General features: G+C 51.6%; 2 protein-coding genes and 1 long non-coding RNA gene across 10 annotated transcripts in view; 2 read left to right on the top strand and 1 right to left on the bottom strand.

Moving 5' to 3' along the window:
• Positions 1-21,863: 21,863 nt before the first annotated feature.
• Positions 21,864-116,097, bottom strand: Lmf1 (lipase maturation factor 1). 8 transcript variants are annotated; one of them, NM_001427222.1, is made up of 11 exons: positions 108,049-108,254; positions 93,894-94,203; positions 91,089-91,099; positions 70,021-70,169; positions 51,792-51,857; positions 38,904-39,071; positions 29,051-29,237; positions 28,439-28,592; positions 28,107-28,290; positions 27,427-27,539; positions 21,864-22,516 (listed from the first exon to the last, which is right to left on the bottom strand). In NM_001427222.1, the coding sequence occupies exons 1-11, from the start codon at positions 108,239-108,241 to the stop codon at positions 22,324-22,326; spliced, it is 1,728 nt and encodes a 575-aa protein (NP_001414151.1). In that variant the 5' UTR covers positions 108,242-108,254; the 3' UTR covers positions 21,864-22,323. The 8 variants fall into 8 exon arrangements, 6 of the variants coding, with proteins under 6 accessions (NP_001414151.1, XP_063125383.1, XP_063125382.1 ...); XM_063269313.1 differs by lacking the exons at positions 91,089-91,099; positions 108,049-108,254 and adding an exon at positions 115,957-116,097 and having other exon boundaries at positions 21,996-22,516; XM_063269312.1 differs by lacking the exon at positions 91,089-91,099 and having other exon boundaries at positions 21,996-22,516; positions 108,049-108,266.
• Positions 116,098-116,183: 86 nt separating this feature from the next.
• Positions 116,184-121,172, top strand: Sox8 (SRY-box transcription factor 8). Its single transcript, NM_001106989.1, has 3 exons — positions 116,184-116,954; positions 117,986-118,215; positions 118,930-121,172. Exons 1-3 carry the CDS (start codon positions 116,542-116,544, stop codon positions 119,676-119,678), a joined length of 1,392 nt encoding a protein of 463 aa, NP_001100459.1. The 5' UTR covers positions 116,184-116,541; the 3' UTR covers positions 119,679-121,172.
• A 21,032-nt stretch (positions 121,173-142,204) lies between these two features.
• The window catches only part of LOC120095051 (uncharacterized), a 14,571-nt gene continuing 14,500 nt past the window's right edge, over positions 142,205-142,275 (top strand). The window contains exon 1 of the long non-coding RNA XR_005490064.2: positions 142,205-142,275. This exon is cut by the window's right edge and continues 10,701 nt beyond it. This is a non-coding gene — a long non-coding RNA (uncharacterized LOC120095051).

Genomic DNA, 142,275 nt, shown 5'->3' with positions numbered 1-142,275 from the left:
CTCCTTGGGACACAACATCACACCCTCTAATTGACAGCTCTTGGTTGCTCTCTTCTGCCTCTGCCTCCTGTGGCAGCTTCGGGTACCCTTGTTTTGTGGCTGCATCATCCCAGTCCACTCCTGTCACCACACGTCTTCCTTGGGATCTGCCTTCCCCCGTGTCTCCTATGTGGACAAGAGTCTCTTATTTTTGCTGCTTTCTTCTGTTGTTCTCTCTGAGATAGAGTAGCCTTTGTAGCTCAGGCTGGGCCTTGAACTCGTGGCAAACCTCCTGCCTCAACCTCTTGAGTTCTGAATATTATAGGCATTTCTGGCTTGTTTAGTTTTGTTCTTCACTTGTTTGTTCTGTTTCTGTTTGTCGTCTGTTTGTCTGTTTGTTTTGTTTTTGAGATAGGGTCTTACCAAGTAGCCTTGGCTAGCCTTGAATTCAGAGAGCTCTACCTGCCTCTGGCTCCCCAGTGCTGGGAGTAAAGTCGTGGGCCAGGACACCCAACTTTGTTTATTGGGTTTTAGACTGGGTCTCGAGTAGCCAAAGCTGGTCATGACCTCTTGCCTTTACCTCCCCAGTGCTGAGATCAGAAGTGAGAGCCACCATACCAAGCTAAGTAAGGATATCTGTACTTGGATGGAGGGCCAACTTAGGTCAGAAGGCCTCAAATTAACCTGATCAGATCACACCTATAAGATACATTCTTCCCCCTCTGACACTGGGGTGGTTGTGAATTCGGAGAAGCCATTCAATTGCTACACTGATCGCAGCCTCAGTCGCTAGGAGCAGGGGACTCTGGATTCTAGTTACTATGGGCCCAGAGTGAGCAGCCGTCCACTGTCCCCCTCCTACTGGGCTTCCGCAGCCTGGTTCCCCAGGACCCCAGGAGTCTCTGCCTGGTCATGGGGTTGCCAACTCAGCACCTCTATGGCAGAGCAGGAAGCCCTCCCTCCCCGGAGGGAAACCGCAGGCTTTATATTTATTCAATCCCAGCCGTTCTGTGGTTTTTGGAGATGGCCTTTAAGATTTGTTTTTTGATTTTTATCTCAAAGAGGATGCTGAGAAGCATGGGTCTGGCTCCAGGAAAAACAAGCATGAAGAAGAGAGGAATTAAGTTTGGATCACGTTCAGCAGGGAGTGGCCTGGCTGGCTGGCCTGCAGGGTACTGGGGTCTCTGAGGAGGAGCCTCAGGCTGCCCCAGGGAGTAAGGCCATCGGCCTCTGCACTGAAGGCTCAGGCCCAGCATTTCTGGCAGGAGACATGGACAGCTCTTGTTTTCTACCACGTGGTGTGGCTACCGAGGCTAAGGCCTCTTTCCTAAGTCCCATCCAAGCCATTTTCCCTATCTCCTCAGCTCGAAGCCCCGGGTAGGTGAATGATGGCGTTAGTCCTTACTGGAGATCAGGTCTGGCCCACAGGGTCATGGATTTGTGGTGATCCTGCTTAAGCGCCATAGACTGCCTAGAAGAGGAAGGGCAAGTCATTACCATGTTTGTGGGCTCCTTCCCGTGTCATGTCCAGATGGCATCTGGCAAGAGTGGAGCAATTCTCCACTGTGGCCTTGCAGATGGCCTTGGTGTACCCATCCCCAGTGTAGACAATGCCTTTGTGACCCCCAACTCAGTTACTTGTCTTCTCCAGACAGCAGGCTAATGCTGCACTTAAAGTAAAACAGCATTGACCGTGGTCGATTTCCTGAAGGCACACCTCAGAGAGTAAGGCCTTGCTGAGGGAGTGTGTGTGTGTGTGTGTGTGTGTGTGTGTGTGTGAATTCTTTTTTTTTTTTTTCTCGGAGCTGGGGCCGAACCCAGGGCCTTGTGCTTGCTAGGCAAGTGCTCTACCACTGAGCTAAATCCCCAACCCCATGTGTGTGAATTCTTAAAGGAAAAGTAACACTGCCAACCTTCGTTTTGCTGCTCCTGGTATCTGGTCTAAGTCCTTATGCTGGATGCTGGGAGCTGATGCTGGGTGCTGGGTGCTGATGCTGGATGCTGGGTGCTGATGCTGATGCTGGGTGCTGGGTGCTGGGTGCTGATGCTGGATGCTGGGTGCTGATGCTGGGTGCTGGGTGCTAATGCTGGATGCTGGGTGCTAGGACCTGATGCTTATGCTGGGAGCTGGTGTTAATGCTAGATGCTGGTGCTAGATGTGGCATGCTGAGTACTGCTAAAGCTCAGGGGCTCACAGCTTCAGTGAGCATACCTTGCTCTCCATCTCCTGGGCTCTAGAATGGGATGTTAAGGAGCAGGAAAGGGCAGGGTTGTGTTATTGTCCTGTACTCTGCTCTATGAACAGTGGGAATATGGAAGCCACACTGGAAACCTGGCTCCTTTCAATACAATCTCAGCCCATGGTCCAGTTTCTTTATCTGGGGATCGGGGCACTAAGATTGCCAAACTCCCGGGAGCAAGGCTTTCTGTGTAAAGACAGAGGAGATGGCTGCTATGTGCTGGGGTGCATCTGGGTGCGTACATGCATGTAGGTGGACATGTGCACCTGTGTGCATGCATGCTGCAGAGTGAAAATTCTGGTAGTCACGGTAAGGTGATGTCCTGTGGCAGCTTGGCACTTGCTTCTGCACCTGCCATTGGGAGGTAGGGCTCTGAGGCCATTCTTCTGCCCCTGCTGAGGCCCTTGGGGGAGCATGAGGTTCTTCTGGCTGTTTAGACAATTCCGCTAGGCTTTCTTGGTACTGTTTCTACCAAGTGGGTTGCTGGTAGTTCTCCCGGGATGGCGCCAGCCTGCAGATACTGCTCAAGGTACTGTAGGTCAGCATTGTGGTCTGCGGAGCCTGTGGTTGGTGAGGTTTCAACCCGGCCTTCAGCGCACCCCGATGTACTTTGCACACAGATGTGCAGTGGCGACACAGTCTTTTCCTTCGGAGTTTCCTGTCTGGCTGTCTCTTCAGCATCCTCTGGGCTCTCTCTCCCGAAGCCCCTCTCTTTTCTTTCCTTTCTGGAGGCCTCCTGCGCATCCTCATTAGCATTTGAAAGAGTGTCATTTGCATTTAACAAGCAGAGGTGGCTTCCAGCCTGGGTGGATTTGGGAAGAGCTCCTAGACCTGCTCCACGTCCTCTGGACTGAAAGAGATGGAAATCAGTGTCTAGCTTCCAGTAAGCAGGACTTAGGACCTGGGCAGGCTCGACTCACAGACCCCATTTGTGTTAGCACCCTCCTAGGACTTAGGCTTTGTGTTCGTCTGTGTTACATTTTTAGGGCTCCCCCACTAGAATACTGTGAACTGGAAGCTTAAAGCACAGTCTGGCTGCACGTGCTGGGCATCTTGGCTGTTGGGAGGCTGGGGCAGGCTAGCCTGCTGTCCTGAGATGAACATGTTTGTGTCTTTCTGTGATGGCAGAATTTATCGAATAACAACGAGTTCACTCGGCAGTTTCGATGTCTGCGATTTGCCATGTAACCTCACCTACCTGCATAATCCAGGCCAGGATAATTCGGGTGCTTTAATTCCCATCTTAGTTGGAATAGTGGGGTCCACTAGCACTGCCGCTCATCTCACACAGCACATAGTAAACGCATCTGTGTATCTGAAGTTAAAGAGGCTGCTGCAGTCCTTGAGGAGCACACCGGGTATCAGATGGTGTGGGCCATACCACCTCAGTATCACTTTCAAGCGTCCTGACGCAGATCTGTGTGCATGTATGCTGAAGACTGAAAACTCTGGAACTTACGGTGTTAGCCAGTGTCCTGCTTCCCACCCTGTTCTTGGCTTGGTGTGTCTGACAAGTCCTTGGGTTTCTGTGTTGTGATTTTTTAATGCACCACCTGCCCCTACAGTCTCAATCCATCTTGATAAACCTAGAAGGTGGCTTCTTTTCTGTTCCTTAGTCCGCCAGTCTGTGCTGGAGGCTGGTGCCTGACAGTTTTGGGGTCCACCTAGGGATCACAATCACCTTTCTTCCTCAAAATGGAGTAAAGGGCTGGGGAGAAAGCTCATGGGTAGAAACACTTGCCACAGAGCCTGAAGACCTGAGTTCAATCTCTAGGACCAACATGGTGGAAGGAGAGAACCATCTCCTGCAAGTCCCCTCACCGGCCCATGCAAGTCCCCTCACCGGCCCATGCGCACTATATATATATATATTACCCGCACATTCAAATGCACTCACACACAAGTAAAGAAGCATAATTCATTTTTTATTTTTTATTTTTATGTATGTATGTATGTATGTATGTATGTATGTATGTATGTATGTATGTATTTATTTATTTATTTTCCCGGAGCTGGGGACCAAACCCAGGGCCTTGCACTTGCTAGGCAAGCGCTCTACCACTGAGCTAAATCCCCAACCCCATAATTCATTTTTAAAAAAACGAGCAAAGAAACTGCTTGTAAAATGGAGTCTTCCAGAGAAAGGCACAGCTTGAAAACAAAACCAAAGGAAACCAAACAAAGAAAGCATTGCCTTATATAATGCGGAGTAAAGTGGAGTAGGGCATAGCCGGATAGCAGTTCCTGGGCTACAGAGTGAATTCAAGTTCAGCTTGGGAAACTTAATGGGATTCTCTCTCAAAATACAAAGTAAAAGGAGGGGCCAGGGAAGCCTCTTGGTGGTACAGTGCTTTTCTAACGTGCAGGAGGCTCTGGGTTCAATTACTGCCACAACAAAACCAAACCAAACAACCAAAACCAGATGAATGCTCTCTTAGTTCTAGAGACCTTAAGTTTGCAGGCCAAGCTCAGCGGGGTCAAACTCCCTCTGAGCCTTGCAGATAGGACCCTGCCAGGGCTCTGGGGACATGCTTCTGGAACGGAGTCTCTGGTTAACCGATGTCAACTCATCTTTATAGCTTTCAGCTTAAAAAAAAATTAAATCACATTTACTCATTTACTGTGTGTGTTCACGTGTCCACTCCATAGCACATGTGTGTCACAGGATGACTCGCAGAAGTTGTGGGTCCCAGGATTCGAACTCGGGTCATCAAACTTGGCAGCAAATGCTTTTATCCTCTGAGTTGTCTATTTGGGCCAGTTTTTATATATTTATTTTTTTTAAGATGGGCTCTCGCTATTGCATAGCCCTGCCTGTATTGAAATTTCCTACATAGACCAAGCTGGCTTCAAACTCACAAAGACCCTCCTGTCTCTGCCTCCTGAGAGCTGGGATTAAAGGCGTGGGCCACCTTTTCCCAGCCTAGTTTTAAACTTTTTTGTGTTGAAATGACCTCAGACTTGGAGATAGCATGATGATTTCCCATGGTGGGTTTTGAACCAAATGTAGAATATACCAGCATGGTGTCTCATCTGCCCCAGAAGATATGCCCATGGCCTGGCACCTTCCAGGGTCCCGGCACCTTTGACGATATGCCTTGCAGGATGGGTATCCTCCCAGAATCACGTGACCTGCGCATGGTCTGGCTTGTCTTGTTCCGCAGATTTCATGTGACAACCTCTACCCCTTTCTTCCTTTCTGAGCCGGGGTTGTCTAAGGCTGAGCTCACCAGAGTGTAATCATAATGCTGTATGTGTAAATTATATTAAATTCAAGCTCACATTCTTAGTTGTACCCCACCACTCAGAGGGACCCCGTACTGGACAGCGTGGACACGAGAAAGGCATGAGCAGCCTAGTTTCAGGGAGGTCCAGATGTGACCTTTAACCTGCAGCCTGCCAACCTGTACCCACTCACTGCTTCACTTGGGGATTTTAACTTCTTTGCATATATGTATACAAGTACATATATACAGTGTACATATATGTATATGTGTGCACGCGTGTGGACACACGTGTGTGCGGGTACATGTACACATGCATACATATAGCTGAGGAAGCCCAGAGTTAACACTGGGTGTCTTCTGTCTACCTCATTCACCTTCTTGATTTCATTTACTGAGGCAGTATCTATGACCTGGAAGCGATCAATCCCAGCTAGGCTAGCTAGTCCGCTGGCCCTGGGGAACCCCATCTCTGTCTCCAGCTGTCAGATTTTATGTAGGTTATGGGGATGAAAACTCCAATCTTCATCCACCCCCACTCCCCCACTCACCCCCGCCCACCCCCCCCACCCCCCATCCCCCGCTCAATTCAGGTTTTTAGGTTTTCTCCCACGCCTCTGTATGTCTTTCTGGACTGACTCCTCCAGGTTTTGTGAGCATCCATGGGCATCTGTCTTGTTGCTGATCATCGGGGAAAACAGGCCAAGGAGAGCGGCTCCTAAATGCTTGAACCAGAATTCTTTCAAATCAGGATGTCGGTTTTCACTTGGCCTGTTCGTGTGGACTCCGTCCTCCGCTGAGTCTGAGACTCCGGAAAGTCTGGAAACAGCTCCAGACCATTGCTCATTCTAGATTTTTCAGGTTGGCTCTGGCTTTTCTTCAGTCGATGAGGTGAAGGACCTAGGAGCGCCCCCCACCCCCGAGTGAGAGAGAGAGAGACAGAGAGAGAGAGAGACAGAGAGAGACAGAGTGTGTGTGTGTGTGTGTGTGTGTGTGTGTGTGTGTGTGTGTGTGTGTGTTTAGAAACAGGCCTGGAAGCCAGGTGTGGTGACACACATCTGTAATCTCAGTACTAGGGACATGGACATCCTGGTTCTGAGAGCCATTCAGGTGGAGATGGAAGATAGGAGTTCAAGGCCTGGCCAGGATACGTGAGATCCTCTCTCCCAGCAGCAGCGTGGGAAACAGAACCAGGACTAGGGAAGTGGCTTTAGTGGCAGAGCGCTGGTCTCACATGTGAGGTCCTGGGCCTCACTCCCAGCACCCACCTCCAAGTTCCTATCTTCCGTACAGTTCACATGTACAGAGACGTGTTCTCATTTACATGTCTGTGTGCGCTCGGGTATGCACTATGTGCAGTGCCCTTGGAGGCCAGAAGAGGGCATCGGATCCCCTGGAGCTGGACTTACAGGCTGTCCTGTCATCCTACAGGATGCTGGGACCTCAACTTAGGTCCTCAGCAAAAGTCGCAGGTGCTCTTAACTGCTAGGTCATTTCTCTAGCCTCTTGGTTTGTATCAGGAATATACAATATTGGGTATATAATAATGGGATCCTCATGGGATCCATTTCAGTTGTATTTCTGCATCCATTCAAGTTTTTTTTAGTGGTCTATTCATGTGTTTAAATTAATTACCATTTTTTAAAGATTTATTTATTTATTATATATAAGTACACTGTTGCTGTCTTCAGACACACCAGAAGAGGGCATCAGATCCCATTACAGATGGTTGTGAGCCACCATGTGGTTGCTGGGATTTGAACTCAGGACCTCTGGGAGAGCAGTCAGTGCTCTTAACCGCTGAGCTATCTCTCCAGCCCCATTTTTACTGATGTATAGCAACTCTATAAAGTACAAAATGAATGTCGTAGGCGCTCAGGATTTGGCTCTGTTGTTATAATGCTCGCCTAATGTCCTAGTTACTTTTCTGTTGCTGTGAGAAAACACCCTGACCAAAATTAACAGAGAGAAGGAAGGAGTTTATTCATTTCATACTTCCAGGAAGTCAAGACAAGAACCCAAGGCAGGCCTGCTTGCAATTCCATACCAAGGAATTCACTTCACAGTCAAAGAAGGATGGCAGGAACCATAAAGGAAGCTGCTGGCCTCTCTTGCTCTTTGTTCTCTACTCTTCCCCGCTCTTCCCCTCTTCCCTGTCCCTTCTTCTCTCTACCCCTCCTCCTTCCCTCCACGTGCTCATGGCCGGCCTCTCCTCTCCTCTTCTCTCATTAAACCTCTCCACGTGGAAAAAAAAAAAAAAAAAAAAAAAAAAAAGGAAGCTGCTGGCTAGCTGGCTGGCACTCATGCTCATGCTCAGAATTTTATTCAGTTCAGGACTAGTTAGTAGCCTAGGAAGTGATGCTGCCCACAGTGGGCTGGGCCCTCTAAATCAATTAACAATCAAGGCAACCCCACTCCTTGCTTCCAGGCCAATCTAATCTAGGCGATTCCTCAATTGAGATTCATTGTCAGATAGCTGTGGGTTGAGTCAGGTTGATGGTCAAGACCAACTTAGCCTGTATGAAGCACCGAGCTCAAACCCCAGTACATAGTACACAGGTGCTGACTCCTGTAATCATAGCACTCAATAGGTGGAGGCAGGAGGACTAGGAGTTAAAGATCATCTTTGGCTATAGAGACACTTCAAGGTCAGTCTGGGATACACAAGACTATATCTCAGGAAACAAAAACCTATCACAATAAAATACGGGTTTCATTATGACGTATTTAGTAGTTTTAAAGGAATTTCCATGTGGAGTGCTTACATGCCTGTTTTGGTGCTGCTGGTGTTAGGTCATGCTATGTGTTGTGAGCTGAGGTTTATGACATCTTTGTGGTGTGATGAAGCCATAGGTCATGCGTTGGTGGCCTCTTGGCTGCTCTGAGGCTTTCTGCTCTGATCACAGCTGTGTCCTTGGCTGGAGTTCTGGCCCCTCAAGTCTTCCTCAGTGTCTGTGGCTGTTGGCTGTGGGACGAGTGCCTCTTAAAGACCCCAGGAAATCACTGTGCACAGTGGCACATGCCTTTAAGCTCAGCCCTTAGGAGGCAGAGGCAGGCAGATCTCTGTGAGTCCAAGGCCAGCCTGCTCTATAGAGTGAGTACAGGACAACAGACAACAATCTGTTACACAGACTCAAAAACCATCCCAAAACATCTTAGGAAATCTCCCAGGGCTGATTATTGCTGGTGTTAGTTTTAGTTACCTCTTTCTTGTTCTGACAAAACATGATGACCAGGGCAACTTATAAAATGAAGCATTTATTGGGCTGTGGTTTCAGAAGGTTAGAGTTTATGATGGTGGAGCAAAGTCATGGTGGCCAGAACAACCAAAGGCTCAGATCTTGGTCCACAAGACAGAGGGAGAGGGAGAGGGAGAGGGAGAGGAGGAGGGGAAGGGAGAGGGGGGAGGGGGAGGGGGAGGGGGAGGGGAAGGGAGAGGGGGAAGGGGAGGGGAAGGGGAAGGGAGAGGGGGAGGGGGAGGGGGAGGAAGAGGGAGACAACTCACAAAGAAAGACAGAGACAAATACAGACACAGCTGTGCATGCACGCACACATGCACACACACACACGCACAGAGAGAGGCAGAGAGACAAGCAGACACAGATACACACACAGAGAAAGAAAAAGAGACAGAGACAGACACACATAGAGAAAGAGAGAGAGAAAAAGAGAGCGAGATAACTAAAAAGGGTATAAAGCCTTTGAAAGCCCAAATCCTGCCTCCATCAGGACTCCATACACCTGCATGTGACAGAACACCCCTGGGAGCCTTGGGTCTTCCCAGCTCCTTACTGTCTATCCAGATGATTAACTGTTGTCTGGAAGTGGTGAACTGGCCACAAGTAGGGCAGACTCAGGATGTAGGGGTGGCCTCTCCTGCTTAGTCTTGATCTCTACAGAGCAGAGGGATGACTGGACTTTACCTCATGCCAATGCTTGTCCATGTTAGTCACTTAAACAAGGGCCAGCAGCCTGGTACTGTAATGCCAAGTCTCACAGGATACACACTCACTATCCAGTCCTAGAACTATCAACACCTGGAAAGAAATGGCTCCCGAGGCATGGTTCTTGTGGTATCGCTCTTCTTCCCAGGCAGCTGCTGGCCCGCTTTCTGCCTGGAGATTTTTCCTTTGCTCGCTGTATCACATGAGTGGAGTCTCATGGTAGATATCAGGACCTGATGTCCTACAGGTCCACTAAGTTGTGGTGGCTTCATTATTCTTCTAAGCTGAATAATATTCCAGTACAGGAGGTGGGCTGGTGGTATACCATGCCTGTAATCCTGCCATGAAGGCTGAGATAGGCAGACTAGCCTCAGCTACATACATAGCCCACTGCAGGGTAGATAGCTCACATTTTGGGCATTCAAATACACCTAGGTGACTTGCATATATGGGCTGCTGTGGACAGGTGTGCACACCTGCTAGGACCATTCTTCATCTTCAGGGCACGGAGTGGGAATGGGGCTGCTGAGCTTGAGATGGCTTGGGTTTCTTATTGTACAGTGTCTGGGGCTGTGAAGGGTACTCGAAGCTGTGGACAGATGGGATCCACTGAGCTGATTGATTCTTACTGTAGCTTCAGCCTCCGCCCACCCTGTGGCCACAGTGGGTCCCGAGTAACTTCTCATCCATGCCCATTCCATGGTGGAAGCTGCTCCCTGGACCACAGGAGCTAGAGTCTTTTCAGCACTTGTCCATGGATCTGTCCTCTGTGGGAGATGCGGGCCCAGCTGTTACAGGCTTGTGAGAAATGGGTGGTGTAGAGACAGCGCTTGGCAATGCTGATCACATCTGTGTCGGGGGCTGGCACAGCCACAAGCCATCCTTTGTGTGTGACTCCAGGGCCTTGGCTCCAACTTGGCACTTCCTGCCACCTTCCCAGGAGCAGCTCCTGGTCTGTGCTGTCACAGCAGTGGGCTTCTGTGCAGATGGCCTGGACCCTGCATAGTACTCTTGCTAACAGAACTGGTGGGGTTCAGAGTACCCAGACAGGAAGGTGGGAGTCCTCATCAAGGCTGAGGGGAAGCCCAGAGGTGGCTGGAGATGGAACCGTGCTGTACTGCCCATCTGGACAGGACAGTGGGTGAGCATCCTGGGACGGCTGTCATAAATGGCCGCATCTACGGGGGCTCCAAACAGTAGATGCTTATGTTTCCTAGCTCCGAAGACTAGAGGTCTGGGATCGTGAAGTTCGGGGTTATACATTCATCTGTAGGGTATGAGGCAGGATCTCTGTGCCTCCCACGACTGTGAGGAAGGGCCAGGTGTCCTGTCCTTGAATTGCTCTTGCATTATGCCATCCTCAGCCTCTGTCCTCACAGAGGCCATGTTCCCCTCTTATAAGCATGTTGACCGGATGTAGGGCTACTCACCCCTCCCCCCAAGATGCTTTCATCTCACGCTTCAGCTCAGTCAAGGTGCAAAACGTGCAAAGTGCAAAAGCCCCTTTCCAGAGGAGCCACACACCCTGGTCAGCATGTACACAGAGGTTTTTGACGTCCTCTATTCTCCCTACCATGTGGCCTCTAGCCTCTCTTGTTCTTTTCTTTTTTCTTTTGTTTTTTCTTTTTTTCAGAGCTGGGGACCAAACCCAGGGCCTTGTGCTTGCTAGGCAAGCGCTCTACCACTGAGCTAAATCCCCAACCTTGCCTCTCTTGTTCTTTAACGCCCCCCCCCCTCTGGTCCCAGTCATACCCACAGGCTGTCACAGGTAGGGGGAAGTGGTTCCAGCCCTCGGGGTCCTTGTTACTTCTCCCCCAGAGGTGGGATATGGGCATTAGTGTATGCCCCAGCTTGTCTGCAGCCTCTCGCCCCGTGATCAGGTCCCCATGAGCACCATGCCCTGTCACCAGGCCATCTCCTCAGCTTGGCAGTGGGTCCCCGCTGTGGCATCAGGGAAAGGGCTGGGCTGCTATTCTACACTGATAGCACTGGGCACTGGCTGCAGGTCCTGCCTGTAGACCACTTGGCCTCAGGCTGCCATCTATGTCCAGGAGGATAATGCAGGCTGTGCCACCAGCAGCAGGTCTGTCCCTGGTTCTGGCCAGCAGCCAGAAAAGCACAGATCAAAGTTCCAGCCATAGGCTGGGGTGGCGTGGAGGGTGGGGAGGGGGTAGGAGATGGTCTTTGTCATGTCCCGCCAGAGTTTGGGCACAGGTTGTTGCACAGCTGTGGTGACAGGGCCTGGTGATGTCCTGCCAGGCTCAGAACCATTTCTGTCACCACAAGTTTAACTCTAAGCTGGATGGCGCCCCTACCATAGAGGGGGCAGCCTGGGATCTCTGGATCCTGATGGCTGTATCAGCTTCTCCCATGTCGAACTGCTCCCTCCACCTGGAGATGACTCTCTCTCAGACCTTGCTTCCACGAGTCATTCTGGGGAGCAGCCAGAGCCCTCAGGCCCCATGAAGGCAGATTCTGGGGGTGCAGGGGTCCCAGCATCCTCTCTTGGTGAATGAAGGTAGTTGTTGTCATCATGCATGTGAATGGCACCTCTCTCTCTCTCTCTCTCTCTCTCTCTCTCTCTCTCTCTCTCACACACACACACACACACACACACACACACACACACACACACACCATTAGGAGGTACCAAGTGAAGGGAAGAACCCCTCTGCGGCCCTAGAGAGCCAAGGCTATGGTCAGGAGCTGCCACCTGGAAGCCTTCCAGGCTTGCCTTTCTTCCTGTCCCAACATCCCAGCACTCAAAGAATCCAGAGGTACAAATCCCACCCGCCAGCTGGGAGCCCAAGACCTGCATGCCCTGGCACAGCTGAAACTATCCAGTGCTGGGGTTTTACTTAGGGCTTATGGGAGCAACAAGTGGGCTGTCTGTCTGCTGTGTGTAAAATAGGTGTGATCAGTAGGGTTGGGGTACTGGGGCCCTGTGGCTGGACAGTGCCCTTCCGAGGCCTGGTGGATCCTGGGCATCCTTGTGGATACCCAGGATAGACGCAGCATAGCTGAGGGACTAGCCGGATCCCACAAGGGTGGCAAGATGCCCTTGAGAAGTGTTGCATGATCCTTGGAAAAGGCACCACTGTCCTTACAAGGCCTTGGTCATGTGATTGCTGGATGCCGATGTGGCTACTTGAGAAGAAAGTTCTTTCTCTTGCTGAAAGCATCTGGCAGCTTTTTGCAGGGACCCTGGGCAAGCCTAGAAGGGCGGGCAGCTACGTAGGAAACAGCCTGGAGAGCATGATTTGTATAGATGCCGGATATGGTCATGGCTGTGGGGTCATGAATAGTCACAGGGTAGACAGCCCAGGCCTGAGAACCTTCCCTGTGTCCAGATGTCTTGCCAGTCAGTAGGAAACATACACGACTGCAAACTTACACGTGTCTAGTATGCCTAGCTGGTGTGAGTTCACATGTGTCTGTGAGCGCCTGTCTTAGGGTTACTGCTGGATGAAACACCATGGCCAAAGCAACCCAGGGACGAAAGGGTTTATTCAGTTATGCGTCCACATCACGGTCCATCATAAAGGACAGGACAGAAGTCAGGACAGGAACTAAGAAGGGCAGAAGCCTGCAGGCAGGAGCTGATGCGAAGGGCGTGATCAGTGCTGCTTACTGGCTTGGTCCTCATGGCTTCCTCAGTCTACTTGCTTATAGACCGCAGGGCCACCAGCCCAGGGATGACACCACCCATTATTGGGCTGGGTCCTTTCCCTCAACACTAATGAAGGAAATGCCTTACAGTTTGCCTGTAGCCCACTCTTATGGAGGGATTTTTCTCAATGGAGGCTCCCTCTGATGACTGTCTAGCAGACATAAAACCAGCCAGCACAGTGTCTGTGCTCTGGCTCCAAAGAGGGGTGTGTGAGTGTCATTGGAGCACAGTGCTCCTGGTGTCCCATCCTGTCCCTTGTCCCCTTCGTTTATCTCTCCCGCACTGCTGTCAGGGCCCATGACATCTGCCCTTTATTTCTGTCTCCTCCTGCATCTTGAAGGCAGAAGGCGGGTGTTCCATTTACCTTCCTTTTGGGGCAGGTGAGGTCTAGGAGAGGCTGGCCAGACTTGGGGTTGGGAGCCCCATCCTGCCTGTCTGCTCTCGTGCTGGCTGGGAGGGTACCCCTGGTTATAGCCATTCTGGGCCATAACCAGATTCCTACTCTGCCTGGACATATTCATCTCCTGGGGCTCCGACAAAGGACCACATGTGGGGCTTCAAATGGTGGCTTATTCTCCTACAGTCTGGAGGCCAAAGGTCCAAACCAAAGTGTGGGCCACCCTAGCTCCAGGGACTCACGGGATCTGGCACAGTCCCCAGTTCCTGGGACGCTGATGTTTTAAGATCCTGTTCATCTCATCTTCAAGCAGCTGTCTTCCCTGATGTGCTGATCTCCCTTCCCTTCACTCCCCTTTCCCTCTCCTCTCTTTTCCCTCCCTCCTCCCTCCCTCCTCCCTCACAGCTGGGGATGGAATCAAGGACCCCACAGCTGGTAGTGAATGTTTACCACTAAGCTACGGGCAGCCCCTTTTACATTTTTTTGTTTGTTTGTTTTTATTTTGAGTCAGTCTTGTTAAATCACTCTCCATTCTCCTGCCTCTGCCTCTGGGCAGCTGGGATTATGGGCATGAATCTCGGCGGCTCAGGCTGCAGGCTTGGTGACTCATGCCAGTAACCCCAGAACTCAGGAGGCCGAGGCAGGAGGATTGCAACAAGTTCGAAGCCATTCAGGCTGTGTAATGAAAGCCTGTCTCTCACAAACAAGCAAACTTGTGAACACATTAGGGCCACCCTAATCCTGGCTAGATCATATGACCTTTAATTAAATCTGCAAAGACCCTATTTTCAAAGGTCCCATTCTGAGGTTCTTGGTTGGGATGAATTTGGGGACACTATTCAGCTCTCTACAGTGGCATCTGTAATGTCCCTCTGTAGCGGAGGGACATTAGGGAGAGAGCAAGATCTGCCTAGATGGTCATAGCTGATGACAAATCCAAGAAGCCTCCTGAGGGAGCTGGGGACAAAGTGTTGTCTGGGGTCCATCCTCACCCTGACCTCTGACCTGAGCTGTCCACCTCTGCCATCAGGGTACAAAAGGGTACAAAGACAGGGATGGAGCCAGCCTGCAGCTGTGCAATCACCGTGTGAGGTGGGGCCGTGATAGGGATACAGCTGGTCCGATCACTGTTTTGCGTTTCCTCGTCCCACATGAGTGGGAGCCCTAGCCACTTGGTAGAGCCCCCCTACCCCTGGCCCACTGGGGAAGGAATTAGGCTTCCCCTCCCCCAGCTGGACAGCTGGCTCCTTAAAGATGAATCCCCATCATTGAGATGCAAATGTTGCTCACCCACAGAAGGCCCAGCTGCAGGGCTGGCACCAGTGCCCCAGGCAGCCCAGGTGCTGGTGGCAGAACCAGGAGGGATTCGCGACCTCTGCTAAGGACAGCCACCTCACCGAGCCTCTGGCCCTGCCCAGTTAGTGGCAAATTTCCTGGATTTCATAGAGGCCAGGTAGACACCCTGGCACCCCTGCTCAAAGACATGAGTTGGCACCAAGGACTCAGCCTAAACTCCAGCGAAGACCAGCACCAGAGGGACCCAGAGGGCTGCACCATTAGGAAAGTGACCTGGGGAAAGGTTGGGCAGATGGGGCTCCGGTTCAGGGCTGAGGTATGGAGGGTGTACGGTGGGTGCTGCTTCACAGCCACCTCCTCCCTGCCTCCAGTTTCCCAAGGAACCCAGAGGAGCACGTTTCCAAGGAGCAGAGAGGGAAGGTTGGGGAGGAGGGCATAGCCAGCAACGTCAGGAAAATCACGTAGCCCTCAAGCCATCATGGAGACCACAGGGAGATTTTCCTCACAGTTCTTCTATGTCCTCATTGGAAAACACCCACCCACCCCGATGTTCTTTATTTTATGATAAATGCAGATTTAACACTGAATATCTAAAACCAGAACTTTTTTCTCGGCTTCCTCCCAAATGTGGGGATTAAAGGCATGAGCCATCATGACCAGCTGGTCGACACTCTGACAGTGAACTCAAATACATGGAAAACGGTTGGCAAAACAGTGTGTCCTGTCCACAAAGTGAACCTCCAAGTAGCCACAGGTAAGTGACAACACGTGACTGGAGACCCAGTGACCTCTGTCTCCAGGTTAGGGCGCCTCCCCTGGAATCTGCATCATCACCCTGGATTTTAGCATCTCCTTTTCTCTTGAGTTGGAGTTCCTCCCACGCCCCTGGTACCCACGAGTACCACGAGTACCCTTGGGGATGGCTGTGTTACCTTGGCTGGTGCCATGGGTGCCTCTCCACAGCACTGGGCATTCTTCCCGGGCATGCAGGGCTGGGCATCTGCTGTGAATTCTCATAAATGCCGAGAGCCACTGCCTGCAGGAAACCTCACCTGCTAGATGCTTGTGGTCCCAGAAGTGGCGGGGCAGGCAGTGTGGTACAGGAAGTACAAAACATTGGCCGGGTTTGAGAGGTGTGTGTGTCTCCAGTGTTGATTCACCCGTGTGTGTCTTCAGCAACCAATATCATGTACTGGCGACCTGTCTTTCTCCGTCTTTCTTGCGACCTGTCAGGAGGGACCTCATGTGCAGTCGTGGCTGGCTCTGGCTTCACACTCTGCCCTACCATTTGTCACTATGGAGATGCCGCTCTGGGCAGTGTCGCTGTGTGACTCTAATCCAAGTATTCAGCAAAGAAGGAACAAGGTGCCAATTACGGAGCTTCTGTTTATTATTTGAGTTTTTAGTGTTAGCTCTGTGGCTTAGGAGCGTCCTTCATTTCTATCACCACTACCACCTCCACTGTCATCTCCTTTTCTGAGGAGAGAACCTGAGACCCCTTGCATTTCAGACAAGGACTCTGCCTCAGCCCTAGAGCTCACCATCTTTACTAAGACAATTTGATTTTATATGTATGAGTGCTTTGAAAGTATGCATGCTAAGTGCTCCCCCTGCCTCCATGGTGCCTGAAAAGGCCAGGAGAGGGTACTGTATCGTACTGGATCCCTGGACCCGGAGTTACAGATGGTTCTGAGTTCCGTATGGGTGTTGGGAACTGAATCGAGGTTCCCTGTAACCACTGAACCATCTCCAGCCCCTGGAGTTCGTCCTTCCTTCCTCCCTCCCTCCCTCCCTCTCTCCCTCCCTTCCTTCTTTCTTCCTTCCTTCCCCTTGTTCTTTTTGATGGGGGAAAGGTATTTTTTATTGTGGATAAGGGAGAGACACATCTGGAAGAGTTCAGAGCAGAGAAAGCAGCAGACTAGACATAGTCAGCGCTGGAGCGGACTTCATCTTTTAAATTTACATTTTAGAATGGTGTGTGTGTGTGTGTGTGTGTGTGTGTGTGTGTGTGTGTGTGTGTGTGTGTGTGTACACGCCACAGCATGCATGTGGGGGGTCAGAGGGCAACTGTGGGAGTTGGTCCTTTCCTTCCGCCATGTGAAGCCTGGTGTTGGTGACACCTTCGCTGGCTCAGCATCTGGCTAGCCCTATGACGAGGTAAGAGAGCTGCTCTTGTCCTCTGCGCCTGGATAGCCACCTTGTCCCGGCAATGCCTGCTCTAAACAGGTTTGGGGCAGCGAGGTGGCTCACTGGTTAAAAAGTGCTTCTTGTTCTTTCAGGTTCCCAGTGCCCACGAGAGATGGATCTTGATGGCCATTAACTCCAGCTTCAGGGAACCCAACACTCTCTTCTGGCCTCGGCAGGTGCCCCCAAACAGGAACACACTTTTCTCACACACAAATAGAAAATTCCAGAAACACACATTTCCTATGCTCAGGGTGACATGGCCACAGACAATATTTCTTATTTTAAAAAGAAAGAAAACAGGTGTGTTTCTTCCCCTTTGCACGCTTTTAAAGCTCGTGTCGGGGTTGGGGATTTAGCTCAGTGGTAGAGCGCTTGCCTAGGAAGCGCAAGGCCCTGGGTTCGGTCCCCAGCCCCGGGGGGAAAAAAAAAAAAAAGAACCAAAAAAAAATTTAAAGCTCGTGTCAAAAAACATTCCAACGTACATGCTGGCATTTCCTGGCTATTTAGCCTTTTCCTTGACATAGGCTGTCACTGTGTAGTCCAGGCTGGCCCTAAATTCACAGAGATCCTCTAGCCTCAGTCTCTTAGGTTCTGATATTGCACGTGTGTGTGCGCTACAAAGTCAGACTCCACACTGTTTTGATCACTGTAGTTTTGTAGGAAGTTGTGAAATCAGTTAAGCACAAGACCTCAAGTTTAATTCCATTTTTTAAAGATTCTCTGTGTATGAACATACGTGTGTGTGTGTGTGTGTGTGTGTGCATGTGTATGTGTGTATATGTGTGTGTGCATATGGGAATCAGAGGCTGACATTGTTGATGTCAATGTTTGTCAACCACCTTATTTTTTTTGAGGTAGAATCTCTCACTAAATCTGGAGTTCATCGATTTGTCCAGGATGGCTGCCCAGTGAGCTTAGAAATCTGCCTGCTTCCCCTTCCCCAGTGCTGGGGCTATAGACTGAAATCCGTGCAGCCTGCCTTAAGGGGGTTCTGGGGTATTGCACGCAGGTCCTCACGCTGCACAGCAGACGAGTCACGGCTGTCTTCCAGCCCAGCACCGACTTTATCATTTGCAGTTCTGCACAGGTCTGGGGCTAGGGTTCCTGTTCTACACACAGACTACCTGAATTGTGTCAGGATTGCAAGTCAGCCACCGTGGGGAGCACGGGCATCTGGCAGTGGCATTTTCAGGTGACTTGATGCCTGCTCTGCTGTCCTCAGCTCCTTATGTTATGGATTCACCCATCTGGCTGGCTTCCTTTTGGCATCTTGCTGTCTTATGGTACTGTAAACGGGGATCTTCCTTGGTTCCATTTACTAACCCGAGTGGGTGGGAAGGCCTTGGTGGTGGAAGCGGCCACAGACCGTCAGCTGGCCGGGGACCAGTGCACGATGAGGAGGGTGCATCCCCTCTGCTGGATGATGGAGGGGGAGGACGCATTACGCTGAGCTGCCGACTGCTAGGGGACCGATAGTCAGGCCTAGCGTGGCACCTCAGGGAGACAGTGCCTAGTGACTTGGGGTCCCGAGTTTATAATCAGGTGCAGACGGAGTCCTATGTGACTGTCTTCTGCCATCCCTGCCTCGTAGAGCAACTCTAACAGACTACCAGGTCCCCAGCAACTAAAATACACGAGATCCTAACCTTCTTTTGCATATCCTACTGGGTGAAGCTGTGGTTACTCGAGTCAGGGCTGCTATGTCTACTCATAGACCCCCTTCCGTGAGGGAATTTGGGTAGAGAAGTGTGGAAACATACCCTAATGTTAGACAGTACTGCTCAGTGAACCTGAGTTCCACCTCCTTCCCCTGCCCCGGTCCTTCCAAGCTTCCTATGTTGTCCCAATAACACTCCTACCCCTGCAGCATGGACGTTTCTCCCTCGGGTTTTTCCACGGAGGGAGCATGTGGCCAGGGGCAGATGGGTAAGTCCTTCAGCATGCTGCGGTTAGCCTGGTAGTCTCATATGGCATGCCTGCTGCACCAAGTGACGAGGACGGGACCCTTTCCACGTGGACGACGACCAGGGAGCCAATGCAAAAGCGCTGTGGCCCTGATGTACCTAAGGCGTAGGTGTGAGTGAGGCTCTCCAAGGATGGCCTCAGAGCAGACTCCTCAGCTGGAGTCTGATCCAGGGGGGTATAAGGGTCATTTGCTAATGGAGCTGGGGGTGCCTCTCAGCCCTAAAAAGGGGATCTCTGGAGGCACATGTATAATGGGGAGGGGTCTACATCTATCAGAGGTAGAAACCTGTGAGTATCATCTTGATCAGGATGTCAGGTCCCTGTGTTGTCCTTAGTGAGCAGACATATAGTGTGACCCACTCAATACTGTCAGGACCTGCCTACCCTGGGGTGAGCAGTCTCCCTGAGTAGGGCTAGACCATCCACAGTCAGAGCTGCTAAATCTCTTCAGTGAGTCCCTAAGGCCACCGGCTAGCATGATGACCATGGTGTGTGGGAGAGTGTGAGCCTTGCACTATGTTTATCAAGGGAAAGAACTGACCACTGACATCCATACCAGCTTGTCTACTGTGACTCCTACTGGGCCCTGCCGGCCTGAGGGCCAGTGTCATCAGATGGGCACTCCCTGTATCCCCCACTCAACATGGCTCTACTGGTGCCCTCATCCCACGTCCAGAGTGACTCATGACAGCAGCTAGCACCTGGGGTAAGAATCAAGAAGCAGCTGGGCATGGAGGCGCACACACCTTTAACTCCAGCTCAGTTCAAGGCCAGCCTGGTCTACATAGAGACCCTGTACCAAAAGAACAAACAAGGATGTCAGTCCCAGCCATACAGCATGGCTATTGTGTAAGCAAATCCAGACAGTGAAGCAACACAGGACCCAGGATGGCATCTGGGTGGAAATGACATTCTGGAACCAGCAGGGGACCAGCTCTTACCTGTCCTCTGTCTGATCCTATCTCTCTAACAAGAAGCATCCTGGTAGATTCTGGTTGTCCCACAGCTTGGCTCCCTCCCACAGTTCTTGTCCCCCTGCACAGGCCCCCAGCACTGCTTTTAGCTCTGCTGGACCAGCAGCCCCCTCCCCAGGATCCTTGGGAAGGAGGGGGCACATGGCTGGACCAATGCCCAGAAGTCTGTATCTTGGGGCCTGAGGCTTCTCCTATGGAGCCCTGAGACTGTGGTCCTGGCAACTTGGCAAGGGCATTGCATGGTGGGTGCCTAGGTGTCACTCTCCTGGGTCACCAGAATACCCAAGCAGCTGCTGTCTCTGCTGAGTCCCCATTCCACCCCCCACATCTACTGCCTGAGGCACTGACAGGACGCCCCCAGGAAGGGCTGCTCAGGCTGCAGGCTGCCAGTCACTCCTGTGGTGGTCATGGCAGACTCGCTGGCTCCAGTCTCATTGCTCTGAGGCTTGTCTGTCCCTGACACACACTGGGTGCCCTGTTTCCTTGGGAGCTGGAACACGGGCTCTCTGTTTGCACCTGGGTCGGCCATCCCCCCTCCACAGGCTGAGGGGGTGCTCTGCACAGACCACACTTGTGCCCCCCTCGACCAGCCTCCTCAGCTGAACCTTTTTTGTTATCCCTTCTGGGATTCTCGGCAGTGTGGCCCAGGGGCGGGCAACATGGGCTCCAGATACCATGCTTAGCAAGAAGGGGGATGGGGAAGTATTCCTAGAATCTCTGCTGTTTTTGTAGCTGGTGAGCCGGGCAGTTCTGTGCACTCAGTGAAGGGAAGCCTTTAAGCATTGCTGGCCGAGGTTCCCTCTGACGTGGCTCTGTGTGGCTCTCCACAGGTCACTCATGTGAGGCTGGAATATGGCCTCAAGCTGGTGACAGGCTTCTATCCACATTTCTCATAGATCCTACACTGGAGCGAGCAAGGCATTCATAAGCTCATGTATCTGAGTGTGTGTGTGTGCGCGCATGCGCGTGTGTGTGCACACGCGTGCATATGGGTAGTGTGTAATGGGTCCTGGGGAGGGATCAGCTGAGGGCAGAAGCCTCTTTTCCCTCAGGGAGATGGTGGTTATGATTTGGCACTGCCATACTCGTCCTGTGATGGAGACCCTGCTGTGGGACTGGCTATGAATGTGTGGTTAGGCGAAGTGGGAACCAGCCTCTAGGTTAGGGAATCTGAGGCCTCCTGGGGTTGCTACTACAGGACTAAGAAAGGGTCCCCAAATAACCGTCATTCAGATATGGGCAGTGGACTCCTGTGACTCGGACATAGGTAGCAGTGCGGTACTGGAGACAGGGTTGGTAGATGCCTGTTGTGGTTTGCCCTGGAGTTATCTGTATTTCGATGCTAATCCCACTGCTCCAAGGACAGCTGCCTTGTCACTTACTCAGAACTCAAGTGACTTCACCAGAGCCACCTCCCCATTGCATTTGTAAAGTACAGGTGAGGGGCAGGTACAGGATAGAAGGAGGCCTGTCATTGGAGGAGAAGGAAGGATGGGCGGGAGAGAAGTTTGAAGGAAGAGGAGGAGACTAGAAGGGAAAAGAAGAAACAGGAGACAGAGGAGAGTGGGGAGAAGCCACGGCAGGTGATGTTAAGATTCTGCTCTGTGGGTTGGGGATTTAGCTCAGTGGTAGAGCACTTGCCTAGCAAGCGGAAGGCCCTGGGTTCGGTCCCCAGCTCCGAAAAAAAAAAAAAAAAAAAAAAAAAACCAAAAAAAACAAAAAAACAAAAAAACAAACTGAACTTAAAAAAAAAAAAAGATTCTGCTCTGTGTATTTACAGGTTGTTATTAATGTTCTCAAGGGATGGATGGTACCAGGCTTTGTATGTTTAAGTGGGCAATTATATCTTATCAATTGGGTCAAAGATTATTGTGTTGTGTGTTCTTTCATGTGAGGGTTTGAGTGTAGGAAAGTGTGCGGCTGGGATGTGTTTCCGCCAAGATATCTAGCAGATATCTTGGGGCACCGTGGTGCAGACCAAGCGGGATAAAAGACAACCGTTACTTTTTTATTTTTATTTTTTTTTTTTTTTGGTTCTTTTTTTCGGAGCTGGGGACCGAACCCAGGGCCTTGTGCTTCCTAGGTAAGCGCTCTACCACTGAGCTAAATCCCCAGCCCCTTACTTTTTTATTTTTATATTTTTACAACAACAGCTGCCTGTGACGTAGAAGACGGTGAGGACCTGCTGTCCTGCAGCTAAAGGGGAGGTCTGGTGCCCATGGAACTCCACTGTGTGGTCACATGCAATGCATGGGGCTGGCTGGCTCTTCTTTCCACAACGGGGAAGGGATAGCAAGGTGACAGGGACAGACAGAGGTAGGAGGCTGACAGCTGGGAAGCACGACCTTTTTCAAACCTCTTCTTGGCAGGACCCATGGGCTGCCTGGTCACTGTGTGGGTCCCGTGGCCACAGCACAAAGTACAGGTGGAAGAGCGGTCTCTGGTCTTTATTTCAGGGTGTGTCTAGATGGGGGCTCTGGCAGTGGCCACTCCCGAGTCTTAAAGTATTCCTTCAGATCCTCCAGGCAGAGTGGGGGGAAGTAAGGACCAATTCGCTTGCGTATCCACCACTTGCCCTGGGCGGCGTGCTGGCCACCGGGGAGGCTGAACTTGTATCGGTAGTGCTCTCCTCGGATCCACCTGCAAGGCACAGTGTGTCAGTCTGCTGTCTCTTTGCTCCCCCTGGCTTCTCTACATCACCTGGCCCCCTGCGATCTGTGGGTAGAGCTCCATCAGCTTCATGCTCAAAACACTCCCAGGCCTGTTACAGATCTGGGATGTAAAACAGGTCCATTTGGGCTCCTTACTGTATCTTGGGACTTGAGGGAGCCCCTAGGTGATGCTGTCTCCATGACTCACCCTCTCCAACTTGTCCTTCCAGGGTGTGCCCAGGACACAGCAAGCCTTGTGATACTAGGAAGGGACATACTATGTCTTTTTGGGGTGTGGGTCTTGAGGCAACATTGGTTGTGGGTGGGGCTGCCATTCTTCCTTCTTCTGGTGTACAAATCTGAGTGGGTAAGGGTCCCTGAAGGAGGGTGGGGTTGTGGGGTCATGAGCAGAGCCATGCTGGACTCCGGTAGGGTAAGGCTTTGCCTTGAAGACTGCCACAAAATCCTTTTCTCCTGAATCTGGGGTCTGGACCCTACAAAGGCTGGGGAGGACAGGGATGCAGGCCCCCTGGGAAGGCCCCTGTAGCATGATCACTCCATTTTCTCTGAATCAGCCCTCTTGCTTTCATTTTCTTCTCAAGATATGGTCCAAGGTCTAGGGCTACAAGGCATGGACACAACTTCAGCCAAAGGGGGTGTGGTGTGGTGGGGTCCTGGTCAGGCACCCAGTGTTTGGCCTGGGGGGGTTGGGAACGAGCCAGGGCCTGGTTCTTTCACTGGCAGGTCTGTGGAAGTACTTAGGAAGACTGACACCACCCCTGGAAAGTTCTAGAGCCTGGCTGTGCTGCTTGGTTTTTATCAGTGTGACACAAAGTAGTGTCATCTGGGGAGATGGAGTGTCAACTTCCAAATAGCTTGTACCAGACTGTCTGTAGGTGTGTCTGTGGGGCATTTTCTTGATTAATGACAGCTTTGGGAGCTCAGCACACTGTGTGAGGTGCCACTCCCAAGCACGCTGAGAAAGCCATGGGGAGCAAGCCCGTGGGTCTCCGTGCTCCTCTGTGGTCTCCTCTGCCTCCAGTTCCGAAGCTCCTGCCATGGCTTCCCTCAGTGATGGCCTGTGTAGAACCTCTAAGCTCTCCTGGGTCACGGTGCTCATCAGCAATGGGAAGCAGGCTAGGACACTGACTGGAGCAGGGCGTTTAGGGTCAGACTCAACGGGCAACATCTTCTAAAACTATACTGCATACGCCAGCTAGGACCTGGCACTTCCCAGCTAGGACCTGACACACCCACTAGGACCTGACACACCCACTAGGACCTGGCACACCCACCAGCTAGGACCTGACACACTCCAGCTAGGACCTGACACACCCACCAGCTAGGACCTGACACACTCCAGCTAGGACCTGACACACCCACCAGCTAGGACCTGACACACCCATTAGGACCTGACACACCCCAACTAGGACCTGGCACTCCCCAGCTAGGACCTGACACACCCACTAGGACCTGACACACCCACCAGCTAGGACCTGACACACCCCAGCTAGGACCTGGCACACCCACCAGCTAGGACCTGACACACCCACTAGGACCTGACACTCCCACTAGGACCTGACACACCCACTAGGACCTGACACACCCACTAGGACCTGGCACACCCACCAGCTAGGACCTGGCACTCCCCAGCTAGGACCTGACACACCCCAGCTAGGACCTGACACATCCACCAGCTAGGACCTGGCACTCCCCAGCTAGGACCTGGCATGCCCAGCAGGACATCCTGCCTCATCACTCCTCCCCCACTATCTGTATTCAAGAATGTTAAGGAAATGGAACTGCTCAGCATGTGGCCCTCAGGACTGGATTCTTCCACTTGCTTAAAGGTGCTACAGAGCTTGTGCAGCTGGACAGAAAGCAGTACCCAAGGCAAGATGACCTTGAGGCAGACCATGTCTGGGCCTCCTGAGGACGGGCAGCTGTGCCACGGTCAGCTCCTGGCTGTCAGAGCTGCTGTGACTGTGTGTGTTTTACAGGTTAACTGGCTGTCCATGAGCCCTGTGGCTGGGCTCAGCTGGCTTTCATTTTCAAGGTTCCAGCTTCCTCAGCAATCCTGACAGTGCTCTGCCTGCTTTATGGTGTCAAGCTGACACCTCTCCTTGTTTCAGCCACACGGAGAGGGGTGGTGACACCTCTCCTTCCAGTCGGATGCTGTTTCTCCGATGGAACCCCCTGCTTCTCCCTGTTCAGATCCTTCCCACACACCCTGCTGGCCCCACATGGGTGGCCTCTAGGTGACTGACTAGTCCTGCTGCCTGGTGGTGCCATGTTTCATTTGGGTGCCTGATGTTTGACGCTGTGCAACTGTGGGTTCATGGCGGTCTCTTCCAACTCTACCATTTTCTTCCTGTAATTCAGTGTCATGGTGTGCACCCTTTAGTAAGAAGGGTGCTCCAGTCCCTGACTCTGATGATCTGCATGGAAGTCATTCTTACTGTTAGTGTGGCTTCCTGTCATTTTATTTCCAACTGATTCCTGTAAGTTTGAGGTGAGCCTGTGTGTGTGTGTGTGTGTGTGTGTGTGTGTGTGTGTGTGTGTGTGTGTACCGAATGTATGCCTGACACCAGTCACAGACGACAGTGAGGCACCTGTGGGCATTGGGACTCAAGGCTGGGTCCTCTGCAAGATTAGCAGTGCTCTGAACAGCCAAGCCGTCTTTCCAGCGCCCCTTTTTCTTTTGGGGATTCTTTTTTTGAAGGCTGGTGACATAGATCAGTAGGTATAGTGTTTAAGTTTGATCTTTAGAATACACGCACATGTATGTATGTATGTATGTATGTATGTATGTATGTATGTATGTATGAATGTATATGTATGTATTATGGTGCACACTTGCAATCCCAGTGTTGGGGAGGTTGCATAAAGGGGATCCTTAGGGTTTTCTGGTCAGTCAGCCTTGCTGAACTGGTGCGATCTGGATCTGATGGCCTTTGGCCCTCAGTGGTGAGGTGGTGGCTCTGGCCACTCAGCCCCTTCATTGTCTAATGTTTCTAGATGATTCCTGTGCCTTGGTGTGCATCTCTCCATGATTTACCATCTAGGGGTCCCTTTGTTCACTGCCCTCTCAGGTCGGGGGACTCCCGCCAACTTTGGGAAATCTGCACTAATGCCTCAGCTGGCCTCTCCCCGAGGGACTCTGCAGACGCCCACTCTGGATCTTGTTGCTATTCTAGCTCCACGCCCTGCTTGGGCACTCAGCTGGTTGCCCACACAGGCCACTGCTGCCTTCTTCTTCACACCCCAGTTCCTCTCACTACCCATCCAGGGCTTCACCCCGGGGACTACGCTTCTCCCTTCTGAGACTCCTTTGGTTCTCCCCTGTCTTCTGTTTCTTTGCTGACTCTTTTCATGGGTCGTGTTCGTAATCATCCCATGATTGCTGTGGGGAGAATCAGCCATTGTCATCCTTTGACTGTCTTTCCCCAGTCAGTTCAATGTCTTCCTGGTTCTGGTGTGTTTTTCTTAGCAGTATGGCTGTTAGGGATCCCAGGTCGTAGTTGAACCTTCCGTTGTGTGGCTTCTCCTAACTCCATGCTGGCAGCCCAGACTTTCTATCTGGTACCCTGGCAGTCTAACGCCCCCACTGATTACACGAAGCCAGGCTGGCACTGCTTGCTGTGGTGTCTGGGCTACCACAGGGCCCACTGGTGAGTGACTTCTCTTTCTTCAGAGTGGGGTCCACGTGCTCCTGGTTCTTCCTGCTAAGTGGGGCCATTTGCTTCATGGCTTTGGTAGGATTACCCTTGCTGTTGCTTCTGTCTCCCCAGTGGCTGCTTTCTGGGCGTTTGCTGCTGCCTCATCTCCACAGACAGGAAGCTTTAAGCTGGTGCTGTTGAAGGTTGATGCTGGGGGTCCTGGGGTCCCTCGCTAGGCCCCTCCCCCACTGTTTGAAGCTCCTGTGTTTATTTTATGGGCACTACCCAGGCTCAGGGCAGGGCAGGGAGGCGCCTGACCCACCCTCCCATGTGGAGACTCCAGAGTCACCACTCCTTTGACAAAAGTCACAGCTGGCAGTGGGGGCAGGCTGAGGTCACGTTCAGCTCTGTAACCAGGCAGAGTATGATGCCCGTCCTGCTGCTGGGTTGTGCTCTCTGGGATTGGCTGTATTTCAACTATCTCGCACATATACGACTAGGAAATTCTGTGTTGGGCCACACAAAGGGCGCCGGGTCTGTGTCTTTACATTTGCAGTATCTGCCTGCAGGCCTTGTCCCCACAACGCACCCCTGGCCACACCCTCAGAACCTCTGGCTGAATCAGGTCACCTCATCCTAAGCCCAGGACTTCCCCTTATTACTGGCAGCTGGGACACAAACCCAAGACAACAGCCAGGTGGTTGGTCAGTAAAAAGCTCTCCTGAGTCTGGAAGGACACAGAGCTGTGTCAGAGATGTCTGGTTACTAGAAAACCTAGGAATGCGTGTCCATATCAGTGTGTGGCTAGTTCAGATCCCCTGGTGGCTGCAGGGTGCTGGACAGAGGGGAGGGAGAGGGGGAGGGAGGCTGGTGGTCTGTGGGGAGGGATGTCCCTGCATCCCCAGTGCCACAGTAGGCGGTGTGAGGGGCGACTTGGCTGCATCCCTTGCCTGGGCTGCCACACTCGCAGCTGCTCACTGCCCTCGGCGCGCCTGACAGCCTCGACAGCTGTGGGCAGCTCCAGGTGCAGCTGTCCTGAGGCTTCTCCGGGAGACAGGACCGGGTTTCTGTCAGCATCAGTGGTGGGCAGAGTGTAGGGGAGGGACAGGGCCAGTTCAGGACTGCTCAGTCTTCTAGTCTCTGGCTACTGATCGCCACATCATGTATCAGGGTGCTCAGCCCAGGCCCTAGTGGACGCTGCCCACTGATCACAAACTGTACTGAATAAGGAGACTCTTACCTGGGGGGAGCCCTACCCTCAAAGGGGTTAAGGGCGAGTAGGGACAGGGCCTCAGCATCATCAGCTAGGAGCTTTCCCGTCAGGTGAATGATCCACTCGTTTTGCTCATAGGTCTGGAAGGACAGTGTCTGTGAGGTTGAGCACAGGGACAGCCACTCCCCAGGAGGCTGGCACCCACTGAAGTGTGGTCCATGACTCTGCACACCACCTCCTCTCCTGTGCTCCACAGCCTGGCTGGAGTATGGCATGGTCACCTGTGCAGGACTGTGTACCTCTGAAGGCCCACTCTTCAACCTTCCAGGAGCTGCATGCTTCCAGCTCTTTCTAGGCGGGGGTCTCATCTGAGGGTCACACACTCATGAACCAGGACCAGCGGGGCTTTCTATCTGGCTACTTGCCCTAGCCTTGGGTGTGACTGTGAGAGGGATGAAGACAGAGGTGGATCCCGCATGACAACAGCACAGGCCTGGGCCTCAGGAGACCCGAGAGCTATCCGGGGGAACCTTTCTCAGGCAGGCCTAGGTCAAGGCAGGGCCTGCTCAGTGCCTTGGGCGGGATGCAACTCTAAGGAGAGGTCCCCTCCACAGTGATCCTCCCTCTTGGTGGGAGTCTGAGCGCCCTTTGCAAACAGCAGGCATGCAGGGCTTGCCTGTGTGAAGAGGCTTGTGGCAGGCAGGTACCTGGAAAGCTGCGAACCACATTAGCCAGTCCAGGCGGTAGTGGTATGGAGAGATGAGGCATGGCCGCCTCCAGGGGTCCCCTGGTTTGCACTTGAATTCGTAGTCCTCCCACACTGCATCAGGTGCACTGGCATTGGGGTTCGCTGTGCCCTGCAGGATCACCTCAGTCCGTTCTTTGGTGATACTGGGGAGATGAAGATGGCCAGTGAGGCCCCAGTATCCACCGTCTCCCAGGTGGAGAGGGTGCTGCCTTGAGCCCATGCTTCCCAAAAGTGCGTTGGGGTGGACAGAAGGGTAGAGCCCAGTGCCCAGCCAGGATGCCTGGCCCCTACCTTCCGAAGGCCCCATAGGTGTTGACAATCCTGAGTGGGTTGAAGGAGGTGTTCATGACCTGCTTGGAGCTTAGGAGGTTGATAACCACGGGTACGCTGAGCCAGGCCACCAGGATGCCCAGGGAGATGTTGGCCGCTTGCCGCACCACGCAGCCTAGCCCGAGGGTAGGGGTGGGGGATTGGCTCACTAGCCAGGCTCCTGTCTCAGGGCAAAGCTGCGCTATCCCTTCAGGAAACCTGGGCTGCTATTCTGCTATTCCAGGCTCAGAAAGACCTACAGACATACCCAGATGGCCATGTAAGCTGCTGGCTCCCGACCCAGGGGCTGGGGAAGGTGACGCAGGAGCTAAGGACATGTCCTGAAGCCAGTGTGAAGAATGAAGTGTGACTGTCTAAGCAGAGGACCCAGGGAGTGGCTAAGGGGACAGCTGACCTTGGCCCTGGCTTGGTAAAGGACCCTAGATAGTAGGTGCTCCCTCCCAGGGCCTATGGTACCCACCCTTCTCTTCTGAGTGCTGCAACCTGGTGGCTACCCAACCTTCCTGCATATTCATGAGGCATAGGCAGGAGGGACATGGGGCTGGCGGGGTGGGGGCAGTGCTGCTGGTTTACCTAAGTATCTTGGCTTGGGCTGGACCCTCTGTGCATCTTCCCTCTGCATCTCCAGGACTCGCTTCTTTAGGCCTCGCGGTCCTGAGGGAAACAGGAATCCCAAGGTTGCATCGTCGAAGCAGGCAAGACTGGGCACGATGGTGAGCCAGTTCAGGAAGCTCAGGTTCCCACTGATGATGAGGACTACCTGTGGGTGCAGACTCACTGTGATATGTTTGGGACCCGGGGCGGTCTCCCTCTATGTACCTGTACCAGGTGCCCATTAGTCAGTAGCCCAGCAAATGCTCCAGAGGGGCTTCCGAGCCCCTCTCTGTCATTCTCTCAGTTCTCATCTCCAGTCCTCTCTAAATGTGTAGGTACCTCTGAGACCCCATGCAAGAATTGGCAAGCCCAGGAAAGGGTGGGGAGGCTCCCTGGGACAAACCATGGTGGCAGCTCTGGGATAAGGCAGGCCTATGGGAAGGGCTTGAGGTACAGACCTTGCCTGGAGGTGAACATGAGAACCCAGAGGGGCCTGGCGTTCACAAAACACAAAACAAGAACAGGAGACAACACAGTGACGGAGGATTGAGCCTTGGAGAACAGTGGCAGCCGGCCAGGAGTCCCAAACGAGAGGGACAGAGACTGGGAAGCCGGGCTTCAGCCTAGACCTCTAAACAGACTGAATGGCTACACTGATCACATGGTAAACCACGCTGCACTGTGTGCAGCTGGGTGGCTTCCAATGAGGCTCACATCATGTGGTCACGTTGTCACCAGACACCCCTACTCGGAGACATTCTGTGGAGCCTGACAGCAGTGAGCACCCCTCACACTCTGGTGATATCAGGCTCTCTTGAGCGTCACAGAATGGGTGCTACAGGGTGGCTTCTGGGATACTGTCACCCCAAAAGTGACATGTACCTCGGTGCTCCTGCAGTAGACACGGCTTGCACTGAGCCACGAGGTAGGCCTATGGTGACCCTCTAGTGGGCTCCTACAGGGCTTCACACTCCCACAAGTGGGGCTGAAGGCCTTGGCTCAACTCTATTAACATATGGTGCTGCCACCTGGCTTGCAGTCTCAGACTGATCGCCTGCACTGCTCGAGGTGTCTCGCCCTCTTTTGTCCCCCCGCACCCCCAACACTTGAGTGCCTCGTTCCGGAGCATGAACATTTCCTAGCATCCCTTGTTGGCTACACACACCATGATTACACGCTGTCCACCTTGTCATTGGGTGGCTGGAAGGTTTAAGACTATGCAGTTTACAGTCAGAGCTTTCTATACTATCTCAGACCCACTCCACAGTGAGATTTCTATGGGTGCAGGGCCAGTGACTTCTCCCCATCCTTTTTGGTAGTCACTGTGGATGGACAAACAGGCTCTGTTTAGGTCTACTATGACCTAGGGAGCACAGAGTGGGGTGGGTGAGGGCAGAAGAGGCAGCCCTGACTTCCCAGAGTTGGAGGGAGATGTGTGGAGCTGGTTGAACTCTGCCTGGGTGCCCAGGGGACAGAGAAAGACTTAGGAGAGTTCTTGATCAGGATCTTAGTAAGATTCCTCCCTCTTACCAAGGAATGCAGGTCCTGGTTCCATGGGGTGCCTGTGGAAGACATCTGAGCATCCCTGTCTGTTCCTAGAAGCTATACCAGCTGCCTTTCACCTTCTGTGACGGTCCTGGTCTACAGTATAAAACCTCACTGCACAGCTGGGCTTTGCCTTCCTATGGGTCCATCTTTTCTTGAGGGCCTTTGAAAGAACCCTCGTGGTTCCGACTTCTCTGTCTTTTCTGGCTCTCGATTGACTGGATCATGAAGTGTATCACTTTCAGGCCACATGCAAAACAAGGCCAATGCAGGCCAGAGGCCAGGGTCAGTGTGGTCAGTGAGGAAGGAATGGCCTAGCTTTTATCAGAACGTGTCTCAATGGCATCAGGGTCCAGCACACTTGGCAAAAAGGGTCTTGAGGTCTGGCCTCACCCTTTCCCACTTGCTTATAAGAAAGCACTCACAGCGCCAGTGTGGGACTCCCACACTCCCTGCCCCTGCAGGGCTGCAGCAACGGAGACCTGCACACGACATCTGTACTGTGACATGATCTATCCTTGGTGGCAGTGGTGGCCTCATAGGTTATCAGGACTCACCCTGAACTGGCTTCCACTCAATCCTGACTGTCACAACATGCTCTGTGTCTCCCTCCCTTTCCCATCGTCTCCCTTAAACATCCACACATGAGGATGGGCTGGGAAGGAGACCCCAAGGGTTTCCACACAACATTCCCTCAGCCTCTATGTGGCCTGCGTCATCGGAACACCATTATATAGAATCGAGCACCCAGATGCATGCTGTTCCCTCCTCTATGCAGAAATTTGAGAAATAATCCAAAAATATTGTTTTGTATTGTTTCCCAGCCCCTCACACGGAAGGGCCATCACAGGCAAACTGCCTACCCTGGCAAAGCTGTAAAGCTCCCAGATCGTAGTGTCCTCCACATCAGCCCAGGCCGGCTCATGATTTCCCAGGGGCGACTGGCCTCTGGTCTAATCTGCACCTGCGGCTTCTTGTGATCTGTGATCTGTGCATTTACTGTTGTCCCCAACTAGGGGAACTGGAGGGAGTGACTTGTTTATGTTCTCACTCCAGGAGTCATTTCATGTGGACTATAACTGCATCTAGATGCTCTGTCATCTCCTGCTCAGCCGCAGCTCTGTTCCTGAGTGTGTGTGTGTGTGTGTGTGTGTGTGTGCGCGTGGTGGTGGGGAAGGCTGCTGTGCCCACTCTCACACATTCATTTGAATGTGTTGCATTTAAAAATGTCATCCATCCACATGAAACGGAGTCCTGGGGTAGGGAACATGAACAAGTCAGTCCCTCGAGTTCCCAAATTAGGGATAACAGCGTCAGATCACAGAAGCTCGGGAAATCACAACCAGAACCACTTGAAGAAGCAACACGGGTCCTGATCCAATTGCCACAACCATGGAGAAAGACACATCCCATGGAGGAGCAGGGAAAAGAGTGACCGTCACCCACAGAGCTGGAGCGATGTGTGTGATGGAGAACGAGGGACCCACAGAGCTGAATGGAGGTGTGTGATGGAGAACGAGGGACCCACAGAGCTGGAGCGATGTGTGTGATGGAGAACGAGGGAAGGACACCCTTCCAAGGGGCCAGAAGAAGCTGTGAAGGCAGCTATGTGTGGTGGTTCATGCCTCAGCACTCAGGAAAGGGTTCAGGAGGGCTGCAAGTTCAAAACTAGCCTCAGCCACACAAGGACGTCTGTCTTAAAAGAAAACAAAAAACGAAATAGCAAAGCAAAGCAAAAGACAACAACAACAACCACCACCACCCCCAGAAACCGGTGAGCTGGGTGTGGTGGCACACGCCCTTGACGCCTTTGATCCCAGCACTCGGGAGGCAGAGCTCTGTGCGTGTGAGGTCAGCCTGCTCTACATTGCCAGACCCTGTCTTAATTAAAAAAAAAAAAAAAAAAGTGAGAGATGCCCATCCCCAGTAACTGTAAAGAGCAAAATGAAACACCCTTCAGACAGAACCTGATCTCTGTGTGAGCTTGGAGCTAACCAGTGCACAGTGCTAAAAAGGTGAAACGCATATTAAAATTTAGGTCTCTGGGGCCTGGAGAAATGGCTTACTGGTAAAGAGCACTTACTGCTCTTGTAAGGACCCAACTTCTCCCAACACCCACGTCATGTGGCTTGAACCTGCCTGTAACCCCAGCTCCAGGGCCTCTGATACCCTGCTCTGGACTCTGCACCTACATGTGCACCCCAACCACCACCACCTTATACACATATTTTAAAAAGCTTTAAAAATTTAAGTCTTTACAATTCTTTACAATAATAAAGAATGTATCATGACTGTGATCATCGAAAACAATGGGTATACAAATTAGCCTGTAACACAGACCTCTGTTTTTGAGACAGGGTCTCTAGGCCCAGGCTGTTCTCAAACTCCCACACCTCCGGGTGAACCTCCCGAGGGGGAGGGGGAGGTTACAGGTGTGTGCTGCGTGCTTGGCTTTCTTTGATTTAATAGAATTAGCATCGTATGTGGGAGCCTGACTTGGCCACGCTGTATCCAGCTAGCTGACGGAGCACTGTTTTGGGGGTGTCTGTGCAGGTCCAGATGAGTTGCATTTGAAAACCAGCCAGAATGATGATACCCTGCCCAACACTCTGGGCATCAGCCACTCACCAAGGGTCTGGAAAGAACGAGAGTGTCCCAGGAAGGCCCATCTCCTCTCCCAGAGCCCACCTCTTCCTGCCCTGGTGCAGGGATAAAGTCAGCACGAAGACAACTGGTTTTCCATGGTTCTTGGTCCTTGAGTTTGGACTGGGACCCAACTATCAGTCAGCCTTCTTGGGTTCCCAGCTGCAGGTGGCGGATCCTGAGACTTCCCATGGTGCAACAGGCTGGGTTGCTGCTCCCCTCTAACCCGTGTGCCATTGGCTTCTCCTCTGTGGACCAAATGTGGGACCTGTACTTACACCTGTGTGCCGGGATCCTCCCCACTTAACTTCCAGGGGCATGTGGCAGTCCTTCATTCCTTCTTTTCCCAAGCATGGTTATTTTCATGGGGAGCAAGGGAAGAGGGTTGTTCAGGCTCTCTGTGTGTCTGCAGATACTGCTAAATGCTGATGGAGGGAGGGCCTCAGGTGGCACCCAGTCACTACACGGTTACCAGGCATCCTATTGGGCTGCCATCTTAGAACCTGTTGCCTTGAAAGCTGTAGTCAGCACCTTCTTGAGGGACACGGGACAGTTGGTGATTTTAGTCCTCACTAGTCACTGTTCCCGTTCTGCCTGCAGCTACCTCAGGCAATTCAAATTGTTTCTAGCTCCTGAGCAGGGAGGCTGTACCTTCAGGTGAGGCTCTGGCTGACCACTCTGCTGAGATGCCATGTCCACTTATTGTAGACTTTTGTCTGCCCCTGCTCCAGTGAGGCTGGGGTGATGTCCCATGACCATGAGCCACTGGGAGTGTGGGGGGGTCAATATTTCCCACGGTCAAGCTCAGTGAGCTGAACTGCTGATGGCCTGAAACCCTGCCTTGCATGAGGCCTCCTCAGAAGCCTGACGGCCATGGTTGCATGCCCGGGAAGCTCTGAATGACATAGCCCTCCCGCTACCCCGGAGCTCATGGCCTTGGTGGGGGCCACTGGTATGAACATATTTTCAAAACTCCCGGCACTCAGGTGGAAAATCCCAGAGAACCAAGTGCTACAGAGTCCACTTTGTATGTCCCTGTTGTGGAAAAGCCAACAAAAGCAGCTTAAGGAGGGACGGGTTTGTCTCACAGTTCTAGGGTGTATGGTCCACCATGTAGGGGAGAGCACAGCGGCGGGAACTCGAGGTGGCCGGGTGCATCATGCCTGTGGTCAGGAGCACAGAGAGGTGGATGCTGGTGCTCTGCTCTCTTTCCTCCCTCTTTCTACTTCATTCAGTCTGGGACTCTAGCCTGTGGGATGGTGTGACCCACGTTCAGGGGGCCGGGTCTTTCCTCCTCAATTAACTCTCTCTGAGACACCCTCACAGACACGCTCAGAGGCATATGTCTCCTGGAGCGGATTTGTCACCTAGAGCCAAGGTGACAATGCAGGTTAACTGTCACCAGGTGAAATCCTGTTTCTAATAAAGCACTGAGGAGAGCCTGTGGACAGATGGCTGCGCTCAAGGGTCAGGCCTGCTCAGCCCATGCAGTTCGGAGTCCCCTCCCCACACAGTCTATTTGTTCGGGAAGACTGGAATCCATCATGCAGCGCGCGGTCCAAGTGCTCCAAAGGGATCTTATCTTTCTTGTTTTCCTCCTGGTGTCACTGCAGCCATCTCCTCTGAGGGAAATGAATCTCGTCACAGCCCATCTGTGTTTACCCCTGGCCGGCAGAGCCCTCAGCGAACTCTCCGTGTGCTCTGCAGATGACCGGCTTGGAGCAGGGCCCTCCCTGTGCTATGGATCGGGTGAGGCTCGGGGACGGCAGAGGAAGATGAACGTGTGTTGGTGGAATTTAGCCCCAGAGAGGCTACAGCAGATGTTCCAGGCAGATGGAAAATGACCCCAAAAGGAAGAGGGGGGATTTCTGGATGTCCCTGCTGGGCTTGCAGTTACCACAGAGGACACATTCTTGGAGGCGGGCTTCAACAGGAGAGGCAAGAGCTTGAGAGGACCTTCCGGAGAGCATGCATGTGGTCATAAGGACCTTCCACAGGGGGCATGCATGTGGTCACAGGGACCTTCCATACAGGACATACACGTAGTCACAGGGACCTTCCATACAGGACATGTATGTAGTCACAGGGACCTTCCACGGGGGGCATGCATGTGGTCACAGGGACCTTCCATACAGGACATGTATGTGGTCACAGGGACCTTCTACAGAGGACATGCATGTGGTCACAGGGCCCTTCTACAGAGGACATGCATGTGGTCACAGGGACCTTCTACAGAGGACATGCATGTAGTCACAGGGACCTTCCACAGAGGACATGCATGTGGTCACAGGATCCTTCTACAGAGGACATGCATGTTGTCATAAGGACTTTCCACCGAGGACATGTATGTAGTCACAGGGACCTTCCACATGGGACACGTATGTAGTAACAGGGACCATCCACAGAGGACATGCATGTGCTCACAGGACCCTTCCACAGAGCACAAGTATATTGTCACAGGGACCTTGCATATGGGACATGCATGTAGTCACAGAGACCTTCCACAGAGCACATGCATGTAGGCACAGGGACCTTCCACAGAGCACATGCATGTAATCACAGGGACTTTCCACAGAGGGCATGTGCATGCTCTCAAGGAATCCAGGTAGCTCCATGAGGTCTTAACAGTGAACTCAACCTCAAAAGCTGCCTCTCCCAAGGTCCTCTCCTGCCTTCCTGCTGCTGAGTCTCAGGTCTGACCCCACCTCCTCTTTGTTCCTTGGTGAGGACTGATACTATGGTGGGCCTTGGATGTCCTGACCTAGCTCAGCAGCGGAGGCTGTCCATACCGCCCCTTCCGGGGTCATCCCCTCCTGCAGTCTTGCAGGGATCCTAGGAGCAGCTGTGTAAACCGAGTGTGGGAGGAAGTGAGTGAACTTGAGCTCTGGCCCACAGGAAGGAACACAGGAACCAGTGGGTCAGGACGCAGTGCAGCTCCGCACCAGGCTGCACTCAGGTGCCACAGCATGGTGGGCGCCGTGTGTCAGCCACGGTGCTGCACCATCAGGAACACGCAGTCACTCCCAACACTGTCCACAGGGGGTCTTGGGATGGTAAAGGCCGCGCCCTGCTCGGCCCAATCCTATACTTGACTCTGTTTGGTGGACAGGAAGTCTTAGGTGGATCTGGGGACTTGGGACCAGGCCTAGGGAGAAGCCAGAGCCCTACATCAGCCCTGGAGAGAAGCCACAGCCCTGGGGAGAAGTCGAAGACCTGCACATCTCTATTTTCTTCTCAACTCTGTATGGCCAGTTCCATGTTCTCCATCATGGCAGTCAGGGGGAAACTGCTAGTCAGGGATCCCCTACTCGACAGAATAAACTCTGGGGATGCCTTGCTGCCTTGGCAAGGCCTACAGGAGTTAACGATGGCTCAAAGTGGCTGGCAGGCAGGTCCTGGAGGGTGGGGTGTAGGCCTTTTCATTTTCTAGGGTCTACCACATGGGGGTTGCTGGGAGGAGCTTGCTGCACAGATCCTTATACACAAAGGGGAGGGGACACCTGAGCCCCAGGAGATCCCAGCACTCAGGCTTGCCCAGACGCAGACTCCTCAAACCTGCCTTTGGCACCTGTGCAGCTGGCTCTGCAGGAAAGGACTCCCAGCATCATGGCAGCCCCAGTCTCTGCAAACACGCCTGGTGCTTAGTGTGGAACACATGTGCCTGTCTTGCTCCTCACGCCCTCAGACTCTGGGAGATATTCTGGAAGGCCCGGGCTAGGTCAAACAGGTCCAACCTTATACCCTACCCAACAAGATGGAGACACACTTAAGGCTATGGCTCTTTCCCCACGTCTGGCCCATCCAGCTGGATGGTCCTGCTTCCCAGGCAGGGTGGGGTCCGGGTGTGGGGGCCAGTAGGGCACATCTTTTTGTCATTTCAAGATTAGCACTGTCTGTGGCCTTCAGGAAATGTGTGGGAAACAGGCACTCCATGGGGATGTGGGCTCTGAGGAGATATGAGTAGTTAAGCCATAGGGAGACATAAGGAGCCTCAAGCATGTGACTGAGAGAAGCTGGCTAGAGAGAGGACTAGAGATGGCTGGAAAGTCGAGGTCCCAACTTCAGGAAAGACTGAAGGCCAGGGGTCAGTGCGGAGGAAGATGAACCAGTGTTCACCAAGGACTCTCAGGGGAGGAAGGAGTGACAGCGATGGGGCATAAACAGTCTTCACTGTCCAAACCCGGAGAATGCTCTGAGGACTTAAGTGAGTCATGTGCCTTGTCACACTGCCACCATGCACCCCATCAGTGTGAACCAGCTCCTAGTGGGGACCTGGGGCACGAGGGATTTTCTGTGATCTCTGCACTGCTTCTAGAAGTATCCTGATTAAAACACAGAACAAAATGGAGCTAACCTATTGGTGCACTGGGTTCTGGTGAACGGGAGTGGGGTGGGGGTGGGGGAGGGCAGAGATGGCTTCATAGCCAAAGGTCACTGTGGCAAAGGTCCCAGTGAGGCTCAAAATCTGCTCACAGCCGGTCCTCATTTAAACGCAGCCCTGCGTAGAGAGGACATGTGGAGGACAGACAGGCTCATGGGTCCAAACTTTGCACTGAGAAGAACATGGTGTCCCCTCTCCCCTTCTCCCCAGTGAGTTTGAAGATAGCTGAAACAGACGCATTTATCTATAGCCGGACCTGCTCTGAGAGGGATGATGTCCCGCAGTCACGGGCTGAGAGGGATGTCCCGCAGTCACGGGCCAGCCCACTGCAAGGCTCTCACGGCTTTCCTCAGAAGCACACTCAGCACTGTCTAGGCTCTGAGAAAGGGTGCCTGGGTCTCCGTGGACTCTTCGGAGAAAGGGTCTTGTCTTTTAAGTGTGGGGCAATGAGCCCAGACAGGGAATCCACACTAGGCCGGAAAACTATAGACAGGACTCTCTCACTGACAACCATGCAAAATCTAAAACAAAACACTGGCAAATTAGCTCCAGCAGTATATTAAAATGTACACAGCATGACCAAGCCGAGTTTATTCTAGAATATGAAACTTGCCCAACCCAAGCGGCAGTAATGTAATTCATCTCATTAGCATATGGAAGGGGAAAAAACCAGCGACCCTCTCCTGCCGGGGAAAATGTCAGCCTCGGTCAACATCATTCAAGACTGAAAATGGAAAACCAAAACCACAGGATGACCCTGGCCTGGCAGGGCAGGCCTGTCATCCCTGCGGCTGGGGCTCTGAGGAAGGGAGATCATAAGTTTGAGAGCTGCTTAGACAACTTATTGAGGCCCTGACTCAGCCCTTGGGAAGCATAGGCAGGCAGATGACAAGTTTCAGGGCAGTAGGGGTTACGTGGCAAGACCCTGTCTTAAACAACTCACCCCGATTCCTGGTAGCAAGAAATTTAACATTTTAGGATTGGATTTACAGGGAGGGTGCGTGGGGCCATAGTGGGCCTGAGCAAGGACTGCGTTGCTGCTCTTGGGCAGCTCCCGGAGGACAACCAGACACGGCTGTGGGCTCGTGGAAGCTGATAAAGGGACCCCGGAATCCAGACTGGACTGGACACAGTGGGGGCCCTGCAGGGGGTGAGATGGAGCTGAGAAGGCCTCTCCCCATGGCCATGGGCTAACCCAGACACAGGGGGGCAGGCTGTAGACACATGGGGGACTCTGAGTGGGGGCGCCTTGGCACGGCCTACCTGAAAAAGGATCTGCAGCACCCCATGAAGAACGCACATCCGCCGTCCGAGGAACAGGAAGAAAGGCACGAGGAGCTCCAGGAAGTGGTTGCTGAGTGTCTCAAAGCGGTGGAACCACCGCGGTGACCTGTGCAGGTAGTAGGCCATCGGGTTGGGCACTGGCTGAGTCTGTGGGGACAAAAGCGAGCCTTTGAATTACCAGCCTTGGCTGACCGGGGAGGGGGGAGTGGGGTCTGCCCTGGCTATGATAAAACCATCTGCTCTCCAGCCCTGTCTGTGTATGTGCAACTGGCCCAGCCTGTTTGGGCTGGGGGACTTCTGGGAGCAGGCTATTTTCGAAGCAAAAGCAAGTGTTTCGTTCTGTTTTAAATCCACAGTCTTTATAGGCAAAAGTGTAAACCCTAGTTGAAGGAGACATCTTTAAACACTCGTGAACAGATGAAGAATCTAAAGATACGAGAACCAGAGGAAATGTGGGTGGCTGCTGCCTGGGGCTCAGGGCTCCCAGAGTTGCAAGTGGCCTGACATCATGGTCCACCTCAGGTCTCCCACCCACTGCTGGGCTCCACGGGGCCTGGGGTGCTTTTGCCCTCTCAGGGTCTCCAGCAGATCCATGCAGGCTTGTGGCATAGGACATGGGCTCGAGCATAGGGAAACTGGAGTCGGGGGGTGGGGGAGACAGGGGTCACAGCAGCAGTGGCTCTGAGCAAACAGAAGCAGGAGGTGAAGGAGGCAGAGAAGGGGCTGGAATGATGCGCAGACTGCGTCTTGGCTGCTTCTCAGGCACAGTCCCCTTGGGATTTCACCTTGGCTATGGGGCACTTAAGGAGCCCGTCTGTCACCTCACCCCATCTCCATAGGTGTGGAGCCCCTGCCAGGTCACCTCCCCTCAAGCCCTGGGCTCCTCCGTGTGCCCTGCTCCACCCCACACAGGGATCCTGCTACTTGAACCATCCATGTGATCTTAAGAAAAATAAACAGCTTAAGGCAGGACAGAAGCCAAGCTTTTCATTTAAGGATGCTTCGGGCCACCCTCTACCTAGCTCTGTGGGAGGCACCACCTCCCCCCTTTTAATTGTTTGCCAACAGAATAAGCAACTAGTCCGAGCGAAGTGTCCCAGTAGCCCTGTGCCAAGAGACAGAAGTCACTGCAAGATTTCTATCTGCCAGTCCCAGCCTTCTCCTCAAAACACACCTGGCTCGCTGCCACCACCCTGTGCTGCTTTTGCAGCCCTTGTCACTGTCCCCTGTTGGGCAGATTCTGGGAATCAGTGTCAAACTCCACATCCGATGGCCTTGGAGTCTGCCCTAACTGGAGATGCCATCTATAGAGGAGTGTCATTGGAAGGAGTGGACAGCACTGGACTGTGTGCACAGCCTCTGGACCCCTGGCACTCCCACATGTCCCAGCAGGATGAGAAAACAGAGGACAGAGGGAGGGTGAACGGGGCCACATGTGTACTGGCAAAGGAGTCCAGAACGGGGGGAGGCAGTGCCTCAGCTTGGTATGGAACAGCACCTGTGCAGTCACTGTCTCACATCCATGATGTCCATCAGCCTGCAGTACAAGGTGCTACAAAGAGGGAAACACCAAGACGAGGGCGTTGACTTCAGCTCAGCAGGTGTCTATGCAAGCTCAGTGAGGCAGCTGCTGGGGGAGGGGACTAGAAATTGGGTCCCACAGGGAGAAGCCCCCCACCCCAATCCTGTGGGTTTTCCTATGCTGGATAAAAATGAGGGTAGTAACACAGAAGGCAGTGTTTGCGAGCAGGGATTACCGGCCTTCCTGGAGGAGCACTGGCCCTGGATCTGTGGGCCAGCAGGTTCTGTTCACACAGTGCAGCGTCCTAGGGTCACAAGGGAGGGCTGCAGCCTCTGTGCTCACTGTGCCAGGGACAAGGATAATTTCTGTTTCCATGAGAGCTGCTGAGTAGGTAAGTGTGGCTAAGGTGGGGGTGGCAGCATCGCACCCCATAAAGCACAAGAGAGCATCACACCCGACATCACACCCAGCAGGATGGCTGGTCAGACAGCAGTGAAACAGTGACAAGTGTCTGACGTAGGCCAGACCTCAGGCCACGCTTTACAAAGTCTCTACAAAGAGACTGTCTTACCTAAGAAAAACACAGGGATGGCAGAGGGCGAAGACACCTAGTTGGGGATCTGGAGGTGGCACATCTTGGGGAGACACAGGTCTGGGCTGTTCTGAACTGGTCCTTGATGAGAATAGCCAAAGACCAGAAAAGTCTGCCACCCCCACACCCCCCAAGACAGACGATCACACGCTTGGGGTTGACTGTGAAGGAGTACCTTGTTGCCATCCTGAGGACAAATTTATTTTCTTTCTTTCTTTCTTTCTTTCTTTCTCTCTTTCTAGATTTATTTATTTATTTATTTATTATATATAAGTACACTGTAGCTGTCTTCAGACACACCAGATCTCATTACAGATGGTTGTGAGCCACTATGTAGTTGCTGGGATTTGAACTCAGGACCTCTGGAAGGGCAGTCAGTGCTCTTAGCCACTGAGCCATCTCTCCAGGCCTCTTCTTTTTCTTTTTTTTCCTTTTTAATACAAAGTCTCTCTGGGTAGCCCTGCCTGTCCTGGAACTCACTCTATAGACCAGGCTGCCCTCAAACTCAGAGATCCACCAGTCTCTGTCTCCCGAATGGCTGGGATTAAAGTCAGTGCACCATCACTGCCCAGCTGAGAGTTAAATTTCTTAATTATCAAGTGCCACGTGTTGATTGGCTCACTGAAGCCTCTGCCCTGCCACAGCTCTCACCACTGGCCAGTCGCTGGCCATCTGTGGACCGGCCCTACCTGGAGCTCAAAGGAAGGCGGTGTGTGTATGTATGCCCAAGGCAAGTCCAAACCTCAGGCTCCAGGTTGTTATGGGGTGAGTCATTGCTCTTATACCAGAATACCGCTTACCACTGGGGCATGACAGCGCCAAGCTCCTCCCTGGAATGACTCATATCGACAGTGGGACCTCAGCACAAACGAGGCCACTATGTTCCAGGAGCAGAGAAGACCAGCAGCCTAGGGATCATGGTAATGAGCTCTTGGAGACTGAGAGCTGACACAGTGGTCACTTTGGGCTGGAGTGGAAAGGTCTGGAAGCTGTGTTCTGGGAGCCCTTTTAGTGCTGAGCACCGGCCGCTGGCTGCTTCCCACATCCCAGGTGACTGAGGTGAAGAGAAGGAGATGCGCTCGAGTAAGGATGGCCACTCAGAGGACAGTGAGCCAGAGGAGGCAATGTGCTTTCCTCTGTGGTACAGATCACCACAGGTCCCCACTAGATGTGTGCCCAATGCATCATCTGAAAAGGGAGTCTGTGTCCCCTCTCCTCAAGCCCAGCTGGTCACAGGACTGGCCTTCACCAAAAGAACACAGGCAAGGGATTTCACAAGGATCCATGCGGAGGAATCCATGCGGAGGAATCCATGCGGAGGAATCCATGCGGAGGAATCCATGCGGAGGAATCCATGCGGAGGAATCCATGCGGAGGAATCCATGCGGAGGAGTCCATGCGGAGGAGTCCATGCGGAGGAGTCCATGCGGAGGAATCCATGCGGAGGAGTCCATGCGGAGGAGTCCATGCGGAGGAGTCCATGCGGAGGAGTCCATGCGGAGGAATCCATGCGGAGGAATCCATGCGGAGGAATCCATGCGGAGGAGCATTATATTGTGAGCAAAGTTGCCTCCATGTGAGGGAGGCCACAGCACTGTGAAGACGGTCATCTTACTGGGAGGAAGGCTACCCCATTCTGAGGAAGGTCATTTTCATGTAATGGGTCTGTCTCCCTGCCGTAAGGAAGGCCACTTCCGTATGAGGAAGGTCAGTCTGCTGTGAAGTAGACCATGTTGCTGTGTGGATGGCCACATGCTGCAGCACGGATGTTCTGAGGGGATGTGCAGACCCTGGCACACTGCACTGGCCTCCCCTGATGTGTGGGTGGCCCTGGCTTATGGAGTGAGAAGCAGAGCCTCGAAGGGCCTGGAACATGCCATCCCAGGACCCTCGAAGCCCGACACAGGAAAAAGCAAGATCCCTTCAAATTCAAATTCAAAAGTTGATGCAACTGTAGCGGATTCCCAATCCTTCTGTTTGTCTTAAACAAGAAACGCATGCATTTTGAAAGCCATTAGTCTAAAAGCTTTGCCTTACACTGCTGTGTTCTGTTTACACGTGAATTGAGACTAACACATTTAAAATATTGTCAGCTCAAGTTTTGGATTCAAACGCATAAAGGTGCAATTTTGAGGCATCAGCAACGGAGGGGAGCAGGGAGGGCACAGGGGAGCAGAATGTTCACACACCTGCTCTTGCCTGAGGCGAGGCTGTATGAACCACTTCAGGGAGTTAGTTCTGGATGATTCATGTGGAAACTGCCAAGCGACACAGAAATCACACAAAAGGTGGCAGGGAAGGGATTTACATTTACACCATTAAAAAAGCACCTGGCGGGTTTATCAGCAGAAGCGGCTGGAGAGGAAAAGGGTGCATCTATGAAGACAGCAGTGGAAGCCGAGCTGAAGGCAAACTCGGAGAGAAATTAAAGGGAACAAAGCACTAGTGACCCAAGGGACAACTTTAGGCCATGTAACACATGTGTAACACACGTGTAACCCGTGCCCTAGAAGACAGTGCATATGGAACATGTTTCAAATGTTGATGAAACCCACAAACCCATAGATAGGTACAAGAAACTCTGCGGACCTCAAGCATACAAAACAGGAAGAAAGTGACGCCGCCCTAGTCAGACAGGTCAAGATTCCTGATGAGTGGAAAAGAAAGGGAATGAGGATGTATTAGAGAAGCAGAGGGGGGCGCCTCCTGGGGAATGACTCAGAAGAGGACACAGAACATCCTGAGGGCACTAGCCTGTCAGCCCAATGTTCTCAGCTGAAAGGGAAGTAGACATTATCAGGCAACACGCTGAGAGATTCCACCTCCTACAAGCTGCACCAAGAGATGGTGAAGGAAGCATCCAGCTGAGCTCGGAAGTCTGCAAGTCTACTGAGATGCACAGGGCCCTTTCTGCTCTACTGTCTTTAAAAATTAGTTTAGCATTTGTGTGTGTGCATGTGTGTTGAGGACAACTTTCTGGAATCAGTTCTCTCCTGCCACTGTGTGTTTGGGGGATTAAACTCAGGTTGTTAAGCTGGCTTGGTCGTTGGCAGGTGCTTTTTACTGGATGAGACATCTCACTGGCCCTTAGTCATCTTTAAAAGATGTGAACTTCAAATAACAGAGTTCATGATGTATAAAAGTAATCAGTATGATGATAGCAGCAGACAGTGGTGGTAGGATACTGTTGGAAAGCTAAGGTTAAATTAGTATCACTGGAAGGTGAACCGAGGTGGTCACTCATGATGTTATGTCTTTATACGTGCACACACAGGCATAGGTGTACACGCATGCACACACACACACACACACACACACACACACACACACACACACACACACACAGGTATACAGAATAAATCCTAAAGTAGCACAGAAACAAAAATAACAAAGAATGACACAAAATTCGAGCTAACAAGCCAAGCATTGACTAAGGGACTAAATGAGCAGAGAGTTAGACAGTTTACAGCTAGTAAAGGGAGGGAAAATAAAAGCCATAAAAATAATCAATGAATCCACAAAAAGTCAGAAAATGTGAGAAAAGGGATAAAAATAGATGGTGGGAAGAGCAAACAGACAGTGAGATGACAGACTGAGACACGTCTGAACCAGAGAGCGCAGCTAGAGCGAGCGTCTGACTCCATCAGACCGAGTAAGTAAACTAGCCCCAGCGACATGCTACCCATGAGAAGTGACTGAATGTGAGGACATACGCGGGCTAAGAGGTAAGGATGAAGAGCCTCCACAGAGCACCTGTCACAAGCAAGCTGGAGTCCGGGGTGGGACGGAGCAGAGAGAGCGAGAGCAGGAATGAAGAGGCAGCCCTATGGCGCCCACGACTACAGAAGCACAGACATTTATGCCCTGAACACAGCTCCGAACACACAAAGCAGAGGGGACAGAGCTACAAATGAGTGTGGACATCCAGTTTAATCTGGAGGTTTCACTCTCAATCTTTATATCTCTCTCTCTCCTTCCCTCCCTCCCTCCCTAACCCATCTCCTCCCCTCTCCCCTCCCCCCCCCCGTCCCCGCCATGTCCATGTGCATATATATTTGATAAAACCAGCAGAGGATTTGGGAAGCGCTACCCACCAACGTCAACCTTGTTGGCCTCTGCCTCACACACAGCACGGACTCTTCAGTGCTAATAGTTATGCCTCCTTAGGATGAACCAAGTCCTGGGCCACAAAATGGATTTTTGAAAAACAAGTTTTAAGAGACTCAAGGCACGCCAAGCATTCTCTCTGACAGTAAAGGAATTACACAAGGCGGCAGTAAGAGAAAGGTGTCTGGGAAATCCTCACATACTTAGAGATGGAATTACACACTGGAGCTTGGCTTTGCCTTCCAGTGTGTATTCTGTCACTTAATTCCCAGAGCCACCGGGGATAGTGCGTCACCAGTCCAGAGTCACCGAGTCAGAGGGGCAGCCTGGGCGTTTCTGCCCTCACTTCCTCTATGACAGCAATGGCCTCAAGACCTTATACCTGCTTGTCTGCCTCTGATGAGAAGGATGGAAATCACCATAGGTGGCCTCCAGGCCACCACCCCTGGGCCCGGACCTGAGGCCTAGGCCTGACTCTGTGGTCACAGTGTGCCTGGGGCCTGACATGCACAGCCCAGAACACATATAAAAGGATTTCTTCCTACAAATCAAGGAAACTGCCAGTGGACAAGCACATTGAGACACTGCAACCAGGCCGCTGCGCTGGATACAACAGTCATGGCTTCTATAAAGTTAACATTTACAGCTTTCATGGGGAACATTCAACCTTGGTACAAATTACTCCCAGATCAGTAGGCCCCTAAATTGCAGGGCGCTCAGTGACCCTTGTCCAATTACAGCCCAAGACGGCTGGTAGTGCGTGTCTCCCAGTTGCAATTAGAAGCAGGATCTGCCGGCTGGAAGCCCACACTGGGTGCAGGAGTTGGGGAAGGTGGTACTGCACTTCACGGTGTTGAGTGTGTGGGAGCAGCTCCAACCATGGGCTCACACACGTGTGTCTGTATGAGCTCCAAGGGATGGATGAAGGATAGTGGCTTTTATTGGATCATGAGACCCTCCTGGGCCAGGCCAGCCATGTATGAGTTCTCACCAGGCATGGCAGTATACACTTTAATCCCAGCTTAGGGAAGGCAGAGGCAGGCAGATCTCTGAGTCTGAGGCCAGCCTGGTCTACATAGTGACAGCCAGGACCACACAGGGAGACCCTGTCTCAAAAAAAACTAAACAAAAAAGTGAATGAGTTCATGTAGTGTTGGGATATAAGCACTCCGTGCCCAGGAAGGAGCCTGACTATGATGTGGGATGCCACAGGCCAGAAGCTTTGGCCTGGAAGGCTCTATCCCAGGAGAATAATCAGCTTGGTGCCCATGGGCTACTCATAGAACCTGGAGGCATCCAGGCCAGAGGGTGCTGGCTTGCAATCACCAACCCCAACTACAAGGCCTTCCTGGGCCTTGGGTGAGGACAAAGAGAAGCAGGAGTGGCAGCTGGCGAGGCTGAGAGGCAAGTGTCTCTGCCATGCTCGGTACCTGAGGCTATGCCAAGATGGCCGGACAAGGACTTGTGCCATTTATATTCAGCTCGTCTCACACATGGCAGCTCCAGGAACAACTACGGGGGCTTTGCACTTGTAAGAGTTACAGGCATGGGGTCTTGCACCAAGGATGTCAGGTGCATGGATCAAATGTGAAGAGATGTTCCGTATCGTAGAGGATGGCTCCCTGTGAGTCTGTGGGCTGTGTACAGCCTGGCCCATGAGGTAAGTGGCCTCTCCTGCTCAGGTGTCCATCCAGTCACGGACACCACTCCTTGCAGTTTGGCAAGGGAAAGATTCTAGTGCTGACCAGCAGGAGAAAATGCGCTGAACTGGTACCCAGACGATGTGCCAAGTAGAAGAACTGAGAGTTTGGAGCCGACCTCCCAGCACAACTCTCTCCAGTGGACACAATCTACAGACTCCTCAAGCTCATGGGGCCTAAGCCAGTGGCCAAGAGGCTGTGAGTTCTTTGGATGGGAGCTTTGGTGGGCGTTCCTGTGGGTCTTGGGGACTGAAACATATAGGCTCACGAAGTCTGAGTTCTACGAGGGCTGCTATCCACTGCCTGAGGTGAGAGAAGGAGACAGAAAGATGCCATGAACCACCCTGCACACCAAATTTCCAGCAACAGAATTAAATGCACCCTCTTAAACGGTGTGACCTGATGTGGCTTCAGATGGTAGCCCCTCCCAACATCTGTCATGGCTGAGGCAGTGGTTCTGATGCTGCCATTCAAAACGCTTTAGATGTATTTATTTATTGTGTGTGCATGGGCAAATGCCGTGGGGCATATAGAGATCGGAGGACGATCTGAGGGGTCTGTTCTCTCAAATATGTGGGTTCTGGGGACTGAACTCTTAACTGTCAGACTTGGTGGCAAGCACCTTTACCCACTGGGCTATAACTCCTATAGTTCAGGCATCTGAAATGCTCTGTGGCATAAGCATCTCAGCATGTGGCTTTTGGAATCTTGGAAACAGCGGTTTGTTTAAGAGAATGGAAGAAAAGACTTGGGCCTTCCCGTGAACACAGGCCTTTGCCAGGAACAGGCGGCTCTATGGGGCCCGGGCCCTGAAAATCATACTGGCAACTGACTCCCGAGTCTCTGAGAGATGACCAGATGACAGAGGTCCCTTGCAGGGAGGGCAGGGCAGAGATCTCCTGCCTCCCACCTCCACCTCCCAACCACTCTTCAGGTTAAGAGGAAACAGATTCAACACGGGAAGAAACAGCCCAGTTAACCATGTGTTCCTAGATCACACAGGCCAGCCTCATCCGACAGAGCACTCCCTGTTTCTCAGTTACTCCTGACCAGAAGGCTGCCTGGAGGCCAGGGCTGTGGAGGCATGTGTGTGGGCAGAAGAGTATTCTGTGTGAGAGGTAGCACCCTTGGGTCCCTCCTTCCCACGGTGTACCCCTCCCAGTGCCTGCTGAGGGACTGGCAGATGGCATCTTTAGGCTGGGCTGCCCCAGCTCCCAGTGTGTGTGGGGAGCATCTGAGACACATGCCCACCCCCGAGTGCTTGGCACCCTCAGGAGTTAGTGCTGTCCTAGCTGCAACCTGGGGACATCGTTCCCATCTTTAGAGATAGGAAACCTACACAGGAAATGAAACCTCCTACACTGAGGAGGGAGAGGAGAGGCTACAGCGATGCTAAACAAAGCTGCCTGTGGGCACAGACCTGGTTCCTAGTTAGAGAGGGGAGGGGCAGGAAGGAAGCCGCAGAGCCCAGGTCCCCAGAGCCATGCAGCAGGCATTCTGCCCTCGTGTACATAGGTGTACACATACGTGCATGCCACATATGTAGACACGCAGGGATGAGCATCCGCATAGCCATGGGATATGCATGCTGAGCCTGCCAGTTCCCAGGCATAGTCATGGCACCGGTGTTGTGCTGACCACAGTGGAGGTGACATCAGCTGCTCCAACCATGGGCTTGACACTGTAACGTAAAAACAAGTAACACCCACAAAGGCTTCTTTTGTGCATGCTGAGGCTGTGGGGCTTCACCAATAATAGGAGCTGAAAGTGATTTATTTCCCTGGATTAAAGGTCAGCTCGGCGCAGCAACAGTGCAAACTCCTATTACCTCATTCCCGTTGCCCTGAGCAAGGCACAGAAAGGGTGGGGTGGGGGAGAAAACTAGAGAGGGGGGGAGGGAGTCAGAGACAGAGAGAGAGGGGGGGAGAATGAGAAGAAAGGAGAGGAAGAGGAAAAAGAGGGGAAGAGGAGAGAGAAAGAGAGAGAGAGGGAATAAAGGGCGGAGAGAGTCGGGCACAGTCCTCTGTGGGTGACTGGTTTGTCAGACTACAGAACATCTAACAGCCCAGTGAGCCAAACGGCAGCCATCCTTGCTAATACTTCGCTACAGGAGGAAGTTTTCTCTACAAGAGACATATCCGACACCAGGAGGTGTCAAGGACTGAATGTGAGGAACGAAAGCACTGGCTGTTGAGGGTTTGGATCCGCTCACAGGTCAGAGGTCAGAGGCGACTACACAAACGGGACACCCTCCCTGCTGCTCCATGGGCACCGTGCGTTTCAGACACCTGAGCGTGGCAGACACACAGTTGCTATGGGTGATCTATATTTGTCTCCATCAGCGAGTGCTGCGGGCCACTGGCATGCTTCAACATGCTGTGCTACATGGATGGTTGCTGTAATACTATGCACCAGCCATAGCCAAGGAGCATCTAGACGTGGCCTTTGTCCGGACTCTGGGCACAGCGCTCCTGGCAGGGTGGCACTGGGGGGGGCGTGGTCTGTTTTCCACAGTGAAGTCCATGCTGAGGATGCCACTCCTGAGGTGCGGTTGGTCAGAGATGCCTGGCCTGAGTGCTCTGCTAGTGCTGAAGCTGTCCACGGTCACCAATCCCAACAGTATGTCCTTTAGCCACGCCCGTATGGTGAGTCACTACAGCTCAAACCAGGACGCTCAAGCTTCAGGACTAAAGTTGGGCAACCAGAGAGAACACATCCCTTTCTCTGGCGTAGTGTGAAATGTATACTTCACAATAAACGGAATCTCAACAAAATGTCTCCTGAGTTCTGGTCTGTGTCACTTGACTGAACATGGCTGTGGGAACCACGGCCTATAGCCAAACTGGACAGAGGGTGTGGCTCACCTGGGACACCTGTGTCTCAGATGCCGTTTGGTCGAGACGATGGTCTCTCAGAGCTCAAGGGCCGCTCACAGTTTAACTCATCCATAGCATCGATTCCACAAGGCCTGGCCTGGCCCTGGCATCGGCCTGCCTCACAGACACAGCTGCCCCTCTCTGCCTGCCATCTCCCTGCAGGGCTGAGAAGGAGGACTTGCCCCTGACAAGCTTTGCCTCAAGTCGACCAGGGCTTCCCTCTTCAGCCTGCACTGCCGCCTGTGACCCGTGTCACCGAAAACACAGGTACAGAGAACCACAGCGACTGTTGGCACAGAGGATGTAAGGTCTAAGCAGAAAGTTGGCCTCCCGTTCGGCTGGATGCCGACTGCACAGCCCGAGGAAGCACAGCTCTGAGACGAGGCACTGTGTGGTGGCTCACTGAGGAGAGAGCACCTGATCCGTGCTGCGGGCCTTCTTCCCACTACCCCTTCCCATCCCAGCCCAGGCCAGTTGGGTCTGGCTCTGTCCCAAGGCCAGTCACGCCCAGCTCTGGCCTAGGTGCCAGCTGCCCCTTCCTTGAAGCTGGGGCCTGGACAGGCACTCTCTTCCAGGACACTGTGACATGCCTAGGTCAATCCTTTACCAGGAAGAGCTGGATTTCAGGTAATTTCTACCATCTCAAGGCCAACTAGTGGCATACCCTGTCCACCGACCACACCTGAACAGGACAACAGCATAGCATCAATCTGACCCATAAGGTGAAGAGGCTGCCTTCACCCACCTGGCCAGTAGGCTCAGGAACCTCCCAGTTGATCCTCCCTGCTGGGTCAGAGTGCAGCAGTGGGCATGGGCTCTCATGGTTGGGATGTGATCCCTGCCACACATGTGCTTGGCCAGGCCCTGGGGAAGGGGACAGGGATCCTGTGAAGCTTCAGAGCTCTCAGGTGGGCTGGGGCTTACAGTGAGATGTGGGATCTGGGGTGTGTGGCTGTCCTGCAGAACAGGTCTCACATGGCCTGTTGCCATGGAGACAATGGTCCATCAGTTCCCTGAACTCTGCATCCAGGAAGTTCCTAGACTTGCCAGTGCTAATCTGCAGGTGGCCTGTGTCCTTAGCACTAACACCCATCATGCTGCATGGATGTGGGGCCACCTTAGGAAGGTCCTGCTGCCTGAGGGACAGGGGCGGCCCAGGCTTCACTGACTGGGTCTCCGAGCCCTGTCCTCTGGGCCGTGGCCGATATGTATATAGTTTGTTGCAGACAGTCAGATATTCATTCTAATGGCTGCTCTCCTGTCAGTGCAAGTTGGAGACCCCACCATGGGAAAGAGGAGATTTTGGGGCCTCTAGTTAAGTAGAGACAGGATGTCTGGGACAGACGAGGATAGTGAGGCCTCTCAAGACTTTTAACTAGGCATCCTGGCTAACCACGGCAGACAGTGCGCCGCTCCAGCTGACTGATAGCGATGGACACACCAGAGGGGCAGCTGCACAGGTCAGCGTCTTCAGTGGCTAGAGGACTTGAGTGTCTAGAGCCAGCATAAAGTGTGACAGAGGTTGAGCCTGGTACCTCTCAATGGAGAGAGGCAGTGACTAACTCCTCTTCTCCAGCAGTGGGCAGTGTGAGCTGGGCAGGGAGGAGGAGGTGGCATACATGTAGGTCTTAGAGCTCCACTGGCTTGGGGTGGTGGGCAGATGGACAGCACCGCAATGTTGCATGCCCTTGGGTTAATTTTTAGGATGGAGCTGTCCCTGCCCTCATCCCCAATACAAGCTCATGAGCATCTGGGAAGAGAAGGCTTGTTTTGAGGAGTGAAGACTGGGGCCAAGGGTTCGTGCTGCCCTGGTGCCTATGACAACTTTCTTTGGGAGCACCTGCAAGAGAGACACAGCTAGAGTTCCAACGCCCAGGATGGGGCCCATCCTGGCCTAGAGGGAGGCCTGGACAGAAAAGGGAACCAGGTAACAAGAGGAACTGGCCCAGCAGTAGAGAGATGTTCTATGAGTCACCTGGTGACCTGCCCCTACCCCAGAGAAAGGAGGAAAGGAGGGACCTCTGAGAGCAGCGAGACTGATGCTTCAGTCACAGCCATGTCTGTGCTCACCTCATAATGGAAGTCCATGCAGGTCAGATCCAGCCAGCACTTATCCCCACGGACCTTGATGAGGCCCTGCAGAGGCAAGAGAGAGGGCAGCGTCAGTCGTGGGCTGGCAGTCGAGATACAAGGATCTTAAACAGGATTTACTTCTAGGAATGAGACGTGATCCAGCCCTAAAGCCCAGGTTGTTGTGTTTCAAAGAATAAGGGAGGGGCCTATTTCTTGTGGGAAGTACTCCAGGAGGTAAAAATCCAAACAGCTCGTGATAACCAGCGATGCACAGGCTCCTTCTGAGGTCTCACAGCAGCTAAGGCGCCCTCTATACAGTCAGGGCCTCTGTGTCCTTTGGGAAGCATGCTGGGAATGGAACCCAGGGCCTCGCCCGTTTTAGGCAATCATTAGGCTGCACCCATGGACAGTTCTGTGCTTTCTTTAAAGTCATTTTCTAGGCAGTTAGGAAGATAGCTCACTTAGTAAACTGTGTGGTGGACAAACATGAGGACTTGAGTTCAGTGCTCAGAATCCACATAAAGCGTTGGCCAATGGTCGAGCACACTTATAATCCCAGTGCTGGGGGTGGAGATGGACAGATGCTGGCCAGCCGCTTTAGCTTACTTGGGGAGCTTTGAGCCAATGAGGGATCCTGTCTCAAAGGAAGCAGGTGTCATTCCCAAGGGATGACACTCGTGGTTGTCCTATGACCTCAACATGCATGAATGTTTGTTCGATCTCACACACATATGCACCTACACACACACACACACACACATACACACACACACACAACACACACACACATATACACATGGGGGGGCTTACAGTATAAACATTAGGGTGTGAAATGGGTAATGCCAACCCTGAGGGGCAGAGGCAGGAGGACCCTGGAAGCTCACTGGCTGGTTAGGCTAATTGAGGAGCTCCAGGACCAGTAAGAGATGATGTCTCAAAAAAAAAAAAGTGTAGTGGATAGAAAATATCCCTCATCACCAGCACTGTGTGCACCCCATCCCCCACATGCACCTGCACACATATTGCACACAAATAACACAGAGCTATTACAATGCAGTTGTGTCTTTAATGAAAGAACTGAACCCTAAGATACAGATCTCACACTGCAGATACCCAGGACACCAGCAAGGACCCAGGACTCAAAAGTCTCAGTGGGGGATGGAAATGTACTTCTACACACATATGGCTGCTCTTACCAATGTGCCATGTTGATGGGAAGCCCAGGCTCAGGTTGCCAGGGTCCCCATGAGCAAGATGTACCCAGTGCTGAGGGTATTGGGCACTGGAGAGAGAAGACTCCAAAGGCACTTGTGTGAGTCGGATGAGACCTTGGGCAGAGCAGCTGAGAGGCGGGAGCAGCACCCAGCAGTTGGCCTTTATGGTTGTGCCTCACCCACCTCCTGTGCTGCCTACAGGTAACACTGGGCCGGTCCACCTTCCTCCAGGGATGCCATGGTCAGGTGGTTTGCTTGTAACTATCCCTGAAAAGCAGCTATCCCTGAAAGAACTAAAATCTTTTTTTTTTTTTTGGTTCTTTTTTTTCAGAGCTGGGGACTGAACCCAGGGCCTTGCGCTTCCTAGGCAAGCGCTCTACCACTGAGCTAAATCCCCAACCCCAAGAACTAAAATCTTAACTGAGATGCAGAGATTCAACTCCAAGGTCTATTATCTCCACACTAGTGAGAGAGAAGGTAAGGAAACAGCTTCAGAGGAGATAACCCAGCCTTCTGAGGTGGTGTAGCTACAACCACTCAGGAAAGTTCCTCTGACTCCACCCACTGCCCACCATGTATTTATGTACAGCCACCATCTACCAGTAACAATCGACATCCATCCATCCACCCACTACCAATTTACATATCACTCGTTCTCCATCACCAATCTATCTATCCATCCCACTAACCCATCCCCATCCTCCCATACACCATCTACTATCATCCCTGATCCATTCACTTACCTGTCGTCCAACCACTTATCATCCACATCATCATTACCCACCAATCAAACATCATCCATCCACACACCCACCCACCCATTTATCTATCACATTCTTCCTTCCATTTATCCATCCGTCCATCCATCCATCCATGCATCATCCATCCATCCATCCATGCAATCCATCATCCATCCATCCATCCATCCATCCATCCATTCATGTAATCCATCATCCATCCATGCATCATCCATCCATCCATCCATCCCATCCATCCACATATCCTTCTCCCAATCACCCACCCATCAATCATCTACCCAACATCCATCTGCTCACTGGTTCATCCATCATCAATCTACCACAAGCTTGCAGACTGGACTGAGTCTGTGGCCAGGAGGTCTGGGTGGGCATAAAAGAAGCCACATCATAGTGCAGGAGGGAGAAGAGGCAGGTCCACCAGAGACGTTAAGAAGAAAACCAAAGGGGATCTTAAGCAGCTATGACAAAGTGGCACAGGTAAGTGACAAAACAACAGAAATGTATTTCTCAGCTTGAGGACTGGAAATCCAAAGTGAAGGGGCTGGCATGGGTGGTTCTAGACAACTAGCCTCCATTGATAGCCTTACAGGGTGGACAGATAGGTCTCTGGGGACCCTTTCATTAAGGCACTCAGCATTCACAATGGTGCCCTCCACTGATAGATCAGGAGTTATGAGGCCCCTGCTCACATCAATTTACTAGCAATCAGGATTTGAGCTTGCAAGGTATCGGGGTGACAGACAGCCTAGGGGAGAGGGTGTGCTGGCTGGTTTGATGTCAGTTTGACACGAGGTAGCATCATTTTGAAAGAGGCCACCTCAACTGAGAAAACTTCATCATATTGGCCCGTGGGCAAGCCCATGGCACATCTTCTTGGCTGATGATTGACGTGGGAAGGGTCCAATCACTGTGGGTAGTGCTGCCCCTGGGCTGGCACTCCTGAAGAGCAGCCCAGTACGCAGCAGTCCTCTGTAGTCTCTGTGCCAATTTCTACTGCCAGGCTCCTGTCCAGCTTGAGTTTGTGCCCTGACTGCCCTCAGTGAGGGACTGTGATCTTCAAGTGTAGGCTGAAATAAGCCCTTTCCTCCCCAAATTGCTTTTGGTCATGATGCTTTACCCGAGAAACTGAAACCCTTACTAAGATGGACAGGTATCCCTGGAGAGGACAGGGACTGCCCTGGAAGGGACAGCAGAGTGGCCTGCAGATGCTGGGGTGTGGGTGGGAGGTTTGCTAAGGGTCTGGAATAGAGAAGAAAGTGGGGGTAAACATGGGGAGCCAGGAGTCCCACAGAACCAAGGCCATCGGTGGAGAGTGAGGTTCACTAGAGACATCAGGCCATGTTGATTATAGCACAGCAGGCTGCTCAGAGAGCCCATTATCCATGGGAAGCCCACAAGAATCTGTCACCAGACTTCTTTGTAAAGTTGGGACAACTGTCCACTAGCTGAATGGGTTCGTCTAGGCTTCCTGGCCACCATTCTAACAGAAGCCAGCACACTGAAATCAGGTGAAACAGCACTTCCCCAGACATGCTGAGAGCAACAAATGACCTTCTCGCATTAGGAGGGCGTGAGGCACTGAGGACCTCAATAGGGCCTGGTGACACATAAGTGGGCTGTTTTGTCCTCTGGCTGCTCTGGGGTCAATAATGGCTTCTTCGGCCATCCAAGCAAGGTAACCTTGGCAGTGTGGGTTTGTGCAGGATGCAGGACATGTCTAGTTCCAGACATGCTCACAGAGGGAGCCCAGGAGACAGGTTAAGTGGTAGTCCTGACTTGAAAGAAGGGGCTGTGGACAGATACAGATGCCGTCCTGAGCCCCTGTAAGAATAGTGTTCAAATGTAGCCACTGACACCCAGGAGACGGGGCCAAGTGATCACGAGGGCACTGGGTCCAAGTGATCACAAGGGCGTTGGGGCTACATGAACTTAGCCAGCGCCTATGGGAATGAGTGAGTATTCACACCTGGGCCACATGTGACACGTGTGACACTACCTAATGGGTATCTGCTTGTGAAGGCTGGTTTTAGAGGGAGCACTCTCTCTCAGAAGCAATGTCTCCAGGGTGTCACAGGCCCCACAGGGCTCCTAGCAATCCTGACACCACAGGGGAGCTGTGAGCACCGTGTTGAACTGTGCTTTGCCTCCTAGGAGCACTCTATTTAAAGACTGGGAGGATGAGTTACTCAGACAACCAAGTTACCTCTTGGGAAACAAAAACACTCAGACTGTAAGCCCTGCGGACGGCATCCAGTGGAATTTCTGTCCTGTACAGCCATGGTCACAGGAACGCGGTGCTGCTGGGTAGGTCTGAACACTCCCAGCTCCGCAAAGCTCTATTCTGAGTGTCCGTCAAGTGGAATCGCTGGCTGCTGACAAAACAAGCCCACTGAGTGGGGAAGTGAGCGGCACCCTAAGGACTGACCCCGATGACCATGAGCTGCACAGTGCCCTGTACCCCCCAGAACCTGAGAGAGAGGGACTCTTTGGAGATTCACACCAGGAAAAGAGGAAAAAAACAAAATAATTAAAATGTCACTCAAACTTGGAGCTGAGATGAGACGCTTGGGAACCTGAAGCACTCTTCGGGAGCGGAGGACGTTGGAGCTCCTCCCAGCCACTCGCTCCTGCTGCAGATGTCAGACTTCCCACGGGCCTTTCTTTCAGAGTGTCAGAGGAACAAAGCCTTCTTTGAGCCTTTTTTCAGCCCAAAATTAATTTAGGGGGAAAAAATGGCACAGACAGGCCTTAGCATGCCAGACCTAAAGGGAGCCGAGTGACCTTCAGTCTCCTACGAGCCTCTTGCTTCACAGCCTGGGAAGGAGAGCATCATGATGCTGGAATGTTCCAGGCTGATGGGAGATACCTTGGGCTCACAGTGAGTGGGGACGAATGTGTTCCTGTCCAGCAGCTTCTGACTGCAATCCTGCTTCTCAAACACTCCCGGCTGGCAACAGAAGCCACCATCATGGAAAAGCCATGTCACCAGTCTGCTTTGGATGCCCATCTCTCTGACTTGGTGTAAGAAGCCCGTGGCCTGAAGAGGGCTGAGGTCCCCTTGTTGTTCAGAGCTATGTTGGCATATGTAGGAATGGGGCTCTGGGTATCGGGAGGAGCCGCTCCTCTCTTGCCAGAGTGAATTCCTGACGGGAATGCCCATGAACTCTGCAAGCTGTCAGGGGCGCACATCATGTGTCAGTGCTGGACTGCCCATCCCCTATGGCTTCCAAGGCCCACTCGTTTCCAAGCAGAGGGCACAGCCCACAGTCCCTAACCCTTGTGGCGTGGCACCTACCTTTAAAAACTTGGGCCAGTGACACTCTCAGACACAGTGTGTTATTGAATGAGCTCCAAGCTGCAGACCTCTCCTGGCTCAGCTCTACCAACACATGAAGAGATGGCACTGCCCTGAAGGACAAGCTCAGTGTGGGGAGTCCCTTGGGGCACCGAGAGTGCCCAGTCTGGGGCACCGTAATGAAGTGCTCTGGGCTCTGCAGTTTGACGACAAAGCTTTTCCCGTACAAACACTGCTCAGGGCCCTGGGATGTTTGGAGTCAGAGGGACCTGGGCATGACGACTACCCAGAACTTCTGGGCTGGAAAGGAACTCCCACAAGCATTAGGGAAAGTCCACCTGTTCACCCAAGAACCGAGAAAATGCAGCCTCCACGCAAACAGCCACATGCTAGCAGGTTGCCTGTGCGTCTGTGTGTGGGAATGGGTATGGCAGATGGACCCAGCACACAGTCCCTAGATGGTGGAGACAGGTGTGCTAAAAGCTCAGGGCGCACAGAGCTAGGCAGAGTCTGCAGTTTTACAGTTTGAGAACCTTCAGCTAAGATCTAGTTCAAAAGGACGGAGGCACCTCCTGTCCATTTGGCGTGGCTAGCTCAGATCAGAACCCGAGTCCACCAAGCCCTGGACACTCACAGTATGGTTTCGCCAAACACCACTACTACCTGCCTCAAACGAACTCCTGGTTTAAGAGGTTTACTAGGAGATGCGTGTGAAAACGGCAACAATTTCTACTATAGCTCATTACCTTGAAAGTGCAGTTGCTGCATAAGTAAACAATCTGCCTTGTTGTAAAAACATCGGTTTCCCTTCTAGAAGCTCTGGGCCTCTCTTAGCTGCTAATGCCTGAAGATTTGCTAGTTTCCCCGATGGTTTTAGACAGGTCTGATTCACCGTCTCCTTGTTGTCAAGCAACGCGATTCAATGGTTTCCTGCTGCCTGCGCCCACGTGGTCTGTACACGTGCGCATGAGGACATGGCCGGATGCAACAAAAGCACTTGAGAAGAGAGATACGCGGAGCTGCAAGGCTTTTGCCGCTACGCCCCTTGAAAAGGACCTCCGCACCTATGCATAATAACCTTTGATGGGCTATCGAGAACGGATGTGCTGGGCTGTGAGGCTTTAAGCCTCTGAGGGTCACGGGCTGTGTGAGACAAACAGCTGTTGAATGGGGACCTGAAGAGGCTGCCAGGGGCCAGCCTGGGCCAGCTATATGAGAGGCCTGCAATTGGGGATCAAAGGTCATGACACAGCAGACACGGGGTCCAAAGATTCCCGCGATGTCTCGGAGCAGGGTCAGAGGTCAGCCCTTCTGAGTGTCCTGGGGGTTGATGGGTAAGCAGGAAGAAAGACCCCTTTCTCTAGCTCTGCCCACGCTAATGCAATAAAGCCAATTAGAATGATTGCTCTCATTTCTGAGTTAGGATGCCCAGGACGAGGGAAATGGCAGGGACATCCGTTCCGTTCTGTCTTCACAGGCTCACCCTGCATTCCAGCATTTATTTCATTATATTTAATACGATTTCACCAGCGGCACTCTAACTCCGAGAAAAGAGCCCGGCAACTTCAAAGCCTGTTTTTGTCTTGGTTCCTTAGCACCCGCTCTTCCCTGCTACCGATGTCTCCACCCTGCTCGCTAACTGTTCAGAGCCGCCCACGAGCCCACACTTCCGTGGCCTGAGCATCATCTCCTGAAGCATCCTGGGGGGCGGTGCACGCTAACATGGAAACTGCTTTTAAAATTATCCTGGTTCAGCCCGTTCAGAACAGTCACTGGGCCCGTCGACGTAAGCACAGCCAGCCTCCTGGCGAACGGAGACTTGGCTTTGCAGCAGTCTTGGAGACCCCACCTCCTAACAACCTGGGGCTTGGGGCCGAGTGGCCTTGCTCTGAAGTAGACACGAGCAGAAACAGATTTCCTTCTACATGAAAAATGCCCCACGAGAAAACGTTTCAGGGTTTCTCCGTGTGCTGCACATCTGGCCCCACCTCAGCCCATAAGCATGATCTGCAGGCCCCATGCTGCACTCTGTCTAGCAGGGGATGAGTGCCACTCAGAGCTGACCAGGTGCTTTTTGTTGTCTCCATGACTGCTGTCCACTCCTGGGACCTGTTGGTTTTTGTGGCAGCTGCTGAGGAAGCTCTTGGACCACGCTAGTCAAGGTTTAGAATATTTTGGACACATTGCAGGCAGCCCTGGGGGCAGTCTCTTGCCTCTCCAGCAGGAGCTGCTCTATGGCTAGCTCCTTCCTCCCAGAATGTATCTCCCACTTAGTTCTCAGAGGCACTTGATTACTTCCCCTCCCACTCACTGCCCAGGTCTTCTCTGGCTACCTCTGCTCTTTGCTGAGTTGTCTAGGTTCTGAGAAGTCCCCTATGGCCCCAGGTCCTAAGTAGGATGAGGCTTCTTAGACTCTGTTAGTGGGCAAGAACCACAGCAACTCTCAAGGTAATACCTACCTGGCTACTCCATTCACGCACAGCTGCTCTTCTGAGTCTTGCCCAAGTCCTCCACCCAATGGCTGCCACTGGCCCCTTTCCTGCTCTCTGGACACACAGTGTTACAGACTCACGCACTCACTGAAAGGCATGATGCAGTCGCTGCGGCCTGCATCTCGAAGCATCCAGTGTATGAGCAGGCTCAGGACACGCTCTGACAGAAGGCTTGCTGCGGTTTACAGGGAACAGGTACACACACACTGTGTTTGACTTCTGACATAGGCTGCTGTCAGGAATCTGGAAGTCTGACAGGATGTGGGCATTTCCATTCCCAGGGACAATTTCTCTGCTTCCTTTCTGGTCAGTTCTATGACCTACTGATGTCAAGACCATCATGGTCCAGCTCAAGGGTCCTGTCTGACCAGGGAAGTCCCCTGAAGGAACACATGCTCCAGGAGCTCCCAGTCTGCCTGGCTGTGCACTGTAGGTCTGGGTGGTAACCATGTAGCTACCTTCCCTTGTGCATTACTTCACTCTGTTGTAATATATCCATTGGTTCTTAAAAGATTGGCACATGGAGGTCTCCAGCATCTGGCCACTCTGGGCAAAACTACAGGATACCTGTAGCTCTGGGCCTAGAGGACACATTCCTGAGGGTAGCATGGCTAAGGTCAGCTACACATATTCCCTGAAACAGGACTTTCTGTCACAGGTCCTCAGCGGCAGACACTACCATGCTTGCTGTTCCTATCCTTTTTTTTTTTTTTTTGGTTCTTTTTTTCGGAGCTGGGGACCGAACCCAGGGCCTTGCGCTTCCTAGGTAAGCGCTCTACCACTGAGCTAAATCCCCAGCCCCGTTCCTATCCTTTCTGAAAGGCACAGTCTCTCTTGGCTTCCCCACACACCTACCTTTGCAAAGAAAACACATTCTTTTACCCTTGTTTCTATGGTTACAATGTGTGCTCTACATGTTGTATGTCAAAACTGTGTGCCACAAATGTTTTCCCAGTCTGTGGTTTGCCTCCTCACGTTTCCAGGGGTCTTTTAAATCAATGAAGTATAGGACCTTTCAACGTTGTCTTTAATGGCTCTATGCGACCCCTCCAGCACTGTCCAAGGGATGGCTTTGCTTGCCCTGCATTGCATCAGTGGTCTGGATGGGTGCCCGTGAAGAGCAGTGGATGCAGCCTGCTCCTGGACTCTGTTCTTCCTCTGACGTTTTTCCACCTTAGACTGAAACCACACTTCAGCTTTGAGATGAGCTCTAAGATTAGCATAACCCTCTAACTTTGTTCTTTTTTTAAAAAGGTCCTCTATATTTCATACCCAATTCAGAATCAGCTAGTCTTTCTAACACGGGCCACTGGTAACAACTGCCCTGAATCTGTAGCTAAACGTGGGCGAGCCAAATGCAACATTGAATCTTTCTGATCCACAAATGTGGTCTGTTTCTCCATTTATAATCTTTGAAATTCCTTTCAGCTACATTGTATAGCTTTTAGGACACACATCTTAGATATCCTTAAGCTGATTTACTATAAGGCTTTTGAGGGGCTTTGATGCAATAGATAACACTCACTCCCCCCTTTTTTTTTTAAATTGTGTAATGGTTTGTTGACAGTTTGTGAAACACTGGGCTGGAGAGACGGCTTGGTGGTTAAGAGCACTGACTGCTTCTCCAGGAGACATCATTCTTGGCACTCGAATGATGGCTAATAACCATCTGTAATTCCAGTTCTGGGATATGATGCCCTCTTCTGGCCTCCTCCAACACTGCACATACACAGTGCACAGACACACATGCAGGCAAAACACCCAAACACATAAAATAAAAATAAATCTTAAAAAAATATGTTAACCTTGCATCCTAAAACCTCACATTCATTTTTAATAGTTACTTTTTAGATTCCTTTCTGCCCTTCTTGTCCCTCCCTTTCCCTTGTTTCTTCCCTCCTCCCTAGTGGTTGAGGAGAGATGGGGCAGGTCTCACGTAGCCTATGTTGGTCTTGAACTACACACACTGAAGAAGCTCTTGGACTCTTGATTCACACGCCTCTACCTTCTGAGTGCTCAGCTCTTACTGGGCCTCCTAAATGCACAGCCATGCCTTTGCACAACCTAATTTCTTGTTTTCCAAACTTGAGTCCCAATGCACTCTGGAGGAGTGGTCTCTGATCTCCTGAAACTGTTATGCTTGTTTGTTTGTTTTTTTTTTTTTTTTTTTTTTGGTTCTTTTTTTCGGAGCTGGGGACCGAACCCAGGGCCTTGCGCTTCCTAGGTAAGCGCTCTACCACTGAGCTAAATCCCCAGCTCCTTGTTTGTTTGTTTTTGAGATGGGATTTCCTTGTGTAGCCCTGGCTTTCATAGAAGTCCCTCTGTAGACCAGGCTGGCCTCAAACTCAGGGATTGTATTCCCGAGTGCTGGGATTAAAGGCGTCTCTTCTCTTCTCCTCTTCTCTTCTCTCCTCTCTTCTGTTCCCCCTCCCTCCCCTTCCCTCCCCTCCCTTCCCCTCCTCTCCTCTCCCCGCCCCTCCCCTTCCCCCCCTCTGGGGCAGGGTCTTTGTATATACCCTAGGCTTCAGCTTCCTAGGTGCTTGGGTTACAGGCAAGCTGCAATTGTGTACTGAAATACTTTTTTTATCTGCTGTGATGATAAAATGGCTCTTTGTCTCTATTTCGCTACTGTAGCAGATGACATGAGCTGATTTTCAAAGGTTAAGCATCCCCAAGATGAACCTGTATCTTTTTATTCAAGATTTCACTGGCCAGTCCTTTGAGGGTTTCTGTGTCTCTGTGAGGGCCCTGGCCTCTGACCTTCATCTCTGTGTCTTCACGAGCTTTAGGGTGGCTGCGGTGCTGGTTGCCATAGGCACTCAGGGACCATTGCTCCTCCAGTGTCTTCTGAAGCATCAGTGCAGGATTGTTGCTATTTCCTCCTGAAATGTCTGACAAAGTTCACCGGTGAAGCCAGCTGGGGTACGGATTCTTTCTGGAATAGTTTTTCTTCTGTTGATTTCTAATTCAATTTCTTTAACAGACACAAAACTATCCAGGTTTCCTGCTTTCTTTGTCTTGTTTTTGGTGGCTGTGTTTGTCAGTGGATCTGTCTGTCTCGTCTGAGCTGTCAAATCTGCAGGCCTAAAGCTTTTGTGACATTCCAGGTGACCCCGAGGCAGCATTTCAGACACACATGCTGACCCTGGGGATGCTTTCTCAGGAAGTCTTCGGTCACGTGCTGGCTGCGGCTCAATTCTGACCTGGAAGCTATTGACCTTGCAGGTTTCTGTCTTCACTTCAGATGCTGCAGTTTCCTGTGTGAGAGTGGGGAGCATCAGAGGGCACGACCTGTGGGTTGGGAGCTAGGGACAAACAGATCTGGAGTGGGAGGTGTGCACATGTGCGTGCGTGCGTGCACACACACACAGACACACATGCACAAATGTGCACACACATACGCACATATGTACTCGAATACACACAGAATGCATGCACACACATGCACACACACGCAAACATGCACACATACACTCACATATGTACACGTACACATAGATATGCATGCATGCACACATAGGCAATGGTCAAGGCTGTGTCTATTAACGAACAGGAAGTTGAGTCTGAACAGGTTGTGCAGGGCCTCACCACTGTTTTCTTACAGCCTGTGGGTTGGGATCACCTTAGCATGAGACACAGAATTCTAATCTTCACATCATTGCGGATTCTGACCCTTGACCTCTTATCCCTCCTTCCAGGAAAAATGATATAAGACCCTGCATCCAGGCACAGCCGCCATTCCCATTGCGTAGAGAGCCTACTGTTGGGCCTATATGCTATTCCATGGAAACCTAGAGTCCTAAATTCTTTGTGGTTGTTTTGAGACAGGGCCTTACTGTGTATAGACCAGGCTGGCCTCAAACTCAGAGATCTACCAGCTTCTGCCTCCGAAGTGCTGAGCTTAACAGTATATACCATCAGGTCTGGCCAAGTAGTAAATTCTTAACTTGTAAATTGTGAAGCAAACATAAGGCAAACAGTATCAGAACTAGCATGTTATGTGCCTATATGGAAATGTCACGATGAGACCTGTTCTATTATACAGTAAATATATGCCAATTTTAAAATTAAATATATATAAAAAACCCCACCCTGGCAGCACAAGCTGTTTAAGAACAGCAGAGAGACAGGAACTGTGTGGAGACCGCTGCCAGCTCAGGGCACACTGCGGGGATGCAGCCCAAGCCAGAAGCAAGGTCAGGAGTAAGGACAGCCCCTCCGCCCCTGACCTGACAGCTCCTTTCACTTGTTATTTACCAGAGTTAAATGTTCTCTGTCTCGTCTCTACCCTCACAGGCCCACATTACCTTGCTGAGGAAGCTCACAACAGGGCAGGCTCTCCAGGAAGAGAGGCGTGTGTAGCACATGGAGGAGGGACTGCCACCCACACACGCTCCTCCAAATGGAGGCTGGAGGAGGGGGCGGCGTACAGAGAGGCAGGTGCTCAGCCTTTCCACATTCTAGGGGTCAATATGAAAAGCAAGGGGTCTCTCTCCCCCTGGGTAATGTGCAGGCCTGAGAATTCCCGGCAACAAGGATGCTGGCTCCATTCCCAGAATCTCAGCAATGGAGACTGCTTGCCTGTCACTCGGCACAGTTCATCGGGGTGGGATAACCAAGGACAGAGCTGGTTCTAGAGTCTGCAGGGAAAACCCATCTCTGGTGCCGGGACTCTGTCCCGTGGCCTTAGACGAGGAGCTAGGGTTAGACCAACAGGCACTCAAAGCACTGCTGGATGAGGAGCATATAAACCTCACTGCAGGCAGACACACACACGTGCGCGCACACACACACACACACACACACACACGTGCACGCACACACACACACGCACACGCATGCATGCACACACGAACGCACACGCACACGCACGCACACACACACACACACACACGCACACACACGAACGCACACGCACACGCACACAAAATCTAACAGAAGCACAAAAGAATTAAAGAGGAAAAAGCATCACTACAGGCAATCTACTGCCTGAAACGCTGGCTTGACACCCATGTCACTACCGTTTCCTGAAGTAGGAAGTAGGAGAGCCTCCGCCTCGATGTGGCGGAAAGCGATGCCCTAAGAAAAACATCACAGTCTGTTGGGATGGAGGCGGGAGACCTTCCTGGAGTGAGGGAGCCACGTGAGACTTCACTACTCTTGCAGTTGAGAAAGAGGAGGGCAGGGACTCTGTAGAGCCACTGATGCTTTCCCCTGTCCCCGATGGCCACAGCCCCACCCTGCAAGGCCGGGAAGCCTGTGAGCACCATCGAATCCAGGACTCTAAGAGGAGGCAGCCTGGTGTGTGGCACAGAGGGGCACACAGCACTTCTGGAACTTTCCCTGAGGTCCTGATCCTCAGAGACCCTCGTACAAGGAGCCTACCTCCCCCGAGGGCTGCCCCTGTCCTGTGTGGGGAAACTGTCAGGAGTTAGTGACTACTGCCAGCACTCCCACAGCAGTGCGGGTCACTGGGCTTGGGATAAGCATCTGTGACCTGGGTATGCATGTGTTCTCCCTGCAGTAGGTCACCCTGACTGGCCCATTAGCAGTAGGCTGTCCCCTAATACCACCTTGATTTCAATGGCACCAAGAACCAGAAGGGGAAACAGATTCTTTCCTGTCTCAGAAAGGATCCCTTCTGGCCTACTCAAAGAGGCCAGCCCTCTGTGTGTGCATCTCTGTGTGTCTGTATGTGTGTGTGTCTGAGTGTGTATCTGCATGTACCTATGTGTGTGTCTGTGTGTCTGTGGTATGTGTGCATACCTGTATTTCTGTGTGTGTGTCTGTGTGTATTTAGTATGTGTCTCTAGATCTCTCTCGCTCTCTCTCTCTGTGCGTGTGCATGTGCGTGTGCGTGTGCGTGTGTGTGTGTGTGTGTGTGTGTGTGTGTGTGGTGTCCCTCATTTCAGGCTGAGCGTGACCTTATTCACAGATCCTTACATTAGGGTCCATGACAGCACTGGGTTGGACTGTCATGGAGTCAAGCTTTCTCTCTCCTAGAGTTTGTTTCCACACAGCACCATTGTGGTTATTCAGTGCCTTGGCATTTGGGGCCTGGAATGGCGACTCACATCTTCAGTCTCAGTACTCAGGAGGTAGAGGCAGGAGGATCTCTGTGAGTTTGAGGCCAGCCTAATATACACAGCAAGTTCCAGGCCAAACAGGCTACATAAGTGAGACCTTGTTTCAAAAACAAACAAAACAAAACAAAAACTCAAAACCCAAATAGGATTCTTACTAAGCTAAGAATCAGTTTATCAACCCTGATAAAATCTTTCTGTGTTTATGTCTGAAATTTTGGGAAATCTCCAGGACAATTAGGAGCCATGAGGAACTCAGGCCCACAAACGTGGCACAGCTCTCCGTGGACGCAGGGCGGCTTCAGCTCTTCCCAGACACGTTCTGCAGCAGAGAGGATTGAAGTGTGGCTGTTGTTGTGTAAACATCTTCAACTTCGTGCTTTTATGCTATTATATTTTTACTTTTAAATAATTTTACTTCTTTGGTCACTTTTTGAATGTCATCAGGCACTATTTGAAAGGATTAGAAGGTGTGCCTTGGGGGAGGAAGTATATCACTGGGGGTGGGCTTTGAGGTTTCAAAAGCTATGTCAGGCCAGTCTCTCTCTCTCTCTGGATCAGGATGTGTAGAACTCCAGCTACTTCTCCAACACCATGTTGGCTCATGGACCACCATCACGTTTCCCATCATGATGATAACGGACTAGCATCTGAAACTGTAAATAAGCCCCCAATTACAAGCCTTCTTTTTATTTTTTTCTTTTTTTTTTTTCTTTTTTCTTTTTTTCGGAGCTGGGGACCGAACCCAGGGCCTTGTGCTCGCTAGGCAAGCGCTCTACCGCTGAGCTAAATCCCCAACCCCATGCCTTCTTTTTATAAGAGTTGCCTTGGTCATGGTGTCTCTTCACAGCAATAGATCACTGACTGAAACAGTGGGCTGAGCACTGATCCAGTATTGTCCACACATTCGATGAGAGCTCTAGCACTGACTTTCGGCTTTACATTGAGGCCCAGCTTACTTCATACTTCCTCTGTAGCCCAGGCTGGCCTGTGTTTCTGATCCTCCTGTCTCAGCCTCCCACAGAGTTGGGACTGTATGCCTGTATTACCAGACTAGCTTGCATTTTTATTATAAATGCTACACTTGGAGACTCCATTTTCTAGCAGTTTCACAGCACACGGGTCACAGTGACTTGTAGGACTGTTGAGTGGGTGAAGGCACTTGTCACCAAGCCTGGTGACCTGAGTTGGTTGGTCACTACCGTGTCTCATGACTTGGGACATTTGAGCAGAAGCTGGAAGGCAATTTTGAAGACTGCCCCCACAGAGGGCTTGCTGATATATCTCACCATTAGATCAGGTCTCTGCAGAGTGAGGCCAGGCCTCCCACGGCTCCTCGAAGAACTGATCCCTCCAGTAGGGTGTGGAGGGCAGACCCAGCCACAGCCGTCATCAACTTCCTTTCCTTCTGCTTGTTGTGGTCTCGTCTTTGCTTGCCCTTCCACTGTGCACAGCCAGGTATGCTGCTCACAGAAGTCAAGTCTATGAAGCTGGCTGTGGATCTCTGCAAACCATGAACCCACACCACCCTCTGGCATCTGACAGCAGCTGTATCTCACAGGGAGGATGATGGCCTGTGTCAGCCACACACTCCAGAGGATGTGGCAGTCCTAGCTTGGCCTCCCACAGGCCACAGATGCTGCAGCTTTTCCTTTCTTGCTAGGGACACTGCAACATGATGGTGGGACTCTGAGATCCAGTTCCAAGGGATCAACCAATTTTCGGGCATATGAAAATGCCACCAGACGATGCAGTCTTGAGGGCTGATTTTTGAGCCAGGCTCTCTCTGATCCTGTGGTCTCAGGTCTGAGCCACCCCACAATGGACTGGAGGCCACCCTCACTCTATTACCACAGCAGCTCTCTCTCTTCCTTCCCACTGAAGCAAGATTAATAACATCCAACCTAAGACTGTATCAAGTAATTACACCTTTTAGTGCACCTGGTAATTTTTATCCAGCTGGTGCTAGCAGTCAATCAAAATGCCATAAAAGGGCTCAGAATGTGCTAATGACTTGCTCACTCTGTCAGGCTTCATGGGGGTGCATTCAACTCTTAGCACAAGAATGGTGCATGAAACAGTCTTACGGCTTATCCAGACAACTCAGCTTCTCTAAGGGCTGTGCTTCTCCACACAAGCCAGCTTCTCTACACAGCTCAACGGTGCTCCAGAGCCTAGCTTCTCATCCAGTTCATCTTTCCCAGAGGGCTGGGTTTCTCTACAAAGCTGAGCTTTCCCACAGAGCTGGGCTTTCTATTCCACACAGCTTTTCTGCAGAGCTAGGCTTCCTTGAAGATCTGGGCTTCACACTGGCCGTCTTCGAAGTGGCTGCTGTAATGCAGCTACCTTCTGTGAAGAGCGGTTTGAAACTCGAAAGGTTTCAGGCTCACTAATACCAGTCGGGAGAGGAGAGTAAGCTCCGCACCCTCAGGCTGCTAGAAAGAAGGGCAAGCAAAGAACTTCAGTGCCCCTTTCCAAACGTACATTGGCAAACAGCAGCCCCCTAGATGCAGAATCCAGCCCAGGGTCGTCCCTGTGGCCTAGCAAGCACTGGATTCCGTCTGTGTCCCTGCTGGCAACCTGGCTCCACACAGCTTTCTTGGGGTCTCACGCCCCTGCCCATCCTCCTGTTGGGTTCTGTGGCCCTTCATCTGGGGAAGCTCACAGCCACAGGAGACAGTTGGGGGACATAGTGTAGTGTAGGTGTAGTTAGTGGCTCACAGCCGAGGCCTTCCCAGGTACCCCTGGCCACAGCAGCAGAGAACATAGGTAAGTCACAGAGGATCACATCCCAGGTGATCTGCTTCGCACAGCAAGCATGTGAAACCAGGTGACTTCACACATAAAACCACGAAGCTAATGGATCTTGTTAGTCCCAGAAACAACAATTCATCAGGTTCCCTGTTCATACCACAAGTGTACCACTGGGGCCTCTTCAGAGGATAGCAATCTCTGTGGCAAAAGCACCTGGCCCAAGGCCCAGGCTGCAGAGTGGGGAGGAAGGGGCTTAACCTGTCACAGCTACATGTCTGTATGTGCCCATGGGGCCAACGGGACCCTCTTACGGTGCTCCCTCTCTGCCCTATGCAGAGAACAAAGTAGAAGATGGTGAAGAAGGTGAGGATACTGTCACTGTGGCATGTACCTCATCTGAGAAGAGGCTGCCTTCATCCACAGAGCAGACGGTGCCCTAGTTAGCTTTAACTATGAACTTGACATAGCTGCAAGTCACTTCAGAGTCTCGATGGAGGGACTTCCCAGATCAGATCACAGCTGCCCCTGTGAGCACAGGAAGGCCCCTTGCTGCTGGGCCATGCCCAGAGAGTCACAAGGTCACTGGAGGAGACTGAAAGTCAGGAGCTGGGCAGTCTGAGAGAGATGCAGAATGTTCTAGACTGAAGGAGGCCCTGGTTTGAAGAATCTTGCCCTTGTGTGAGCTCCCTGCTCGAGTGATTCACTTTGTGATGGGCCTCAAGTTCTCTGCACGTTTGGGTTGATCCCCTCAGAAAATGTAAACGTAAGCAGAGATTACATGTAGAGAGATTATGTCCAAGAAGGCTGCAACATGGAAAATCTAGTGTGGTATAATCCTGGAAGAATAAAGATCTCATCGAAGAGCAAGAAGAGAACAAGGAAGTGAACACAGCCAAACCTGGATAAGCCACCGAAGCCAAAGGCAGACGCTTTGCTCTCACGTCAAAGCTTCAAATAATGTGTCTGAAAATGTCAGCCACTCGCAACGGTGGAGACACAGTGGGTAATGGGGGCGGAGCGGGAGGAGGCGCAGACTTGGGTAGGGAAGCCCTGGAGCAGGCAAGGGCCATCGACCACACAGGCTGTTAAATGATATTCACACTGGACTACAAAATGTGTGCACGCACCTGGCTTATGTGAGAGACGCTCTACTCCTAGAAGTCAGCAGGCTGGGGACCCAAAGAAAGGACAGACACAGGAGGAGGCGGCTGGAAGCTGCCCCTGTGTGAGAACTGAGGCTCCCACTGCAGTAAATCAGTGACGCACCTCCATGGCACATGACCTTCATTCATCAAACTGAACTGACCTTGGAGACAGCCAAGACACTGTGGGAGAGGGCTGGCTCTTCCCCAAATCTCCTTCAGAAAAGAACGCAAAGCTGTGACTGCTTCCCACAGAAATGACTGTGAACGAGGCTACTGCAGCTGATGAGTGGACTGTTCACAGCGGACCACTCTGTGAGGCGGAGGATGAGGTGGGCTGGGCCAGGCCGACAGGTACAGGTCATCACGGAGGTATCCTGGATGCAGATCAGCCAGCCCGGCCCGGCCCAGCCTGGCAGCCCACCAGAATCACCAGGTGTGTCCTGAGGACATTGTTCCCAAATACATTTACACAAAGTTCCACCTACCGCTCCAAGCATGATTCTGAAGATCAGCCAGCGGAAGCCCCACAGGACGATTTTGGATGTCGGGGTGTGCTTAGGGAGGCGGGATAGCGTCCAGAGAGGGCACAGAAAGATTCCCAGGAATCCTGTTTCCAGTAGCTGTGACTCCCATCCTGCAAGGGTTGGGGGTTGGGGTGGGGCAGAAGAGGAGACACAAAGAGGAAATTTCGTCAGTGGGGCCAAGTGTTTACAAAGGAATCACCCCCAAGTTCAGCCTGACCAAGAAGTCCTTAAAATGAGACTGAGACACGAAACTATCACCAAGTGTCTTCAGAGGAAACAAGATGCAGAGCTCTGAGTGGGGTGACCCCAAGCCGGGGACCAGGGAATGCTGCAGCTTCTGGTGCCCTTCCTTTTGTGGACAGATGACACTTGCCGTCTTGTGTGGGATACAGCGTGATCTGAGCCCACACTGCCATTGCACACTTGTGGGAAGCCTTTTGTTTTTAGGTTTCCATGAAAACTCGCCACTTTGAATGTCCTGCCTGAGGAATATTTGCCAGTACAGTGCGGTCACAACTCAGCAAACTCCGTGGGAGGGTGGATCCCACTCAGGCCCAGGTCCAAGGAGCCAGGCAAAGCTGGCCGCCGGGGATCAGTAAACGCAAATAAGTGATTTGTGAGCCCTTGAGAGGGTTGATAGCTACGAGCTTGTGTGTGGACACCTGCTACTCCCCCAGGGGGAGCTCAGCACAGGAAATGCCACAGGAACAGCCCACAGGTGAGCCCTTCAACCCCAAGGACTGAAAGAGGGGAGAGCCCTGTGGCAGAGGAAGTCCCACTGCTGGTACTGTCCTCACCATCTGAGGTCTCAGGACTCCAGGAAGGGCTGGGCTATCCTTTTGCTCTGACAGCCACTCACAGTGACAGCCATAACTATGCACACATGTACCTTACAGAGTAAGGAACGGTTAGGAGGGGCAGCAGCAGGACGTTCTAGAGGACGACAGAGGTACAGGGAGTTACACGTGCTGCTTTTTTTTTTAAACACAAGTTAATTTAGAATTAAAAGCTTATACAATAGCTAATTAGTGTGAAGCAATAAGCAGTAAGAAATAGGGTACACATGAGTCCATGCTGACAGAACCAACAGCTGACTATCTAACAGAGACACAGCATCAGGCACAGATTTCCCAGAACAACCCTTCACAGTGCATTGGCTCTGTGCATTGGTCACTGTCCTCAGCAGGCAGAGGGTATGGGGCAGAGCCATCTATGGTGGCCTCCCCAGGTGATCAGAGTCCACTCATTGAGGTTTCAGTGTGTGTGTCAAAGCAGGTGAGGGAGGTGCTACCTCTCCCAAACCCTCATCAGCTTACCATGGGGAAGACAAAAAATGGGCCTCATTGAGGGGTCCCCACAGACTCTGAGCAGCACACCAAACTACCAGGGCTTCAAAGTCAAGGGGAGACAAAGGTGTCATCAGGCTAGAACGGCTGAAATGTGGTGACCAAATGTTACCTGGGGTCCCGGGTCAGCAAAAAACAACAAAGAAAAACTTCGAGGAAACTGAGGAGGTATGCAATGTGATGAAGGTCCTGAATGAGTCTGAGGGGTCTGGTGTCGGACTGTGTCAGCCAGGTTTATTTTCATAAATAGTCCTGTAGACCTCAATAGCTCTAGAATAGAAAACCCATTTCTGACCATCAGGATCCTGTGGCTGTACCTGAACCCCTACCCCCTTCACACAGCACCCTCAGAGGACTGCCCCATTAGCCACGGGCTCTGCTGGGCTTCAGGTCTCCTGCTAGCCCCCTGGCAAGTCTGCTGTCCCATCCCCATCTGTGCTAGGGTCTTCATTGGACCATTTCGACGGCTGTCCTCTTGGAAGCCATCCATCCACTTGATGAGCAGCTAGGGAAGTGACAAGCCATGGGCTGGTTCTGACAGGCACTGCCTGTTCTGGGAGCTACAGTGGATGGACAAGCGGTGGTGACCAGGGCTCCAATGGGTGCTGAAGCTGAGCTGTGACCACAGCAGCTGGATTTGCTAAGCTGGAGAGCCACATGCGTCATGTGGAGCTGGGCCGCTTGTGACAAGCTTTCCTGCTCTTGGCACTACTCCAGGACTGAGCATTTGTGAAGTGTCACCAAAGGAAAAAGAACCCAGAGGGATGGCTTCTGGGTACCCTTAGCCTGGCTGCTTCTGCTGCTGTCTGTGCCCAGGGAAGGAGCTTGTGTCCCTCTGCACCTTGCATGACTGAATCCCGTCCTGCTGGTAATAACAAATACTCCCCGATGGTCCTCCTTTTCACATCGGCAGTCCCCTTGCACAATGATCCCTCTGGTCTTTTTCTGGGATGGTTTGCATTAGTTTGGGATACGTTTCACATGGCTGTGCTTGATACTCCATGGGGTTTCATGGCTGGTAGTGTCTGTGGATCACATAGCTGGTAATATCCATGTAGAGAAGTATCTGGTAGACTCTAGTAAAGCCACTAGCAGTGACTATTTTTGAGGAAGAACCTTAAAGATTATGTCCCCCAATCCCCTCCTCTACTGCTTCAGAAGTCCAGACAGCAAATCTGGAGCCACAGAGTTCACCAGCAAGCAGAATGCCAGTTTGCGCCACACCCACCAAGCTGCCCACCCCTTGCCGGAACCCCTTTGCTAGCCCTGGGGCAGGGTAGAACTGGCACCGTGACAGATGCCACATACAGTCTCAGAGCTTTTAGGGGACACATTCCCCAGAGCTTAGAGCCTGCCTAATTGCCACCTCGATCTGCAGACATAGGAATGGAATTTTAACACGCACTGCAGTGAGTGACACTGTTCAAAGTGATTGATATACAATGGCAGAACCCAGAGATGCATGCCAGTGCCGAGAGGCAGGGTGACAGGGCTGGGGGTGGGGTGCGTGACAGGGTAGGGCAGGGTGACAAAAGACAAGCTGTCTATAACAGGAAGGAGGGTGTGCGTGAGGGTCCCCCCTAACCCATGGCCTTCAGAGGGTGTGGGACATCCTGTCCTATTTGGATAAACATCGCTGAGCCGGGGCCCAAGGAGCTGTTTCCTACTTAAGTCTCTGCCTTGCCCTAGTTCATGGAAAGGCTGTGACTCACTGGGGTCTTTCTGACAGAAGCCAGGGCTGCCCTAGTGGCTGTAGCCTGTGACAGACACCCAGGAGGGAAGGGCTACTGCACTCCCACCTGCTCGTCGTCTTTGCCTGGATCTGTGGTATCCCAGCAGCTGCACCATGTGCACAAGGAAGGCCATTGTTCTCCTCTTCAGCGTGGCAGGAGATGAGTCCCAAGGAAAAATAAATAACCAGCACATTGCCAGGGCCAAGTGACCCAGTGAGGGTGAGTGGGTGGTTAACTATTCTTGCCCAGTGAGGGTGAGTGGGTGGTTAACTATTCTTGCCCAGGGCACCAAATTCTTATGCAGTGGACAGAGTCGGGATGGCGCCTTCTACAGGAGACAGATGGCTATAACTGAGCAAACGCAATCTGTGCAATTGCCTTCTCCACAGCCCTTCCCTCCCACTGCCTATGCTGTGAGCTGTGTCTTCTCTACTGGGGCAGCTAGAAAGGGTCTTGCCTACTGTCCGGGTCTCTGAGGACAGTGCTGTTCTTGCCTCCTTTGTGCTTCAGGTAACAGGGACACAGCCTCACCAGTGGCATGCCAGGCAGCTGTCAGAAGCTAAGGGTTCCTGAGTGACAGCACTGTGGGGACTGCCTTCCTGTGGTGACAGACAGCTGGTTCTAGAACCTTCTCTTCCACAGTCTGCCCCTTTCAATTCCTGTCACACAGCTGTACGCTGAACCAGTTGTACCTGGGAGTTGTACATCCTGAAGTGAATGGTACCACACAGCCTCTCAACACAGCTTAGAGAAGCTCTCTGTTGGGAGCTGTTTCTTGGGGTGTGGGCATAAAAGGCTTGGCTGGCTCAGCAGTCATGCTCACTGGATACCACAGATGAGATCAGATGCACCAGAGTACACGTGTGAAACTATTCGCAGGGAGGAGCGGCTGCTGGAGAGTGCTTACTGGGAGCACCACACCCACAGACTGAGCATTGCGAGTACACTGGTAACTGCAGCACTCTGGAGGTGGAGGCCGGAGGATAAGGAATTCAAGTCACCCTCAGCTTTGGAGTGAGCTTAGGCTCATTTGGACAACCTAGGGAGAGCATGTCTCAAGAGTAAGAGACCGGTAGAAGAAGAGGGAGAATAAAGGATGACCCCAGGGGAAGCAAGAATAACACTATAGCTATAACACAAATCTTCCCTGGCACATATGGGAATGGCCTAGATGCTGAACAGTGTGGGTAATACCAGGCCAGGCAATTTGATTACATCTCCATGGTGTGTCTGAGGAGACAGAGTGTGCCAGCCTCACCTTCCCACCTGCTCTTCACAGTGATCACTGTGGCTTCCCACACTCAAGGCTAGCCATGCAGCCATCCTACCTTCTTTCCAGCCTGGGTGACAAGAGTACGCACATCAGGAAAGATGTGGTTCCCCCGAACTAAATTTCTCCATTCAGTCACAAATGGTATGAGAAAATGGAAGCAGAGACCATTTAGTTCTCAGCCCAAGGTCACCAGACCCAGGAGCTCCCCCTGGGCATCTCCCTTACACTGCCCGGGAGGCTCAGGTATCTACAGAGACTGGACACAAGCAGGAAAAAGCAGATGTAAGGCAGAGACAATAAGACAGAAGATTCTAGACTCCAGAGACTGCAAGTTGGTGGAGAAGCAGAGGCAGAGAGACCTATCCGGGCCCTATCCCTTGCTTTGCTACACATTACTTCTTCTCACATAGAACCAATGAATGGTGCTGGCTCCTCTGTTCACTGGCATCAAAGAAAGAAGAAAGACACCAGGCATCCACCCAGAGGCTCGGTCTGTGCCTTAGCAGGACAAATGTTGGAATGAAGGGACAAAAGAAGCCAGCAAGAGGAGGCCAGGCAGTTTTATACAGGAGAGCTGCCCTGGTCAGGGAGGCTGTCTGGCCGGGTGGCTCAGGAAAGAGGTGTCCTCAGCCCTAACAGAGGCTTAGAAGCTAAGCTAGAGAGTTTGATGCTTAAAGCAGCCAGGAAAAATGGCAGGTTGAGGTGACAGATAGGGGAAGGGGCCCTCAGAATCACCAACTTGATGCGCATGTGTAGTGGGTGAGAGGCAGGCATTGTCTGGCTGGATGCAAGGCCAGGGACCAATCAAGGGCAGAGTGCAGCCAAGTTAGCCAAGGGCCCAACAGTCTGGGAAGGTGTGGAAGATCAGGGAGCAGGGACCAGGCAGAAACTTTTGGGAGGCCCTATTGGTGGGTTGTTATCTCATCAGGTGGGAAAGCTCACCCCAAAGGGCTGTTTCTTGCTCCAGATCACCATGAACAGGATAGGAGTCACGCCATGGCTTGGTGCCAGTTGTCACTCCTGTCGGGGTCAGCCAGGACACAGACGAACTCAGCCATGTGAGGGGTGACCTGGCCCCAGGCTGGGGGCCTAGACAGGGATATCATACAATGTGAGGCACGGTGAAATGTCACCTGAAGCTTTGTGTCAAAGGCCAAGCTAACTTCATAAATAAGACGTGAGCTCTGAAGCATCTGAGGCCACTTCCCTGAGATGGCCACTCCAGAACGAAGACAGCAGCCAGGCTGCATGAGCTAGTCAGAACGATTTCAGATAGTCAAAAAGAGTAATTAAATATAGCTCAGATGGATCCTTCAAAAGTGACAGCACCATCCACGTGAGGAATAGGAAATCCATTAGCTCCTTCGTTAAAAACAGGGAGAAGGGGGCAAAGCGCTCCCTCCTGACTGGCTGTCACTCCAGCAATGAGCCGCCCGCCCTCTGCCACCCCAGGGGCTTCTAATGATGGCCCTGGAGGGAGCCCGCAGCTTTTAAAAGTTTCCTTAATTTTCATAGGTTATATTTTAGGAGAAGTTATGAGCTAGCATAGCAAAATTTTGCTGTGCTCTACTGCCAGCATGGGATGGGAAGGAAGGCTTGCGGGTGACAGAAACTCCTTGTGGGCCACATGGTACCCAGCAGCGCTAACAAAGCTGGGGGCCTGCACTAGCCCAGGCAGTAAGTGACATCATGAGGAAGCCACGCCTAATCCCCAAAGAAGCAGCAAGCCCTCCATTCCCATGTCTCTGACCTCAAAGTCTGTGTCCTCCATGGTCTGCAACAGTGATGGGGGATCTGTTGGGTCCCAGGACTGCAACATTCCTGCCTTCCTACCCCATCGGGCAGCCACAGGTCACAGGGATCTGTTTGCCAGACTACAGGATCCACATCATCACATTTTTCAAGTTCACCTAAGTTAGGATTTGTGGTTTTACTACATATACTGGATGCTATTTGGCTTTTGTTTTTAGGTGGGGCGGGGGTCTTTCTTGTTCTGTGGCCCGGGCTGACCTGGAAGGGTGCATTCCATACTGAATGCAAACTCATAGCTCTCACAGCCTCAGCTGAGCACTGCTGGGATTGCAGACGGACACCAGCGGAGCCAGCCAGCAGGTTCAGGTACATGCACGATGGTTTCTGTCTCAGTTAGCCACAGCCCCGGCAGCAGTTGCCCTGCACATGTGTGGGTCATCACCCTCTTGCAGAAACCCCCAAGTGATGGTTGATACTCACCCTGGAGGCGACCTACTGAGTGTGAGCCACATGGAGATGTCACGCACCTCAGTACACTCAAAGCTGCCCTTGGGGGTGCTGAAAGGGATTTACTACAGAGTTGTCCCCACAGGAAAGGAGCACTGTTGTGTGCAGTCTTTACCCTGCCCCTACCCTCCTCCTCCCACTGTGGAACCAGCTGGGCATCTGCAGCTCTACACCGGAATCCACACACAGGTACAAACACGGGGCTGTCCGCCCAGCTAGCCATGCTACCCTCTGCATTGAGCACCCCACAAGCAATGAGGCACCCTCTAACTCACTAAAGGAGTGGCAAGCCAGGGGTGGTAAGTACAGTAGTCAAGCTCCAGAGGGGGAGAGAGAGAGAGAGAGAGAGAGAGAGAGAGAGAGAGAGAGAGAGAGAGCGCGAGCGCGCTCTCGCACACGCATGAGCAGATGTTTCTCAACTCAATGGCCCCAGGCTTCATGCTGTGAGTGTAATCAAGAAAGCCTGGTGTGGTTCCTCAGGCCAGTAATGCCAGCACTTACACAAGGTTAGGCAGGAGGATTGTCTTAAGTTCGATGTCAAAGAGCCACAGAGTGGGACCTTGTCTTAAAATGCAAGAAACTATTTAAAAAAAAAAAAAAAGGAAGGAAGGAGGAAGGAAGGAGGAAAGAAGGAGGAAAGAAGGAAAGAAATGGACTTACTAGCAACCACAGGCCGAGACTGAGAAGTTTGGAAGATTGCTAATTCACATTTTAAGGATGTCCTTGGGCACTCAGTGAAAAGGAAGTGACCTCCATAACCCACATGCCCTTGCAGTGACCCTTGCTGCAACCCAGGTTCCAGGTGCTTGTTAATGTTCGGTTGCTAGGACAACCAGACTTCCGAGCCACCGGGTGTCCCCCACTGCTTAGATCTCTGCAGGTGTCGCCAGCTAGCCTGGAAACGGGATCCACAGAGGTGACCTCTGCAGCTTTACTGCCTCTGGATAAACGCGAACGTGCTTCCCCTCAACGGAAATTAGACTTAGCCAGATTCTTTTCAGATTAATATATTCCAAATATTTAACGTATAGAGAGCATGCTGAAGGGCACACGCTTTCTTGGGCTTTCTCCTGTTTCCTGTGTGTGGAAATGAGCCACAGACTGCCCACAGCCTCAAAGCCACAGGCCAGGATCCTAAGGAAGTGCCAGACTCCATGGCCCTGTGGCCCTGTCTGCAAGGCTAGGGCTGGTAAAGGAGCCATATGGGCCCCTGGGATCTAAAACTGTGGCTCACGTGAGTGAGGGGGAAATGAAATTTAGCTCAATTGGGTTTAGGTTTAAGTGTCTCGGTGGGGCGGGGGTGCCCATGGCCCACAGGATGGACCCCCACTCCCACCCATCTCAGTGGCAGTACCAGCTCAGGTACATGTAGCGTGGGTCTCAATGCAGAAACAGAGAGTGGCCATCTTCCAGAGAGGGCCACAGCTTCAGCTGCTCCATCCGTGCCTGCCACACCAGGCCACCAGTCACCCCTGAAGCCAGAGTGAGAGACGGTGGTTTGATGCTGAATTAGTCTCTTCGAGTTTGTCAGCCTAAAGCCCTTCAACAAACCTCTTTGTGCACATGTGGCTGTGGAGGCCAAAGATCAGCTTTGGGTATCATCCCTCAGTCCACACCCATCTTTTATTTTCTGAGGTAGTCTCTCACTGAGTCCTGGCTTTGACAAGTCCATTAAGCTGTCTGGATTACAAGTGAGTTCCACCATGCTGGCTTCTTCCACGGGGTCCTGGGGATCAGATTAGGTCCTCACGTCGTTGAAAGGTAAAACATTCTACCAATGGAGTTATCACTCTAGCCCCCCGGCCACTAGGCTTTTATGGTAGCCTTTGTAGTTTGTGCTTCAAAACGCCCTGGCAGAGGACAGCAATCGTTTGTGTCAAGCTCTTTCACCTGTATGTCAGCTCGGTGTGACCACCACCGGCAGGCATCCACTTGTGTTATCAGATACTGTTGGTTTGCAGCCTGCTGCTCAGTTGCATTTCATGCTTAGCTTCTGCACAAATGTACAAAGAGAAGCAAAAACTAACTGTCTGGCAGAGCTGATGCGACAGCGTAGGCTCAAGTTCACAGGACTGACTATGAACATGCAAGTCCCCTACAGCGTCACCCCTGATTTCAGTGTTGACAGGTCACCCCCACCAAAGCTTCCTCCCAGCCCTTGCCAGATGACACAGTCTGTCCCCTCTCACCACAGCTGCCCTGAGGACACAGCAGGGGCACCCAGCAGCACTAGGTGGGAGCACTCTGGGAGACACCTCACAGATGGGCCATTTATGGCCCAGGGACCAGCGGGAAGGTCATGGCCATGAGGCACAGAAAAGAGCACAGGGATGTTGGTTGATCAACCAAGAGAATAAACCTCTACTGTTCTACGTAGACATTGGCAGGGGGAGGGGCAGCTCTTCCTTGCGGAGGGGCTCCATAGAATGACTATCTGCAGGGGTAAGGGGAGCAAGACTCGCCTCAGGATGTCTCAGCAGCAACCTGGGCAGGTAAGACCCCAAATCAGTGTGACCTGGAGAAACTACCCTTAACCCTAGAGGGTGTGTGTGGCTTCAACTCATACAAACCATGTGACACCCCTCCAAGTGGCATGGGGGTCCCCCAGCACTAAGGGATCGACTCAGGTACCTGCCTCCTTCTGGAAGCTGTAATTGGATGTAGGGACAGTAGACGGCATATCTTAACAAGGTAACCTCAGGTAAGTGTGGCCAGGAAGCCTTCCCTGTAGGGGAATCCTCCCCAAGCCCAGCATCCAGTTTATCCACTAGGAAGCATGGGGTGGACCCAGTCTGAGGCACATTCTGCCGAAGATGCTACCAGGGATGGTCTACACGGTCACCAGCATGAGGAGTCAACAGGAGTCTGGGGACAAAGACGCAGGGTGAAGGACATGGGAGGTTAATGTCCTGGGAACTCCAGTAGTGGTCTGTGGCTGGCTGGCTGGCTCTGAGGCTGGTTTCTCCATGCCACTCGCTGACGTCACTGTGGGGGCTCTCTCCTCTCTCTGCAGCTCCTCAGTAGTAATGTGTAGCTACTGCAGGCTTATCTTCTAAGGTGTTGCTGGCACTGTTTCTCAAAGTGCAAAGTTAGTGTCAGCACTATCGGTGTTGGCTTTGCTGGCTGCTTAGCTGGGACACGCCTGACCACTATGAGACATGGGAAGCCAGAAACTTGCTCTAGTCTTGGGAGCGACTTGGGAGGAAGGCAGGCCTCGACATAGAAGCCTGCTGGCCCTTGGCAGAGCCACACTTCCCATAGTGGGGCTACTCCATAAATACGGTGGTAAGTGACTGGACACAGGACATCTAAGGCTGCATCACTGTCAGAACCTGGAAGAGACTAGAAATCTCTGCTGGTGAGTATGCACGGTTTAAAGTGACCAGAGATGGCAGCCCCTAGAAGGGTGAGCACAGGAAAGGGAGACCAGGCTACATGCACAATGTACCCCTGTGGTACCTTCAGCCACAGAAGGGAGTTCTGGATCTGCCTGTTTGGCCCTGTAGTTGCCACCATAGCCAGGTTAAGTGTCCACCAGGTTGGCCCTTAGATGTCCCTGTGGCAAAGACGCTGATGAGGTCTCAGCATGTGACCAACTCAGTCTTGGGGTTCTTGTGTAGAGATGTGGACATGGTGACCTCTGTGGGATGTCAAAGGGGAGTGACCCTAGGAGACATGCAGGACCCCTGTGGCCCTATGGGTGCTCCTGCTGTAGCCACCTGTTGTCTCGCAGCCTGCCTGAGTCCCTGTGGTTGCCTATAGCACATGGTCCACTTTAGCCCATAGTCGTCACCCATGGTCATTTGTCACAGCCAGTGAGCAGATCCATACCACCAGAGTACAGCTGCTCCTCATGGTGGCTTCTAATTGTCACCTTGCATTTGGCCATTAGTAGGTTGAACCACTTACTGTGGGTCTCTACTTAATTGGCTGACAGAGCTGAGACAGAGCCGTATCAGACCCAGGCAAGCCTGACAGTAACACACCTCTCGGGAGCCTCAGGTCCACTCTTCTACTGGTCAGTAGTTCTGACTTGGGAACATTTTGTTGAAAAACTGGGGACAGCAGTTGATCCAGTCCCTCAGTGAGCCACCCTGACCCTGACAAGTGGACTCCTGAGTTGCAATGACTCAGAGAAAGTGCACAACACTTCTTTCTAGGTGAAGACACATGCAGGTGCCTCCTTTTACTCTGGGCCAGGGCTCTTGCTATAGCATGGTGACACAATGCCCATCCTCAAGGGGCAGACGACGGTAGGAAGACAGGCAGGCATAGAGACATAGACACTCATGGGGAGGGCTTGCATCACAGGGCATAAGTGGAAGAATAAAGCCCGGCGGTGGGCTGGGGATTATTTGCTTGGCAGTCCTCGACACAGAGAAGAGGAGTGGGCAGCCAATAAGAAACCGTATAGTGCTCATAGATAGCGCATAAACGTTTACCTCTAGGGACTGGCGAGATGGCTCAGGGGTAAAGGCACTTGCTGTGCAAGGCTGACAATCTAAATTCAATCCCCAGAACCCACGTGGAAGAGTGACCTGACTCCAGAGAACTGCCCTCGAACCTCCACAAGCACACCAAGGCACGTGTGCACCTGCACTACACATACACATCACACACACATCACACACGCATCAGGAACGTGCAACAGCAGTAAGAACAAAGCTCACCTCACCTCCGGCTCCTCAGAGTCAGCCTATGAATGCCCTAGAGATGACTATCATGGCAAGAACCAAATAGAAAACCTGCTACAACCTGCCAGCCATGGAGATGCATGTCTAAGAGGCAGCCGACACCTGTAGCACACGTAGAGATCATACCTGGAAAGAAACGTGGTATGCCGGACCAGAGGATGGGCACTGTCCTGAAGGGGCCTGTTACTCACACTTAGAAACCATTAGCAGTAGCCAAACCACATCAGTGACCCTCTCCTCCCACAAGAGCACACAAAGAGCTGCCATTGTGACAGCACGGAGCACGGTTTCCTCTTTAAGAGTTTCTGTTTCAAGAACATCAAAGCAGTTGCAGCGGACACTGGCATGTGGACACTAGCTGGGGCAGCCAGCAGAGTCTCTTCCTGTTCCTCACACTGGCAAACGTCAGGCTTGCTGGCAGTGTTCGTCCACAGCTACCAAGGAGCCGGGGAGCCAGGAAGCACAGGGGACAGGACACACACCAGGTGCTGGAGGTGCCTGGCCAGCTGGCAATCTCTATGGTGTCTGAAGAGACCAAAGCACTTCTCTAGCCTCTCAGCTGCCTGATGCGACCAGGACATCACACTTGCACGGGGGGGGGGGGGGGGACTTAATGGGCAACGAGCATCGGGATGGCCTGCCCTGCCTCAGACAAAGAGTTGCAACCGGGGTGAGCAGAGATGAGGACCCCCCCTGACCAGACACTTTCAGGTGTCTCCTGTGAGTGTGGGCGTGTGGAGGGCTGGTAGACGGCTCTTCAAAAAGAATACTGCACTAGGTCTGGAGAGGGGAGGTCTTGGTGGTGAAGGTGCTTGTTGATGCTGACACCAATTCCTGAGGATTGCAGGCGTTTCCAGGATGCAGGAGGGACAAACCAAGTAGTGGAAGGGGAATCTGTCAAAGAAACCGGCCCCACGATCTCCAAACCCAAATGTCTAAAACTGCATCTAGTCCACTGGCACCAGAGAAGCTGTAAAGAGAAACCTCCACAGTATGGGGAGAAAGAAGGAAAGATTGTGTAACATGCTTTCTTTCTGTAGAATAAAAATATCAAGAGGGTTGAGCAGTTCCACTGGGGAATTTAGAATAGGCTGGTGAGATAAGATCAGAGATGAAAAACTAAACCACAAAAGAAGAACCAATCCTCAACGCCGGGAAAAAGTCAAAACTGAACAGACAAAATAGTTGCAGCTCTCTATCTGGCCCAGAAGGCAACAATATTTGCATAGGCACAATAATGCACAGATTGTGTGCATTGTAAATCAGTAATGATTATATTGGAACCACTTCTTGGTCCTTGGGCTAAGATCAAGTGTAAAAAAGATACCTGTGACATAGTTATGGTAAGAGGTTGGGAATGGCAGGAAGGGCATGGGCGGGTTCCTTGTCACTCGTGACAGGCGGTACACAAGCAAAGTCTAAAGGGGACACACCAAGAGCGACCCATGTGCACACCTTATTAGAAATATGGATTCAGGGACTGGCAAGATGGTTCAGTAGGTAAAGGTGATTGATGGGCAAGGCTAACAATCTAAATTCAACCCCCAGAACCCATGTGGAAGAGTGACGTGACTCTAGAGAACTGTCTAACTGAATCGGATCCCCAGCACACATAGGTGATGGGCAGTTTTAAATATCAACTTGCCACAGCCTAGAGTTACCTGTGGGAAGAGCCTCCTCAATCGAGGAATTGCCTAGATAAGTCAGCCTGTGGGCGTATTTGTGGGGATTATCTTGATGCTTCATTGATGAAGGAAAACCTGTCCATTGTTGGTGGCGCCATTCCCTAGGCTGGGGCCCCTGAACTTTCTCCACCAATTGTGAAGAAACAAATAAATCTAACTTCTGGGGGTGGGGGCAGAGAATGTTAGATGAAAGCTATTGGCAGCACAGATACATTTAGTCTCTCAGTTCTTGATTGTGGATATGATGTGACGGCTGCTTGAGCTCCTGCCCTGACTTCCTGAAATGATGAATCACAATTTGGAGCTGTAAGCTGAATTTCCCCCACTGTGCTGCTTTGGTCAGTATATCTGATCACAGTACCAGAAATGAAACCAAGATACCATATAAAGGCAGAAAGAAAGAAATGAAAGGAAGGAACAAAAAAAAAAAAAACAAAGAAAGATAGAAAGAAACAAAGAATTTACTCCAAAAAGTTGTCCTCTGACCTCCACAAACGGAAAACCTGGATGCAAATACCAGACTGAGTGCTAGCGGAGATGGGGGATTTACCTGGAGACCAGGATCCGGGGTGCACAGAGGTAATCGAAGCACAGCAGTCTTGTTTAGAAAATGCCATGTGGGCCATGCACATGCCTAACTTTTGTTTTTAACAATGAAAAGGATACTTTTTAGGTCATGGTCCAGCCAGAGTATAAGGAACCCAGAAGCTGATAGGCAGAAGATAATTTATAACTCCCTACACACGGCCTTGTTGCCCGTCTCCTTAGATGGCACCTGTCCAAAGTGGCTTCAGCGCTGAAGGTCACAGAAATGACAGTGACAGTCGTCAGGACAAAACAGGGACACAGCTAGAGGGCAGTGGTCATCTGCGTGTGCGCTGTTACTATCAGAGAAGAGACAGACAGTGCACCGATTAAGCTGTCAGCTCCAGACACTGGACAATGAACCTTTTCCCTTCCCGATGACACCTATCAGAGCTGGTTCATGGCAAAGGGCGGGACACTTGCATGGCATCCCTCAAACCCCTCAGGTTCCCGGCATCATAAAACATATTTTTATTTAAACTCTTAAAAATCTGATAAGTAAAGCCAGTTCTTCCAGGACCACAAGAGAAGGGTTTATGACGGTTCTGCTCACGGGGAGCAGAGGAGAAACGAGCAAAGAAGGCATGATGCTGGAGAGAGAGGGACCGGCTGGTGTGCCAGAGAGCAGGATGGACAGACGGCATGGCGGCTGAGGCCAATCAGCTTCAGAAGGAACAAACTTGAAATCAGACAGATCCTCACTGTAGGAGACTGAGACCAAGCCCACTGGGCTCAGCTGGGCTTGAGTGTGACCGGGGACTTGCTACCCCGATGGGAAAGTCAGGAACAGACACAACCCCAATTCCAAACAATCCAGGGAAAATAAAACTAAAAAGCAAGCCGGAAGATAAAACCCACCCAGCAGCCTCAGGACTCAAGCGAAACAGCTCTTTCAAAGTCTCAGAACTCTGTTCATTAAAGGGAACCATGTTTTGGAAGTGGAAGTGGAAGAGGAAGCTAGGTAAAACCCTGAGTGATCAACAAGGAAAGAAGGAAAACCCAGAAGCCCAGGCTGGCCTCAAGGTGACCTTGAACTCTGCTCCACCTCCACAGTGTGGCGACTACAGACAAGTCTCAAAGCCAGGGCTTCCCTCTAGGCAATTAGAGACAGGGCCTTGCTCTGCAAGCGGTAACAGCATTCCTTGTGCCTCAGACTCCAGTCTTCTAGGATTAAAGGCGTGAACCATCATACATGGAAACACTCTTTCAGAGTCAATTACTGATTTTTTTTTATTAGATTTAAATCGGTGGGGGGGGGGCATTAAGGGGAAGGAAGATAGGGAAGGGAGAGATACACGGGGTTGGGGGTGGGGTTGAGAATATGATCTCATGTCTCCATTTGGGTAAACACTGACCCTAGGCCCCTACCAAATGGTTGACTGAGACAGTCTACAGCCAACATGCCGCACAGCGGCCCTCACATGCAGAGACCAGGTTTTTCTGGGCTCTCAGGAAGGATGTGACAGGGACGTGGTACTAGGACAAGAGGGCCTGCTGTCATCCTGAGTAGACATTTTCCAGAAGTGAGCTAGCTCTGTGTGTGAGGCTATTCCTCTCTAGTGACACACCAAGGGGTTAAGTCAACAGAGACAGCCCCAGGAAGGGGACATAGGGTTGGCTTGCTGGTGGCAGCTTAAGGCTGGCCTGGTCACTGAGGCTGCCTCTGACTGTGAGGAAAACTTAATTAAGGAGACTCCTTTCCTTGAGCACTGGGGCTGGGAGGGGAGCGAGGGACTGTAAACTGCAGCAGAGAACCCGCAGGCCGCTGCAGTGTCAGCTACAGGTCTGGAAACAGTTTCATGGAACCTGCTGGGCCGGGCCACCATGCTAATCACTTCCTGCAGGCAGCCTCTGCTCCCTCACTAATGGGTCTTAATAAAAACTTCCAATTGGGCCAGTAAACCCCTCATTAAGCTGTTTTTAAAGCATGAATTTAAGAGCGGCAAGGGTGAAGGGTCAGGGGGAGCATTTAATTCACAACGGCTGGCAGGAGGTGCTGCCATGAAGGGAAACACAAGTGTCCTGGCCGTATAAACATCCCATGTGGCCCAGGGCCTGCCAAGGACGGTCTGACAGGAGGCCGAGCTCTCCACTGGGCATGAACAAAGCGCCCCAAATCATTAAGCACTTCGTCCACTTGGAAAGATTATGGAAAAGATATGGTGGCAAAGAACAGAATGGCAAAGAACAGAATCCAGGATAGTCTGTGGGCGCTGTTCTTGCCATCCGTGCTGCAATGAGGCCTGGGCCCTTGGGGACTGCACAAGAACCATGGTTGTTGATACTCCCATCAGCTTCCTGCAGACCCCTGGCCTCTCTCCTATGGCTTACCCACTGGCCTGATGCTTTCCTGGGTGACACACCTTAAAGCTGCCCTCACACTCCTTGTGTGTTTATAGCTGATGGGTTGTGCACAATCCAAGGCAGGTGCCCAAATGCCTCTTTTGGTCCCTGCGCCCGGACACTGTGCCTGGGGAAGGGGACACAGCAGAACTTCTGTCCTTGGCTGACAAGGCCCAGGACAAACTAACCACTTATTAGCACAGCTTCTTCCCGAAATGAAGGAACCCAGACTCATTCAAACGCTAACGTGTCCAATTCTTATCCCGGCCATGTTGTACTGACACACAGACGGCACAGGGTCCTACAGTCCTAGGGCCTTTACACCTGGGATATTCTTAGACTATTAGATACGTGCTGTGGTGAGTGGTGGGGGGAACCTAGGGGACATCGAAGGCCTCTAGTTACCCCAAACCTGTGGATTCCCGAGACACAGGGCTTCTCACACAGCAGCCTGGTCTCCCTTCTCTACAATCATCAGAGACAGTCTGGCCTCTCCAGAAAAACTCAACATGCCCAGGGGCCTACACTGTCTGAGCATTGCTTGGGAGGCAAGGCCCACACCCCATTCACCACAGTTAAAGAACATACAAAAGGGTTTTGTGGTCTAAAACACTCCAGAGGCTTCCGGAGCGTGCTGCATTTCCTGACTGCCTATCTGGACCTTGAGGACCTTACGGTATCTATCACCCAGGAGCCTAGCTGGAGGAGGCTGTGCTACTTGGCTGGAGTCTATCGTGCTGTTTTCTCCCAGGCCCTCCCCAGTCCTGTCAGCAGGCCGCTCCTAAAGCATGATGCTCACAAGCCCTTTCCCCACCATAGCCCTTGGAGCCAGAGCAGTCATCCTGCTGCTCACGGTCCCCCACAGGCCACACCTAGAAGGAGTCAGTCTCGGAACAAGTCTGAGGAAACCTTGCATATGGGGTCATAGGACTCAAGCCCCAGAGACAAGGTCGCAGTTCCCTCTCTAAACCCTTTCACAATGCACACAGAGCTTGGCATGGCCTGGAGCCCAGCGTAGACAGTGGCCATACCAGAGACTGGCTATGCTAGGGACAGTGGCACACCAGGGAGAGTGGCTGAGCTGGGGGAGCAGTCATCAGACTGGCAACAGCAGTCACACCATGTACTGAGTGTACTGGGACGGTGCCTGCCAGGAACTGCCCCGTCCTTCAGGAGACCTAAAGCCCTTCGGCTCAGCCTGGCAGGCTATTGGAGTTCTAGAAAATTGGGTGACGGAACTTCAGGAAGCACAGTTCCTCTGGGACAGGAGTTTCCAGCACCCACCGGCCACAGGAGTAATTCTTTTCCAACCAAGTCTCTGAGTTGCATTTGCCAAGGCAAGTTGAATGCAGCAAAGACGACAGAGTGCACAATCAATGCCTCGGGCTCCCTGGGACCCAAAGAACAGGGCCAGCACACACCCCCAGCCCACTCAGCAACTGCATCTCCCCTAGAAATGGGGGTACAGTACTGCGATAATGGCAGGTTATGGAGAAGAACCAGAAGCTGCCACAGTTAAAGGGGACCTCTTAAAGAGACAGCGAAAATTTACTAATAAAAAATCTTAAGTATGTTGGGGAACTGTGATTGTCTGAGATGAAGGAAGGCACTTGAAATGAGACCTCACTGTCTGGACTCCTTACCCAGAACCCTTCACTGACAGTGGCGATGTGCACAGAAGAAGCCAGGCCCCCACATCACTGGCTGAAAGGGGACTGCTCCTCCTTGCCCAAGAAAAGAGGTGACCAAAACCCTTTGCTAGTTAAACGGAGGGTGTCTTCAATAGGCCCTGTCCAAAGACCCTTCCAGAGCTCACACCTTTCAGCATCTCAGAGCTTCCCAGTGCTCCAATGATGGCTGGTGGGACTATGGTATTAACTGATGGGCCTTCGGATTGATTCAGTTTTAACTAATATAACAAATTCACGTTAAGCCGGAATGGTGGTGTATGCCTGTATATGGCATTTGGGAGGCTGAAACAGGAGGATACGGAGTTTGAAAACAGTATGGGGTGGATAAGTAAGACTTCTATCTCAAAATGGATAAACACGTAAATACGATACAGACATAATACACATGGTGAGCAGCGGCCACACTGCACATGAGGCTCTGGAAGTTCAGTGCACTTCAAATCACTATTTGGGGGATAAAGCCCCACAGAGACATCAGCAAGCAGTTCCATATTTTGGCTCTTAGTTCACAGAAGCCTCCATGGATGACTGATATGATCAAGATCACACAGCCAGGATGACAGGCGGTGCTCACTGGGAGATCTCCGGCTTCTGTGGGCAGCAACTCAGGGCCAGAGAAGAGAAACCTCCAGAAAATTCTTCATAACTTTATGCACATAGGTGTGTTGCCTGCATGTCTGTGCACCATGTGTGTGCAGTGCCCACAGAGGCCAGAAGAGGGCACTGGATCCTTTGAAACTGGACTTGTGAGCCCCCAGAGGGTGCTGAGAATTGAACACAGGTACTGTAGAAGAGCAGCCAGTGTTTTCTTTTTTTCTCTGTTTTTGGGAGGCGGGGGGGGGGGGGGTTGTCGAGACAAGGTTTCTCTGTGTAGCCCTGGCTGTCCTGGAACTCACTCTGTAGACCAGGCCAACCTTGAACTCACAGAGATCCACCTGCCTCTGCCTCTCGAGAGCTGGGATCAAAGGCATGGGCCACCACTACCTCCCGGCTGCAGCTCACTCCAGCCCTTCTAGAAAAGTTTTCCCCTGGTGCATCTGCTGCCCACCTTATGCTGTCTACCCAGATGGGCCTTTGTTCTCTGGGACTGCAAGAGAGAAGATGGAAGGCAAGATACAGCAACACTATAAGCTTCCAGGTCACTGTACCACCAGGTAAGGTGGCGCCTGTGAGTGTCAGTAGTCAAGGACACAGACAGAAGGTGACTAGGCAGTGGTTTTCCTCTAAGTTCCTGAGGCTACCACCTGGAGGTCTTCTGTATCTCACCCCCTCCCCTGCTATGTGCTTAGCCCTGGGGATACTCCACTGCCCAGATCCCAAAATGGGGCAGCCAGTGTCAAGCACAGGTCTGAAGATGTGTGGAACACCTGTTACTTCTCATCGTGCCTGTCCCGTGACACAGCCACAGCTCTAGAGTGACACAGCTCTCCCGTGACACAGCCACAGCTCTAGAGTGCTGGCAGTGAGCACCCAGAGTGCCTCAGACTTGATTTTACCAGTAACTGCTGGAATCCTCTGCACCAACGAGCAGGGATCCTGTCCAGATACAGGAGTCAGAGCCTCAAGGTTTCCATATTCATAACCAGACAAAAAAATAATCTTGTTGCAATTTCAGATAAGCAATGTTCACTAAGAAAAGAGGGTTTGTCCCCTGAAGCACTGCAGAACACGAGGTTCTCTGGGGGACTCTGATACAGAAATAAGAAGCAGATACGAACATCCTGGACTATTGTGTCCTGACCAGTCACAGTGACCCTGCTCTCAGCTGTGTGGGAAAGGCTCTGTCAGCACAGCTGAACGTTTTTGCAGATACGCAGGTATTCGTCTATTCAGGGAACTAAAAAGCATTTACAGTGGGAATTAAAATTGAGGGGAAACATTTATAGTGTGAACTAAAAACTGAGGGGAAACATTTATAGTGAGAACTAAAAAAGGAGGAAAAACATTTACAGTGAGAACTGAAAATGAGGGAAACATTTACAATGGGAACTGAAATGAGGGAAACATTTACGGTGGCAGCAGACTGATGGCCTCATGTTTGCCAATGGATCTCCTTTTCCAGCACTGCAGGCAACACTCAGTTTGAACACAGGCCAGACAGTGACTTGGGACTCAGGCCTCACAGCTGAAGCCACACAGGATAGGCAGGGTGTGGCCCAGATACATGCACAGCATGGGGAAGCTGCAGTGGGGTCACGGTGCCTCCTGTGAAGTCCTTGGGTAGAACTGCAGGTCACTAAAGACACCTTCCCCCATCCCCTCCCTCTCCCCTTACAAAGTGTCCTTGACTTTTATTGCAGGATTCTAGAGTTGGGCCAACTTACAGACACCTAAGTCCCTAGGTTCTCAGCTTCCTGGCCACTTGGGGGCTAGCTGCCTTCGACCACACTCCAGTAACTGTCAACTGGTATGGGCTGGGAACATCCAAATGCTTCTCTGATCAGCACAGAGCCCTGGGCAGTGCCCTCTACACTGCCTGCCCTTTCCTATGAGCACACCTCCACGCAGCTCTCATTGGCCACAGACTCTCAGTAGACACAAACTGGGGAGGGGCCTCCTGTACTTTTCCTGAATGCCTTCTCTACTCATCACCTCGTAATAAATAGCTACCATTATCCCCCGAAGTTCCCTGAAGCACTGGAGAAGACAGGGTTCTCTGGGGGATGTTGATAGAAGCAACAAGTACACATGCACATCCTGCTTCATTCACATCCTGAAAGGCACACAGGACTACTATGTCCTCACCAGCCACACCGACCCTGCCCTCGGGGGTAACCACTACTCTATTTTAGTTTTTGAGGCAGGGTCTCACCATGAAGCCTTGGCTGATCTGGAATTTACTATGGAGACCAGGCTGGCCTTGAACTCACAGAGCTCTGCCTGCCTCTGCCTCCCGAGTGCTGGGACTAAAGGTGTGTGCTCACACCAACCACCTTTTTCTCAAGACTTATTTTTTTTTTGTTATGTGCATGTGTGCTTTCCTTGTATGCATGTCTATGCACCACACACACAGGCAGTTCCTGCTGAGGCTGGAAGAAGACACTGGATCCCCTTGGAACTGGAGGTACAAGTGGTTGTTAGCCTCTGTGTGGGTGCTTGGAACCTAGCCTGGTTTCCTCTACAAAAGCACTAAGTGCACTTGACGTCTGAACCATCTCTCAAGCCTAGCAACTCCATTATTATGCAGTGCAGTTGCTAAAGGCGCCCCAGTGCCTCCCCTGGGAGCCCCCAGTCACAGCCCACCAGAGACCACAACTTGGGACCCGCCAGCCTGCCAGCCATGCCCATACCCTGGAGAGTGAGCCATCAGTAGGTATTTAAACATAAGAGAAGCCCCCATAGCCGAAATGCACGGAGATACATACCCCAACACACAGGGCAAGCCCTCACAGAGGTTTTTTCTGCATGATTGTCACTTACCAAAAGAATACCTGAAACACACACAAAAAAGGAAGAACAGTAAGATGTCGGCTTGGTTTTATATGTTAAACCATTGTGCTTACCCGCTGAGCAAAACCCACTTGTGAGCTTGGGGCAGTGTGGGGCAGAGGAGGACCTGACTCCAGGAGGATCAGCTGCCAGCCACTGAGTAGGCAAAGCTGGGGGAGACAGGGCCTACAGGCCAGCAGAAGACACTGTAGAGTGATCAGATGCAAGATTCTAACTGGCTGCCCCTGCAAACGCTATCCTCCAGGGTCTGAAGTTCAGGGTGTCTGGGTATCTTGACGTAGATCACCAGAAGAGGGGCTATGTTAGAGGAATGCAGTGGGCTGTGCTGCCCCAGTGTCTTTTACTTTGAAGTCACAGTGGGAAGATGCCTAGAGCCCTGTGCTGGGACCCATTGAGCTAGACCGTGCTGCTGGGTGTGCTGGTTTGAATGAGAAGGGCCCCTGAAGTCTCATGTATTTGAATGCTTCATCATCGGGGGTGGCAATATTGGAAAGGATTGTAAGAATTAGGAGGTGTTAAACTGGGCGTAGTGGTGCATGACTTAATCCCAGCACTTGGGAGGCAGAGACAGGTGAATCTCTGAGTTCAAGGCCATAATTTCTAGAACAGCCAGAGCTACACAGAGAAACCCTGTCTCACCTAACAACAACAACAAAAAGAGAAAGAAAGAAGGAAGGAAGGAAGAAAGGAAGGAAGGAAGGAAGGAAGGAAGGAAGGAAGGAAGGAAAAGGGGGGTGGTCTTGCTGGAGCAATTGTGTCAATGGGGCCACTGGGAGTGAGCTTTGAGGTTTCAAAACCCATGCCAGGTCAGGCTCGCTCTCTCTCTCTCTCTCTCTCTCTCTCTCTCTCTCTCTCTCCCTCCCTCCCTCCCTCCCTCCCTCCCTCCCTCTCCCTCTCCCTCTCTTTCTCTCCTACCAATCAGAATATAGCTCTCAGCTACTGCTCTAGTGCCTGCCTGCCTTTGCTTGCATGATGATAATGCGGTAAGCGTCTGAAACTGCAAGGCCTCAATGAAATGCTTGCCTTGGTCACGGTGTCTCTTCATAGCCACAGAACAATAACTATTAGCAATAAAATAGTCACCAGGCAAGTGCTCTGTCACTGAGCTGCACCTCCAGTGTCCCCACTCCTAATGCCATCCAAGTACCAAACATGCACACCTACTATACTGTGAAAGAAAGACATGCTGACACACACTACACATGATGGGCCCTAGAACACCATGCTGGGGTGAAGCCAGACACAGAGTCACAATACTAAGGGATATGGATCCCAGTAGACACTAGGGCATATAAGCACCATGGGTGCAAACGTAAAGCCACAGGCCAAAAGCAGTTATTGGTCACCAGGGGTGGTTGGAGGAGCAGTTGATGGGCTTGATAAGGGGTTCTCTTGTGATGAGGATGGTTTAAACTTTATGACAAGGGTTTTTGGACCCTGAATACATGAAACCACTGACTTTTAAAGTTTATTTTTGGTTGGTCCTATTCCATTTTGAGACAGAGTCTTGGCTGTCCTGCAACTCACTGTGTAGCCCAGGCTTGTTTTGAACTTGCGGTTGGTCTTCCTGCCTCACCTGAGTGGTGGGATTAAAGGCACGTGCCACCACACTCAGCTTGACTCATACATGTTAAATAGATTTTACAATATATGAACTGCACCTCCATGAAGAAGAAAAACTGAATACAATGTGTGCTAATGAAAGGTAAAGGCCTGAGATCTACCATGGGGTCTGGACTCACTGAGCGGGCTGACAGCCTGCTGGTTCTGAAACTGTGTCAAGTGATCCCTGCCTGCCAGAGGTACATGCTGTTCTCAGATAAAACAATAATGCTTGAGGCTTTTTTTTTTTAACCACAGATGCTAGAGGCAGTGAATACATCCTTTGAACATGGTACTATATGTCCATAGAGGAGATATTTAAGTGAACAGAACACTTACTAGCCCCTACTCATAGCTAACCGCAGAAATATATTGTGCGAGTTCTCCAATGAGTAGCAGTCTCTGAACAGAGAATGGGGAAGGGCTCATGGGTGGGGCTGGAGAGACGGCTCAGTGGGTGAGAACACTTGTTCTGCAAGCACGAGGATTCAAGTTTGAATCCCTAGGACCTGGATGTATGTGTTTGTAACCCCAACACACACGCACACACACACACACACGCACACACACACACTTTCTTAGTCGCTTTTGTGAGGAATTTTGTTACAGCAAGGAGAAAAACAATCAATACAGGTACCAACCCCCTCGCCTACTTCCCACGTGTACACACTGATATTGATTGCCACACCCACAGATTTCTCCAACACACCTTCCTGTGGTCCATAAACTCCCTGGCCTTGGCGATCCTATAAACTCCAACACCTCCTCTAGTCCTACAGGGTCCCATCAGGGCAAGCTTTGAGCCGTGGCCCAGTGTCATGTCTAGCATACACTACAAAGACTCTTTTTGGTAAGGGTAGAAGTGTGATGTTTCAAAGTCAAGTCCTTCAGACCTCAGTGTTCCCACTAGCTGCCCAACGATCTCTGTCTCCATCTTCTCAAAAGTCATAGCTCAAGCAGGCTGGCAGCATATTCTCAAGAGGACACAGATCTCTAAGTTCAACCACACATTTCATCCCCAAAGAGAAAGGCCAGAGTTTGGCTGAATGCTAACAGCAGCCTCTGTCAAGCCTAAGCACTTGGTTCCCCCACCCCCCAATAAGCTCACTGAGGCACTTCAGTGGCCAGGAGGTAGGTATATGTCCAACAGGCTAGGGGACAGGCTCTACTTACCAGATCTGCCCTACGTTGACCAGGGACATGTAGAGGGCCCAGAGGGCAGCCATGAGTATCATGTTGGCACAGCCGGTCACCAGGACAAAGGAGGACAGGCCTAGCCCAAGAAGAGCAAGGAGGTCCAGGTTGAAGTTCATGTCTGACCAATCCAACAGCCACATAATGGTTGGAGTATAGGTCCAGGGACTCCAGCCAGTGCTGCCGTGGAAATACTGCTGGACATTCTTCAGGTACAGTCTGCAGGGCAGCAGGCCCCGGTCACCGATGAGGGCCTTGTTCTGATTGAATGCCACCAAGAAGGCCACAACTGGAAGACATACAAATGCAGGAGTTGTGAGTAGGGACAGACCATACCTCCATCGACTCAGGGATGCAAGTAGGAACTGGGTCCTGTGGGAAAAGGAGATGTTAGTGGCTGGGTGACAGGAGGACAGGTGATACAAGTGGACATGAATGGGCCCCCATGGACACAAGTGGACATGAATAAGATCTACTTCCACAGACACAAGGGGACGCAGGCAAGAATAGGCCTCCATGGGTACAGGAGAGGAGGCCCTTGGGTTAGCAGGATATGAAGAGGTAATGTCCCTATGGTCATAAGGGCACATGAGGAAATGGCTACACGGACATAACATGTTCCAGTTCGCCTTCTGTTGCTGTGATGAACACCGTGGCTTAGGTAACTTAAAAAGCAACTTAAGGGCAGAGTGGCTTGTTTCAGAGCTTACACTTCCAGGTCACAGCCCATCATAGAGGGAAGTCAGAACAGGAGCTTACGCAGAAACACTGAAGCAATGCTTCTTACAGCTTGTTCTCTGGTTCATACTGAGCCCAGGACTACCTGCCTAAGGATGATGCCACCCATGGTGGGCTTGCCTGGGGATGGCACCGCCCACAATGGGCTGGGCCCTCCTACCCCAACTAGCAATCATTGTCATCGATGTCCCACAGACATGCCCACAGCTCAGTCTAAAGGGGTAATTCTTCATCCGAGCTTCCTTCTTTCCAGGTGATTCTAGGTTAAGTCAAGCTGACAATAAACACTAACCAGGACAGGACACAGATAGGCAACATCCCCGTGGACATAAGAGGATCCAAGCAGGCAAGGCTCTCATGGGCCAGACATGGTTTTCACTGAGGCAGCACGCACGATTTGGCACCTTTGTGGCTTGAATGAGAAATGTCCCCATAGTCTCGGGTATCTGAGCCCTTGTTCTTTCCCAGTTGTTGGTGGTATTTAGGGAGGACTAGGTGGCACAGCCTTGTCAGAGAAAGCATGTCACTGGGGACCGACTCTGAGATTAAATGTCTCACGCCATTCCCAGCTCATTCCTCTTACTCTTGTTGCCATGCCTGTCCTGTGCTGCCATGCCTGTCCTGTGCCTCCCCCACGCCTGTCCTGTGCCTCCCCATGCCTGTCCTGTCCTGTGCCAACATCCACTCCCCCCACCCCCAGTGGACTCTTATCCTTCTGGAGCTGTAACCCAAACAATCTTTCCTCCTGTAAGAACTCGCCTCGGCTGTGGTGCTTCATCACAGCAACAGGAGAGTAACTCACGAGGTGCCTAAGACACACAGAGCAGTTTACACTTGCTCAGAGCCCTCAGGGCTTCCAGAACCCAGCCTGGAGAAAGCACGTCGTGTGTACATACATGGACTATGTCTGCTCTCACATGATGTCTATGCGAGCAAGCTGGCATTGCTTATGTGAGCCTGGGTATGTGTGAGCACTTGGCATTAGCCATCACAAATGTCCTCGTGACTTGGCTCCAACAACAGCACTGTCCCCAGGTCCAGCAGCCTGTGCTACCCAGGAGGTTGCAACAGCCCAAGTTCAGAGTTCATTTCTAGGATCTTCCCTTTTACAGGACACTTCCACTTCTTCAGGGTGCCCATGCTATGTGTGCCTAGTGCAGTGGGACAGGGGTAGGATAAAGAAAGGGAAAAGGTGCGAGGAGAGAAATGAAAGGCACACAGATGGGGAAGAAGTGGCTTCATTGGCAAGAGATGGTCGATACGGATAATCCCAAGACAAAAATGGCAACCTTCAGTACTAAAGGTGACTTTATCAAGATCATGGGATGAATCACAAGGTCGAACATCGTCATCTAAGTTTGAAAAAGAAAAAAAGAGCCAGGCAGGGGTGGTGCACAGCTTTAAACCCCACACTAGGAAGGCAGTGACAGGCAGGTCTCTGTGAGTTCAAGGCCAGCCTGCTCTACATAATGAGTTCCAGGGCAGCCAGAGCTACACGGAGAAACCCTGTCTCAAGAAAGAAAGCACAGGGGTTGGGGATTTAGCTCAGTGGTAGAGCGCTTGCCTAGGAAGCGCAAGGCCCTGGGTTCGGTCCCCAGCTCCGAAAAAAAAGAACCAAAAAAAAAAAAGAAAAGAAAGAAAGAAAGAAAGAAAGCACAAAAGCACCTGGAAATAGCGCAAGTAAAAATCTAACAGATGCGCAGTGGCTCCGTCTGTGGAAAACTACAAAACACAGGAGAAAGGAAGAAGTGTGTGGACGTGTGGGGAGCTAAGCCATGACCATGCGCTGGAAGAGCTGCACTTGCCATTGAAACCAGTCGACAATCACAGAAGAGGTTTGTCTGTAGATCCTGACAGCACATAGGAAGGGTAAGGAAACAGAGGAGCGGTGTAATCAGAAGAGGAACAGAGTTGTGGCATTCAGGTTGACCATCTCTAGGGCTCACTATACAAATAGACACCAATCAAGATGTGGCAGTTTGAATGCCACCCAGGGAGTGGCACTCTTTGGAGGTGTGACCTTGTTGGAGGAGGTGTGTCGTCGCTGTGGGTGTGAGCTTCAAGACCCTTATCCTAGCTGCCTGGGAGCCAGTCTTCTCCTAGCGACCTTCAGATCAAGATGCAGAACTCTCAGCTCCTCCTGCACCAGGCCTGCCTGGACGCTAGATTGAATGCTCCTGCCTTTTATACTGGACTGATGAACCTCTGAACCTGTAAGCCAGCCCCAATTAAATGTTGTCCTTATAAGAGCTGCCTTGGTCCTTGACTCTATCACTCTATCACTCTAGTGGAAGGTCTATTTATTGGCTAGCCACACTCCATCAATCCCTAGCTCCTTGTTCCACAAGAATCTGCTTGCTATTGCTATGATGGTGCCATCCATTAAAAGATAACCCACTAGAGAACTCCTAAACCTGATAAACAACTTCAGCAAGGTGGCTGGATATAAAATTAACTCAACAAATCAGTAGTCTTCTACTGAAAGAATAAACAGGCTGAGAAAGAAATTAGGGAAACGACACACTTCATAATAGTCCCAAATAATATAAAATATCTTGGTGTGACTTTAACCAAGCAAGTGAAAGATCTGTACGACAAGAACTTCAAGTCTCTGAAGAAAGAAATTGAAAAAGATCTCAGAAGATGGAAAGATCTCCCATGCTCATGGATTGGCAGGATTAATATTGTAAAAATGGCCATTTTACCAAAAGCAATCTACAGATTCAATGTAATCCCCATCAAAATTCCAACTCAATTCTTCATAAAATTACAAAGAACAGTTTGCAAATTCATTTTGAATAACAAAAAACCCAGCATAGTGAAAACTATACTCAACAATAAAAGAACTTCTGGGGGAATCACCATCCCTGACCTCAAGCAGTATTATAGAGCAATAGTGATAAAAACTGTATGGTATTGGTACAGACACAGACAGGTAGATCAGTGGAGTAGAATTGAAGACCCAGGAATGAACCCACACACCTATGGTCACTTGATCTTTGACAAAGGAGCTAAAACCATACAGTGGGAAAAAAAATAGTGTTTTCAACAAATGGTGCTGGTTCAACTGGAGGTCAGCATGTAGAAGAATGCAGATCGATCCATGCTTATCACCCTGTACAAAGCTCAAGTCCAAGTGGATCAAGGACCTCCACATCAAACCAGATACACTCAGACTAATAGAAGAGAAAGTGTAGAAGAGTCTCGAACACATGGGCACTGGGGAAAATTTCCTTAACAAAACACCAATGGCTTATGCTTTAAGATCAAGAATCGACAAATAGGACTTCATAAAATTGCAAAGCTTCTTCTGTAAGGCAAAGGACACTGTTATTAGGACAAAATGGCAACCAACAGTTTGGGAAAAGATCTTTATCAATCCTACATCCAATCAAGAGCTAATATCCAAAATATACAAAGAACTCAAGAATTTAGACTCCAGGGAATCAAATAAGCCTATTAAAAATGGGGTACAGCGCTAAACAAAGAATTCTTAACTGAGGAGTATCTAATGGCTGAGAAACACCTAAAGAAATGTTCAACATGCTTAGTCATCAAGGAAATGCAAATTAAAACAACCCTGAGATTCCACCTCACGACAGTCAGAATGGCTAAGATAAAAAACCCAGGTGACAGCAGATGCTGGCGAGGATGTGGAGAAAGAGGAACACTCCTCCATTGTTGGTGGGATTGAAAGCTGGTACAACCACTCTGAAAATCAGTCTGGAGGTTCCTCAGAAAATTGGACATACTACCTGAGGACCCAGCTATACCATTCCTGTGCATATCCCCAAAAGATCCTCCAACATACAACAAAGACACATGCTCCATTATGTTCACAGCAGCCTTATTTATAATAACCAGAAACGGCAAAGAACCCAGATGCCCTTCAACAGAGGAATGGATGCAGAAAATGTGGTACATTTACACAATGGAGTATTACTCAGCTATTAAAAACAATGACTTCATGAAATTCATAGGCAAATGGGTGGAACTAGAACATATCATCCTGAGTGAGGTAACCCAGTCACAAAAGAACACACATGGTATGCACTCACTGATAACTGGATATTAGGCCGAAAGCTTAGAATACCCAAGATACAATCCACAGACCACATGAAGCTCATGAAGAAGGATGACCAAAGTGCAGGTGCTTCAGTCCTTCTTAGAAAGGGGAACAAAAATATTAATAGGAGGAAATATGAAGACAAAGTTTGGAGCAGAGACTGATAGAAAGGCCATCCAGAGACTGCCCCACCTGGGGATCCAGCCCACATACATACAGTCATCAAACCCAGACAATATTGCTGATGCCAAGAAATGCACGCTGACCAGAGCCTGATATAGCTGTCTCCTGAGAGGCTCTGCCAGAGCATGACAATACAGAGGTGGATGCTCGAGGCCAACCATTATACCTAGAATGGGGTCTCCACTGGAGGAGTTAGATAAAGGACTGGAATAGCTGAAGGGATTTGCAACCCCATAAGGACAACAATGCCCACAACCTGAGCTCCCAAGGACTAAACCACCATCCAAAGAGTACACATACAAGGACCTACGGCTCCAGCTGCATTTGTAGCAGAGGATGGCTTTGTCAGGCATCAATGGGAGGGAAGGCCCTTGATCCTGCCAAGGCTCGACCCCCTCAGTGTAGGGGAATGTCAGGGCGGGGAGGCAGGAAGGGGAGGGAGGATGGGATAGGGGGTTTATGGACAGGAAACCGGGAAAGGGGATAACATTCGAAATGTAAATAAAAGAATCCAATAAAAAAATAAATGAAGGGAAGGGAAAAGAAAAGATGACTTAGCAGAGGGCACCCACCAGAGCTACCACCACGGTGCATATACTCCTCCTGCTAAAAGCAAAAGCAAAACCACGACAGAACAGAACCTGAGCAAAATGCACCTTCATCCACACCCAAGCCCCAGAGCAAGCTAATGCCAACTCCACGTGCAAAAAGATGGCCTGAGACTTAACGCCTTAACATAAAAGTTAATCCAAACGGTGGTGCAGATAAAACCAAACAAACTGGAAGCAAACATAAAAGAAAACCTAGGCTGTGCCTGGTGGCTCGGGCTTGTCCTCCCAGGGCTCATGTAGCTCAATTGTGAGTTCAACAAACCAAAAGGGACGGGGAGGGGAGGGGCAGACCATGGGCTCAGGTTTAGCAGCAAAGGTTTTAGATAAAACACCAAATGGGGACTGGAGAGATGGCTCAGCGGTTAAGAGCACTGGCTGCTCTTCCAGAGGTCCTGAGTTCAAATCCCAGCAACCACATGGTGGCTCACAACCATCTGTAAAGAGATCCGATCCCCTCTTCTGGTGTGTCTGAAGACAGCTACAGTGTACTTATATATAATAAATGAATAAATATTTAAAAAAAAAAACCAAATGGTCAGCTCATGGGCTTCGTGAAAACTGAAAGCAAGCAAGCAAGAAAGTGACTTTAAACTTCCCATGGAAACTTCGAAGAAAATGGAAATACGATGCGCAGACTGGAGGGAAATGTTGCAAGCAGTCATGAGTCCCAAGAAGGACTTTCATTAGAGAACTCCTCAAACACAGCAGTAAGAAACCCGAACAGGAGGTAAAAGATGTTTAGAGGTGCTGAGACTGTCTGCACCCCCTGCAAACACATTTGACAAGCGAACACAGGAAAACATGTGCAGTGCCATCCTTACCGGAGAAACCAATAAAGCCAATGAGGCTCTGGGCCTAGTGGTGCATGCTTGTAATCTCAGCACTGGGGAGATACAGGCAGGAAGATCAAGCAGTTCAAGGTCATCCTCAGGTTTACAGCAAGTTCAAGGTCAGCCTGAGATCCAGGAAACAGTCCACCAACAAAATAAGCAACCAAAAGGCCCAAATCTGGAAAAACCTGGCAGTACAAGCGCCCTGGAGGCTTCCGAACTGCAGGGTTGTTGATCACATGTTCGGAGAGAATGCAAGATAGCAGCCACTATTCTGGAAGTTAGGCAGGGTCCTATACAGTGAAACAGACAAGTGGAGCCTGTGTGGTCCACCATGATGCTCTTAGGTATCCACCCAAGTAAACTGGAGACCTATGTCCACATAAAACCTCCACAACGTGTTCAGAGTAGTTAGTAATTACTAAAAACTGAACACAGTCAAGATGCCTCTCAAGGTGGCGATACCTGCCCCACTCCTACAGTGGGAGAGTGCTCGTGGGTAGAAATGCAGGTGCTTCTGGTTCAGCAACCGCGGGGAAGCACATAAATGCAGCTTGCTCAGTTAAGAGTTAAGAGACGGGGTTGGGGATTTAGCTCAGCGGTAGAGCGCTTGCCTAGCAAGCGCAAGGCCCTGGGTTTGGTCCCCAGCTCCGGGGGGGGGGGGGGGGGGGGGAGTTAAGAGGGACACAGACACTTCTGTGACAACCCCTCCTCCCACACCCCCAAACAAACAGCATAGGCAGAAAGCAGTAGAAGAGAACTCTTAAAAACTGTGAAAAGGGGGTTGGGGATTTAGCTCAGTGGTAGAGCGCTTGCCTAGGAAGCGCAAGGCCCTGGGTTCGGTCCCCAGCTCCGAAAAAAAGAACCAAAAAAAAAAAAAAAAAAAAACTGTGAAAAGGACGCTCTAAGTGTAGATCTCCACAATGGTTTCTGACTCTGACGGGCTGTGGGTGGGGAGGGACTCGGTTTTCATTATGGGGCTGGACACTGGGAGTTTGACCAAGTTCCAGTGAATACATGGGGAACATAAATTGGACTTGTCTCCTCCTCCTCCTCCTCTTTCTCCTCCTCCTTCTCCCCCTCCTCCTCCCCCTCCTCCTCCTCCCCCTCCTCCCCCTTCTCCTCCTCCTTCCTTCTACTACTTCTTCCTTCTTCCTCCTCCTTCTTCTCTTTCTTCTCCTCTTCCTCTTTCTCCTCCTCCTTCTCTTATTCCTTCTTTTTGGGGAGGAAGGAGGTCAGAAGGTCACAAGGGCTGTGGGCAGACCTGGAACTAGGAAGTTGAGTGTGACTGGGGTGCATGATGCGAAGAGACAGGAAAAAAAAAAGATAAAACTAAAGGAAAAAAGTCTACACTCTGTAGACTGTAAGGCTCTACTTACAAGTCATCCTGTCCTCTGTAAAGACAGAGGCAGAAACAGGACTATGGTGGGCTTGGGGGTGGGGATGAGGTGGTTGCCCACCTCCAGTGGGATTCCAGTGTACAGTGGTGGGGTGGCAGACAGCAAAGTGCATTTGTCCAAACCCACAAGACGACATTAGCACACATCTCAGTTAGGGTTCTACTGCTGTGAACAGACACCGTGACCAAAGCAACTTTTATAAAGGGCAACATTTAATTGGGCTGGCTTACAGTTTCAGAGGTTCAGTCCATTATCATCATGGCCAAAAGCATGGCAGCATCCAGGCAGGCATGGTGCTGGAGAATGAGCTGAGAGTCCTGCACCTTCATCAGAAGACATCCAGAAAGAGACTCCCTCTTCTACACTGGGTGGAGCTTGAGCACTAGGAGCTCTCATAGCCCACCTACACAGAGACACCCTTTCTCCAACAAGGCCACACCTACACGGAGACATCCTTCCTCCAACAAGGCCCACCCACACGGAGACACCCTTCCTTCAACAAGGCCTACCTACACAGAGTCACCCTTCCTCCAATAAGGCCCACCCACACAGACACCCTTCCTCCAACAAGGCCCACCCACACGGAGACACCCTTCCTCCAACAAGGCTGCACCTTTTCCAACAAGGCCACACTTCTGAATAGTGCCACTTCTCATGAGCCAAACATATTCAAACCACCATAGCACACAAATGCAAAACAAAACACAAACAAACCCAACCAGGATGTTGGGGTAAGCCAGTAGGAGTGCAGACTGTACCAAATAAAGCCAACTCCCTAACATGTACCACAGAGAAGTGGTTAGATGTAATCAGAGTGACAAGGGCAAAGGAATCATACCAAGGTGATGCTCTGGCAAGCTCTACCCCAGAGTCTAGGTGAGAACATAAAGAGACAGAGTCCACACAGCCTCAGGCAGCCAGAGGTGAGGCTAAGCATGGGCTGGCTTGTGTGCCAACCAGAATCTAGCAGTGAGACGGAGGTGATCCCATATGCACGTGGTGCCCTGAGACTGGCTCTGCCCACCGTGAAGGTTGTAGCAGGGTCTTAACAGCCAGCCCGGGGTTTCCCATATCATTCTCTATCCAAAGAAATGGGGCTTTTTGGTGAAGTGGTTGACCCAGAGCTGGGCAGGAGAGCAGAGGAGACCCAGATCTGTGAGGTAGAAAATGAGGAGACACCCTAGCAGCTGAGCGGTGCGAGAGAGGGATGAGGCACACACTGACCAGGGAGCCCAGCTGAGACAGTCAAAGGACAGCAGTTGCTCAGGAGCCTGTACAGGAACGAACTAGATAAGGAGTCTTCAGCGACACACTCACTCAGTGGAGACACTGAAGACACACATCTTCCTCCCAGAGGAGCTCCCGAGTAGTAGCTACAGATAGCTCTCCTTAATCTTTTCCCCTCTGGTATGAACTAAGAGAGCAGCGGGGAGACATGCCCGGCAGACACACGCTAACCAGATGACGCAGGACAGTGTAAGCGTCAGGTGAGTGTGACAAGAAAATGCCACAGTGGGGGGAGTCTTTCCCAAACCTATCACCTCAAGTCTAACCAGCAGCAGGCATTGCACAGACCCGACTTGAGGCATGCTCTACGGAACATGAGGCCAGAACTGTTCCACACGGTCACAACCGAGAGAAGGCCCAGAACACACCAAACTAGAGGACCAAAGACAGAACAGCTGATACTATAGGGTCCATAGGTGGCCTTGGGGCTTTGGTGAATCCACGGTGTGTTGACTGGCCACCACCCACTCAGTGATGGCAGTATGACAAGAGGGCTCTATGTCCTCCAGCCCAGGAGGCCCCCGGGAGCTACCAGAGACCCAGCACAAGGCTTCCCATGTCTCTGCCCTCAGCACTGAGCAGAAGACCCATGTCCACCGGCCACTGCCTTTCTAGGCAGCTTAGAAGACACCCACAGCCCATAGCCACATGGACATCACCAGCTTCTTCTGGAAAGCGTGTCTGTGGGTGCACACATAGGTATGAGATGTTCTGGTGTACTGTGAGGCTACAGTACTGGATGCTCTTTCTTTCCTGGGTACTGAAATTTAAAGTGCAGTACACAGGGAGAGAGAGGCCTGGTGTGTAGTATCCTATCGTTGTCCTGTCATTGTCCCCCCCCACCCAGTTCATCCCTTTCAGAAAGTGGCCCTTAAGGCAAGCAGCACACAAGACCAACCTACTAACTAGGAAACAATGGTAATGAATGGGCTTGCACAAAGGAAGCCCTGTGCCACTGTCAACCACCGGATAGCTGAGAGGGAAGAGAACCTCAAGCATCAAAGACCTTAGAGCAGAACCAGCCACCTCAGACATGCCCAATGCCCAAGAAAGAAATCTCAGATCACCTTTAGAGAGGGTATGCAAAGACCTCCCAGGTGGAAACCTGCCTTTATGAGACCTTAGGTTCTATTTAGAGTGCCTGCAATGTGCAAGCACGTGTACACACACACAGACACACGGACACACAACACACACACAGACACGCACACACACACAGAGACACACACACTGACATGCACACACAGAGACACATGCACGCACGCATGCATGCACACACATACATACACATACACCATGCACTCATAGATGCACACACACATGCACGCATGCATGCACGCACACACACATACACATACACTCATGCACTCATGCATAGATGCACACACAGACACACATGCACGCATGCATGCACACACATACACATACACTCATGCACTTATGCATAGATGCAGACACACATGCACGCATGCATGCACACACACATACACATACACTCATGCACTTATGCATAGATGCACACACAGACACACATACACATACACTCATGCACTCATGCGTAGATACACACACACACACACACACACACACACACACGAGAGCTAGAGAGAGATGGGGGGGGCTAAAAATGAGGTATCTCTTTTCTTATCCTTTCAGACCACATGCTATAATACACAACCACCCAAACACACTGACCGTTGTTGCTGCTCTTGTTGACTGTGGCCAAGCCCCAGGCCTTAGCACTAGAGGCCCAATCATTTTCCCTCGGTGTCAGGGGCAGAGGGTGATGTCTACCATCCAAGCCCAGCATAGGGCAAGCGAAGCCTGATGTGGGGCCTATGCTGCCCAGCAGGGAAAAGAGGCTCAGGTCATGAATGCTCAGAACCAAGATGACAGGCTGTCAGGTGCCCTTTCTGTTTTCTCTCCTCAGCTAGGAGTTCAACAGGACCATATGTAAATGAGGAAAGGTGACCAAGCAAATACGGAGAAACATACATGACCAATGCTTGGGACACACACCTAAACCAGAGTCAGGGGTTCAAGTCCCTGGAGTAGAACTATCTTGCTCTCACACAGCTTCCTTGTCATACATAAGGAAAGCAATAGGCTGAGCAGAACAAGCACTGCCCCACGCTCCAGACGCTCAATCGCGCAGCAGAGGTGGGAAGTCCTGTGCCACGAGTATTCCTGTCCAGAGCCCAGCCCTTCCTAAGAGCAGCAGTAGACAGATCTCATCAGTTGCCGAGTGTCCCCCTCTCCCGCCTTAACCTCCTGGTTGTTCCTTGGGGTTCAAGAAAGACACTGTCCAGGAGCAAGTCTGACACACAAAATTCACAGACCCTGGGCGGAGGAAATAGTAAAGCCAAGGGCTTGTCACTCACAGCCGTTCGCTCACTAAGTCAAACGCTGAATGCATTCTCTCCTATGTCGGTAACGGTGATGTCACTGGACACATGCATGGTGTGATGCATGAAGGAGGTGCATGGCAGTTGATATATCTGTGCCTGCTCGATAAGGTGAGCATCCTCAGGGACCTGAGGCCGAGTATCAGAATGACAAGTGAATGTTTACTTCAAGCGGCTGGGGCAGTCCCTCCAGGAAAACTGCTCTCGAGTACTGGCCTGCGTCAGCTTCCATGGCTTCCCTGCTGTAGCCTCTCTGGGAGATTAAGTTATGTACACCTGCCCTGTGTGGAGCTCGCCCTTGCCTTCTGCCCGCCCCCAGGGACTGCGGTAGAAGGAATCACAGGACACCATGTGGAGCGCCCAAGTGCTGGTGCTAGTTTTGAGGAATCGTTGGCAGGCCACACAGCGCTGTTAACTCATCCACACAGTTCCTTAAAGCCATTATTTCTCTTTGACAGAGCCTTGCCACCATGCAGCTCAAGCTGGGCTCTAACTCCACGCTCCCTGCCTCTGCCTTTCAAGTGCAGGGATTAGAGGCAGCAGGTGCTTTGGACACAGGCACTGTGCTTAAGCAAAGACCTGAAGATCTCACTCTCCTAAGAGAGGGAACTCTGGGAATGCACTGGACTGTATTTAATTACAAGTCTGTCTCTAAGAGAAGCACTGCCAATTCAACATTCAGGTGAACTAGCTGGACAGCCTGTCACTTTGAAGGGCCCTCAGAGTATAGCTCATAGTCCAGGGCCTTTTAGAACTGTTGCTTGTCCAGCAGCCATCACAATCATGAGACTATGACACAGGAAGATGGGAAATCTAAGGAATGTGCCTACCTAGAGTACGCGAGAGACAAGGAAGAAAAGCACGTTGCATGCACACACTGAGTAGCCACTAGAAGTATCTACCTGAGTCAGGCGCTCACAGCTTTTTGTGTCAAGCTGAAATGCTAGCTCTCATGCTGACCAAAGGTGGCATAGCTCACCCTCGAGAGCCCTCGAGCCTATCTGCAAAGTGTCTTCAGCACGAAGCCACCAGGTGCCACTGTGCCTTGTGATTCTTTCAGTCCTGTAGACCCCCTTCATCTTGCTCTGAGTGTGCCAGTACCACCTTTCCCATGATTCCTTAGTACTGTATGGGATAAAACAACACAAGTCTGGATATTTTTTTTCCCCACCAGCTTTAGAGAGAATGAGTGGAAACTCAGGCAGACAAAACACATGGGACCCTTTGGTTAAGAATTCTAGTTTTCCTCTGCACCGGAAGTGACCAGTCTGTCACGCAAAAATGAACGTGAACTTGACTCTTCCCAGGAGAGCCACATGGACACAGCCCAAAGCCTGAGATGACTTCCTAAAAATACCCAAGATACACCATGCATGAGCCCGGCAGGGCAACTGGCCTGTCCAGCCCAGGCCTGCCCTGGGCCTTGGTGCTTACTTAGCACTCAGTTTTGCCTTACTAAAAAGCCGGGCCATGTCCATCAGTGTTCACATGGTCACGGGCCACCCCCTAGGTATTAGGAATTAGGATGAAGATTCGGAACCCACAGCCAGGTGTCCACAGGCTTTAAGCATGACCTCTGTGTTGTGGCCATAGGCAGGGCAGGCCCAGTGTGAGTAGGACAGGAGCTCAGCCACAGCTGGGGGTTCAGGTGTCACCTATAGTGAGTTGGTTAGGAGCCGGTTCTATAGGACATCTCCTGGCCCACTACTTCTGTGGGCAGCAATAACAAGCCAGGAGCTGAGGGGACAGTAAAGAAACATCCGTGCCCAGTGTAGTGGTGGATACCTTTAATCCTAGCAATCCGGAGGTAGAGACAAACAGATCTCTGTGAGGAGTTCAAGACCAGCCTGGTCTACAGAACAAGTTCCAGGGCAGCCAGAGCTGTGCAGTGCAAAAACAAACAACAGAAACCGAAACAACAACAACAACAAAAATCAAAACCAAAAAGAGGTGTGCATGGGGGACCACTAGCATAAATGCAGAACCCTCGGTTCTGCTTTTCCTGAAGTGAAGGAGGCTAAGGACTCTTCAGGCTGAGGTTAAGTGTGGGATGTTGCAGCGGACTGTGAAGGTCTGCAGAGCTAGAACCTAAGAGAACTTCCAGAGCTGACATGGTTGAACCTCACTTCTAGCCTAGCCAACCAACGAAATCTGGCTAGACCCTTGGTCCCTCAGCTGGGTGCCCTTCCAAGCAGGTCAGGTTGGAGCTGAAGCACTGCCTTTGGGTCCAGTTGGGGGGCCCCCCGCCGATGAGGCTAGGTCTAGGTTGCAGGCTGAAGATCCTCATCTCCCTTAGGCCTTTGGAACAGAATTAGCATCATCTCCCAGAGAGCACTCAGAGGGAGTGTGGGAATTGCCTTCGCCTCTTACACGTGCTTAGTGGGGCTGTGGAGAAGCAGGGATTAGGGTAGGGTCCCAGGGACCTGACATAAGTTTAGGCAGTCAACTGAGTGAGAGGTGAGAAGGCGGGGTCCGAGAGCTCACAGAACACCAGAATGGTTGTAGTGCAGGCTCTTAGAAGCCTACAGAAGGGCAAGCGGGAATCCGGAAGCGAGCAGGGGTTGGGACCAAGTCACAGGATGCCGGCGACAGCCCGCTCCCACCGGACACTCACAGTAAATGAAAGCGAGGGCCCGCAGGAGCACGACTCTGGTCAGCCAGAAGGTGCCCGTGTGTAGCCAGGCTGGAGAGTCCGCGGGATCTCTAGTCAGAGCTGATGGCGACGCTGGACTGTGCTCTGCACCTCCGACCTTCCGTTTTCTCAGCGACCCCTCGGGCGCAGCCATTACTAGGCTGTCTGGGCGCATGAGCACAAAGGGCGGTGCGCGCGGAGGCCACGCCCACATGTCTGAAAGGCCGCAAACGCTCCCCTGGATGACACGCGTATCCCCTTGCAGCCAAGGCCCACGCGCCACGCCCTCTCTGGGCGGTCTTGCCTAGCGGTGAAAGTCTCGGTGGTTGGCTTCAGTATTTGCAGAGCGCTAGGTGAAGAAGCGACGCGGGAAGGAGCTAGTGACTGCTGTGTCCTTGGTGTGTAGCAGGGAAGGCCAAGCCTGCTGCCCGCCGCCCAGGAAGGCGCGCATCATGCTATCGGATAATTGTCAGGAAGAAACCTGGAATTTGCCCTGGAACCTCCTGCTTTCTCTTCTCTCTATTGTCTGTGGTGCCCAGAAACCCCAGAATACAGGTGGCACTCCTACGAAGATCTGGGACCATGTTCAAGCTATTTATGGGGCCACTGGGCCACCAAGGGCTCAGAGGGGAAGAATTTACTCACCAGTGGCATGCGCAGAATCCCAAGGAGACACACCTTCAACTCTGCTTTTATATTTGATTTTATTTTTAATAGCTCAGACTGGCCTTGAACTATATAGCCCAGAATGACAGCAAAGAAACTGTCCTCATGGGCTGCCTTCCTCCATGTTGGTATTGCACACCACTTGCCTGATAGCAACTTTGCTTTTTCACGTTAGGGGCCACTCCAGCACTGCACACAAATGATAGGACAGCAGAGGAGAAAAGGGGCGTCAGGGCAGGGGCATCACCAGACCTAGGGGTTACAAGGCAAAATACAGGGCTCTCTGGAACAAGGGACTCTTCATCTTTCAGAGCTTTTTATATATTAAAGACCTTCTGCCTTTGTGACTGATCTCTACTGTTTTTAACAACTTGTCTTTGGCATCTCCTTTTCACGATTGCTGTTTTGACATATAAGTTACCAATGCTTGCATGGTCAAATAGCATATTAGTATTTATACCCCCACACCAGAAGTGGGTAAGGACTAGTGTGTAGCTGCTGGGACTCTTCCCAGCCTCCAGGCTCCCTGATATATGCTTAGTAAGCATATAAATACATCCTATAAATTGCTTTGGTTTTTTTTTTTTAAGTTTCCTTTTCTTTCTCTTCAGAAACACTCCCTTGGGAGCCCAGCTGTGAGTATGCCCCATTACAGACGTTGCAATGGATATTACAAATACTTCCCACCTGCCAGGCCTCCCACAGGCCAGCATCTGCCCAAGGTCTCAGAATTTTAGAGACTGAAGAACCGGTTACACCTGTGTATGCTGTATCCAGATCCTTCAATAGGAACCCCTACCCCTGCCTCTCCTCACTGGCATGTGCCAGGCGTGGGATGGGCCAGCAGAGACATTTGGGGAGGGCAGCTAAAGTCTGCACAACTTCCCCAGATTATTTCTGGGAGCTGTGCAGGGGATGGAAAGAGAGGAAGAACTGCTCTGCCATCAGGTGTGACCCTGGGTGCTGTCACTCAGGTGGGGACCATCCTCACAAAGGGCCCTTTGTCCTCAGCTTCCCCTTGCGGTGGTAACATTGTCCTCCCTGCAGAAGGGCACAATGGGGCATTGTGAAGAGAATAAAATGGACCTCTTGTTCCAGCATCCAGCACTCCAGCTGGGGCTGGGACTCAGCTCTAGGCTCCCTCTAGGATTTGCACACGGTGGGCAAGGCCAGCAGGAGGGTCTGCAGGAAACTCGGGTCCTCGGCGGCTGGGGTTTCTTGCCCCTGGCTTGCCTTCCTGGGATGCCATCTGGAACCAGCTTTCAAGCAGGTCACACAGGGCAGGGTTGAGCCTAAGAAGAGGTTAGTGTTCTTGCCTGTTTCCGCCCGAGTTTAGTAAGAAGTACACTCAGAAGCTGGGTATGATGGTGCATACCTGTCTGTGATCCTAGTTCTGGTGGTGCTGAGGCAGGAGGATTACAGCAAGTGTGAGCTAGCTGAAACACACTGGAGTGTTGCTCACCCATAAAAAGGGATGAAATTGAACAAGCTGAGATAAGTCAGATACGCTGTAGGCTACTTTTTTTTTTTTTTTTGTTCTTTTTTTCGGAGCTGGGGACCGAACCCAGGGCCTTGCGCTTCCTAGGCAAGCGCTCTACCACTGAGCTAAATCCCCAACCCTAGGCTACTGTTTTTAAAAGGCACGTCCATTAGGAAAGAGACTTGTGGTTTCTGGGGGTAAGGGAGAAAGAAGGGGATATGGAGATTTCTTCAGAGATGTTTTGAAACTAGACAGATACCCAAGATACCATGTTGATCTCTTGCTAATCCTTTGGTTTATGTGACACCCCCCCCCCACTTTTTGAGACATTTCACTATGTAGCTCAGGCTGGCCTTAAACTTGAAGCCATCCTCCTGCCTCTGTCTTGCAAGTGTTGGGATTAAAGATGTGTATCGCCATGCCTGGCTTTACCACAGTGTTAAAGAAAAAAATGTAAACAGAAACTATGAATGAGTCCCTTACGTTGAATGTTTCACAATTGTCTAGGAGGAAGGCATCCCTTGCACTAGTCAGAGTAAGCTGTGGCTTATACCACATTTGTCTGTGTGTGAACATCTGGCATTTGAGCTGCTGGGCCTACATTCAGCTGTGGTCCACACAGAAAGCCAAACCTAGACTGAGCTAAGCAGCTGGAGGCTCATATACAGGAGGGGGCCGCAGGGAGGTAGGGCTGAAGTTCGCCCCGTCACCTCAGAGGCCACCAACTCGAGGCAGGCTTCTAAATATCACTTTTAGCCAAAAACTACAGAAACAGTCAAGCAGGAAGGCCAGAGGGAACTGAGATGAGAGGTCCTGGGGCCTCTGGCAGCAGCAGCTCTAAAAAAGAAGGCAAAATAGAGAGGGGTCCCAACAGGGACTTCCAGCTCAGAACCAGACTGGTGTCTCCGGAGGTCTGGGGCTCGCCATTCCTAGTTAAGTCCTGTGCCCCAGCTGCCTGAAACCTCCAGCACAGGGGGTACGGGGACAGGGCACACTGCCCGCTAGCTGGCAGCTCTCCCAGCAGCTGCGGAATGGCTTCACAGAGGAATGAGCCCCCTGTCAGCACCTCGTCCAGCTGTCCCCAGGCACCCCGGCCCAGCAGTCCCCAGTGTCTCAGGGCTATTGTCCCCGATATGCAGTCGCAGCTGTCTCTGGCTCCCCAAGAACCCAGCCTAGGCTGAATATAATCGTGCACCCTTCATTTACCCCAATTTTTCATGTCTTGAAGTCTGCTTGTGAAGGAGGGGGCAGGATCCACATCTGTTGCCTTCTCCTAGAAGAGTGGTCAGTTGGGCTGGTCCCCCTGCCCTGACTGTCCAGTGGCCAAAACCCACCAGAGCCCAGCAGGTGCGGCAGTGAGCAGGTGTCATGCCATTTGCTGGCTGGACAGAAGCTGTGCTACACAAGCGGCTGTTCTCCTGGCTACTGTCCTCTTCTACTGTCCCCTCAGCTCGCTCATGCACCCCAGGGAGATGAAGCCTTGTGATTCTCAACAGCAGCTGTGACTTCAAGGTAGAATGGAAGTAAAATGTCTGGGGTAGGGCCCTGTAGCTGTGAGCTGTGTTCTGAGCTGACAGAATTCTTGGAAAGTCCCATCCCAGAGACCAGAACCCTATGGGTTGAACTCTGCCCACAGAGCCATACTGTCACTAGGTGAGCCACCAACTGCCTCACAATGCTGCATAACAAACATCCTGAAACAACAGTTTGTGGTCTGCTAGGGTCTAACCGGACCCTCCCTCACCACATTCAAGGGAATAAATGCAGGCCAGACATAAGAAAGCCATTGATTGGTGTGTTTAATTTGCCCTGGACACATATAGGCACCTGGAACTGTCAATCACGACAGAGGTTTGGGCTACAGGAACTATTTGTTACATCTTTATTCTAAGTAACAATTCTTTGCCTTACGGCTTAAGCTGGAAACAGAGTTCTGATTAGTAAAATTTTAACTACAGACACCACAAAAGAGCAGGAAGCCTTACCGGATCTGAGACGCCGAGCCTGGGAGGATGAACACAGAAATCAGGTGGCCCATGAGTGTCTGAGTGAGTCCCCATCAGTGTCTGCTCCAGGACATAATGTCTCACTTCTGGAGAACTCAACACTCACAGGATTCTGACATGGTGGCCAGGATCAGGGTGGTGTGGAGTCCCCCAGACAAATCCAAGGCACAGGTCTAGAGATCCAGAATGACTAGTGTCAGAATGCGACCTTCTAAGTCCACCTTAGCCCATGTTGACACTCTGTCACCGGACTTCGCCATCCCAGTCACAGATGTCACCAGGGAACAGATGTTCCCAGTACCTTTGTTTAAGGCTGCATTGAGTTGATTTCCACCAGGGAAAGCTGCTTACTTGCCCTGAGAACCTTACTGAGGATGGCTCTGACTTCAAAAACATCAACTGTCAAATGCCAAGGAGGAAGTACCAAGATCCACTGTATACTGTTGGGCATCAGCACCACCCAGGGCCCTGATGGGGCGAAGGACAAAGCCCAGCTTGAAATTCAGGAACCCAGGAGCTCCAGAGGCATCGGTACAAAGCAGTGGAAATGACAGCTGTTCCCAGCACATCTTGAGCTCCGCACACACCTGTCACATCACACAGGCTAAGTGCTGGACTCCAGTGCATGGGTTAAATAGAGCCCCTTTCCAGAGTCCTCTCAGACTGAGAACAGCTCAGAAGAGGGTTCTACCCTGCTTTCACCAGTCCCTTCCAAAGCAGTGTGCCTCCCAAGGGGGTATCAAACACCAAAGTCGCTGCTGGGCTGGAGGGAGCATGATCACCCCGCCCCTGGAGTCAGAGGCATGCTAGGAGCACACCGTATAGCATAGCGTGACACAGGAGTAGGCTCCATGTGCGGTATGGCAGGAAAACTGCTCCTGCAGGTTTGAGAGATGGAGCATGGAGCAGCAGATAGGGGTGGGTACTGACACCAGAAACTCCCCTATAGATGACAATCCCACTAAGGGACTAGCTCTGACCCCAACTGCAGCTTCCACTGTAGACAGCTCTGACAGCATCCCTGAGACCACTGGATTAAGATGGGGGCGAGAGGCTGTGTGCTTGGCCCACTGCCCAGAGCACGTTACTGGGAGGCCAGTCTTCAGGGATTGACAAGTAGACTTTAAAAGCACCAACCGTCCAATGCCAAGGAGGATCCAGGGCCTCTCAGAACCAGTGGGCAGGGCAGCGGACTACAGGAGCCCTGCTCTGACTTCACCCTCACTGTCTCCACATTTGTCTCTTCCAGCGTCAGCAATTAAAAATCTCCATGGCTGTGCTGGGATGCCCTGCCAACTGCCTGGCATACAGCTCTGGATGCATGGGGAGGGGGAGAACCAGACCAAACCTGAAGACTCACAAGCCAACCTGAGGTTCACAGACCCACTCCATGACCCTCCCCCAGGCTCCAAGAGCACTGGTCCAGGAATGGGCACCTGAACAGAGTTCAGCCAACAATATCTTCTCTCTAGAACTGCAAACTCCACCTGATAATGGGGAAGCCCGGGGCCAGGGAAAGGTCATTTGGACTCAGGCAAAACTAGCAGCAGCCAAGGAGGCGGGCGGGGGCAGGAAGAAAAAGAAAGAGAAGGAGGAACTGGTCCACACCAGGACAAGGTCTGATTGCCCACAAGGTAAAACCTGAGAGGTGGTTTCAATAGCTTCCACTGACGGTTTTAAAGATCTGTGGATTCCTGTGCTATCAAATCCCCTGTGCTGTCTGGGGCTGCAGGGCCTTTGCACACGACGCTGCCCACAGGGAGTCTTGTTTTCGACTTTCTAAACCACCACCACATCCTGGAGATTTCTGGGATCATCCTTCTAAAAGTCTTCTTCCCTATAGGGTGCATCTCCAGGAAGGACTAGTTACCTCCTGTCCTCAACACTAGGAGCTCCAGGTCAGAGACTATGAAGCAGGCTCCTGATGATTTGATTTGGTCCTAGGAGGCCCTGACACGATGATGCCATGTTTGATCAGTCCTACAGAACACATGAGCCCACCCTGAATATCATTCTTTCTAGAAGCTGCAGTTTTATGTCTGCTCAGGGTCTCTCTGATGGCTAAGGATGTGAACCAGTCCGCTTGCGTGTCTAAAGACCTGGAGGATGTACTGGTCTTTTAAGATGACCCAACAGTGACCCTGGCCTGGGCTTGGAGCACTATGTGCCCACAGATTGCACTGGGCTCAATTCTGAACACAGAGCCTGGAAGAGCTCAGGCCACCCTTTGCAAGCAAAATACATGTGCTAGGCAGGGCTGCATCAGTTCCTGACAGCCCACAGTGGCCTTTACCTGTATTACAAGGGCTGGCCACCAGTCCCCCAGGGGTCAGGGAATCACTACAGCCCAAGTCACAGGAAAATGCAATTTGTAGGTGGAGCCAGGATGAACTTCACCTTCTTTTCTTCCAAGGGCCAAGCAGTCTGGGGGGTCTGAGGACTATATTCACTATGCATGAGACCAGGAAGAAGTTGCACTGAGAACCTGGGATACCCAATGAAAACTCAGGTGTGTGCTTTCTTAGAGACGTGGAGGTCTCTGTTAAGGCCTGCAGGTCTCAGAGCATGGAGCCAAGGAGGCACAGAGGGTTGGAACCTGAGACCTTTAGGGGTCAGGTCCTGAGAGGACCATGATGTGGGCCTGGTCTCCAGCCTCAGCTCTGCCACTTAAGACTTCTTTTGCTGGTATGGATGGTGCTATGACAGTGCACTAGACAGCAGGGCCTTTATGCCTCTAAGACACTGCCTTTCCAAGAGGTGGGACCCTGAGTGGAGGGATCCCCAAGGGAAAGAACTGCTATTGCAAATGTACAGGGGAGGGTCTTGGCAGGTGGTTAAAACAAGGGCAAAGTTCAGCAAGACAGCAGCTAGCTCTCCATCCACTCACCACACACACACACACACACACACACAGAGAGAGAGAGAGAGAGAGAGAGAGAGAGAGAGAGAGAGAGAGAGAGAGAGAGAGAGACTGATACTGAGAGAAGAGAGAGCAAGCAACTAGAATAAGGTCACCATTAAGGCAGTTTCTCTTCCTTAGCTGTCCCCTTAGCAGGAAGCTGGGACTTGGACCTCCTATCAAGAGCTGTAGTTGCCCTAAGGCACTGGACTGGCCTTTTCCAGGTCTGCTGGGAAAGTCTGACTGGAGGCTAGGATCCCAGATCTGGAGATTAGGGCACCACTCATGGCTTGGCTGGAGTTGGGGATTATTAGAGACCACAGTTTTCCCCTGCAGCCGCCTCCACTGGCTTGGGAAACAGGTGGCCTCGTTTAGGGTTACCGGGCTCTCTCGAGCCACATCTCGATGCTACTCAGACAAGCTTAGGGTGGCAGGTACATCGTTTCCATTGAGTTTGGCGAGAGACTCCTAGCTGCACTTGGAGACCTCCGGGCTGGGAGCCAGTTCGCGGGGGCGACCTTGGGCGCGGCTCGGAGTCCCGGCTTGGCGTTGGCCTCGGGAGAAACGTCCCCTCTCCGACCCTGAGCACTCTCCGCCTTCTTTCTAGGCGCTGAGGAGATGCGGCCCAGCGTGGCTTCCGCCTCCGCCAGACCACCCAGGCCCGCCCGCCAGGACCTCCGCGCCCCCGCAACAGGTCATACCCGGAAGGACCCGGGCCCCCGCGTCCGGCCCCGCCATCCGCTTGACCGCCCCAGGGACTCAGCAGCGGCTGCCAGAGCAGCCCCGCCCAGCGCCCCCGCCCTCCCACCTCTGTCTAGCCCCGGGGTCCTCCAGCTCACCTAGGTGCGCGAGTTACCAGGGTCACCTGGGTGGCTCTTGTCATTGCGCCACCCTGCGGGCAGAGCCCAGATTTGGTTGCAATAGCGGTTTCGAGCCCCACAATGGAGGGAGAGATGTTGGGCTCAGGAACCTTGCGGATTAGCATCCTCGCCTGCCGCCCGAAAGTCAAGCCACGCTGCAGAGATGCACGCACTGGGCAGTCAGTCACCCTTAGCCCTCTGACCTTGCCTCAGTTGAGGAATCAGGCTGCGGGGCGCCTGGCCCACGTGGTGCGGAGGGTGGGGCGGGGTCCGCAGTCTTCTTTGGATTAGGGGCGGGGCAAACAAACTCCGCCTCGGGGAGGACGCGCCTGCCAACCCGGACCCGGAGGGGCGGGGTTTCGGCCGCGTTTTAAAGAAACTTGTTGCGGGTCCCAGAACTGAGACTGAGCTGCAGCGGCAGAGGAGCGGTTGCTGGGCTCCTGCGGTGAGGACAAAGATTGGGCCCTGCGTGGCAACCTTGGATTCCAGAGTGTCCGTCCACAGAGTGACCGGGCGCGACCCCTGCGTCCATCCCCACTGAGCGCTTCTCCGCGCGTGGCCCCGATGCTGGACATGAGTGAGGCCCGCGCCCAGCCGCCCTGCAGCCCGTCTGGCACTGCTAGCTCCATGTCACACGTGGAGGATTCAGACTCCGACGCGCCACCGTCGCCCGCGGGATCAGAGGGCTTGGGCCGCGCGGGGGGCGGCGGCCGAGGGGATACCGCTGAGGCAGCAGACGAACGCTTCCCAGCCTGCATCCGTGATGCCGTGTCGCAGGTGCTTAAGGGCTATGACTGGAGTCTGGTGCCTATGCCGGTGCGCGGCGGCGGTGGCGGCACACTCAAGGCCAAGCCACACGTGAAGCGGCCCATGAATGCCTTCATGGTGTGGGCACAGGCGGCGCGCCGCAAGCTGGCGGACCAGTACCCGCATCTCCATAACGCAGAGCTCAGCAAGACCCTGGGCAAGCTGTGGCGGTGAGTGTGGGGACTCTTGACACTCTGGCTGAGGGAAAGAGTGTAGGGGCTGAAAGAGGTGGCGTCGTGCCCAAGTTTGTGCTGTGCTCCTGGGCTGGTTCCAGGGTGGGTCTGGTGGAAAAACACCTTCTAGTCAACAGAGACCACGTGTGGGACTTTGGAGATGGAGTGAGGCCAGTGCCTGGAGTATGACCCTCCAGTCCTTTCTCCTCTCCTGGGATATCCTGCTGCAAACCGCAGAACTGGGGATCCCAGCTTTGACTGGCCCACCACGGTCTGTAGGCATATGGGCAGGCATCAAGATGCTTTGTCCTGGGCAGAAGCTGGGACTCCCAGATCCGTGAGGAGACCTAGTCCATTGGCAGGTACTGTTCCCAGGCCACAGCAACCTGGAATTAAGGAAGGAAAGAGCAGGTGAAAGTGACAGAGGGCACTCAGTGGGCACTCTGGCCCAAGAAAGGCAGGCAATATTGAAGACAGCAGCACACTCCAACCTCCCAAGCTGCCTCTGCTTGAGTTTGCAACAGTGTGTGTTGGCAACACTGGGTTGAGCAGGACAGCTAGGTCGAGGTTGTCTTGCCCTCTCAACTTTGCCGGCAACTTGAGGTGTAAGGTTGAGAGATTCTTAGGGTGGGTGTGTGCTCGGAGGACAGTCTCCTGGAGTTTCCCCATCACCTCCCAGAAAGCCTTACCTTTGTTGAAGTAGTATAGTTTTCACCCTGTCCTCCTAGAGAAAGACTGGAGTCGGGTAGATGAGCAAATAGGGTTCCAAAGGGGTACTTTAGGAATTGGGGGGGGGGTGTCTTTCTTGTTCCTTAGACTATAAAGAACATCCAGTCCTCACCACACAGGCCTGTTGGGCTCTGCCCCACTGGTGTCGGAATTCTCAGCAGGAGGGTAGGTTACCCCCTGGAGGGTATCCTGATCTCTCCGGCTCCCTACCCTGTGCTCCTGCTATCTGACTCCAGGCAGCAGTGTGTGTGTGTGTGTGTGTGCTGTTGGCCATCCTTGCTCTGCTGTGTTTTCTGCAGCTTGCTGAGTGAAAGCGAGAAGCGGCCATTCGTGGAGGAGGCCGAGAGGCTCCGTGTGCAGCACAAGAAGGACCACCCAGATTACAAATACCAGCCGAGGAGAAGGAAGAGTGTGAAAACCGGCCGGAGCGACTCGGACTCTGGTACTGAACTGGGCCACCACCCTGGTGGTCCCATGTACAAAACGGACACAGTGCTAGGTGATGCACACCGCCACAGCGACCACACAGGTGAGCTCCAGGACCCTTAGCGTGGAGATAGGCAATAGCGGGATGGACTTGGAGTATGGGTAGGTCTTCCCTCCAGGGTTGGCAATCTGCAGAGGGCCAGGTCTTCCTGATCCCTTGAAAAAGCTCCTGGATGTAGCTATTTCTGAGGTACAAAAGGAGGGGGCTGCATAGCTCCATCTAGCACTCGGGGGAGGTGTATCTTCCCCGGGACTCACTCACAATCTGTCTCCACTCTACAGTAACAAGAGCATGGGTCAACAGCCCCATGAATCAGGCTGGTGGGTGGGGTCCCAGCAGCTAAGCAGCCGCAGTGGAACTGGAGGCAGGCCGGCTGGGAGCTTCCGTTTACTCGGCAGTGATGGGGAAAGAACGGGGTTGTGTGGGTTCACCTTGGTCCAGTGCCCATGGCCAAGCATTCCAAGAGTGCCCCATTAATGCTAGTTCTGGTGGGGCCGGCTGGCCACCTTCCATCCCCCCACCCAGGTCTTCAGGGAGGAGCCTTGGGTCTTCCCACAGCACAGTGCCTAACGGAATTTTCTCAGCCAGTAAGTGAGGGCTTAGGTCTGAGTTTGCGGGAATTTCTGGGAAGGTAAGGAAACAAAAAGCCGTTGATTTGTACCTGTGGCAGCTACCAGGGTTCCTGGTGTCACCCACCAGCTCCACCCTGGTCCCACAGAAGGGGCATTCATCCTAGCAATATACTTTCTTCCTCAGGCCAGACCCATGGGCCACCCACCCCACCCACCACCCCCAAGACGGACCTGCACCAGGCCAGCAATGGAAGCAAGCAAGAGCTAAGGCTGGAAGGGCGCCGCCTGGTGGACAGCGGGCGCCAGAACATCGACTTCAGCAATGTGGACATCTCCGAGCTCAGCAGCGAGGTTATCAGTAACATGGATACCTTCGATGTCCACGAGTTTGACCAGTACTTACCCCTCAATGGCCACTCAGCCCTGGCCACTGAGCCCAGCCAGGCCACTGCCTCTGGCTCCTATGGAGGCGCTTCCTACTCCCACTCCGGTGCAACTGGCATAGGCGCATCCCCTGTGTGGGCCCACAAGGGAGCTCCCTCGGCCTCAGCCTCGCCCACAGAGGCAGGACCCCTTCGGCCACATATCAAGACGGAGCAGCTGAGTCCCAGCCATTACAACGACCAGTCACACGGCTCACCCGGCCGTGCCGACTATGGCTCCTACAGCGCCCAGGCCAGTGTCACCACGGCTGCCTCGGCCACAGCTGCCAGCTCTTTCGCCAGCGCACAGTGTGACTACACTGACCTGCAGGCTTCCAACTACTACAGCCCCTACCCTGGCTACCCTCCCAGCCTCTATCAATACCCTTACTTCCATTCATCCCGCCGGCCCTATGCCTCGTCACTGCTCAATGGGCTCTCCATGCCCCCCGCACACAGCCCCAGCAGCAACTGGGACCAGCCTGTGTACACCACCCTGACCCGGCCCTGAGGCTGCTGCACCCTGGAGGACGCAGCGTCCACGAAGTATAGCCAGGTCTTTGAGTTCTTCCAGAAGTGTACTTGGTGGAGGGTAGAGGCAGCCGGCACGGCCTCACTCCGTCAAGTGCCTGCTGAATGTGCAGGAAACCAGGCTCTGTCACCTTGTATCCCTTTGCCTCTGGATATCCAAACTTCTGCCAGGGGACAGAGTTCTCTTTCCCCCCTCTTCTCTCTCTGAGGTGACTGGTGATTTCTGAAACAGCCATTCTGTTGCTCTCGGTTTGGATAAGTGTGCACCAGCTCCTGAGTTTTGCATCTCGGTAGATAAGAAGATCGCTACACCTAAGGACAAAGAGAGAAGGGGCTTCAGGTCCTTACCAGCCCAGCCGAGAACTCCCTGGAACCAAGGGATGCTGTTCCCATGGTGAAAGCATGAAAGCACATCTGTGGATGCTCCAGGATACATCCACCCAGGGATCCCTTGGGACCGATGTGCGATGGAGGCTTTCTCATTACCACAGGTCTTTCCCAGCAAGGTTTGGCTGAGACGAACACTTTCCGTGTTTATTTTTATTTTTTTTTTGTTATTTTTATTTTAAGGCTTAAACATGTTTGTTTTTGAAAGGTGTTGAAGACGTATTTATGTTCTGTTATTATTTTATCTTTAATTAATGAAGTAATTTGTGCAGAGAGTAGAGTTTAAGACAAAACGAACGTCGGGAAGCTTGTTTTTGTAAAGGGCAGGAGGGAGGTGGCCAGGCACCCCCTGCAGCATCTCCTGGCTCTGCCTTTGGATGTCCCTGGAGGCCTCCACCAGGCACAGGAGAAAGTGATCGACCTCTTGGGGTCTGGTTAGAACAAAAAGCCCAGCACCAGCATCGGGGTTGGGCATTGGAAGGCAGGGACAGCATCTCTGCCCTCGGTGGTGCCAAGCGGCAGAAGACAGAATCTCCTGCAGGCTGGCAGCTGCAGAACCACGATAATCTTGGCTCTTTGGCACCAGGCGCTGCTTACCGAGCTGCGGAAGGAGAGCCTCCCCCACTAACCTGCCTAGGTTCCTAGTTAGAGAGTAACATCCACCCGCTTCGCCGCCCGCTTCGCAGTGTGCTGAGTGTGTAACCAGCGACTTCACGGAAACTTGTGCCTTGGAGACTTTGTATATTTACTCACTCTTGAGAAGTTTTGCTTCTTTTTAATTTTTCTACTTTTCCTACCTTTTTCTAGAGGGGAAAAAAATCTTCCTTTTTTTTTTTTTTCTTTCAGCATCTCTCCTTCCGGGGGTGGGGGTGGGAGCCACAGCAAACTCATTTTTAATGCAGTCATTTTTTTTTTTTTTTTTTGGCGTTGAATTCAGAAAGACATTCGCTGTCCTTTACCTACTGTGTTTCGTTACTTTCTGACCAGGCAATGCTAACTTTTGTACAGATCGATTTGATAAAATTTAAAAAAAGAAAAACAAAGAACAAAACAAAACAAAAAAGCCCAATGCCTTTTATCTACTTGGAGCATGTTTTGAGTATCACTACTTCTCTCAAGCCCAGGGGAGGGGGGGGGTTCTTGCAGGAAGGCTCCTTGCAGAGATGGATGGGACTCTGTTGAGAGCCTGGTTCCAGCTGCCTTGAGCAGGCCACTGGGAGTTGGGGGTAAAGGAAGCCCAGACTCCCCAAGGCAGGAGCTTTGCCTCACCTTAGGGAGGTAGCCAGACACCCTGTCAAAACCACTTGGTCTGAATTTAAACACCGTGCCTTTAGTCTTGTCTGGCTTCCTCATTTTGAGGGTTTGCTCCGAAGCAGACAAACGCAGGCCCAGATGGTCCATTCCAAGTCTGTTTTCCTCCCCGGTGAGTCGGGGCTGATATCTGGGTAGCTGTACAGTGTGGTTCAATCCGATGGGCATTTTCTCCTCTGGGAGCGGGCTTCTGGCTCAGAGCCAGGCTGGGAGCAGAGAACTATCCCAAGAGAGCCTGCTGCTGGGAGGAAAGTTTCTAGGGAGAAAATGGTGAGGAGAGACAGCAAGGAGGGGAGGGGTTCTTGCCAAGCCTCCTGGGTGCATGTGGCTAGCAGGGGCTGCCAGGGCCAGCTGCATCCCAGCTATGTAGACTTCAGTCCGGGGGTGGGGGTAGCCATGTCTCTCTGGAACCCCAATGTGTGCATGTATGGGGGCATTACTACTGCCCCACTTTGAGAAGCTTGTCTCTGGGGCATGCTAAGACCAGCATTGAGAAAGTCACCTTGATTTATAAGAACTTGTAAGGTCTGAGTGTGCTAAGTTTCCAGGTATAGGGGATTCTGAGGATGGTGCTCTGAGAACCAGGTTCATGGATGGCTGATGCCTTCACAGCCTCCTGCCCATGTGGACCAAAACCCTGTCAGCCCCGCATCCAGTCTAAATCCATATGGCCCCCAGAGTTCTCTCATTGACACCCCAGCCCAAGGAGAACCCCAGGCGCCCAGCTTGCTGACAAAGCCTTGAGCCCTGCTGCTGGGTTAGGATTAGCTTTGAGGCTTGCCAGGTTCCCAAGGGCCGGGTGGCCCTGCCAGTCCTGTTGGGACTTGGCAAGCCTCCTGAGTATTAACTCCTGGGGCCCGGAGCCCTTCTATCTTTCCAGCCAGCCCTGATTCTGGGTGCTGCTTTCCGAGAGCCTCTTGTGTCTGAGCATCACGAAGTGGGATACCAGCGTCCTGGCCTGTGCAACCCAACTTTTTCCTTGAAGGTGCTTTGTACTTTGAACCTGCCTGCCTGCTTCCACCTCAACTCCTGGGGCTAGCCCAGCTGGTGGCTTCCCATTGGTTTTCTCTGTCCTCAGAGGCAGAACCTTCCAAGGTCAGGTAACCTGGGAGGCTCCCAGTGCTGGGAGGCTGTGGCTGGGGAGGATGGTTTGGGGAGGAGGGAGTTCTGTTGTGCTGGTCCATAGGAAGATATTGTCTGATATCTCATGAGAACTTCAGTCTAAAAATAGTTCCCTGGCCAGCTTTGCCCTGAGCCCAAGCTTTGGAGTCCTGTTCTCTCAGAGAGCACCTATCCTGTTAGCCCACCCCAGGGGCAGATTGGCAGACGGTCCCTCCTCTTCATTTCCTTACCCAAAGTAATGTTGTCTCTGACCTCAGTGGAACGGAATGCCCTGTTCAGCAGAAAGGGGGCAATGGTCCTGTCTGCCCCAGCATCTGAGAGACTGGAAAAAGTCTGCTCCATTCCCTGCTGATTTTCTTAGGGTGGAGTCAGCTCTTGGGAGCTGGTATCTGTTTGGTCAACTTCGTGTTCATCCTGGCTATCAGTTCCTGATAGAGGACTTCTGTCCTCCAGGTACTCCCTATCCTTGCAGACTCTCCCAGGCAGTCAGTTTGGCTATTCAGCACGTTGTGTCCTATGACCTCAGTTAAGTCTCAGCACAGAGAGTGGTTGCCAGAGGTGCAGAGTCCTAGCCTGGGATCCACATCCCCTCACCCCACATCTTTTTTTCCCAGTGTCTGACCTTATGTCAAGAGACTCCAATACTCCAGCCCTGCCAAGGATGGAGCCTCTCTGTCCACCTCACATGTGCTGGGGCTGCAGTCAGTGGCATTGGGCCCCAGTGTACTCTTGAGGGGGGTGATGTCCCAGCTGCCAGGCACTGGGCAGATATGGACACCGATCTGTAGGCTGTGAACCAGCATTATCTGCAGTCTCCCAGGATACTAGACCCAGCGTGACTCCTAAGACAAGGAGACAAATTGCCCTTGTCTGGCACCCAGGCAAAGGATTGTCCCGAGGGAGGAGGATTGGGTAGGACAGCATGTCATCGGTCCTTTTTTATGTAGTGACACATGAAGTGACCTCCATCACCTACTAAGGCTATCTGGTACTGACTTTGCAGCCTGAGCATTGCCACCCAATAGGCTGGTGGCTCCTGGTCACCTTGTCCCCACAGCCAGGAACTTCCCCCACAGGATGCCCTGATATTTCCAGGAGTCGCAGTTAATAAAAGGATGTTCGTCACCCCCTGCCCCCAACATATGCCAAATTGTGATTCTTGGGCATCCTTTAACCCATGGTCATTTAGACCGAAGCCTTTGCAACTTTCGGGCCTCTGTACATGACAGGTGTTGTTTTACCTGTACGTGAGAGACATTCAAACACAGCAGTGTACGACTGAGTGCTTGTCTCTCCTATCCTAACCCCAAGTCCCTCAGAATTCCTCAGCTGTAACTGGCAATGACTTTTAAAAAAAATTTTTTTTTTGAGACAGGGTCTCTCTCTACATGGCTCTGGTACTCACCATGTAGACCAGGTTAGCCTTGAACTCAGACCAGCCTGACTCTGCCTCCTCAGTGTATGCCACCACACCGGGCTGAGAATGCCTCTTGGGAATGCCAGGGTACTCGCTGAGATCAGGACCGGCCTGTGGCTGAACACACTGTGCAGACACCCAACAGTGACTATCAGAGGGATCGCAGCTCCCTCAAACCTCTTAGGAATCTTTCTGGTCATACATGAAATGAGATGGGTGTTTGAGACAAGAAAATAGAGTGAGAAATAAGCAGTGTATGTCCTCAGTAGGGACTGAAGCTAGACACAGCCTTGCCTTGTCCCCAGACCCAACCCCCCTTTACAGCATCCAGGCATAAGAACAGCTTCCTGTGGGGAGGCAGGATGGAACAGTGGTTAGAAAAAACTGCCATTTCCCAGTTTACTTGCCAGGCCTCAGTTTCCCCCATGCCCGTGGAATGTTGTCAACTTCATTGAAATCCCGGGAGGATTAAACTAGCCAAGCCTGGAGTTCTAGAGCCACTGGCTGACCTCTGATTAACACCTTCCTTTCTTCTTGACCCAGTCTCAAGGGGCTCTGGATCCTTGTCCAGTATCAGATGTCTGTCTCCAAGCCTTTCAGTTCCCCTAGTCTCCTTTTCTCCTTCCCATGAGAGAGGGGTTGGAATCTAGGTGGGTCCACTTGGGTTTTGCATGTAGGGGAAAAGGGCCTAGGTTCTGGGCCCCTAGACCAATTCTGACCAAGTGTTCCTTTTCCAAGAGACATTCCCACACCAGGGTCTTGGACTAGCTCACATCTAGATTTTCGGAGATGTCTAGCCCAGAGGACCTTGTAAAGGGTTAAGGGGCACAGGCAACCATGCCCACAGCAGGGTTGAGCAGCTGGTGCTGGGCCAAGAGCTGGGAAGGCACTGCATTTTAATGAATCATTATTGCCGGCAAAGCCTTTGTCTTTCTTTATCCGGTGCACAATAAAAGAATTAATTAGACAGAAAATGGCAGGCCAAGGAACTGACAGGTCATTAAGGGCTGCTGAGTGACCGATGAGACACAGGCCAAGCGGAGTTCCGCCCCGGAATGATAATGGCCAGCAGGGTGCTTTGTATGCAGGACCAGTGGGCCCCAGTGTCCAGCACTGTGACTGCCATTATGGGGTAGTCAGACAGACACAGGGCCCTGATGATCTGGATAGCAAGGAGAAAGAGTTGGATGGATGAAAGAAATTGTGTACTAATTTCTGTGTTTGGAGTCAGAAGGGATCTTGGGGAGACGGTCCTGCCCTTTGAGCTTTCTTTCCTGGACTAGGGAGTCAGATGCAGTGTGGGGTACAGGGATGGTGCTCCCTATATTACAAGAACTAGATGGGGCGGGAGAGGAGAGATGGGACAGCACAGGAGGAGCCGGCTGTGTCCAGCCTTAGCTGCTGCTGGCTTTGTTATTCAAACATCACCAGGAAACACAGACTAGCTCTTACACCGAAAAATTGAGTTCCCTGCAGGTTCATGTTCTTGCCAGTGATCACGAAGTGTCCAGAATGGATGAGTCAGCCCAAAATAGGAGCAGAGATGCAGGCCAGTTAGAAGCTCACAGCTAGGCCCTGCTGCCTGCGACCTCTGGCCAACAGGAGGCTCAGCTGGCCTAATCTCTCACTCAGCGGCTACCTTCTCAGGCTCGGTGAGAGGTGAGAACCACTGGGGTTCCAATTATTGGGTGCATTCTCATTCGCCTCCTTGACCTGCAGGTCTGGGAGAGAGTCATAAAACCCCAGACTAGTTCGAAGAAAGATCTTTCCTGCTTGCCCGCTGGTGATGTAAGAACCTAAAGAGGGTAAGTCAGGCTGTCAGTCGGCAGCCATTCCTGAGCTGGATGTTATGGGGAAGATGGTATCACCCTCGAGCTCTGCTGCGCCCAGCCTCTGTTTTAAAGCACACCTTCCCCAGGCCTCTTCTCATCAGCTAGGAGTTGGTGGGAGGGAAGAGGCCGGCAGCCACCATAGACTTTTATCTATGAAAGTGCAGCTGCCAAGGTTTGTCCCTAGAGCAAGATCTTGAACGCCAGAACAAGACTGTGTGGGAGGAGCTGTCCTGCCTGGAGACCATTCCCAAGTGTAGATAGAGGCAGGCACTGGAAACAGGCAGGAGATACGGCCTCACTTTGTCCCAGTTGGAGCAGTAGCCACACCTGTTTCCAGGTTAAGGAAACTTCCATGTGTCCACTCTCCATCCACCCACATCCCCATCCATTCTCAGAGCAGGACATTGGACACCATTTGAAACTGTTTCATTACTTTTGTCTGATGAGGAAGTTCATATCCTTTCCTCTTCTGTGTACAAGGCCAGGGAGGTCCAGGAACCCTCCATATTATCCCCTTGGGGTGTCTGTGGTGATTAGTGTTGACTGTCAACTTGACAAATCTGGAATCCTCTAGGGGGCAGACATCCAGGCACACCTATGAGAAGGCAAGCATCCAGGCATACCTATGAGAAGGCAAGCATCCAGGCACACCTATGAGAGATTACTTAGATTGTGTTAGCCTTTGGCATTGCCAGTGAGGGATTATCATGATTAAGTCAATTGATGGGAGCAGGCCCACCATAAAATGGGTGGCCATGTGCTTGCGTCCTGACTGTGTGCAAAGGAATGAGATCGAGTGGATCCCAGCAGTCATGGCTTGCTCCTAACCGCTGCTGTGATTCGCTCAGCTGCCTCGAAGTCCTACCTCTCTGCCTTCCTTACCGTGATCAGCTTCCCCCAAGCCATGAGATGAGCTAGAATCTTTCTGCCTTAAGTTGCTCTCTCTCCTCAAGGTATTCTGTAGACCAACTGCAAAGAGACACAGTACCCATGCCTGCCTTCTCTCCCAGTTCCTGGGGCCACTCAGTTCATCCAAGGAGTGTATGAAGCAGGGGTGGAAGTAGGCTTGGAGACCCTAACTTTAGCTGCTCCCCAACAGAAAGAGAGGTGTTAAGGAGGTTTAGAGCTTCTCTGAGACGCATGTAAAATCTGACGACTTCAGCAGTGAGAAGAGCGAGATGCCTGGATTCCCTGCTAATTTCCAACATGGTTGGCCACGGAGAAGTTACTAGTCTCTTGAGCTTCATCTGTGAAATGGGAAGGTCAACACCTGCTTCCCAGGAATGGTACACAGGAGGTGTGTGTGGCTCAGAGGCTTAATACAGGGTTTATTAAGGAGCATCTACTCATTAGACAGCACCCAGAGTTTTCATTCAGCCTTAGAAACAGAAATTGTACCAGCATGTGATGAACAAGGATTTAGCATGCATACAGAGCCAATTTCTAGTCCATATGTCTATTCCACCATCATCCACTTTCCCATCATCCGTCCATCCATCTATCCATCTACCCATTCATTTATCATCCATTATCCATCTGTCTATTCATCTATCTTTCTATCTATCTATCCATCCATCCACCTTCCTACCATTTACCCCTTCTAATTAATTCATCATGCATCTGCTCACCTATCCTACTATCCATACATCTTTTCATTCACCCAACCAACCACTTCCCACCATATGGCACCCATTCATCCATCCATCCATCCATCCATCCATCCATCCATCCACCCATTCATCCATCCATCCATCCATCCACCCATCCATCCATCTATGTATCCACCTATCTATTCATCTATCACATCCATTCACCATCCATGCATCCATCTATCCATCACATCCATCCACAATCCATTCATCCATCTATCCATGCATCCATCCATCTACATTTCCACCACCCATTCATACATCCACTCATCCATCCATCCATTCATCTATGCATCTACCCACCCATCCATCCTCCCATCACATCCATCCATCCATTCATCTATGCATCCATCCATCCATTCATCTATGCATCCATCCATCCATCCATCCATCCATCCCATCTATCCATATATCCATGCATGCATGCATCCATCCATCCACTCATCCATCCATCCATTCATCCATCCATCCATCCACCCATCCATCCACCCATCACACCCATCTATCCATCCATCACATCCATCCACTCATCCATCCATCCATTCATCTATGCATCCATCCATCCCATCTATCCATACATCCATCCATGCATCCATCCATCCATCCACTCATCCATCCATCCATGCATCCATCCATCCATCCACTCATCCATCCATCCATGCATCCATCCATCCATCCACTCATCCATCCATCCATGCATCCATCCATCCATGCATCCATCCATCCATCCACTCATCCATCCATCAATTCATCCATCCATCCATCCATCCATCCATCACATCTATCCATACATCCATCTATGCATCCATCCATTGAGTTCCAGGCACTGGACTGTAAAGGAAAAGGAGACAGATTCTGCTCTGCATTCTCTCAGTCAGGCAGGAACCAGTCCCAAGGGAGAAGTACAGGAAACCATAAGGACAAGGCCCTGACATGGTTGAGAGGATGAGAAAGTCACAGTTCCCTGGGAGGTTTCTGTCTCTGAATGCTGTTTGTCCCTCATCAGGATCTGTGAGCTCATCCATCACTCAACTTATGTTGACTCAAGCAGACTGCTCCAGCCTGCTCTTTCTCAATGGATTTGACCATGTGGGTGGGCAGAGTCAACTGGCCCAGCATCACATGTAACCCTCTCCTAGCACTGGTTCCAATGAAAAGTAGGGGTGCACAGCCTGCATGTTTCTGACTTTAGCATTGAGAGTCCCAGGTTCCACAGAATATCTTGGTCTCAGGTAAGCCAGCTCAGCAATCTCCCTGGTGAGCAGGCACAGGTGGTTCCACACTGGCCATGGCACTTCCAGGAGAAACCCACGCTCTGTGGTATGGAGAGCAGGCCTTCCCAGCAGGAGCAGTGTGACTTTGTGTGTCCTTATGAGCTCAGCGAACTTAGGCCATGACTATCTGTTTCTGCATCTGTGAATTACACAGGCCAGATGCTTGGTAATGAATGGTGTGTGAGCATGTTCTCTTTAGCAAGAGGTAGTCACTTAGAGACTCTGTGAGAAAGACCCAGTGGTGACAGGCTGGGCGGCAGCAGCACAAAGCAAGGGAGCAACATTGTTCCTCTTCACTGCCCAAAGGAGAGCCACAGAAACTTCCTCGAAGCCTTTGCAAAGAGCAACTGACAGGAGTGTGCTGGCTTTGTTGTCTTTTTTTTTTTTTTTTTTTTTCCTTCCCTCAACTCAGCACAAATTCAAGTCATCTAGAAAGAGGAAACCTCAAGTGAGGAAATACCTCCATCAGATAGGCTTGTAATCAGATCTGTGAGGCTGATTAGCGATTGATGTGGAAGGGCCCAGCTCAGCTGTGGTTGGTGCCACTGCTGGCAGACAAGTTTAAAAAGCAGGCTGAGCGAGCCTTGAGGAAGGAGCCAGTAACGGACATGGCCTCTGCTTTAGTTTCTGTCTCCGGGTACCTGCTTCCAGGTTCCTGCCCTGGCTTCCCTTCATGGTGGACTGTAAGATAAAATAAACAATTTTCTCCCTAAGTTGCTTTTAGTGATGGTGTTTATCACAGTAATATATGACAGACTAGAATAGGAAAAGAAGCAAAGAAGGGCTGGGTGGCTGGTGTCTGTCACCCGAGATGAGGACCATGATGGGACACAAGTGGTATTTGTATCCATAATACGCATATGGGATGACCTACTTAGCTGACACATTGCCAAGATGTTTAATATAGGACAGTGCTCATGGCCACAGGCTACCAAGAGATTATGGAGGGTTCTGCCAAACCTCTTTCTTTTATGAAGACATGCTACCTGCCCTTACAGCCACGTCTAGAAGACAAACACATGGCCAGGGAGATGCCTCCAGGAATAAGGTGCTTACCATGCAAGCATGAAGATCAAAATTCAGATCTCTAGGACCTACATAAAGCCAGGTATGGTAGTGAGTCTCATGAGGAGACCTTACTTCAAACAAGGCGGAAAATGAAGAGGAACACGTGAGGATGTTCCACACCGGCAGGGAAAAGGGCAGGTAGAGCCTCCTCCTCCAGGCAGGATGTAACGTAGTAAAATTACTTCTAAGCTACCTGATGCTCTAACAAGCACAGTTGAAACGTGTGCTTGTGTTCATAAGAAGGTTCTTTGCAGACGTCCTTGGGCTCCTATCCCCTCAGGCATACCTGGGCGTGTCTCCTCTTTGGTCCTGCCAGGCCAAAGTGACTACTACCCTGAGGCCCCGAGCATTTCTCTGTCCCCTGAGCCCTGACAGAAAGGCCTGTGTCACACCTTATGAAAACACCCTTGTTCATGAGGCTCCCTCAAATGCAGACCTCTAGACATGCATCTGGTAGCGTCCTGCTCCGTGTCCAGGTGCAAGAGGCAGCTAGGACTGGCGGTGCTTCAGGGATAGGGCGCTGCAGAGGCGGGACACGAGGCAACCAGAGCAGGAAGCTGCCGGCTAGGGCATTTCCTTTCATTAAACACCATTCCCTGCTCCCCCAGCCCCAGGCGAGAATGGATGTCGCAGGCAGCCCTCTGCAGGCCCAGGCTGAGCGAGGCATTTTTCATCTCCTCAGGAATGCATGGGGTGTCGGGGGAGTTAGCGGTTCTGTCGCCAGAGGAAGACAGAAACTGTAACGGCGGCGGCAGAGGTGGGCGTCCTGCGCCCATCTGGCAGAAAAGTCATATTGTGAAGCAGGGACCGAGCCAGCTCTCTCTCCTTTGAAAAGGAGACAAATTACACTTCAATTATTTGATGGGGTCTCGCAGCCCTCGCCCCCGCCTCCCGTTCCGCACACCCTGGAGATTTTGGAGGAGCTGACTCCCCTCAAAGAGGGCGCCCGCCCTGTCACCTGTTCCTCCCATACTCGAGCTAATTTCGCAGGGCCCGTGGGAGGCAGCGGGCGCGCAGATCTACGTGTAGGCGCTGCCGCTCCCTGCCTCAGTGTCTTTGTGCCTTCTGGTTACAAAACAAGCTGAGCGGGCTCATTTGCATGAAGCCCTAGGAGCCAACTATGAATCCTCCTTGTTTCTTAGTCTGTGAAGCTGGAGTCTTCGGGCTGTTTCCCCCAGTCTCCGGGGATCTGAGGGAGCTAGAGTTTAGCTGCAAGAGTGGATGGATGGAGTTCTTTTCTGGGAACTAGGGCTGGTCATCCATGTAACAGCTCAGACTCAGTTCCCAGCTTAGGAAGTGGGGATCAAGTGATCCTGCTTGAGACAGAGGGAGACCGCCCACAGCAAATGATAATAAGTCTTGGCCCAAGCACAGGTCTGAGCAAGCCGCTCCAAGCAATTGGCTGAGCCCTGATGTGTCATGGAGAATGGGCAGCACTGGGAAACAGAGAGCAAAGAGTCCGCTAAGTCCTGAGCTAGAGAGCAGTGTTCCTCAGGACCTTAGGGTTCAGATCATGATTCCAGGGGTTCCCTCCTGCCTGCTCCCATGAGCGGTAGTGTCAGCCCTGTGAGTCCCTGCCAGAAGCATAGAGGAAAACATTGTTGTCTTCCTGGCCCCGCAGTTCAAGACAAGGCCTGGGGACAGAATGCAGAGTGCAGTTATAAGTAACGTGTCAGGTGTGAGTCCTGAGGCGAGAGGGCAGGTACAGAGTGAACTGGGCATGTGCTGGACCCAGGATTTCAGCTCAGCTCAGCATCCTTTTTATCCAACTGTTAGAAAGACCCCAGGATCAAGTGTGTCCAGAGCTTCCACCAAGAGATGGCTCAGTACCGAGCTTCTCATTTATGAGGGAAATCCATTCCCTGTTCATGTTCCTTAGTGACCTTAATGGAGGCCCTTCTGAGCTCGGTCAGCTGATTCTGGTTCTGTCTGGGACCATTGGGGAAGTACCTTTTTTGGTTGTAGGACCAGGCCACTGCTCCAATGTCCTGACCTCAGGATTGGCACTCCCCAGTCCTGGAGGGAAGCAGTAGAGCAGACCTGCTGCGTCTGGGTGAGGACTGTGATCTGCTTCAGGCTGGTCTGGAAAATCAAAACCACATTTTCTCTCCTGGAGCTTCCCCAAAGGGTTTTAACACAGACTCCACAGGCTGCTTTGGACAGATGCTATTTCTTCTGGGAGGACTCCGCTTTCCCCACATGCTAGTGAGAAAATCGACCAAGTTAGGGACAGCTGGAGAGGAGAGGGCTTCATACCTCTACCCCCCCCTGCCCCCCCCCCCCCCGTGCCCCATAATGAGGTACCTAGGAGCAGGTGACAATACAGGCACAGCACCTCATACCTGACAGTCATTGGAGATTGTTTGTTTCTGTTTCGCTTTACTTTTCTCTCTGTTCAAGCAAGGTCACCAGGTAGTTGTGGTACACGCCTTCCGTTGGATCTCTGAGTTCAAGGCCAGCCTGGTCTACAGAGCAAGTTCCAGGATAGCCAGGGCTACATGGAGAAACCCTGTCTTGAAAAACAAACAAAAAACCCAGACAAACAAAAGAAAGAGGGTCATGTAGCCCAGGCTGGCCTTGAACTTATCATGTAGCCAAGAATAATCTTTTATTTTTTTAAAGTAAAAGAAAATTGTGTGTGCGCATGTGCAGGCATGTATGCATGTATGTGTGTGCATATATGTGCGCATGTGTGTATATGTACATGCTCAGGCATGACCTTATGGAGGTGAGTTGCCTGATAGAGCAGTTGGAACTGAACTCAGGTCCTCTGGAAGATCAGTAAGTGGTCTTCACTGAGCCTTTCTTCCTATACCCCCTCCCCTAGGGGTTAACGTTTTAATTTTAATTAATTTGGTTTTTCAAGATAAGGATTTCTCTGTATAACCCTAGATGTCCAGGAACTCACTATGTAGACCAGGTTGGCCTTGAACTAAGAGATCCACCTACTTCTGCCTCCTGAGTGCTGGGTTAAACAGTATGTGCCAACACTGCCTGGCTCCACTGAATCACAAAATATTTCATCTTGAACCTGATCCTCCTCCCCATCTCTCTCAAGTGCTGGGATTGTAGTACGTATGCACATCCATGCCTAGTTTTTTTTTTTTTAAAGATTTATTTATTTATTATAGATGAGTACACTGTAGCTATCTTCAGACACACCAGAAGAGGGCATCAGATTCTATTACAGATGGTTGTGAGCCACCATGTGGTTGCTGGGATTTGAACTCAGGACCTCTGGAAGAGCAGTCAGTGCTCTTAACCTCTGAGCTATCTCTCCAGCCCCCTCCTATGGGATATTTTTTTTTCTTTTCTATTTTTCGGAGCTGGGGACCGAACCCAGGGCCTTGCGCCTGATAGGCAAGCGCTCTACCACTGAGCTAAATCCCCAACCCCCCCATGCCTAGTTTTACATGGTGCTGGGAATTCAACCTAGGGCTTTGTGGATGCTGGACAAGGGCTCTGTCAATTAAGCCAAATTCCTAGCCTCCTCCTTTAAAAAAATTTCAGAGTTAAAAGTTGGGCTCTATAATCCAAGTTGGCTTTCAACTTACTCTAAAGCCCAGGCTGGCCTCAAACGTATAGTATCCTTCTGATTCAGCCTTCCATTTTAGCTCTTTCTATAGTGAGGCTACTTGTGAACAGGCTGTCATGAGACGGGGTGGCAAGGAAAGCCCAGGACTCCAACGCATAGTACTGTGCTGTTTAAGACCAGTGAACCCAAACTATTTGGGGCCATAAAGTCTTCAACTATCGATGAGTCCTGCATCTGCTCCCCCCATAGGGCCCAGTGGCTTGGGGTGCTGGGACTCAAAAGTGAGGCTGTGCTTATGTTGCTGCAGGGTGGCGGGTATTGGGCTATAGAGAAGCAGTGGTACACCTCAGGGGGCAGGGAAGCCCAGTCTGAGGCCCTGGACAACAAGAGCTGGGTGGGGGGGTGGGGTAAGCTGAGAATGGAGTGGGGGCTCGAGGGCTGGATCTAGCCCAGGGCCTAGGGGGAAAAGAGAAGGGATCTCCAATCTCTCAGGGAGAGAGAGTCCTTGGTTTGACTGCAGTGGGCTTAGTGGGTGGCTTGGTGGCAGCCATGGCTGGGAGCACAGAGAGGCCTTCTATAGAAGATTAGACGGCAGCTCTGTTGGAGAAGGCCTTCTCCATGGCTCCCCATGGCCCATGATGATGGAAAGAGGCAGTCCATGGTTTTAAGACATTTAAAGACATTTATTGTCATGGCAGAAAATGGATGAGTAAAACTTTACCCACTTCTTAGGGTGGGCCTGAGGTTAAATACCTTTTGCAGGGAGGAATGTCTGGGAAGGGAAATTCATTGGCTAAGCCTCCAGGCCTTTAGGTGCCTCATTAAAATGGAGATCCATCTCGAGTCTACATGACTGCAGGTCACATCTTCTACAAGTGGAGGGACTTAGAGCATTGCCCTACATGACTGATGGCCGCAAATCTATGGGGGGCTGCAGCTAGTGACAGGGGCCTGATGCCCGGAACAGGAGAAGTGCCTACCATCTCTTCAAGGTTTATGGCTTTAAGCCTTAGCTCAATCAGGGACCAAACTTATCTTTCTTGGTCCTACATTCAACCCTGATATCTCTGGGAGATAAGGAGGGCAGGAGTATGACTGAGAGACAATGTCTCCATCTAGGAATGGTTCATACTCACGATCCTGGGAAAACCAACCTGTTATTAGGATCAGTGCTTCCTGAGAAAGAGAACTTCCCGAGCTGAGATTCAAAGAGTTCAAGGCAAACCAGAATGGCTTGTCACTCTCTCCAGACCCAGACTGGGACACTCTACCTTGGCCTTAGAGCCTGCCACTCCTTCAGTTCCTACAGTCTGCTCCCCAGGACCTAGAAGACTGAAGAGGACTCTCTTCAGGCCTGGAACCTTGACCTGGGTTGGGGAGGGCTCTGGACCCTTATGTAGTAGGGCAGGTTGGCATTCAGAACCAGTGGCTTCTGGGAATGAGGGCCAGTCTTCTCTGTCTAGTCTAATCTCTACCAGAAGAGCTGAAAGCTGACAGCTGCTGGTTTAAAACAACTTGACACTTTGCACCTCAGTCTGAGGCCCAGAAGTCCAAAATCAAGGGATAGGCAGGGCTACAGTCCCTCCAGAGGAACCAGGAGGTCCTTCCATGTTCTCCAGCTCCTTGGGAGCTCCAGGTCCCCGTGGTTTATAGTGTCTGTTTGGTCTCTGCCTCTAACTTCACAAACTACCTGCATCTCTCTGTTCCCCAAATCTCGCTTTATCTTCTGTTATGAGGTCACAGTCATTGGGTTTCAGGCTAACCCAGATAATGCAGGAACAGCCCATTCAGAGACCCTACCCTAACTGAACCCACAACAAGGTCCTGTTGTGTGTTAGTGGCCACGTGATGGTCTTAGGGAAGTGACTGGATCGCTAGGGTTCTGACCACATGTGTAGATTAATCTATTGACTCATTTGTCATCTGATGGCTTTACTGGGAAACTAGGCCTGATTGGCAAAGTAGTCCCTAGGGAATGTAGCCTTGGGGAGTCTATCTTGTCTGTGACCCCTTCCTCTTTTTCTCTGCTACCACAAGAACAGTAGCGTTGCCCCATGCTCCTCACAGTAATGTCATGCCAAACCCAGAAGCAATGAATCCGATGACCAAGGACTAACTCTGAGACAGTGAACCAATAACAAACCTTTCCTCCATTTCAGTTGTTTCCTTCGGATGTTCAATCACAGGAACAACAGAAATGCTAGCACCGTCTTTCTAAGCAGGGATCCAGGGGTGTACGCACAGACACACCTTTGGGACTCTCTTAGCTCTCTTTAGCTCCACACTCTTTAGCTCTCTTGTGCACACACACAACCTGACTTCACAGGGAAACAGTCAGGGCAGTAAGACTAGACTGACCCCAGTGACCTCGGAGGGCTGACACTGACTCTGGTTAGTCACGGGGACCCTGACAAACTTCCTATTCCTGAACTCCTGAATCAATTAGATATTTTCTAAAGAGTGTTTCCCTTCAGGGCTCCATGTATCTTTCCACGGCTGGGATCGAGTAGCCATCTGATTGTACCCAGGGCTCCGTCTAAGTGGGTGCAGTCCGTCCAGCATCTCTAGATTGGGTTTTTGCCACCTCTTTAGCTCCATAGGCACCTTAGGAAGCAATGTCATGGTGAATGGTATGGCTGTCTCCTCTGTGGTTCCCAGGGCTCTGTCACCAGGGGTTGAGGGGAACAGTTCTCAGAGTGATCAAGATAGGAGGAAGTACTGGCGTGACAAAGATACACAACTGCAATCCTGTTGATAAAGGGGCCACATAGGCATTCTCCTTCTCTGGGCATCTGCGTCCTTGGAGAAGGAGAGCAGGAACTCAAATCATGGAGGCAACTCATCTAGAACACGCTGTGAGGGACCGGCCACTTAGGGTGCATACAAAATGGCGGAAAAGTCCTTCAGACAAACCCTTTACTTGAGAGTCTCACAGCGAAGGCAACCCCCAACAATCATCAATGGCTGAAGGGACACGCAGGAAAGCTTACTGGATCATGAAAAGGAACGGAGCACACGCACCACAACATAGTTCAGCTTCGAGAACACACCGATGCAGGAAGCCAGATCACCTGACTAACAGGACTAATGCCACTGTGGTGGAACACTTATAGCCTGTATTCTGCACAGCCCTGCATTCGGTGACCCGCTCTTGCAGAAACAAGCAAACAAACAAGCACACAGACGGGTGCAGATCAGAGGGCACTAGCAGTTGGGCATGGACGGCTAAGGGACATGGGCTGTCTTTGAGGTTATGAGGACGTTCTGTAAGTCTCCTGTGATGGTGTTCACACGACATCAGGAATGGCAGAAATGTTACTGAATAACTCAGTTTAAGATGGTTTCAAGGTTTAAGATGAGGTGTAGGCCTCTAATTCCAACACTTAGAACCAAGTAAGAGAATGAAGTAGGAGGATAGGAGGTTCAAGGGCAGCCCCTGGCAACTTAGTGAGACCCTGCTCAAAATAGAGGCAAAGGGCTAGAGGGATGGCTCAGTTGATGGCTCACTTGCTGCCCAAGTGTGAAGACCTGAGTTTGGATCCCTTGCATTGACCCAAGGCATGGTCATTCATGTCTGGAAGCCTGGTACTGGGGAGGGGGAAACAGCCAGATCCCTGAGATTTCCTGACTCACCAGTCTGGTCAACCAGTGCACTCCAAGCTCAGTGAAACATTCTGTCTCAAGCAATGAGGTGGACTTGACAAGGCTATCAGTGGGTTAAAGGCACTTGCCACCAAGCTAGATGACATAAATTCGATCCCCAGAATTCTCATGGTGGAAGGAGAAGAACCCATTTCCATAGGTTGTCCTCTGACCTTCACATGCCGAACAAGACGCATGGTCTCTCTCTCTCTCTCCTCAATAAACCTAAGAAATATTTTTAACAGAAGAAAAGGAAAAGACTGAGAGCGATTGAAGAAAACACCCAACATCAACCTGTGGCTTCTGTGCGTAAATGCACACATGTGCATGTGTGTTGACATACACACATGCATACCCATACCAAATGTGCAAATACACTAAAAAGAAAAGCAGAATAAAATAAAATGAAGGTTAAAAAAGAGGGGCTGAGGATGTTGCTCGGTTGTAGAGTGCTTGACTAGCACACAAGAAGTCCTGAGTTCAATCCCAGAAAAAAGAAAGGGGAAAGAGAAGATTTTGTGTGTGTGTGTGTGTGTGTGTGTGTGTGTGTGTGTGTGTGTGTGTTGCCTTTCACCTCAATACAGTTCAGGGCCCATCTGACCACTCACCAGTAACTCACAGAGCCACCTGATCTTTCCCAAGAGTTCAGGGACAAAGTGGTTACACCAGCATCTTGCTGGGCAGTGGACGAGCATCTCCAGGGTTGGTCCTCACTGGAGTTGTGAGATGCTATTTAAACAGTGGGCGGGGCTCAGTCTTCCCAGGCAAACACAGCAAATCTCTCACCAGAGCTGGGCCAGGTCGGCGGTGGACAGGGGTCTGGAGGGTCTAGGTGTGGGGTGGCCGGCTGCCTGACAACACCCTAAGGATCCCAGTGCAGTGGGCCTGCGCATGCACCAAGAACTATGGATTAGAATATAAAGATGACGTGGGGCCTAGGTCCCAGTCCTCTGCTTCTGGGTTATATAACATGGGTCCCTTGCCTTGAGTTCTCCTCACCCTCTTTCTCACTTAGCGTGGCTCTGCCACCTCACCACCACGACCACCACCATCACAGCCATATACCAGATACATTTTCCAGACTTTGGGGAAAGCACTCCCTGAATCCGGAGTTCAGAAGGGGCCCACACTGGCTTTCTGCGTCAGCAGCCAAAGTCCCACTCTGAGGGGCTCAGGAGACTGTAGGTCACCTTCCTAGGAAAATCCCAGTGTGCCTCATTCTCACACCCTCTCCCAGCAGTACCTGGATACAGTACAAGGCAAATACTCCCTTCAGAAAGACCAACCACATAATGGCCTCTTTCAGCACACAGAGGATGGCGGTCAGGCTTCATTAATGGGCAGCCAGTCTACTAGGGGCTGTGCTGCTCTTGCTTGTCCAAAAGCAGTCAGACTCCAATTGAGAGCCAAGGGCTGAGGGCCTCCAGCAAGCCACTGAACCCAGATAGGCCCAGTGGGCATGGACCTGTGTGTCCCAGGGAGGGTAAGACTTTTCAGGCAGGCTCCATGGCAGGGGCTGCTAGGTGGAGGCACGGTGACATGCTCCCCTGAGGCTCCTCGGTAGGGAGCAGAGCTGGGTAGATTTAGGGGTAACCATCTCCTAGGCCTGGCTGAGCATTGCCACAGCCAGAGGCCTTGCTTTTGAGGGCAGTGGCCTTTTCTCCCCAGACATGGCTTCCTGATCGTGGCATTGCTGGTAATGCTAACACGTGAGAATCATACTCTCCTCTGGACCCGTGCAAACCCCAACTCACCTGACTTTGTAATGGGGACTCTGAATAGGCCTGTTTTACAGATAGAAAAAAAAAAAGAGGCTCAGAGAAGTCCTGGGCCTGGCACTAGAATCTGCCAGTGAAGGGAGGTAGGGTAAAGCCTATTTGGAACTGGCCATGTTGGGGCACTCAGAAAGTTTTAACAAGTGGACTGTTGTAAATCAAAGGGCCCTGTCCTATATAGCAATACTCTGTCTCAAGAAACAAAAATTAAAAAAACGATTAGTTTATTTTAAAAAATCTATTCTGAAGCATCTCTCTGCTGCTTCCTTTTATGGGCAGGAAGTCCAGGAACTGCTAGGCAGTGTGTACACCTCCCCCTTGCCTCACCCAGTCATTGAGGAGTGGTGTCACCACTGGAGTCACTCTCATTGCTGCCCGCTTCATGATGGGGACCAATCATCCATCCAGACCTAAGCAGCTTTCAGAGAGCCATGGCTTCTAGTGGTGGCTGATCCCAGGGCTGACCACCAGCCCCTCACAGAGGCCTCTTATGTCAACCTGTCCACCACTGTCCCATCTGTGTTAGATGGAATTACCATCCAGGCAACAACAAGGGAGGTCACTCAGTGGGTCTGAAGTGACGGATGCTGGCCCAGGAAGTACTCCTTATGCTTGTCTCTGTTGGTACCATGGGAGGTTAGGCCTGGTCTTTACTTCTGCAGAGACCCAGAGTGGGCTGAGGAGGAGGGGCAGGCTGCTGGTGAGAAGGCTGTGACCAAGGAGGAATTTCAGGACCAATGGAGTTCCCTGCTGCTCACCCAGAGGTGACAGACGCTGAGAGTGTGCAGGTGACCGCTGTATCCATCCAGGAGTTCCCTCCTGGAGACTGGGGTGCACAGGCAGCTACTGAGAACTGGCCAGCAACTCCCACAGCGCAGGTCACCAAATGGGTTACAGCCACCACTGAGTGGTCCCAAGATCTTCTTCAGTCACCCAAACAGAAGGAATAAAGGAGGAAGGAAAATAAAATCCCCAAAGCTGTCTCTTGAGGAGGTCTTTTCCTCCAGAATGGTGCCCGGTTTGGTGTTTGGGTATACTAATGGGCATTGTGGGTAAGATACTGGTGAAATAGACGTAAGTCACAGGCTTGGGTGGCGGCGGTGGTTGGTCTTCCCAGAGTTCTAATGACTTGTTTATATCTTGTGATGAGTACTTCAGCTTGTGAACACGTTTTAGGAGAGAGGTTTTTTTTTGTGTGTGTGTTTTTGTTTGTTTGTTTGTTTTTTTTTTGTTCTTTTTTTTTCGGAGCTGGGGACCGAACCCAGGGCCTTGCGCTTCCTAGGTAAGCGCTCTACCACTGAGCTAAATCCCCAGCCCCTTGTTTGTTTGTTTTTATAAAATATAGTAACAGCATGTCAACGTTCTACTTCAAAGAAAAGAAAAATGTTGGCATTAGCTAGCTCTGCAAGAAGACTCACGACTCCAAGGCTCTGATCTCTGAGGGATGATTGCCATGGCCATCATGACCGGGGTGCTCCTTAGACCGTCATAGGAAAACCCCAGCCGCCCAGGACTCAGAATGTGAATATACTTCAAGTTGGGGCCTTGAAAAAGATGAAGCCACTGAGGCAATGACTCTCATTCAACAGGACCAGTGTCCTCATAGGAAAGGGGCACAGACATGCTCAGGGATGACCCTGTCACAGGGCAAAGAGGGAGGCCTGAGAGGGAACTAATCCCATACCTCCAGTCCCAGTGAGAGAATGCCAGTCTATGAAAGTCACAACAGGCCCAGAAAAAACACACAGAAGCCGCCAAGTGCTTACAAGTGTGGTGGGAGTGCGGGAGGGGGGGCTTTCTCGACCTCAAGCAGACTCTGGGCCCCTCAGGGTTCTGGAGCTTCTCTGCCCAAAATTGGATTTGCTCACTGTTAGCACTATGGAGACTCAGGTGAGAGGAATTTGGTTCAGCTGTGTAGACTCCACCTGTGTCAGTCCTCCATTCAGATTTCACCGCTGGAACTCTGAGGACAATGGCCCAAAGGCACAGCCTAGGGAGGGGCTGCCATTTGGAAACTTTCATCTTGGGCTCTGCCCAGCCGCTGGGTGAGCATCACCTTCTCAGTAGGGCTTGATTCTGAAGCTTCCCTTTCCTCCAGGCATTAATGAACATTTTATGGTTTAAAAAAAAGTTATTTTTCCAAAAGTAAAATGAGAGAACCCAGAGAATCCCCAGTCTGGCACAGCACCGAAGCCCAGAGCAAGATCTGTCACTGTGCCACTAGAACCACCAGACTCCAGGGACCTGCCCTCAGCCTGGTAAATATCGATTCGGAGGAGTTGGCACCAACCACAGCCACCTCTTTGAATGGAGAAGAGGAAGAGGATGGAGAAGACAGTGGGCAGAGACGGGGTTGAAGGTGATGATGGGGAAGGAGATGAGGCTGAAAGTGGAGCTGGGGTGGAGGGTGAGGGTGGTGGAGATGTGGCTGAAGATGTCGGTGGAGTTACTGTAAGAAGTGACTGAGGGGAGAAATAAGCCTGAAGGGGAGGGTGGAGCTGAGTGCAGAGCTGAGAGCGGAGATCTAGCTGTGGTGAGCAGTCCTAAGTGGATTTGTGTTGTTGACATGGGCACGGCCATGTCAAGTACTCCATTGTCTCAGACCCGCAGGAACGGCAAAACCTTCCGTGGCTCAAGTTCAGGGAATGGCAAAGACTTCCTCTAGTCCGTTGTGTGGATGTTGACAGTGTGCAAAAGAGACCAGCAATGGCAGCTTCCTCCTCTCAAATGACTACAACCTGAGACCTCTCCCCAGCACTAACCCCGCCCCCTGGACCCTACTTGTTCTCTCGTTCCCAGGTTGCTTAGCAGTGCTCGCCCTGAGAGGGAGCACAGCCTACCCAGTCCCGCCTTCTTTGCTTGTGTGTCTGTTGTTTAACTGGTGTCTGACATTTTTTCACAAAGGATGTCTTAAATAGCTGAGGGTAGAGTGGGGGACAGAAGATGGAGATGGAGCTTATGATAGAGGTCGGGCTGAGGGGAGGACGTGGGATAAGAACCAAGGAGGGACTGAGTGTGGAGATGGGGCTGTGGGTAGAGAGGGGGTTGAAGGCAGACACCTGACTATTGGTAGAGAAAGGGCTCTGGGTAGAAAGCCGGGACCATGGGCGAGGATGGAGCTCAGTGTGGGGATGAGACTGAAGACAGAGAGGAGGTTTAGATAGCACGAAGGCCTTGGATCAAGGTGATGCCATCAATGGAGAGATTCCTGTCTTCTCAAGTTACCCAGTAGTTGATGGTTTTCCTTTCCCAGTTTGGAATATGTATAAATTTCTGAAGTTATTCCAACTTGCCTTCAGTTTAACTAAAGTCCTTTTCCCCCCATAACATTGTGTCTGGGAGTGTTTTGAGGTATGAATGTTAGCTTTTTGTCAACTTGATCCAAGCAAAATTACCTAGGAAGAGAGAAGCCTAATGGTGGTGGTGGTGGTGGTGGTGGTGGTGGTGGTGGTGGTGGTGGTGTAGCGTGTCTCCATCAGATGGTCTGTAGGCAAGCCTGTGTGGGGAATTTTCTTGATTGATGATTAAAACAAAAGGGCCTAGGCCATTGTGGATGGTGCCAACC

Source organism: Rattus norvegicus, chromosome 10, assembly GCF_036323735.1.
Source record: "Rattus norvegicus strain BN/NHsdMcwi chromosome 10, GRCr8, whole genome shotgun sequence".
In the NCBI taxonomy this organism is placed as follows: Eukaryota; Metazoa; Chordata; class Mammalia; order Rodentia; family Muridae; genus Rattus; species Rattus norvegicus.
This window is presented reverse-complemented; position numbering and strand designations above follow the sequence as displayed.

What these genes read in the sequence shown, in the direction of transcription:
- Sox8 (NM_001106989.1), top strand. Translation starts at nt 116,542, where the DNA reads ATGCTGGACATGAGTGAGGCCCGCGCCCAGCCGCCCTGCAGCCCGTCT. An exon ending in ACCCTGGGCAAGCTGTGGCG is followed by an intron (nt 116,955 to 117,985) that starts GTGAGTGTGGGG and finishes TGTTTTCTGCAG; the next exon opens with CTTGCTGAGTGAAAGCGAGA. An exon ending in CCGCCACAGCGACCACACAG is followed by an intron (nt 118,216 to 118,929) that starts GTGAGCTCCAGG and finishes TTTCTTCCTCAG; the next exon opens with GCCAGACCCATGGGCCACCC.
- Lmf1 (NM_001427222.1), bottom strand. Translation starts at nt 108,241, where the DNA reads ATGCGCCCAGACAGCCTAGTAATGGCTGCGCCCGAGGGGTCGCTGAGA. An exon ending in GGCCCTCGCTTTCATTTACT is followed by an intron (nt 94,204 to 108,048) that starts GTGAGTGTCCGG and finishes TATGTCTTCCAG; the next exon opens with TTGTGGCCTTCTTGGTGGCA. An exon ending in TGCTGCAGATCCTTTTTCAG is followed by an intron (nt 29,238 to 38,903) that starts GTAGGCCGTGCC and finishes CTGCACCCACAG; the next exon opens with GTAGTCCTCATCATCAGTGG.